The sequence below is a fragment of the Phocoena sinus genome, chromosome 2 (genome assembly GCF_008692025.1).
Source record: "Phocoena sinus isolate mPhoSin1 chromosome 2, mPhoSin1.pri, whole genome shotgun sequence".
In the NCBI taxonomy this organism is placed as follows: Eukaryota; Metazoa; Chordata; class Mammalia; order Artiodactyla; family Phocoenidae; genus Phocoena; species Phocoena sinus.
In genome coordinates, this window is record NC_045764.1 from 37,015,442 (window position 1) to 37,126,441 (window position 111,000).

At 40.3% G+C, this 111,000-nt stretch overlaps 1 protein-coding gene across 4 annotated transcripts; it reads left to right on the forward strand.

Annotated features, from left to right (window-relative positions):
- Nucleotides 1–250: 250 nt before the first annotated feature.
- IQGAP1 (IQ motif containing GTPase activating protein 1) lies at nt 251–102,777 on the forward strand. 4 transcript variants are annotated; one of them, XM_032622304.1, is made up of 39 exons: nt 256–414; nt 2,206–2,305; nt 36,169–36,325; nt 37,793–37,870; nt 42,713–42,789; nt 48,731–48,798; nt 49,885–49,998; nt 50,562–50,740; nt 51,642–51,726; nt 56,240–56,403; nt 57,225–57,309; nt 58,127–58,290; nt 58,506–58,666; nt 60,224–60,348; nt 62,324–62,487; nt 69,440–69,530; nt 69,702–69,869; nt 70,811–70,953; nt 75,934–76,104; nt 76,811–76,894; nt 76,998–77,069; nt 77,165–77,234; nt 77,594–77,802; nt 78,515–78,670; nt 78,907–79,070; nt 79,724–79,948; nt 83,447–83,587; nt 83,680–83,764; nt 84,886–85,118; nt 85,709–85,841; nt 86,859–86,961; nt 87,692–87,827; nt 88,224–88,311; nt 90,974–91,186; nt 92,289–92,455; nt 94,336–94,458; nt 98,158–98,266; nt 100,444–100,503; nt 102,660–102,777. In XM_032622304.1, the coding sequence occupies exons 1-39, from the start codon at nt 360–362 to the stop codon at nt 102,666–102,668; spliced, it is 4,929 nt and encodes a 1,642-aa protein (XP_032478195.1). In that variant the 5' UTR covers nt 256–359; the 3' UTR covers nt 102,669–102,777. The 4 variants fall into 4 exon arrangements, with proteins under 4 accessions (XP_032478194.1, XP_032478195.1, XP_032478197.1 ...); XM_032622303.1 differs by having other exon boundaries at nt 251–414; nt 100,444–102,775; XM_032622305.1 differs by lacking the exon at nt 94,336–94,458 and having other exon boundaries at nt 279–414; nt 92,289–92,353; nt 98,185–98,266; nt 100,444–102,775.
- Nucleotides 102,778–111,000: the final 8,223 nt, after the last annotated feature.

The following is a 111,000-nucleotide window of genomic DNA, read 5'->3' on the forward strand; positions in this document are numbered from 1 at the left end:
ACGGCCGCCGGCTAGGGCAAGGATCCAGGACCGGGGCGGGTCTTGCCGTCGGGCGGCGCTGACAGCGAGTACAACTGGCGGGCAGGCTCCGCCTTCCTTCTTCCGCCTCCTGAGGGCGTTGCGGGCGCAGGGCGGGGCTAGGGGCGGGGTCGGGAGGCCCAGGCCCCGCCTCCTTCCGTCCGCTGCGGTCGGCGCGGCAGGGCGGGGCCGCTGGGGTGGGGTCTGCGGGTGGGGCCTGCGGCGCGGGGCGGGGCCACCGGGACCGGGGCAGCTCGAGCAGTCTGCAGGGGCTGCAGCCGCCGCCGCCTGCGCTTCCAAGGTTTTGCGGCTTCCTGAGCTGAGACCCGGGCTCGGCCGCCATGTCCGCAGCGGACGAGGTTGACGGACTGGGTGTGGCTCGGCCACACTATGGCTGTGAGTGTGGGCTCCGCGGCACTGGGGTCTCGGGGCGGGCTCGCTGCCTCTGAGGCGCCGTTTACCCGGGGGCTCGCCGGGCGGGTGGGGCAGGGCTGCTGTGGGCCGCGCGGACCCGGAAGAGCCGGTGCAGCGAGGTGGCGGGCGGCGAGGCCCGCAGCCCGCGCCCTCTCGGTCTTCGAGGCGGCGGGGAGGACCCAGGCGGCCTCCCCGCCTTGTCCCGGGCGCGGCGGCTGGAGGGCCTCACCCAGCGCCTCCCGACTCCCAGCTCGACCGAGACTGGGGAGACGGCCTAGGGTGAGGTGGCAGGAGGACGGTGCAGGGCGTGTCCCGGGGACCGGAGACCCGAGACGCGGGCTCTGCTCGGGCTTCCTGGGAAGGTGCTGCCCGAGTGCTGCCTGCGAGGTAGACCCAGGGTCCAGACCTCCCCGGCCCCAGGCTAGCTGAGAGGTGCGGCCCTGGACAAGTTACTTCAGCTTTCTCGGGCTTAGTTCCCTCGTCAGGATCTCAAAAGTGAAAAAAAAAAAAACAAAAAAAAACCCAAACCTCTGACTTCCTCATTTTCCGAACCTCATTTTCTGTCCCTGTCCTGGGACATCACTGAACTGCAGGCGGGATAGTTATCACTGGCCAAAGGAGAGTCCTTTAGAGTCTTGAGGTTTTCCGTTTTATTTTATATTCTTGCGAATAATGTTATGTTTTAGGATAATTTCACTCAGCAGTTACATGCGAGGTATTGTGTCACGTTTGTGACATTGAAGATTAGTAAGAGCAGGTCCCGCTTTCAAAGAACGTTTTAATCAGAGAGGCGGGCAGGTGTATTATCTAATGATAATAAGGAGGGATAGAGATAAAGATGCCATGTGAACTAACTAGGCTTAAATAGTAATGTGGGTGAGAAGGAGGGTCTTGAGCCCACACTCACAGATAGGACCTTTGATCAGAGCCTTGCAGGATGCTGTGTAGTTTGACAGGGCAGGGTGGGGCAAGAGACAGGACGTGGAGAGAAGAGCAGGAACTAAGGTACTGAAGAGTAGAAGAGCACTGTGTGTGTTGGGAACTGAGTGGTGTGGAGTGCACAGTGGTGGGAGGGGGAGGAGGGAGAAGAGTTACCAAAAGTAGTTGGGGCTAAATTGGGAAAGGCATTGAATGCCAACCCCAGGAGTTAGGAATTTATTCCATATCCTGGATGCCCATTAAAGGAAGCAGATTGCTTTGAAGTTAATCTTATAGGCTCTTGAGACAGACTGCCTGGGTTTGAATCCAGGCCCCACCATTTATTTATTAGCTGTGGGGCAAAGGTGAACCAGCCTCAGTTTCCTCATTTGTAAAACAGGAGTGATAATCACAGGATTGTTGTGGGACTTCCATGAAAGAATGCATGTAAAATGCGTAGTACAGTTACTGCCACTTAGTTCTCAATGACTGCTGGCTTTAGTGATTCATAAAAGAGTGGGAAAAAAAAGACCATGACCAGCTCTGGATTTAGAGAGAGTCTGGCAGATAGACCAGCACAAATTTGGACCAGAATCTCAAGTCAGTATTTTTCAAGTCACACTGAAATTTAGTACATGTTCATAATATTGTACTTTTAAACAAAGATTAGGATGAATATAGTTGAAACCTCATGGTTCCTGTCTTAGGAAAGTCATTGTATTGATAGTACCGCCGGCTGTCCACATGTTACCCTGACTCTCTAGGTGACTAGCAGGAATTTGAAGCTATGGCATTCTTTTATCTCTCAGGAAGGGTACAGATTCTTACACTTACATTCTTTCTTTCATGTTTTAGCGGTCCTGGATAATGAGAGACTTACTGCAGAGGAGATGGATGAAAGGAGACGTCAGAATGTGGCTTATGAGTACCTTTGTCATTTGGAAGAAGCAAAGAGGTAAAGGTTGGCTGGAGAGAAGATTGGGAGAAGGGAGCTGATCTGGTGTGAACAAAGATAAAGATCTCTGAGTATGTTGTAGGTGTGACTGTGAGAGGCAGGTAGTTTGAAGGAATAAGTAAGTACAGGTAGGATATTTTTTTCATGGGAGCAAGTAGCCTTGATGGCAGTTTATCATGAAACAGTCTGATGGGCACCTACGTATACTGAAAAATTTCCAGATTTGTGTTGTTCAGTTTTATGCTTATGGTGCATGTTTTGGGCACAACCAGCTATAGGGAAGAAAAGCAATTTTAAGGTTTGAAGTTTTTGGCCTTAATGTTTCACCGGTTATTCACTGGTTTTGATTTATATATGAATTGGGTCCATTCTCCGCTTGGTAGTGCTCTGGGTATGGATCCATGCATTTGGCAATATTCAAAATCTGTTTACCAAAGGCAGCGTCCTCTGCATTCTTTGTGAAGTAAATGTACAACTGCTGTTTTCTTTTTTCAGATGCTCGAAGACCTTGTGGTCTTATTCTTAGAGTGTTGATTTGCTATCAGTAGTTCATTTCTTTTGTTCTGGTGCTTGTTTCTTTGCAAAGTCCCCGGGTAGATAGATGTAATTACAGATCATGTATCCTATAAGTGAGCTTTTTTTTTTTTTTGCGGTACGCGGGCCTCTCACTGTTGTGGCCTCTCCCGTTGCGGAGCACAGGCTCCGGACGCGCAGGCCCAGCGGCCATGGCCCACGGGCCCAGCCGCTCCGCAGCATGTGGGATCCTCCCGGACCAGGGCATGAACCCATGTCCCCTACATCGGCAGGTGGACTTTCAACCACTGCACCACCAGGGAAGCCCCCTATAAGTGAGCTTTGGTGGAAAAGGCCAGCAAGGGATAATGAGAGATTTTGTGGTTAAAGTCTAATGAAAATCAAGGATGTTTCAAATGGTGCTAGTAATTAAGAGTGTTTTTTGTCTTGTTTTGTCTTTTTAGTTTTGAAAATCTTAAACGCTACAGGAAAGTCCAGAGAACAATACAATAAACATCCATGTATTCCAAAACTAGCAAATGTTAGCCCTTCAGATTTTTTCCCTTTTCTCTCAAAAGACACAGTTGGAGTCCCCTTTGTGCACCTCCCTGGTCCCATTCTCCTTTCCATTCCTGGGGATACCACTAACATGCATTTGGTGCATCTTCTTGAATCCAGACTTCTTTTCTGAGCTTAAAGCCCTTCCATTAGATTGGGAGAGGGTTGTGAGGAGATTAGTGATGATTTAGGTGGAAAGAATGGTAATAACACTTGTTTTTCTAAATGGAAGGTTAGACCGAAGGAGGTGAATATGTTAGTAGAAAGGGGGATGTTTCTCATACAAAGTTTGTAAGGATCCCGTGAACAAAAATATTAAGTCCTCTGCTACTTAAATTATGGACTAGATCTAGTTTTGGAAGGTAAACAATTTGAAAGCCGTAGCTGGTATGAGAGACCATCTTGGGCTCTGTGGAGTCTTGGTGTCTTTGTTGGGGTGACCTAGGGGTGAGAGAAAAGGGCTTCCTCCCCCTGTCAAAAGCTTTTCTGCTTTTAATATTGGGTTTCCGCAGTAAAATTCCCTTTTTTAAAGAGGGTATCTTGGCTAATATCCCCTTGCTACCACTAATTCAGTTTCACTATTATGATTATGATTATTTTTAATTTGGCCACTCCACACGGCTTGTGGGATCTTAGTTCCATGACCAGAGATCAAGCCCATGCCCTCGGCAGTGAAAGCACAGAGTCCTAACCAGTGGACCACCAGGGAATTCCCCAGTTCCACTACTAATCTAGTTCAGCGATCTCATTTCAGTGAGGAAACTGAGGCCTGAGTGTCCACGGTCTACTTGTAGTTTTCTTGATTGAAGAATAGTTTTCATCATTTTATACGATGGTTTTTAACCAGGTGTGTACATTAGAATCATCTGGGGAACTTTAAAAAAAAAAAAAAAAGGCTATCTGAGCCTTACCACAGAGATTCTGGTTCAGTAGATCTAGGCTGGAAGGTCCAGATACCTGTATATTTTAAATGCTTCTAGCGGTTCTGATGGTCCCCCCGAGTAGAGAAACGAGATTGAAAACATTTTAGAACTCTACCTTATGCTAGGTTATGATAGCCTGAATAGGATGATGTCCTTTATCACATTTCCTTCTTCAAGCGCTGCACTACAAGAGCACTTCATTTCCGTCTACTCTAGAGCATATTCTTTTCTGTCAGGTGTTTTTTTTCCAGAATAGAAGAATATCCCATTTCCTTTAAAATCCATCCAGGGACCATGTCCCCTGGGACGTTTTTTAGTTGGGTGCTTCTGCATACTTAGGAAGCGACTAAAGCAGTGAGACATTTGTGATAGTCTTTATTTTCCATACTTTTGGTTATAAGGGAGAGCATAATAGCGGCATATTGTCCTAGTACAATCTGCGCTTTGGCCTTGCATCAAGGAAATGTGCCTGGTTTATTTTATGGAGGCAATCATATAAAATCTGGATGCAGTGATATTCTTTTTTGTTTTTGTTTAAAGCTTTGATTAGAAAATCAACTTTGGAAGCACCTATTTAGACTTTACAACTAGAGAGGGCTAGGAAAAGAAGCCCGGGAATGTCATACTGAAAAAAGAAGACCGGGGTCCCTCCTGGCCACCTGATGTGGCTGTTGCCACCCCTAAAAAGTGTTCAAGGTGCACCGCAGACAAATCACATGCTCTTCCTTATTGGCTGTGACTTCAGCTCCCAGTTGTGTCTTCTACCCTGGTGAACTGGGTTGTACCTTGTGTGCTTCTGAGGCCCCTCTTTACCCTCTGGCACAAGTCCATTTTACCTTTTTGGATTGGCCCCATCCTGTTTCCTTCATAACCTCCACCCCTCCCAAGTTGGAGGAGTCCCAAGGTCTGGAATTTACACCCACTACAAGGCCAGGAAGAAAGATCCAAGAGATCCAAGGGAGAAAAAGTTCCCCTCTTTAGTTCTATTTATAATACTGCTACTCCTCCCACTAAAAGCTCTACCTTATAGCACAGTGGCCCCATTGTGTATCCTAGGGCACTCCATTTTCTCCTGTACCTGTAACAGCTCTTTTGTGGGAAGAGAGGAGAGTGTGTAGAGAGGGAGAGCATATAAATGTGTGCAGACAGGGAGTATAAGTAAGAGTGTATGTAGAGAAATGAGAATGTGTTGTGAATTTGTGTTTCCCTAAGAGGTTAAGTGGGAAAATTTAGGAGTGATTCTATAAAAGTATGCACTTTGGGAATGCTTGTGAAATAGAAAATAAAGAGATTCTGCTTTTCTTTATTGTTTGGAGAGTAGTTTAAATATGGAAATTAAGTTACTGGTCTAATGAAGTATCATCTAAGGATTCAGGGTTTTATGCTAAGGGCTGCAGAGCAGACCAAGGACTTTATAAAGCAAGACATCTTAAATTATGTATTTATGCTTAAATGTGGGTTTAGTTTTATCCTTTTGCCTGTTCTGATTGGACTTTACATTTGTTTTGGCTAAAGAGCAGTTGTATAGTAAAGGTAAATAGCATTTTCACTCAGTTGAAAGAGGTGAGGTTTAAATATGTGAGATATGGTAGGTGCTCAGGTCTTGGACAGGAAGAAGTAATAGAAAGATCAGGGACTTCCCTGGTGATTAAGAATCCTCCTGCCAATGCAGGGGACACGGGTTTGAGCCCTGGTCTGGGAAGATCCCACATGCTGTGGAGCAGCTGAGCCCATGCGCCACAACTACTGAGCCTGCGCTCTAGAGCCCGCAAGCCACAACTACTGAAGCCCGCACACGTAGAGCCCGTGCTCCCCAACAAGAGAAGCCACTGCAATGAGAGGCCTGCGCACTGCAACGAAGAGTAGCCCCTGCTTGCTGCAACTAGAGAAAGCCCAGGAGCAGCAACAAAGAACCAACACAGCCAAAAATAAATAAATAAGTAAAGAAAGAAAGAAAGAAAGAAAAGAAAGATTAGAAGGTTCAGGTGAAAAGAACCAAGAAGAGAACATAACAGGCAGGGCAGAAGAGGGCACTCTGCAGAGGATGAGAATGTATGAGTAGTACTAGAAATGGGAGAAAATTGAGTTAGGTTAAAGGTCACAGGTGGAAGGTTAATTCTAGCACTCCCCGAGTTTAATTTAGGATTCCTTCTTTCAGAGGCTTGCTGGTATGTCCTTTTGAGCCTGTCATGGGCCACCTTCCTCCTGCTCAGTGTCCATACCCCAGCTCACAGGGCAGGGCACACCTCTCCCCCCACAAGGGGTGGAAAGTGAAGCCTGTGGCTGGCTGGAGACTGTCAAAAACCATGTGATGTTAACAAGAGCTTAACACTAAGTAGAGGCACTTTACCTTCTGTAATTTAGGGGAATTGAAAAAGTATCTTGGAAAGAAATCAGCTCTTGAGAACAAATTCTCTTTTGTGCGTATGTCTTTGTTGTTGGCATCGAACATTTTCCAGGATAGGCTCATCAGATCTCCTCTCCTCTAAGTGGAATCAGAATTCCAGTAACATCTGGATATATCTAGGTTGGCACACTGTGATCATGAAAAGAGAAATTAAAGACGTTTAACTAGAAGCTTGCCCACCAGCTTCTAGAATTCTCAAATGAAGGAATATCACTAAGAGATTGAGGAGAATCATTTTTAGATTGACCCAAGCTTTCCTTTTGCAGATGAGAAAACTAATCGCTTCATGAGACCCAGTATGATTAAGGGGCCACAAAAAACGTAGCTTTTTAATGGTACTTTGGGACTACAAGCTGGATGCATTCATGTATTTATGATTATCAAGGAGAAGTATGGGGTGGGATTTATTCTTAACTCTTAAAATGGTGACATAGATGAAAATCTCTCTTTTTTTTAAATTTTTAAATTTTATTTTTTTATACAGCAGGGTCTTATAGTCATCCATTTTATACACATCAGTGTATACATGTCAATCACAATCTCCCAATTAATCACACCACCACCCTGACCCCCTGCCGCTTTCCCCCCTTGGTGTCCATACGTTCTGTACATCTGTGTTTCAAATTTCTGCCCTGCAAACCGGTTCATCTGTACCATTTTTCTGGGTTCCACATATATGCATTAATATACGATATTTGTTTTTCTCTTTCTGACTTACTTCACTCTGTATGACAGTCTCTAGATCCATCCACGTCTCTACAAATGACCCAGTTTCGTTCCTTCTTATGGCTGAGGTATATTCCATTGTATATCTGTACCACATCTTCTTTATCCATTTATCTTTATCCATTCGTCTGTCGATGGGCATTTAGGTTGCTTCCTGGCTATTGTAAATAGTGCTGCAATGAACATTGGGGTGCATGTGTCTTTTTGAATTATGGGTTTCTCTGGGTATATGCCCAGTAGTGGGATTGCTGGGTCATATGGTAGTTATATTTTTAGTTTTTTAAGGAACCTCCATAGTGTTCTCCATAGTGGCTGTATCAATTTACATGCCCACCAACAGTGCAAGAGGGTTCCCTTTTCTCCACACCCTCTGCATTTGTTGTTTGTAGATTTTCTGATGATGCCCAATCTAACTGGTGTGAGGTGATACCTCGTTGTATACCTCATTGATTTGCATTTCTCTAATAATTAGTGATGTTGAGCAGCTTTTCATGTGCTTCTCGGCCATCTGTATGTCTTCTTTGGAGAAATGTCTATTTAGGTCTTCTGCCCATTTTTCGATTGGGTTGTTTGTTTTTTTAATATTGAGCTGCATGAGCCGTTTATATATTTTGGAGATTAATCCTTTGTCCGTTGATTCGTTTGCAAATATTTTCTCCCATTCTGAGGGTTGTCTTTTCGTCTTATGGTTTCCTTTGCTGTGCAAAAGCTTTTAAGTTTCATTAGGTCCCATTTGTTTATTTTTGTTTTTATTTCCATTACTCTAGGAGGTGGATCAAAAAAGATCTTGCTGTGATTTATGTCAAAGAGTGTTCTTCCTATGTTTTCCTCTAAGAGTTTTAGAGTGTCTGGTCTTACATTTAGGTCTCTAATCCATTTTGAGTTTATTTTTGTGTATGAGGTTAGGGAGTGTTCTAATTTCATTCTTTTACATGTAGCTGTCCAGTTTTCCCAGCACCACTTATTGAAGAGACTGTCTTTTCTCCATTGTATATCTTTGCCTCCTTTGTCATAGATTAGTTGACCATAGGTGTGTGGGTTTATATCTGGCTTTCTATCTTGTTCCATTGATCTATGTTTCTGTTTTTGTGCCAGTACCGTATTGTCTTGATTATTGTAGCTTTGTAGTATAGTCTGAAGTCAGGGAGTCTGATTCCTCCAGCTCCGTTTTTTTCCCTCAAGACTGCTTTGGCTATTCGGGATCTTTTGTGTCTCCATACAAATTTTAAGATTTTTTGTTCTAGTACTGTAAAAAATGCCACTGGTAATTTGATAGGGGTTGCATTGAATCTGTAGATTGCTTTGGGTAGTATAGTCATTTTCACAATATTGATTCTTCCAAGAACATGGCATATCTCTCCATCTGTTGGTATCATCTTTAATTTCTTTCATCAGTTTCTTATAGTTTTCTGCATACAGGTCTTTTGTCTCCCTAGGTAGGTTTATTCCTAGGTATTTTATTCTTTTTGTTGCAGTGGTAAATGGGAGTGTTTCCTTAATTTTTCTTTCAGATTTTTCATCATTAGTGTGTAGGAATGCAAGAGATTTCTGTGCATTAATTTTGTATCCTGCAACTTTACCAAATTCATTGATTAGTTCTAGTAGTTTTCTGGTGGCATCTTTAGGATTCTCTATTATAGTATCATTTTGTCTGCAAACAGTGACAGTTTTACTTCTTCTTTTCCAATTGTGCTCCTTTATTTCTTTTTCTTCTTTAATTGCTGTGGCTAGGTCTTCCAAAACTATGTTGAATAATAGAAAATCTCTTTTTTGTGAAACTTAGTGCAACTGCCTTGGACAGACTCTATGGTAAGAAGTGGGTTGTCTTTAAAAGTGTTAAAAGTGATTCAAACCAAGAGTGCTTTTTCATATTATTACAGTGTTACAAATGGGGGGATGTGTTCCTAGCAGACAGGAAAAGCGACTCTACAGTGTAGCTGAGACACTTAGGAAAATTTACAGTTGAGAAATGTGAGCAGTTTCTGGTATATATTAGGCAGTCAACTAGTTAGTAGCTGCTGTGATAACTAAGAAAAGTCATATTACTGTAATCTCATAACACTTACGATGAAGTCAAACAAATTTTAAAAGCCTGAATAAAACATCTTTGAAAATCTTGACTGTTGAGATACGCAAAGTGAAAAGAACGAGGACTTTCAGTTTTGGCAGCTGCAAGTTCTGATTCTGGTTTTGCAAGTTACTTAACCTTAGGGAGTAGAGCCTAAGCTTGTACTTTACAGAATGGAGATACTGTGCATTTTAGGGAGTTGCTGAGAGGGTTAAGTGACTGGCACAGTGTCTGAAATACAGTAGGCACTCGATAAATGTATTCTTTATCCTGGTCCTTGGGACAAAAGCAGATTTAATATGAAGATGAAGAGGCATTCATAAACTTTTCTGGGGAATTTTCTGGGCATTTTCAAGATTCTAAATGTTGGTAGCTCTTAGCTTTTTCACTTCATACTTAAGCTGTTGTCTGAAAGGAAACACCAGAAACAGAGGATACCTCTAGGGATTGGAGGGTATGAGAAGACTTTTCCTTTTTACTTAATGCTTTTCCGTATATTTTAAATGCTTTTTACAGTGATCATGAATTTTATAATAAAAAAGGAATGGATTAAGAAAAAGGAAAAACTGAGTATATAATTTTTAGATAATGATTATCATGAATTTAGATTTTTAAATTGCTGTATTGTCATCTTAATTACTATTTTCAATGGATACATAATGTCCATAATTTATTTAGGCTTATTCCAAAAGTTGTATTGCTTTGATTTCTGGAAAGAGTAAACATTTTCCCATATATTTGTTTACCACCTTTATTTTATGCAAGTTGTTGATGATGTTTGTCTGTCTTCTAGGGTCATGATGTTGACTTTTGTGAGCTCTCTTATAATATGGGTGTCAACCTGTGGTATTGCTACAAACATTTTCTCTTGATTTTCCATTTTATTCTTTCACTGTATGGAAGTTTTAAATTTTATGCAGTTTAAGTGTTAATCTTTCTCTTTGTAATTTCTTCTGTCTAGATAGTTTAATTTCTGTAAGGCCTTACTAAAATTTGAAGTTTTATATTCTGGTAACTTTCCTATGATATAGTTATTTAATTTTTTAAGCGTCTAAGTCTTTAAATTTCATGGTGTTTCTAAATTATTCTGATATTACTTAAAAATAATCTTTTACTACCTGTTGGCAACTGACATCTAGTATGTCAAATATTAAATTACATAAAGTTCTGTTTCTAGACTTTTTATTCTTTTATGGTGAACTGTATTTCTTTTTGGGTGGGGGGGTAGGGAGTGCTGTACCATGAAGCCTGTGGGATCTTAGTTCCCGGACCAGGGATTGAACCAGGGCCCACGGCAATGAAAGCACTTAAAGCACTCTTTTTTTTTTTTTTTTTTTTTTTTTTTTTTTGTGGTACGCGGGCCTCTCACTGCTGTGGCCTCTCCCATTGCGGAGCACAGGCTCCGAACGCACAGGCCCAGCGGCCATGGCCCATGGGCCCAGCCGCTCCACGGCATGTGGGATCCTCCTGGACCGGAGCACGAACCCGTGTCCCCTGCATTGGCAGGCGGACTCAACCACTGTGCCACCAGGGAAGCCATAAAGCACTCTTAAAGCTTAGAGTCCTAAGCACTGGCCCACTGGGGAATTCCCTTCATTTTTCTTGAAGAAATGTGTGACTTCATTTTCTTGTACTTATTAATGAGAAACAACATCTGAAACTAGCTTGATTTTTACTTCCATGAAAAGTAACATTTTTAAAATACTTTTTCACAATGTGAAACTTGTAAAAATTCTTATTTCTAAAAGTTTCCCCATGTTACATATTAGAGTTGATACTGGCTTAGTAATTTAGCCTGTACTGTGGAGACTCTTCTTGATTTATATCTTTTTTTTTAAGGGATTATTAATACTGCTTGACTTTTATTTATTTTTATTTTATTTTTTGACATATCATTTTTGTTTGTTTATTTTAGCTCTAGGAAATTGTTATATCTTTAATAATTGGTTCTAATTCAGTAGTTCTGTCTTAGGGGTGCCTGTTGGTAGGTTAGATCTGCACAGTGTTTTATGGCTGATCTTCATTTTGTTTAAGTCAGCTTTCTAGATATGTGTCCTACATATATATCTTCTGTTTGACTAACTTGATTTTCCTCTTTGGTTCTGTTAATGGTAGTTGCTTTGTCCTATTGCAATTTTCATTTTGGACTATTAACTCCTTTTCCCTCTCTATTCTTGTTAATAGATCAAACGGTCTCTGATTAGCTCGTGAAGAATAGTGTGACACATATAGGATCCTTTTCAGGTGGAAAAAAGGAGCTTGTAGCCAAGAGAGTTGTTTACTTTACCAATTCCCCTTATTTTCATTAAGTCTTGGAGTGAATGTCACCATAGGAAATCTGTGTTAACTGGAATGTCCACCAGTCAAGCCAAGGTTAGGAAAGTCTGGGTGGGCTAAGTGGACCATCAGTTTGACCTAATCTAGCATATATTTCTTCTAGTCTTAAATGTCAAAGCAACAATTGTTTATATATTTTGATGTTCCTAACTGAAAAAACAGTAAAAATATATTTGAGGGCCTAAGTTGGCATTGTTCTAGGAATGTGATTTTTCTGGCTTTGCGTGATGATCTGTCTCTGATTTCTGTATAATTCCTTCAGTTTCACAGTTTAGCAATGGGGATACCTTTTGGTAGCAGGACCTGTTTTGAACATTTTTAAGCCATGTGGTATTTGATGGACTCAGGGTTGTTTCCAATTGTGGCTGCTAAATAAACCCTTTCACAGGAAGTATTTATGTAAGAAAGTGCTAGTAGGCAAAGTGAGACCATCCGGAAGTGATTCATATGACTGGTGTTGTTTGTTTAATTTGGGACTTGGTTGCCTAGAGACCATATCTTTGAGCAAGCTGAGTGAAGTGCCACATGAATGCAGAGGTCCCATTGCCTACCTGCTCAAATCAGGACTGCTGTTTGATTTTTCTTCTGACAGAGCTTCTGGTAATCTCATTGATCCCTGTGCTTTGACAGTGTGTGAGTCAAAAAATCTTAAACATATAAATGAAAGATCTGGTTAATGGTTTATGTTGAAGAGAAAGTCTACTTGCTTAAGTTTGAATGTTTAAAAATTTTCTTACATATAATTGTACGTTGGGAAGAATTATTTTTCAATAAGGTATTTTATTATATAAACCTCAATACTTCAAATACCTTTACACCAACTAAGAGGAAGCAAAGCAAAACAAAACCCCCAAAACCGAAAACCAACCCTGCGATTTGCAAGGACATCATGATATACAATATTACCTTGTCTGACCCAAGGTCAGTGTCCTTCCCCTCTCTCCTCCTTCATCATCATCATCATCAGTACCATTTATTGAGCACTTATCATGTGCTGGGCACTGTGCTAAGCACTTCATATGCATTGTCTAATTAGCTATTCTTGAAGTCCCATGAGGTGCCTATTCTTATCTACATTTAACAGAAAAGAAAGCAAAGTTCAGAGAGGTTGACTCGCTCATCTCTTAAGTGATAGATCCAGATTTCAGGCTTGGCAAAGACTCCAAAGCCTTTGCTCTTCCCTGGATCAGTCTGTCACGGCAGTACTACTTGTGCTTCTAAAAATAATAACTACAGCAACAGTATCTCCCAGTAATTAAACAGAACGATGATGTACTTTACATACAACATTATGGTGAGATAGGCATTATTTTTATTTTAAAGAAGGAAAAAAATGAGTTAGTATCACGTGTTTCAAGGTCATGTAATTGTGGAATTCAAGCCCAGGTCTGTGTGACACCGTCACTACTGCTGTCAACCTCTACAGGCACTAAAGGGACAGCATTTAAGTCCAAAATTAAGTCACCTAGTTCCCAGACATTAAACAATTGCCTAGCTGTCAAGTGGGTGAGGGAATGTGAGCTGTTTCCTGCTTCTAATTGCAGTCTCTTTTACCTGCCACTCTGCCTATATGAGGGCAGTTCTCTGATTTGTCTCATGTATTTTTAAAAAGATATTTATTTATTTGGTTGCGCTGGGTCTTAGTTGCGGCACACGAGCTCCTTTAGTTGCGGCATGCAAACTCTTGGTTGTGGCATGCATGTGGGATCTAGTTCCCTGGCCAGGGATCAATCCTGGGCCCCCTGCATTGGGAGTGCGGAGTCCCAACCACTGTACCACCAGGGAAGTCCCATGTCTCATGTATTTCTGTGTCTAACAAATTGTTGGACTCTGTCTTACACTTCTTCTTATTCACTGCAGAGCTAAAGATAGTGATAGACATGAATAAGTAACAGTTAACTGATTGATGAAAAATTTGGGCATGAATGCTTACAAGAAATACAGTAAACATAAAATCTAAGTGATTTTTATAGGTGTCTAGAAACATAACTGGTCTGTGATAAATGTGTATATTTCACTTTTTTGACCTAACTCCTGCTCACTAAGAGGTCTCTTGGAGTTGGAAATGGATGCAGTAGAGGTTATATGGTTACATACAGTGACTCTGGGGAGACTAGAGAGTGCATGCCTGGTTGGTTTTCTTCTTTCTAGCATCTATTTTTGATTCAGCTTAGAAAGGCATTCCTTCTTCCCAATTGCTTGTTTTCTCAGTAGTGACCTCATGCAGACAGGAGTGGCATTGGAAATTGCCTTGGATTGTTTGGCAAGAATTGTATTTTTTGGTGTTGTGGGTGGAGGAAAGGCCTGCCTCAAGGCCTTTATTTCTTCCTTATTCTGAATACCTTCCTGTTGACTCATTGGAAATCATAACAAAAAGCAGAAGGAGCATTGGAGAGGCAGCTGCCAGCCCAGGACTTGGCTTCTGTTGGGGCAGATGTCTGCGGACTGAGAGAACTCTGGCTTTAAGAAAAATTGGGAGACTTTTGTAGTAGAAGGAAATACTATTGTTGTGATAGGTATTTATCCATAAGGTAGAAAGTATCAGCCGATTGCTAGGGGTCATTAATCAGCAACATAAAAAACTAAGAATATTTTCTTCAATAGGATTAATTAGTCTTCCTTTAAAATTGAAGCAGAGGAACTGAAGTGTAAAAAGAGGGAATGGGGCAAAATTAGAAAAGGAAAAATTGAAAAGGAAAAATACCTATGATCATTAAAAATAGAAAAATGATAAAAAATAAAATTTAAGGGAATTTCTTGGTGGTCCAGTTGTTAGGACCCCAAGCTTTCACTGCCGAGTGTTTGGGCTCAATCCCTGGTCGGGGAACTAAGATCCCGCAAGCTGAGCGGCGTGGCTGAAAAAAAAATTTTTTTTAATAGAAAAAGTCTTGCGGTATAGCAGATCATTTTATTACAAATAACATGCATCTCAGATGACCTTTAAAACAGCTAAAAGGAGACAAAAATTACTTACCACTTACATGACTATTACAACAAAATGTTCTTCTGCCCTGAAGACATATTACTATGTCATTACTTTGGACAGTGCTTTTTAATCATTGCTAGTTTGAAGAGGTAGTGCTAGACAGTGGCTTGACTTTGGGGGTTTTCCTTTAAAAACTGGAGAATTACCCACAAAAATGTGTTTTAGGTAGATTTGGTCTCAACTTTTAAAACTTTTTCTTAATCGTTTAAAAATAGGTAATATATGGATATATGACACTTAATTCAGAGGCTCTGCTAGGATATTCAGTAAAAAAAAAAGAAAAAAAGAAAGAAAAAAGTCTCCCTAGTCCTGTTTCCCAGGTACCCAGATCTTCCCAGATGGAACCACTGTTATGATTGTATATCCTTCCAGAGTCTGTGCATCTAAATACAAATCCCTTTTGTTTCCTCTTATAGAAATGATAGCACTGTATATTCTGCTTTGCATCTTGTAACATGTTCCACATGAATATGTTATAGCGCTTCATTTTTTTTCTTTCACAGTTGCATAGTTTTTCAGTGTATGGGTTTAACCCATCAGTGGACGTTTCCTCCCCACCCCAGCTTCTTCTCTTATCAGTAGTGTTGTAGTTAGTTGTATGTGTGCCATCTTGCACTTGTGAGTATTTTAGGTTAAATTTCTAAAAGTAGAATTTCTAAGTTAATGGGAATATCTACATTTAGTTTTGATAAATATTGTCAGTTTGCTCTCTTTGGAGGTTGTACCAGTTTATATGTACATCAATGATACATGAGAGGGCTGCTTTCCCTATGATTTCACTGACCTAGGGTATCATAAGTTTTTTTTCATATTTATGAATTTCATAGGTGAAAATGGTATTTTAATTGTAGTTTCATTTTCAGATTATCTTACTCTGAGTGAAGCCAAGCATCTTTACATATGTTTAAAAGCCATTTGTATTTCCTTTTCTGTCAACTGTTTTGGCAGAATCCTTTGCTCATTCCCTGTTGTGTTATTGGTCTTACTGATGTAAGAGCTCTTTTTATACTGAGGAGATTGATCCTTTGGATTTATGTGTAGTAAATAATTATTCTAGCTTGTCTTTTAACTTTTGATTTTAAGGTGTTTAAAATAATTTAGAATTTTAAAACATCTGATTTTACTAAATCTTTTATTTTTGTTTATTTATTTATTTTATTGGAGTATAATTGCTTTACAATGTTGTGTTAGTTTCTGCTGTACAGTGAAGTGAATCAGCTATATGTATACCTATATCCCCTCTCTTGGACCTCCCTCCCATCCCACCTATCTAGGTTGTCACAGAGCACCAAGCTGAACTCCCTGTGCTGTACAGCAGGTTCTCACTAGCTGTTTTACACATGGTAGTGTATTTATGTCAAACCTAATCTCCCAATTCATCCAACCCTCCCCTTCCCTACCTATGTCCGCATGTCCGTTCTCTACATCTATGTCTCTATTCCTTTTATTTTTAGCTTTTGGGCTTTGTATCGTTTTTAGAGAGTCCTATACTGAGATTATACAAAAACATTCCCCCAGCCTTTCTTCTAGTATTTTTAGGATGTAAAGAATTTTAACATTTGACCCTTTGATCCATTTGGAATTTATTTTGGTGTGAAGAGTGAGGTAGAGCTCCTGCTTTATTTTTGTTTTCTCTAGTTGGTGTTTGGATAGTATCTTAAATATTGAGCACCAGCAATGGCTCTCTTATGAAATGTGCTCTGGAATTTGCCAAACTCTGGTCTATGAACTGAGATTTAATTTTTAATTTTTTATTTTCAGAACAAGGCAGCTTCAACTTCTGAGATTTTTGAAACATATGGCTTAAATATCCTTTTAGAAAAATTAGCTAGAAGTTTCCAGAGTTCTTTCCTCCTCTCTTCCTCCCTTCCTCCCTTCCTTCCTTCCTTCCTTCCTTCCTTCCTTCCTTCCTCCCTCCCTCCCTCCCTCCTTCCTTCCCTCCCTCCCTCCTTCCTTTCCTCCCTTCCTTCCCTTCCTTCCCTTCCTTCTCTTCCTTCCCTTCCTTCCCTTCCTTTCCTTCCGTTCCTTCCTTCCCTTCCTTCCCTTCCTTTTTGGCTGCCCTGGGCCTTAGCTGTGGCACCACGCGGGATCTCTGTTGAGGCATGCAGGATCTCTCTTTTTTTTTTTTTTTAGTTGCGGCATGCAGGCTTCTTAGTTGCAGCATGCAGACTCAGTTGCGGCATGCATGCGGGATCTAGTTCCCTGACCAGGGATCCAACCCAGGCCCCCTGCATTGGGAGTATGGAGTCTTACCCACTGGACCACCAAGGAAGTCCCCAGAGTGCTTTCAAGCAAGTTGTATTATGTTTAAAAGATTAATAGTGTAGTGAGGTTGGCATTGAGAAAACAGGTTTTGGATGAACAACTTTGACATATATACTGTGAAGAGATGAATAGACTTGTCAAACTAACAATTTATTCTTTGTGTTAAAGGAGAGTACAGTTTTGAAGAACTTTTGAAAACTGTGTAGCTGACTTCTGTATCACTATTTTTTTAAAATAAATTTATTTATTTATTTATTTTTGGCTGCATTGGGTCTTCATTGCTGCACACGGGCTTTCTCTAGTTGCAGTGAACAGGGGCTACTCTTCCTTGCGTTGCGCAGGCTTCTCATTGCATGGCTTCTTTTGTTGCGGAGAATGGGTTCTAGGTGCACGGGCTTCAGTAGTTGTGGCTCGCAGGCTCTAGGGTACAGGCTTAGTAGTTATGGTGCATGGGCTTAGTTGTTAGTTGCTCCATGGCATGTGGGATCTTCCCAGACCAGGGCTCAAACCCATGTCCCCTGCATTGGCAGGTGGATTCTTAACCACTTTTGAGGCGTATTCTATTAATTTCCTCTCATTAAGGACGAAAGGTTTTGGTGGTCAAATATATTTCAGAAATACTGGATTAAACCAAGTTAAACAGATTATTTAGCTGGTGGACTGTTTAGACTATCATGGCTGTAAATTCTGAATCTCCAAGGGAGAGGATAGTGTAAACAATATTCCTCCAACCTAGTTTACTATCAGACTCTTTCCTCACAGGTCGTCTTTCTTAGGACTGGTGTTCCAGGGTATACTTGTTTGGGAGCTCTCTCAGAATATTGGATCTGTGGGACTGTTTCAGCTAAGAATTTGAGACCTGTTCATGGTCAGTTCTTAAATTAACTGTTTTATGTTTTATCTGTAGTTTCTTTCCTTTCTCCATTGAGTTCTCATGTTCTTGGTTGATAGAGCTTAAATTAAAGCCATTATTGTATTAATTGGGTAGGTGTAATTGCTGAACTTCATCAGTGATCTTTTAAGACATTGTGAAGAACAAGAGTGTGTTTTTTTTAAAAATGGGGGATTGAAAATGTACTAGTTATTAAAAAGGAGAAGATATCACAAATTCTAGTCTAGTGAACTAGTTTCTGGCAAAATTCCATAGCATGTATTTTGTCAAATAGATGGCTTATGGTGAGAAAAGAAGGGGTGCTTAAGAGTCAACCAGGACTCCCTGAGAAAGGCCCTGTCACAGTAACATCATTGCCTTTTGGACAGACTCACCAGATTGGTGAATCAGAGAAACAGAGTAATGTCTAGATTTCATTAAGGCATTTGAAAGTATGTCTTGTGATACTTTCGCAGACAGATTGGATATATGTGGACTAGACTGTAATGTAATTAAGATTTGTAGCCAGATGAGTAAATCATATTCAAAAAGAGCTGCTAAATGGTGAGTGACTGCTTAATGGGCAAAGGATTCCTTTTTGGGTGGTGACAGTTTTCTGGAATTAGATAGTCATGGTGGTTGCACAACATTGTGAATATACTAAAACCCACTGAATTGCTTACTTTACATATGTTAAAAATGGTGAATTTATGTTACATACATTTTAGCTCAGAAAAAGGAGCTGCTAGAACTTTTGTGTGTGTGTGGTACGCAGACCTCTCACTGCTGTGGCCTCTCCCGTTGCGGAGCACAAGCTCTGGATGCGCAGGCTCAGCAGCCACGGGCTGGGCTCACGGGCCCAGCCGCTCCGCGGCATGTGGGATCTTCTCGGACCAGGGCACGAACCCGTGTCCCCTGCATCGGCAGGCGGATTCTCAACCACTGCGCCACCAGGGAAGCCTGAGCTGCTAGATCCTTAATTCAAAGAAAGCTCAGTAGGTCATGTTACAAGTAAAACATTTGTGTTGGGACTTATGCATGCATCAGTGGTATGTTGATCAGATCTTCAGTTGTGTTGCTGGGATGGTTAATACAGTGCATGAAAGATTTTGCTTTCAAAATACCTTGAATCTAATGATGATATTTAATAGTGAGAAATGTGTCATCCTGCACTGAGGTTCAAAAAATGGAGTGTCTAAATACAGGATAGAGAGAGAAGTAGCATTAGTAGGGACAGGATTAGTGGGAAAAAAAACCAAAATGAAACAAACCTGAGATGTTTATTAACTCACTAATAGAAATGTGGTATATGCAGCAAAGGAAACGATGGTTCCATTGTCCTCTGTACTGATGAGAGGCTACCTGAAGTTGCTTTTCAGTTCTAGAGGCCATACTTTAAGAGGGACCTTGCTAGTCTAGAGCAGGGATGATAGATATGTGGTGGGCTTCCTTCACACCCATGGCAGGCACTGCTGATAGATCAGAATCCTTACCTGAGGAGCCACTCCAGGCAGTGGGTGTTGGTCCACTAGTTGAGACTTGGTTGTTGCTCCAGAACTAGAGCATGTTGGATGAGCATGTCCAGGATTAAAAAGGGTCTAGAGATTATGAGGTATGAGGAATTATTGAACAGATCATTTAATATGGAAACAAGATTTAGAATATATTGAGACTTACCTGGTGGCACAGTGGTTAAGAACTCACCTGCCAATGCAGGGGACATGGGTTTGATCCCTGGTCCGGGAAGATCTCACGTGGCGCGGAGCAACTAAGCCCGTGCACCACAAGTACTGAGTCTGCGCTCTAGAGCCCACAAGCCACAACTACTTAGCCTGCGAGCCACAACTACTGAAGCCCATGCTCCTAGAGCCCATGCTCCGCAACAAGAGAAGCTACCACAAAGAGAAGCCTCCACGCAGCAAAGAAGAGTAGCCCCCACTCACCGCAAGAGAGAAAGCCCGTGCACAGCAACGAAAACCCAACACAAAATAAAATAAATAAAAATAAATAAAAATTTAAAAAATTTAGAGAGAATATAGAATCATAGAATCTCAGAAGATCAACCTCTCATCCAGTATAGGAATTTATTCAACTGTTAATATTTTGCCGATATTATTTTTAAATTCCTGAAAAATGGTAAAGGGGTTCAATTTATCATATGTGGTACCAGAGGAACAGAACTAGGCAATGGAAATCTGCTTAATATGAGGAAGAACTTTATAGCAATAAGAGATTTCCAAAAAAATTCCCCAAAAACTTGCTTTGAGAAAACCCATGTTGCAGATTTTCAAGCATAGACTGTATAATGGTTAATGGAAGATTATGTTCTAATCTAAGTGCTTTCTCAAGTTACTTAAAATAGTTTTTATTTTCATTTCCTGTTATTAAAAGGTATTTTTATTTTGAATGACTTGATAATATTCCATTGCTCTTTTTTTTTTTTCTGACACGGCTAAAAAAGTCGGGAAAAACACCTCCAATACAATAAAACAGGTAAAAATTTTCTGAGCTCCTCCATTGTTCAGGACCCTCTGGTAGAACTGGAGAAGATGTGAAAGTATAACCCAATCCTGCCCTTAGGGGACTTATGGATTAATTGGACAGTCAGGGTATAACCATTTGAAAAGTTACTCACCATCGAAGGATGAAAGATCTAACTAATGTCACAAGGCAATATAGATTGCCAAGGAAATGATGCAAACAGTTAATGTGTTAAAATTTATCTAAGGGAGAGATTATTTTATGGCTGAGTTTTGCAGTATAGTCTGAAATTGTATGGCAGAGAAGGGACAGCATAACTGTATGTATGTTTGTCTTACTTTTTTGTGCTCCTTTAGACAGTCTCTTTAGTGAGACTGTCTTTTTCTACTTGTTGGTGTCCAAAAGCAGCTCCTTCCACAGTGCTTTTCACAAAGTAGATGCTCAGGAATATCGTTCCGCTGAATTCGTGAAAAGTTGTGTGGAATGTGGGGGCTGTAGTGGTTAAGAGAACTTCAGTATTGGTGGTGATGAGAGTTTAGGGTAATTTCTTTTTCTTTTATTATTTGGCTATAATTGAGACCAGGACTGTGGTCCTCAAGCAAGAGAGAAAGGATAGTTTGTGTCATTCAGCAGTTATTTATTGAGCACCATGCTTCAAATAGAAATCAGAAAAGGATTCCACCCTTATGTCCTTAAGTAACATTAAGAGGTAAAGAGATACAAAGTGCTGTAAGAAAGTCTAGAGGAGGGACTTCCGTGATGGCACAGTGGTTAAGAATTGGCCTGCCAGTTCAGGGGTCACGGGTTCGATTCCTGGTCCGGGAAGATCCCACATGCTGCGGAGCACCTAAGCGCATGCGCCACAACTACTGAGCCTGCGCTCTAGAGCCCACAACTACTGAGCTCGTGTGCTGCAATGAAGAGTAGCCCCGCCTTGCTGCAACTAGAGAAAGCCCATGTGCAGCAACAAAGACCCAACGCAGCTAAAAACAAAACCATTAAAAAGAAAGTCTAGGGGCTTCCCTGGTGGTGCAGTGGTTGAGAGTCCTCCTGCCGATGCAGGGGACACGGGTTTGTGCCCCGGTCCGGGAGGATCCCACATGCCGCGGAGCAACTAAGCCCGTGCGCCATGGCCGCTGAGCCTGCGCGTCTGGAGCCTGTGCTCCACAACGGGACAGGCCACAACAGTGAGAGGCTCATGTACCGCAAAAAAAATAAAAAATAAATAAATAAAAAAAGAAAGTCTAGAGGAAATTTGGAGGAAGAAGAGATTATTTCCAGTGGTAGATTATGGAAGAGTTCATGGAGGAGGTGCCTTTTGGAAGTAACATTTGAATTGTCAGAGATGGGTGGGGCTGATCAAAAGTTTTATCAACCTTTATTCTTAGTAGGCATCTCCATCCCTAGCTTCCCATATCACAACTTGATGACCTCAATTTTCTCTACAAACTCCCTCCATTTTTCTGGCCCTAACAAATTTATCTCGTTTACCATGCAATGTTGACCTCCTTCCCTGTAGCAACGGGAGAACAATTTTTCTTCCTAAGACTCAGTCTTCTCTCTGTGGTCTGGATCCTACCCCTCCTTGTTTTCTAGGGTTCTTGTCCAGTATTATTTTCTTAACTATAACTTGAGCTGTTTTCTGCCAGTTCTTTCTCTTTCGCACATAAACATCCTCACCCATTCCAGATATACTCCCTCAATCCTAGACCCTGTCTAGGGTTATTGTCCCTTCTTTTTTCCTTCAAGGAAAACTTGTCTTTATTCCTTATATACACTTTTTAAATCTTAACTCACATGGATGCGATTTGTGTGCCCTCCTTTCTCCCACTGAAATTTCTCTTGCTCAGATCACCAGTGACCTAATTGCTATGCCCATTGGAAAATTTTCAGTACTTATTTTACTTAATCTGTGCAGCATACGACACTCTTGTCTATTCACTTCATGAGATTTTCTTCTTTTTATACTTAAAAAATTTTGACCTGTATCAATATATTGCCGATCTAAGAAAAATTCAGGCAGCTCCTCCTCCAAGAAGCTTACTTGGACACCCACCCTTACCCCAGGTCTGAGTTAGATGCTCCTCTCTTGTGTTTCTATTATCCCCCCTCCCCCGCCCACGTATCTTTAGTATAGCTTTTCACAATAAATTGTAAGTGCTTTATTTTTTTCTCATCCCTAATTGACTGAGCCTTGGAGGGCAAGGGCTATATGTCCTTAGTGAGGTTCATACCCAACAGTTAACCCGCCTCCTGATACGTTCTCACTAACGACTAGATCTGAAAATTAACTTTTTGGCATGTTTTCACTCTACAGCCTCTCCTTGTTCCCCTGGGCTCTGACAGCTGCTGCAGTAGGCAGTGACTCAGAGAAGTGGTTTTTTGCAAAGAAATATGTGCCTGTCTTCCACCTAGTAGAGGACTCTCACCTGTTTTTTTTTTTTTTCCTCAAGAGCTGCCCACAACCAGCAGTGACTAGGCTGAGACTTGAGCTCACTTTGAAGTCTTTTTTTTTCCATTTAGTGTTAAAAGGTCTTTCATGCTTCATGATATATGGTAAAGTAGAGGTGGGTGGGTGTATAGGTTGAACACAGTAATGTTTCACTAGGCTTTGCTTCTGAATACTTGGTCTGGAAGTAAGTTAATCCTATTCACTCAGGGACTTCTTTTTTTTCTTTTGAAATTTCATTGAGGTACCGTTCACATACCATAAAATTCTCTGATTCTCAGTGTATAAGTCAACAATTTTTAGTAAATTTACCAAGTGGTGCAACCATCACCATAGTCTAGTTTCTACCACTCTAATAAGACGAGGGACCCTTTTGAAATATGATAACAATTAGACATTTAATATTGGCAAGTAAACTTGACATACCTTGTCCAGTTCAGCAGAGTGAAATGATTTGTTCAGGGACAGGTCTGTTTTAGGTATCAAGAAACACAGAGGTTAACTAAGTTAACTTAAGACGAAGAAAAAAAAATTCCTTCTGTTTCTCACAATTCCTATAGCTTGTTCAGATTGGTTTAATTCATATTCAGAAGTTTCTTTTAAAACAGATACTATCAAGATTTCTCATTTTGCTTGTATGGCTTAGAAGACTAGCCTTTGTCATTTCTTGCCTGGGTTACTGCTGTACTTTCTTTAGTAGCTCTGCACCCTTTAATAGTCCCCCCTCCTACTCCGTTGTGCCTGGAGTGGTCTTTTAAATCAGATCTAATCATTTCTTTCCTGTTTGACATCCTTCAAAAGGTCTGTACATTCTCTTCCTTTAGCTTGACATGTTCTCCCCCATGCGCGTGCGTGCGCACACACACACACACACACACACACACACACACACACACATCCTTCAAGGCATAAATGTCATTTTCTCTGGGAAACCAGTTCTCATTCCCCTCCCTCTTCATATGGTGAGGAATGCTTTACTGAATAATAAATTCTTTTTTCTCAAGACTTGTTTTTGCCGCACTGTATTGATATTACTAGGCTGTTTCCAGTGCCTAGATGGTACTCAAATGTGTTAGCGACTTAGTAAAATCCTATTTACAAGGAAAGATGGCCCAACTTGGGAGGTTTTTAGCAGTGAGTAATGCTGACATTCGGTGGGGGTGGGGGTGGGGGCGGCGTTTGCTCTGAAAACTGGGTGTGGTGCCAGCGGAGCTGCTCCTGGAGGAACTGAATCTCAGTGGTTTGGAGTAGTCAGTTCCGGCATTGGTATGTTCCCCTTCTGTATTGCACAGAGCCGGGAAACCACTGAAGTCGTGTGGTCTGCAGGACTTGTTCAGCTGGTTTCACAGACACCTAATTCAGATTCCCACCCTGGTTCTTTTCTCCATATGCTCTTGGTCTGGGCTTGTTTTAAGGCTTACCACACTAGAGTTCTCTGAATAGTCATTTTTTGTCTTGCTGAGTGGTGGAATGGGTAGGGCCAAGTATATGCTCTCTTTGACAAATGATATCAATAAGACAAAGTAGATAGGTATTACGCAAGTTACTGGGTGTCAGGCTCTAGAAGTACGTTTATTTCTGGGATCTAGCTGTCCCCCACGCATACACAAACACGTTGCTACCATTATTTAGAGCCTACTAGTGCTTGTATACGTTATATCAGTCTTCACAGCAATCTTATGAGAGTAGGTGCTGTTCCTAATCCTGTTTTACAGACAGGAAACTGAAGCTCAAGAGAGGCTAGTTAGGTACGTCATTCTTGCTCATTCTTATTTCCTTCCCTCTTTCTCAAGGAAGAAGTGGGTATGTTCCTTTTCATAGATAACTGCCCATTGTGTTCTTCAGAACCTTCTTTTTTATTCCTTTATTTCTTGTGTCTTTAGTCCCTCTTCCTTATTCTTTTCTTGCAGGGCGCAAATATGTGCCTATTCTTCAGTTATTTAAAAAAAGAAACAGAGACATACCACCACTTCAGACTAACCCTTTCTTTATCCCCCCAATTTCTCTTCTTCCCTTCTTAGATTTCTTGAAAAAGAACTCTACATTTTCTGTCTCTAGTTCCCTACTTCTAGTGACTTCTCTAGTTATAGTAATCTGATCCTCCTGCCTCATCACTCCACTGAGACTCCCCCCTATTGGGGTCCCAGATGACCCTCTTCCTTATTTGCCATATCCTTTTCTCTTTGCCACCCATCTCTGCAGCATTTGAAATTGGTGACCTCTCCCAGCTTCCTGAAATTTTTTTCTTCCTTGCTTACCATCACGTGATTCTCTCATAGTTCTCTATTTACCATAGTAACTGTTCTTTCTCTGTAATATTCACCTCTTAAGTGTTGGTGTTTTTCCAAGGCACAGTCCTTGAACTTTAAAATTTGTCTCTACAGTCTTTCTCTAGGGAGCTCGTCCACTCCTGTGGTGCTGCTTCTCTTTCTTCTCTCTTTTTTTTTTTTTTGGCTGCATTGGGTCTTCGTTGCTGTGCGTGGGCTTTCTCGAGTTGCGGCAAGTGGGAGGCTACTCTTCATTGTGGGGCGCAGGCTTCTCATTGCAATGGCTTCTCTTGTTGCGGAGCATGGGCTCTAGGCATGCGGGCTTCAGTAGTTGCAGCACACGGGCTCAACAGTTGTGGCACATGGGCTCTAGAGCATGCGGGCTTCAGTAGTTGTGGCTGGTGGGCTCAGTAGTTGTGGTGGCTGGCGGGCTCAGTAGTTGTGGTGCCTGGGCTTAGTTGCTCCATGGCATGTGGGATCTTCCTGCCCCAGGGATCGAACCCATGTCCCCTGCATTGGCAGGCGGATTCTTAACCACTGCGCCACCAGGGAAGTCCTGGTGCCACTTTTCAAATCTGGGTCCCTGGTCAAACTTGGCGTCTCTCCTGAGTTTTCCAGACTTGTATTTCCAACAACCGGTAGGATGTCTCTGCCTAAAGGTATCATTGACCTTTCAAGCTGAACATATTTCAGGCATGAACTTACCATTCTGGCCTGCTTCTTGTGTTCCCAGGCTTGTTTAATGGCATAATCTTTTATTTAGTCATCCATGCCACAAGTCACCAAATCATCTTTTAAAAACAAAACAACCTTTTTCCTTTTATTGAAGTTTTTGCAAGTTTCCTATAGATGGTACATGTTGCCAGATTTTCTTGTGGAACAGTGTGAGAACGTTGAGTTTCCCCACATACTGGACAATAAGTTACTATCATTCTTTTTTATCTTTGCCAGTCTGCTAGCTGAAAATGGTGTTGTTGTTACTTTAATTTGCATTCCTTTGATTAGTAGTGAGATTAAGATTTTTTTCCCATAATTGCTGGCTACTTATATTCTTTTGTGAATTGCCTGTTTGTGTTTCTAGTGCATTTTCCTAGGAAAATATTTGTCATTTATTTCAAGCATTAAAAAAAATATATATGCATCTAAAGATTATGGGAGTGCTTCCCTGGTGGCGCAGTGGTTAAGAATCAGCCTGCCAATGCAGGCGACATGGGTTCGAGCCCTGGTCCGGGAAGATCCCACATGCCACGGATCACCTAAGCCCGCGAGCCACAACTACTGAGCCCAGGTGCCACAAATACTGAAGCCTGCGCGCCTAGAGCCCGTGCTCCACAACAAGAGAAGCCATCACAATGAGAAGCCCACGCTCTGCAACAAAGAGTAGCCCCCGCTCGCCACAACTAGAGAAAGCCCACGCACAGCAACGAAGACCCAACACTGCCATAAATAAATAAATAAAGCTTTATTTTTTAAAAAAAAAATAAATAAAGATTATGGGAGAGGGCACTTCCCTGGCGGTTCAGTGGTTAGGACTCCACGCTTCCAGTGCAGGAGGGGTGGGGGACAAGTTCAATGCCTGGTGGGGGAACTGAGATCCGCATGCCGTGCAGACAAAAAATTTTAAAAATTAAAAAAAATGAAGATTATGAGAGATTATTAGCCCCTTGTTATAGGTTGCAAATTTTCCCTCCAGCTTATCTTTTGAATTTTTTTTAATTTCCTTGTAGAAATTCAACTGCTTTTGTGTAGACAGTTTATTTCCCCCTTTTCAAAATGATTTCTGCCTCACAGTCTTGTTTGGAAAGGCCTTTCTCATTTCAAGATTATACAACCATTCATTTATATTTTTTTCCTCCTTTCATTTTTTTATGTTTTAAAATCTCTAATCCACTTGATGTTTAAAGTCAGTAGCAAAGTGTGAGGTCAGGAGCTAACTTTGTTTTTCTTTTCTTTTCCAATTGTCTGTTAAACCTCATCTTCCTCAGTGCCCTTCTAACCCCCACTCCCAGCCATCTAACAGATTGTCAACTGGGGTCAATTCTTCCTTTGAAATTACTCATCATTTTTCTTTCTGTTTCTGCCATTGCCCTAGTTGGAGACCTTATTATCTCTCACCTGGATTCCTGAAGTAGTTGCCTAATATTGCTCTGTTGAATCTATCTTCCGTGCTGTTGTCCTAGTTACCATACTAAGTGTCAGATCTGACCAAGCTACTCTTCTATTCAAAAACTTTTGTGGTTCCCATTGCCTGCATATTAAAATTCTGTTGTTCCAGGTACATCTCCTACTCCTCTACCACAGTGATTTGTCATTCCCTAAATATGCCATTTGTTTTCATGCCTTTTTGCCCTCTTTTTTATGCTGTTCTCCTTTATCTTAAATGTCTTTATTTCCCATTTTCACCTTTCTAAATACAATTTATCTTAAAAGCCTAGTTCAAATATCATCTACTATTGTAGCTAGTAGTTTAAGCATCTCTGTTCCCAGAGGGTGATCTCCAGGTAGTTAGCGCATTTTATGCCACTGATAAGTGTTGCACAGTTAGCCGTTAGAAATGTTTCCTAAATGGATATTTAGCTGTCAGAGTAGATTTTTTTTGGAAAATTGATTTAAAATATGAATAAAACAAAGCTTTATCAAAATACACTAGATATGAAAGCTGTATCAGGACTATTTATAAGAATTATGCAATTATATTAAAGATAGACTTTTATATAAGCACTTTTCACACTAATTGTGTCAACTTCAATGTTTAATATTTTATAGGCCTCTCTCTTGGTCCTTGGTAGAGTAAGTGTTGTTAATGAGGTCATGCACTGTGGTTTAGGGTGCTTCAGGAGGCCCAGCTCCAGAACTTGAGCTTTTATTAGTGAGTATCGAGGAGGGTAGTAGCTTTTATTATTTTTGAATAAATTGCTGGAATGTAGCACCTCAGTTTGCACTTTAGAATCACACCATCTTGGGTTCAAGTGTGAGCTCAGCCACTTACTAGATGGGTAATCTTGGACAAGTTACTTTACTTTGAGGAGCCCATAGTTTTCTTATATCAGTAAAATAAGAATAGTAATACTACTTACCTTATGGGGTTTTTGCAAGGATCAAGTGAAATAATACATGTAAAGTATTTAACTTAATATCTGCCAGGTGGTGTTAGAGATTTTTTTTTGGCATTATTTATAGAAAATGAACCATTCAGATGTTACTATTTTCCTGTTTAATAGTTGTGTTTCAGATCAGATGTCACTTAAAAATTTTTTTTTTTTTTACTAATTTTCATTTGAGTTAGATTTGTTAAAGCAGTTCTAGGGTTAAACTTGAGGAGGAGAAAATGTTGAAAGTTTAATCCCTTTTTGTGGGAGGAAGGACTAACAACTCTATTCTCCGTTTCCTTCATATAAGAGTTTTGTTGCTGAGTTCTATCTGTGGTCGTGGCTGCAAGACCTGATCACAGATAGGGTGTGCTGGTCTCACCACTTGGTATAATATTCTCAGAACTTTTTTTTTTTAAGTGACTTCTTTGTTAAAACATTTGTACTTGTAGAAACATTTGTACTTGAAAAATTTTAAAACCCCACACTGTTGCCACAGTGATTTTCTGAAACAGATCTGATCAGATCACCTCCCACTTAAAATCCTTCAGTGTCTCTCATGACAGAAGGAAAGGTTTCTTAGCATGACAAACAGGCCTTGCACCATCCAGCCTGCTCTTTTTTTTCATCTTCACCTCCTACTTTCCCTTCTAGCAATGACAGTGCTGAACTACTGCATAACCCACCATTTTTTCTCAGCCCTCCTTGCCTTTGTACATGGTATTTCTTCTGCTTAGAGGCCTTCTCTGCCTTGGCCATTTGGTGAACTCCTCCTCGTCATTCTTTAAAACCCATTAATATTTGTGGATAATGTGAAGCTGGAAGAGAAGTTGGTATTTTGGGTAACAGAATTAGGATCCCAAAAGGTGTTGACATTTCGGGACAATGGGCTGAATCAAACATGAAGAAACATAGTAGAGATGAGTGCAAATAATAGTTCTAATATGGAGCTGTAGAGATCGGGTTTAGCAGCTGCATATTTGGGGAAAAAAATACTAAGAATCTCTGTTGAGTGGAAAAGTGTTGTAAAATAATTTAATTGAGGCTTTGTCTGTGGTTTTGGAGTGTTCAGAATGAAGGAGTAATATTCTGGTTCCATTTCAGGCCAGTCAGACCACACCTGGAGCTAAGTGTTCAGAGATGAATGAGAAAGATGTGAGGGGCAGGGAGTCATGTCTAACACTAGTAGTGATACCAGCTAATGCTCTGAGCGCTTACTCTATTCCAGGCACTGTTCTTAACTCTTTATGTGTGTTATCTCTTTTAATCCTCACAATCGTCCTGTGAGGTAGGTGCTGTTCTCTTTTCATGAAGAGTACTTGAAGGAACTGGAATCATTTTACTGACAAAAGTGTCAGCATGTGACTCATCATACAAGGGGAAAGGAGGAAAAGCATAAATTTTAAATACCCAGCCAAGCACTGTGCTAAGCACTGTATTTCACGTGTAATCTTATTTAATCCTCAACAACAGCCTTATTTGGAAACTATTGTTATTCCCTTTTAACGAATGAAGAAACTGGGTAAGTGACTTGCTGTCTTGATAAATAACAGGGACAGGATATAAATCCACGTCTTTAAAAGTCCCTGGCCAGTACTGGTCACATTATATTTTAATTCCATATGTTGTCTTGCTCCAGAAGGCAGCTTAGGGTGTCAATGGGGAGCTAACTGCTGGCTTAATAAAAACTTTTTGGCTACTAGAATCCTGAGATGAAATGGGTTAACTTGAATGTGTGATTTCCATGTCAGCATCAGTGTTCAGGGTCAGCTTACATCATGATTTGGCCAAGATGTTTTGGAAGCATTCAGGCATTAAAGTGGGGGAGGGAGTGGAAGGTGAGAGGGGAGTGGAGGAGTTGGGGTAGACTGGAAGAGCTTTAATGAGCCTTCCAACTGTGAAGTTCTATGACTATTAAGACAGTTTTAAACATGAGAATTGGTAATATGAGAATTGTGTTGACCAGTGACTTTTCTTTTGTGCATAGATTGATTTATTTGTTAAATTTCTGCTTTACTGAGGTATAAATAGCATGTAAAACTATAGGATATTTAAAATAAGTACTTTGTGGTGATTTGATATATGTATACATTGTGAAAGGATGTAGTTAACATATCCATCACCTGACATGTTTATCTTTTTTTTTTTGGTGAGGACATTTAAGTTCTACTCTCTTAACATATTTTAATTATACAATATAATGTTATCAACTATAGTCACTGGTTTATGTTAGATCCTCAGACCTTATTCATCTTAAAGCTGAAAGTTTGTATCCTTTTACCAACCTCTCCCTAATTTCTCCACACCCTACCTCATGGCAAGCACTAAAGTTCGACTTTTTTTTAAGATTCCACATTTAAGTGATACATACAGTACTTGGTTTTCTTTGTCTGGTTTATTTCAGTTAGTATAATGCCCTCAAGGTGCATCCATGTTGTCACAGGTGGCAGGATTTCCTTCTTTCTCATGGCTGAATAATATTTCTTTGTAGACATATACCACAACCTCTTTATCCATTCGTCCATTCCTGGGTACTTAGTGTTTCCATATCTTGGCTATTGTGAATAATGCTGCGGTGGACATGAGAGTGCAGATTTATATTCGATGTCCTGTTTTCATTTCTTTTGACTATACAGTTATCCCTCCATATCTGCAGGTTCAGCATCTGTGGAGTGAATCAACTGTGGATTGAAAATATTTAGGGAAAAAATAATTCCAGAAAGTTCCAAAAAGCAAAACTTGAATTTGCTGCTTGGCAGCAATTATTTACATAACATTTACATTATATTGACAACCATTTACATTGCGTTTACATTCTATTAGGTATTATAGCAACCTGCAGATGATTTAGAGTATACAGGAGAGTGTGCTTAGGTTGTATGCAAATACGATGACATTTTATGTACAGGATTTGAGCATCCTTGAATTTTGGTACCTATCTACGTGGGTCCTGGAAGCAATCCCCTGTTGATACCCAGGGATGTCTGTATACCCAGAAGTGGGATTGCTAGATGATATGGCAGTTCTATTTTTAATTTTTTGAAGAACCTTCCTATTGCCTCCATAGTGGCTACACCAATTTATATTCCCACTGTTGGCTGAAAAAAAAAGTACAACCTAAAAGTTGAGAATTATAGTTTTATTCGGCAGCCTTAATGAGGACTTAAAGCCCAGGAGACAGCCTCTCAGATAGCTCTGAAGGACTGTTCCAAAGAGGTGAGGGAGGAGCCAGGATAAATAAGAGTTTTTTGAAGAAAAAAAACAAAAAACAAAACCCAAACCAGGTAGTCAGGCCATCATAAGATTACTGCTATTAAAACAAAACCAAAAACCCAGACATCTCAAGTTAATGAATTAAGTGCTTTTCTACTTACAGGAAGATGCAAGAGTCTGGGCTTATTGAAATTATTCCTTTGATATTCACCTTATGTAGAGCCAGTATCCTTTTTTTCTCTCTCTTGAATCCTCTCAGAGTATACCGTTGGGCTGGATGTAGAGGTTCATGGCTTGGTGGCAGGTAACCTGTTTTTCTCCATCCTGAATTCCCCTTAGGGTGCACCGTCAGGGACCGCTGCAGTGGCTGATGGCTTGATGGCCTCAACGTTCTTTGTTTTACTGAAATGGCAGAGGACATTCTTTGTCTTCACCACCAATAGTGCACAAGGGTTCCCTTTTCTTCACATCCTCACCAACACTTTCTTTCTCTTGTCTTTTTGATAGTAGCCATTCTAACAGGTGTGAGGTGATAGCTCATTGTGGTTTTGATTTGCATTTCCCTGATGATTTAATGATGTTGACCATCTTTTCAGGTACCTGTTGGCCATTTGTATGTCTTCTTTGGAAAACTACTCAGTTCCTCTGCCCATTTAAAAATTGGATTGTTAGGGGTTTTTTTGCCATTGAGTTGCATGAGTTCTTCATATATTTTGGATTTAACCCCTTATCAGATATATGATTTGCAAATATTTTCTACCATTCCATAGGTTGCCTTTTTGTTTTGTTGGTGGTTTCCTTTGCTGTGCAGAGGCTTTTTTTAGTTTGATATAATCGTCCTTATTTATTTTTGATTTTGATGCCTTTGGTTTAGGTGTCAAATCCAAAAAAATCATCTCCAAGACTGATGTCAAGGAGCTTACCCCCTATGTTTTCTTAAAGGAGTTTATGGTTTCAAGTCTTGCATTTTTTTAGTTTGATATAATCGTCCTTGTTTATTTTTGCTTTTGATGCCTTTGCTTTAGGTGTCAAATCCAAAAAACGCATCTCCAAGACTGATGTCAAGGAGCTTACCCCCTGTGTTTTCTTAAAGGAGTTTATGGTTTCAAGTCTTGCATTCAAGTCTTTAATCCGTTTTGAGTGGATTTTTGTGCCTGGTGTAAGATAAGAATCAATGCATAGATTTATTCTTAAATGTATTTATAAAGTTAATTTAAATGCTTAAGTTTTATAAGGAAGCTTTGTGTCTGCGAGAATTACTGGTGGTCTTACAGTTAAACTGAAATATTTAAAACCCTATTAAGTGGACAGAACTTGGAGAGATACCAGCCTTTTTCCTGCATGGGATATCTGAAACTTTGTCCTGTTTAGACAGCCCTGTGGAGCTCAGCTCTGTTAGGCTTTTGGGGTGATGTGGTAAGAGCAATAGTGGTTTAGTGAGAAGGATTCTAAATTAGGAATCAGGGCCCTCTTATCGCACCTTTGTCACTAGCTAGCAGGTAACCTTTGATAGGCCTTACTCTTATTTGTAAAATGAGAGAGTTGTACAAATAGGTACAGCCTTTGGGTAAGCTTTTGAGCAATAACATTTTTTGTTTTGGAGTTTCCAAAGGAATTAATTCTAAATAAGGAAGAACATTGTGTGCAAAGACGTTCCTTGCAGAATTATTTAATGGTTGAAAACATTTAGAAATGATATAAATGTCCAACATAAGTGACTGATTAGCATTTGGTAGAATTTTAATGTAACTCGAAAGTCTTGAGAAACTGTATAGTAACATGAAAAATATTCATAAAATATTGAGAAATGTTTTGTAATTTTCTTTAATGGATAGATTTTATATTGGGGGGGAAACCCCAAAGGGATTTGCCCTAGAAGTGCATTCAATTCCTTGCTCTCACATTTTGTGATGCTGTGAGTTTGTGGCAGAGGGGGAATCTCAGATGGGCTGTAGAGAAGGACAGGAGAATTTGTTGCATCTTCTCAGAATTATAGTAGAATCCAAACTGAATCTAGTAATATAGCATCCTACTTAATGCTGTTAATTTTTCAAGCAGTTTGGTCCTAATTTAACTAACTTTATTCTTATAAACAAACCAGGTGATTCTCTGCTGTGGAGCAGAACTTAGAATGGAGGGTGAGCCACACAGGGAACTGGAGGGCAGTTTTGGGCTTGCAGCGGTTGTTTAGAGACACTTCTGTGCTTTGCCTGTTTCCTCTAGCTCTCCCTCTCTGCTTATTCCTTTTCACCAGATCACGGGTGGCTTTTCTTCAGGCCTGACACTTGTGTGATATTTAGGGTATTCTACTCCGCTATAGAAAGCTTGTGAGTCTTGTCATCAGTCAGGACTGTTTTATAGCAGTTAGACAAGAGAAGGCGAAGGTAAAGGATTGTGGGAGATGTGGCTGTGGTCCCTTCTTTTACTCTGATTTTAATCCAGTGATCTCAGAGGAGAGGAGAACCTAAACAGCCCTGGTAGCTGGCTCTGATTCAAGCCAAAAGCACTACTGTGTTGTTTATCCACAGTCTTCCCCATTTTGAGAGGAAAATAAGTAACTTTTTCTTCATACTGTTATGTGGTAAAGGGATGTTTTGGGCTTAAGATTTATTCTAGGTTTGTCCCTGTTAATGAGAACATAAGTTAGACTGTCCCCTGAGAGCAGGGATTGCCAGGAGCTGTTTGCTGTATCCTTTATAGCAGTAAAATATTGGATGGATGATTACATGAGATGTGTCCTTAGACTACAGCTATTTTCCATACCATTGACCTATGTTCTTTTCCACATTGCCCTATGGTCTTAGGCTCTTGGAGAAGCATAGTTTGGATTTTGTAGCCGCTTCAAATTGATATCTAATTTAGTTACTATGGTAACTCTTCTGGAAAATTCTTTCGTTTCTTCTTTTTCCCCTTATGACATTTCAGTTCAACTACCTAAAAGAAAAGCCAGAAGAGAAAACTTAATATCATTGGGTGTAGGAAATAACCAGAAAATTCTCTGGCCCATTCATCTATCCAGCTAGTATTTATTTAAGTATCTACTATGTGTTAGACAGTATGCTAGCTGCTTTAGAAGTAGAATAGATTTGAAAGTGAGGTTGAGTTAACTATTCTATAGAACTTGAGAAAAACAGGAACATTGTTGCTTTTCCTTTTTTTTTTTTTTTTTTTTTTGTGGGAATCTTAGCTCCTGACCACAGATTGAACTCTGGCCCCAGCAGTGAAAGGCACTGAGTCCTAACCACTGGACCTCCAGGGAATTCTCTCATTATTTTTTAAAGATTCTGAGTGGTAATCTCAGTTTCAAAAGATAGAATTAATACAAGAAATTTTATTCTGAATTATAAAACTAATAATTTTAAAAGTATGTAAATTCAAGCTCTATTGTATATCTTTTCAGGCAATTTTATTAATGTAAAGAATTATATAGAAACACACATAAATGGGATTATAAATACATTTATATATTATTTGGTCTATTTTTCTATTGGTATGTTAGAGTTTTCTTATAAATTTTCATGGGTGTGTGTGTGTAGTGTGTGTGTATAAAATATGGCTTATTTAAATGTGACTTCCAGTTTTATTTGTCTTTTAATTTAAATTTTAGGTATCAATTAACGGTATAAATGTTTCATTCCTGTATTGTCCCAGTTGGCAGTAAATCTAGCTTTTACTTCAGTCTCCTGTATCTCTGGATTTTTTCTTTCCCCATTTGGCTTTTCAAAGATTTATTACTAGGGAAACAGTCCAGGCATCACCTAGTGGTCCCCCTCAACCCCCGTAAAGAATGGTAAAGAATTTGGGGATACGGTAGCCTTGTAAAATTTGAGGAGCATACTTACAAATTAGGGGTTTTCAAACCGGGGTCAATGAAATCTCTGCAGTTATATATTAAATTTAAGTATATATATGTTTTTGGGGGGGAAGGATCTGTAGCTTTCCTTAGATAGTCAAAGGATTCTGTGATTCAAAAAAAAGTTTAAAACCATTGCCCTAAATGACTTTTTTAGTTAACTACATTTCTGTTGGTAGAAAATACATGCAAATAAACTTGGCTTTGTTTTATCTTGGGATTCCCTGAAATCTTGTGAGAGGTGTCCGAGGGGGACAATATAGATTTCCGTTACAACTTCCTTTCCCCTCTAAAAAAACACATAAGAATTCACTTTTACTGCTTCCATTGGAGTTTTCTTAAGTATTTTAGGTGAGATGATTGACTATTTTGGTAACCCCAAAACAACTTTAAAATCTGAACCTAGAAATTCACTATGGATGCTGAATTCTCAAACCAGAAAAGAACCTCAGCTGCAAATGTAAGTTTCTGAACAGTTGAGAGATGGTGGCTTCAGTTACAAAAGGTTTTTCTTAGGAATTCTTAAGGCGCAACTGAAGGAGTAAGGGAGACAGTCTGGGCTGAGGCTCGTGGGGCATTTAGGACCTGGGGAGCCAGCTGGCTCTCTTGCTGCAGGAGAGGAAAGTAGGGTGGAGAAGAGGGTGGCGTTTATACTTGGAAATTTTCCTAAGTTCCCTGCCTCTGAGATCTGACTGGGCCAGAGTAAGGATGTTTGTGAAATTGAGTCTTCAAACACTATTGCTTATGTTCAACTTAAACTTTTCCAAGGAGAATGGAAATTAAGCTTGAAATCTCTGAAGAGGGGAGGGGAACATAACTTCCCTCTCTTTTGTCATGTCCTCCCTCCTTCTGTGCAGGTGGATGGAAGCATGCCTGGGGGAAGACCTGCCTCCCACCACAGAACTGGAAGAGGGGCTTCGGAATGGGGTCTATCTTGCCAAACTAGGAAACTTCTTCTCCCCTAGAGTGGTATCACTGAAGAAGATCTATGATCGAGAGCAGACCAGATACAAGGTGAGTCCATCCTTGCTTGGTGCTTAAATTTCTGTAGACTTGAGAGGGAAGTTTAGCATACTTTATCCTGTGAAAGAGTTACTGAGAAATATGTGTAAGTGTGTTTGTTCCAACAAAATAAAATACCTGGCAGAGTGGAGAAAATTTAGTGCAAAGTCAAGATACAGTAGTAAAAGAACTTCAGCTGTCCGTATTTCTGGCACAATTCTAACGAGTAATTTGTATCTAGAAATTTTCATGGTCCTTGATGAATTTTTTATTTCTTAGAAGGTAGAAGAAGTAACTAGGGGAATCACTACTTTAAATCTAATTTTAACCAAGCTCTGAGATTTGTTGGCAAATTGAAAGCAATAGCAACTTTGGGGGAAGAAAATCACCCCATGATATTAAAGTTTAAGGTAAAATGGGACAGTGATCCGATTTCAGAAAATTGAGATACGTGATTGATTCTTGTGGCCCAGGGCCCTCAAAAAGAAGACTGCTTTAATTAAGTTGGGATGTTGACAAGGACCGAATTCCCATTGCTCACAGAGTTTCTGTGGGGAGCTTTCCTAAGAGCTCTTATCTGAAAAAAGGATGAGTATAGAAGATAGTGGAAGATTGCAAAACCAAGAGCAAATGTAAGAGGGGTCAACTGTAAGAATTGGGCAAGAGCTCAGAATGAGTTAAGGATGAAGACAGAATCAAAAGAGTTGGTTTTTTTGTTTGTTTGGCTTTTTAATATTTAAATTAAAAGGAAAACAAGGAAAGTATAGGTCTTAAGCCAAAATTAACATCCCAAATAGAAACGTTTCTTCATCAAAAAGCAAAGACTTATATGCTGAGTTTTAAATAAGTGGTTATTCTGAAGACACCTCCTGAGCTGTTCTGTTGACTCTAAAAAATGTGTGCAGAACAGGCAGACAGAACAGTCTCCAGCAAGAATAAAGACAATAGCCTACACGTCTAACCGTCTTGAGGGTAAACCTTCCTAAAAAACAACAGGTGTAGAGGTTAAGAGGGGGATGTTTATATGTGTAGTATGAAAATACCTCATTTGGGGAGTATCTTCTACTTGCCAGACACCACACTGAGTGCTTTATGTACATTTTCTCAGTTAATCTTTCCAACAAACATAAAGTAGGTGTTAAAGATGGGGAAACTCAGAATCAGTAGGGTGAAGTGACTTGCCCAGTGTCACCAATAGATAGCCAAGTCAGGAATTGAATCCAACATAATTGAATTCCAAAGACCATGTTCTGCTGAGCACACTGTACACAGGAAGATTCTCCAGATGGTTCTTAACTGAGGAGAGCTGAGATGTGGATTTGGCTTTTGGAGATTAGAATGTGTAATGATACAGACAGACCTTAAGTTTAAGGGGACCATGTAAAGTCTTACAGGGAAACTTTTATTGATACAGAGTATTTATTTAGTATTTGCTTCAATATTGCCAAACAGTGCCTAATGGTCTTTTATTTGTTCTAGGCAACTGGCCTCCACTTTAGACACACTGATAATGTGATTCAGTGGTTGAATGCCATGGGCGAGATTGGATTGCCTAAGGTAATTTATGTGATATTCATAGTTCTGGCTTAGTTCTGGCTGTTTGGCATAACAGTTCTCATTCTACCTGTAAAATTATTCTCAATTGATTCTTTGGTAATATATCTATCTATCTATCTATCTATCTATTTTAATACTAAAGGATCTCTTCAGTTTGTTTTAGGAAATAGCTTTGTTCTTTTTCTTTTATATTTCTCATCCCTGCTTCACCTCACCCTAGAGAAATTCCCTATGATGTCAGTTACTTTTACTACACCAAATTATAAACATTATAATTCAGGGCTTCCCTGGCGGCGCAGTGGTTGAGAGTCCGCCTGCTGATGCAGGGGATACGGGTTCGTGCCCCGGTCTGGGAAGATCCCACATGCTGCGGAGCAGCTGGGCCCGTGAGCCATGGCTGCTGAGCCTGTGCGTCTGGAGCCTGTGCTCTGCAACGGGAGAGGCCACAGCAGTGAGAGGCCTGCGTACTGCAAAAAAATAAAATAAAATAAAAAAATAAAAAAAATAAAAATAAAAAAATTCACATACCATGAGGGAATTCCCTGGTGGTCCAGTGGTTAGGGCTCGGCACTTTCACTGCCAGGGCCTGGGTTCAATCCCTGGTTGGGGAACTAAGATCCTGCAAGCTGAGCAACGTGACTCCCCCCCAAAAAACAAACAAATTCATATACCATGAAATTCACCATTTTAAAGAGTACAGTTCAGTGGATTTTATTTATTCACAAAGTTGCTACATTCAAGTTTGACTTTAGGAAACATAAGGAAATATTTTAGAAATGTCATCTTCCAGCTTCAGAATAACCAAATTTGTAGGTAATATGAAGGGTTTATTTTATATTTCAAATTGTAGAGGCAGTATAATGAGATTTACTTCTTTTATCTGGTTTTGGAGGTGGCTGTAGGTTTTTTGTTTTTGTTTTTTTGACAGCTTTATTGAGGTGTAATCAATTGATTACACCTGTACCATTCTGTAATCAATTGATTACAGAAAAACCATACATATTTAATGTATACAATTTAATGAGTTTGGAATGATAGCTGTAGTTTTGATACGGGAGTGTGCATCCTTGAGTGTTTTGCTCAAGAGTTTATTTAGTGCTTCTCTTAGTGAAATTGCCATCTCAAGTGTTGGGCTGCACCTTGCAGGCCTGCAAGCCTTGTAGTTGCCTTGAGAATGAGGGAAGAGCCCGGAGACAGCAACAGAGACATCACTGGTTTATTAGATAGGGGATCTCAGCTGTCCGAGTCAAGGCTCTGGAGTGACACCCTACCGTGGACGGCAGACAGCAGGCAGAACACTGCAGCAGTCTTTGCTACTGGGGGTGGGGATGAGGGGGAGGAGGAGTTTACCACTTATGGGGGAATTGACGTCAGTTTGGCTCATCAGTTAGTTACCAGGGAAAGCAGCAGAGGGGCATGTCCCTCATAGCCCCTTGGGCAGAGTTTTTCCCTTTGATAAGCTATCATAGTGGAGCCATTCTGATCTAAAGATCACTAACATTTACTGATTAGGCTGTATAATTAAGAGGGAATGTCAGCCATATGAGTAGGGTATAGGTGAAGCAGGGACTGGTTGAGCAGGAGATGTACAGAGAGCAAGAGAATAGCCATCTTGGGTGGCCTGATCATACATCTAGCTACCTAGTCCTACCTTGAATCCGTAGAGGCCCTGATACAGTGTCACTGTTAGAGGCATGGACAGCTTTTTTTCCCCCCTATCCTCTGACCTAAGAATTCTACTTCTAGGAATTTATCCCCACTCCCACCCCACCGGCTCAAAAAAAGAAAGAAAAAATTAGACAAGCACAAAAAATGTATATGTAAGGATTTTTCAGCATTGCATATGATAGAAAAAATTGATAGCAAACCACATATTCCTTCACTCAGGGTATTAATTGTGTTACAGCCAGTCAAATACTAGTGCTGCCGTTGAAAAGGATGATGTCAATCTATATATATATAACCGTGATGTGTTAAGTGAAAAAAAAAACAGGCTACGATTATGAGAGCTTGTATTCTGGCTAAAATGAGATCACTATTTTTGTCTAAAAATAAAGTGAGTATTCTTGGGAAAAATCTGCAAGGAGAAATAGTTTTCATTTCTGTGTGATGGGGTTAAAGGGTGGTTTTTATTTTCTTTATACGTTTCTGTGGAGTCTACATTTCTGTAACCAACGAAAGATTAAAAAGAAATGAGATGTGGAGTATCAGAAAGTGGCTGAAACCACTTGGAAATGAACACTTGGCATTTAGCAGAGTGCTCAGCTCACTGTTGCATACATACCTGTTGAACTGAGTAAATTCAGAGCTAAGTCTTTGCAGACTAGCTTGTGTCCTCTTTTTTTCAGAGCAAAGTGCTGAAGTTCTCTTCCTTGCACTGGTATGTTTGAGAATTAAGCCCCACAAATGTCAGGAAATGCAATACGTCAAGTTCTTACAGCTACTTGGCCTTTCTATGCACCTGTAGCTTCCTGTTCCTGTTTTTTATATAGTATGCCCAATGGGCAATAACAATTTAACCTCTTTTGAATGGTACTAAGAGCTTTGCTAATATTTGCTATTGCTAATAGTACTGTTACTACAAAATGCCTTTTTAATAATTTAATCTTATTACTTTTTTTGTTTACTAACAGTGGTGCATTGTCCTGGACCACAATCTCAACAAACTGTTGAGGCTATCAGGAACAATAGGATTATTATGGCTATTACCCTTGAAATGTCTGCTCTATATGATTTAAGTCCAGAAGACTTCTGAGTAATATAGACTAAAGATACTTGGCCTAAAAATGTGTTTTTGCTCATAATATAACATGTGATCGATAATTGACAATAATAGTATTTATTGGGATATCTTCCCTAATCTCTTTATATGGTACATACAAATTATAGAGACTTAATAGGATAATTTTTTGGTTTTTATCCATTTGACTCTTTATTATAATTGGTGCTCTTGGCCAACTCCTACATGAAACATTTTGTTGTTTTGATTTTTAAAATTGTTTTTAATCTGCCTAATAGTCCTCTGTTTTCTTCAATTATTCTGCCTTCTACATCCTAGTGGCGGGCATTCCTTAAGATGCAATTCTTATTTTAGCTACATTCTCTCATTCTCATGGTTTCAGTTGTTCTGAAGACTCTTTGCTATAAGGTAAACACAGTTTCTTCAATTGGCTGCTGGACATTTCCCCTTGGATAGCTTTCTATCTCCTACAGTTTCTCATATGTAAAACTAAACCTACCTTTTCCCCCAAGTGAACCTCCTCTCCTCTGCATAAATGGTACCATGTCATCATGTTCCCAGTCATCCAGTCTCAAAACCTTGGATTTACCTTGGACTCCTAAATGCAGTCATTCCCCAAGCCTTCCTCAGTTATTTGCAATGTCTGTTTTATCTGTTGAAACAGCCTCCCAGCCTGCTTTCTCAGCTTCAATCTCGTCACTATTCAGTGTATCCTGTGTCTTGTCTCCAGTCAGATCTTCCTGAGGTTGTTTTTAGCCTTGGCTCCAAAGCTAGGACTTCTCCAAAGCCTGAATATCAAGTTCAAACTTGTCTGACTTTCAAGGTCCTCATAATCTGCCTCTATCCTCCCTCCCAACCTTATTTTTTTTTCTATTGCTTTCTAAAATGTATTCTGTACTGTTTTGGGGAGGGTGACTGACTTTGACCATGATTTTCACCATTCAGGAGAAGACATTTCAATCTTAGGAAATGAGCATGGAAAGTTTGAAAAATTATCAAAAAAGACCCCCATTTCTGTTGGGGGTGCACAGTTCTTCCTCATCAGGAGCAATAGGTATTGTGGGGGAAAACAAGCATAAAAACAAGTAATTAAACACAATGTGTTAAGTTCTATAATAGAGTTAAATACAAAGTGCTGTAGTACTCTTCTCACTGCCTTTTATTGCTCATCCAGATTCCTCTAATCGCTTCATAATCCAGTCTCACTTCTCTAATCCACTGTTACCCCTTTATTCCTCTAAATTACAGATTGAGTTGTATAGTACCACATTACCATGAGAAAAGGTCTTGAAATTCAAGGCAATTCTCCATCTAAACTTACTCTGTTCCTATCCTACCTCATTTGTTAATTCATCAAATAGAGAGAGCTCCCTCCATGACCTTGACTCTGGGCTTAGCGTTGAAGATACAGCAGTGAACAATATAGACCTAGTCCTTGCCTTCATGTGGCTTATAGTCTATTGGAGGAGTCAGACAGATAATTTCAGTGCACATAGTTGATTAATTGTGGTACATGCTACCAAGGAAAACTCCCCATCTCTCTCATTCCCATATACATCCTCTATGCTACCTACTTTATCTGTGTATCTTTCTACTTCCCCCAAGCATTATAACACATTTTAATATTTCGTAGTTTTTTTCAATGTCTAAATGTAGTGATTTTACACATACTGAAGCACTTAGTAAATGTTCATTGTTGAGCTATTATTACTCAATCTAGGCCTGCTAGATAGCAACTAGGAAGATTGCAATCCTTCAGAGCCTCATATACTTGCCACTGATTTAAGCTGGACTGGAACTTGAGTTTTGTTTTCCCATGTCTGTGTCTGCAGTAAGTAACTCACTCTCACATACTTAGTAAAATTCAGTGGGTTAACCCAAATAAGTCTTTTCCAAGTAGTGCTTTTCACTGTGTATTGTATCATTTTGTTCCTTACATTACTTATAATGAAATGTCTGTTCACCCTAATGAGGTTATTTGCCAAATGCTGACAATGTTTTCTAATTGTCCAAAGTTTTACTTGTATTATTCATGATTGGTGAATGATTAAATGAACTCTAGTGGATGGATGCCTTACTCTACTTCTTTTATTTCTCTTTAGATTTTTTATCCGGAAACTACAGACATCTATGATCGAAAGAACATGCCAAGATGTATCTACTGTATCCATGCACTTAGGTAATCAGATTTTCTTGGTAGAATAAGCAGTATATAGATACAGAGAATAGATTGGTAGTTGCCAGAGGCGGGGATTTGGGAGTAGGCGAAATGGGTGAAGGTGGTCAAAAGGTACAAACTTTCAGTTATGAAATAAATAAGTCCTGAGGATGTAATGTACAGCATGGTGACTACAGTTATTGATACTGTATTATGTATTTGAAAGTGGCTAAGAGAGTAGATCTTAAAAGTTCTCATCACAAGAAAAATAATTTGTAACTGTGTGGTGATGGAAGTTAACTGGACTTACTATGGTGATCATATCATTATGCTGTACACCTGAAACTAATATAATATGTCAGTCATATCTCAATTTTTTAAAAAAAGCAGTTTAGGAGTTACATCTGAATTGAGTGTGTAGCTTGTTGTCCAGGGTATGATGAAAAAGTTTTTGCATTTGCTTCAGAATTTTCAAATAGAATAGAGCACTATTATCTTAACAAAATGGTGAGAAACAGCTGTGTTCTTCTAGGGAGAAAGGATTTATTTATTCCTATAATAACAAAAAATCTTCCTCTAAAAACATAATATGATTGTTCATTATTGATCTAGTGTTTCAGAGAACTATGCATTTCTCTTGAGATGTAGTCCCTTTCTTTTAAATTAAAGTCTCTTAAAAATTATAAAAACTACATACATTTGAAAACTTTTATTGTTTCTCATTTTGTTTCAAGCTGATAAACTGATTTACTAAATACACTGTGTCTTGATACTCTTTGGTAGTACAGTTAAATTTTGGCAACATCTTCAAATAATACCAACAAATATCAAATGGTTGATTGATAATTTATTAAGTTATCTAGGACCTTGACAAGTCATTTGTTCATTAAGTAATTTTTATGTCAATGCAAAAATAATAAATAGGAACTGAAACAAGGTATAATTTTATCACAGCTTCGTAGTAAATTTGGAAGATGACTTAATTTCAGGTCCTCAACTCTTAGAATGAACGAGGTACTAAATTGGAGGGAAGAGGTGATATGTCTGGATGGAGGATGGGATGGGAGAGGTGTAGGTGCTAGTAGTATAGTACTTCAGAGTGGTGCAAATTTACTTGATGGCCGTAGGCCTAAAGCAGAAGATGATAGAAGTAAGTATGAGAAGGGACATGAGGATGAGATGTTTTTCTTGGGGTGCTCTTCTTATATAGCATCCTGTATGTGTACTTAATAAATGTTAATTATATGTATGAATGTATAATATATACATTGACCCACAAGAAACCTGTTGTCTCCAGTTTCTGGATCAAATGTTTGCCAGATCCTTGGTATCACTGGAATCAGTGTGAAACCCATAAAAGATAGAATATAACTGAGGACTAATAGATCTCTTGTGTGGACTAATGAATGCATTAACCTCCTTAGAGGGTTCCCTCACTAGGCTCTCTCCCTTCTGATCCATCTGCCATGCTGCTGTCAGAGTTCTTTCCAAAACAGCCCTAATAGTATCAGACGCTTCATAAAATATTTTGATGCTTCCTTTCTAGCCTCACCTCCAGCCATTCTCTCCTGTGTACCTATGTTCTAGTATTTTCAGCAAACAGGCTATGTACTCTTGCCTTTGGTTTTGCTGCTTCCTGTGCCTGAAATGCCTTTCTTTAAAATTTATTTATTTATTTATTTTTGGCTGCATTGGGTTTTCGTTGCTGTGCAGGCTTTCTCTAGTTGCGGCGAGCAAGGGCTACTCTTCATTGTGGTGCGCAGGCTTCTCATTGCGGAGCACGGGCTCTAGATGCGTGGGCTTCAGTAGTTGTGGCATGTGGGCTCTAGAGCGCAGGCTCAGTAGTTGTGGCGCATGGGCTCAGCTGCTCTGCGGCATGTGGGATCTTCGTGGACCAGGACTCGAACCCGTGTCCCCTGCATTGGCAGGCGGATTCTTAACCACTGTGCCACCAGGGAAGCCCTGAAATGCCTTTTCTCCTTGCTTTAGTGTATGCTTTTCTCCAGGTGCCACCTCAGAATGCTACCATTAATATGTTCTCTTACTTTTTCCCTCTCTGGCAGAATTAGCTACTTACCATCTTTGTGCTCCTTTAGCATTTTATAACATACCTCTTACTTCAAGCATAGTGCTTGTTACATTGTACTCTGGTTAACTGTTTGTTCTTGTAACTTGCTTTCTTGTGGATTCCTTAGGGACAAGAAGTATTTCCTTTGTTCTTTATCCATGTGTCTTTAGTATCAACACTTAGATGCCTAGCCTATAATCACAATAAATGTGTGTCAAAATTATACATAACAAATCTCCCTCTCCCTCCCCCAGCTCAGGGGGGTACTTTCTGTCCTATAAATGAAAACGGAAATGGTACTTTGTCAAAGGGCTCTTCATGTTTGTCTCTGCTTATCCAATCAAGTTTTAGCTCAGTTCCCACATTCTTGGTGAAGTTTCTCAAATGACCTCCGCTCATTCCTTTTTCTAAACCTCTGGGGGGTTTTTTTGTTCTGTTTTGTTTTGTTTTTGGTTTAGTTTTGTGTGTGTGTGTTTTGTTTTGTTGTTTGTTATATATTGCTTCTTTCATATCTTTTCTCCCTATTACATTTATTAGCATCTTAGGGACAGAAGTTATGCCTTACTTTTTTTCCCCCTCCAAGGTACATAGCATAACATTGGACAAACAATGGTAAAATGAGAATTTTAAAAAAATTGTTTAGGAATAGGTGATATATTGGAGAATTTTCAGAATGTAGCAATTTCAGATGCATATGTCTGAGCCAAAATCAGCTAAATTCTGAGTATTGTGATTGGCTTAGTGTTCTGTGAAGTCTGTCTATGTTGATAACCTTGTGAAGGCTGTACCTACAATGGATATCTGAACTTGGCAGGCACAGCAACTAAGCTGGCAGAATTCCTCTCTGCTAGTTCTGTAGCCACTACTCTCTGCAATGTAACCTGATTCCCAGGCCCTCAAATTCTCTGAAGAGAGATTGAAGAATTAACTGCCTTTCTAATGATGGAGTCAAAATGAGAAAGGGAGGAAGCCTGCTGCTGTTTTCCATTTCTGTTCAATATGCAGTTCGTGCTTAGAAAGTATATACACAGCAGTGTGTTCTGGTTGGTGATTTATGATTTCTTTCCTCCCTTACAGTGTTTTTCCTGAAGGGTATGTAGGAAGTGTTTGTAACTGCTTGAGCCTCTTCTTTACCTTTACACAACAGTGTTCAAGGCAGGTTCCTCACTTCACTTACCTGTATTGGGTGAGGCACTGTTTCCCTTTTGGATCATCAGTGATAGAGAAGCTTTATCTTCTTGTTCTCTCCCTTCCTGCCATCTTTTTTTTTTTCTCCCTCAGTCTTGACTGGCATTATTCCAGAGATAGTTACTGTACTTTAGTCAGACTAAATTACTCTTGTAGATTACATTCCACTCTCAGATAAGACCCTAATTCTCCATTATTTCAAATATATTTGTATACTTCCTTTCCATTTCCTCTGATGCTTTATCTTTCTAAGAACTGATTTTGGGATTAAATTGGCCCATAATCCTTTATCCTAAATTCAAGAAAACATGCTGAAAGATCTGAAAAATGAGTTTTGGTTTAGTTCAAAGTTCTTTGTTGGCAAGATCTGATCAGTATTAATTGAGATTACTTAGAATGTTTATCTACTTAATATGATTATTCATATGTCTCTTGGCAGAAAAGTAATGTATTTGATTAGGGGTGCTTCCCCAAGGCTTGTTGGGGGTGTTTTATAATGCTGTTTACACTGTAAAACTTTCTTTCATAGGTTACTCTACAATCAGTAACAGTAATTGGAATCCAGATAGGCTAACACAACCTCCTTTTCCTCATTGCTATAAAATATATCTTAGATAGGAAAAGAAAAAGAAATCTGAGCTCAATTACAGGCTGACTATTATAGGTACCTAACAGCTTATTTGTAAGCAGACATAGGAGACTAGGAACAAAGATTGAAAGTGGTGTTTATTGTTAGGAGTTTTAAGTTTTAGCTGTGAGGTTAAATACTTTGGATGCTGGATAAGAGGATCCAAGTGGCCATTATGATTCCATTTAAAACTCCAGCATATCCTTAAAATATTCCTAATAATTAAAATGAGATAAAAGAAAGATGATGCCCATCTGTTTTCTGCTTACCACTCCTCTACTTTTTATAACAGCTAGTGATATCATTGTAACACCTTTAATTTACTGTTGAAAGACATTAAAAGCTAACTCACTGTTCTTGGGGCTGTGAAAGTGACATGCCCAAGCTTTTGTTAAAGTGTGGCAGCCACTTTCTTGTTTTAAAGTAGGAATAAAAGAGGAAGGAATTTCTGGAGAAAAATATTTCTACTAATTTAGAATGCAGATGGAACATTGTGTGGGGAAAGTATATAAGGTAAAATGTGTATAGAAAGTTGTTAGCTGTTTGGCTTTGGAAACTTTATTGAATAGATGTAAAATCTTTGCAGAGAGGAACTTCATGTATTTCCATCTTGAGCATTTTATTCTAAAGAAAAGCCCTTACTCATATACATATGATTTATATTTGCACTTATCTGAGAAAGTGATTAGTTATTGTGGATGTATATATTCTAATGTATTTTTAGAACACTTGATTTTTTTTTTTTAGATTATGCATTGGGGTTTATTATATGCAGTTTGGGTTCTGATCAGTTCTATGAATGCAATATGCATGATACATATTTGTATTTGGATAATATTGAGGTTTATAGGTTATCTGCAAAAACTGTAGACTGCTGTATTGAGTTTCTGTGATTTATTTCTTAGATATTTTTTATTTCCTCCCTTATTGATAGGCTGTCAGTGTCTTGCTCACGTTAATCCCTGTGGAGTGCCCTTCTGATTTCTTCTTGTTTTTCTTTTTTTAAAAAATAAATAAATAATTTATTTATTTATGGCTGCGTTGGGTCTTCGTTGCTGCACTCGGGCTTTCTCTAATTGCATCGAGCCAGGGCTACTCTTCATTGCAGTGCACAGGTTTCTCATTGTGGTGGCTTCTCTTGTCGCGGAGCACGGGCTCTAGGCGTGTGGGTTTCAGTAGTTGTGGCACGTGGGCTCAGTAGTTGTGCCTCGCGGGCTCTAGAGCGCAGGCTCAGTAGTTGTGGCGCAAAGGCTTAGTTGCTTCATGGCATGTGGGATCTTCCCGGACCAGGGATCAAACCCATGTCTCCTGCATTGGCAGGCAGATTCTTAACCACCGCGCCACCAGGGAAGTCCCCCTTCTGATCTCTTCTAATTTATTGATTCTGACCTGCTAGAGCCTTAGAATCCAGTTAATCTAACTCATGTTACAGACTTCCATCCATCTGTGAAATATTGATTAATATTTATTAATATATGCCAGGCTCTGGGTAGGCATTGGTAAATAAGACTTTCATTGTCCCTGCCTTCATGGAGCTTAGAGTGTAGGATATTTTTATTTAAAGAGTAAAGATTTATAATATATACTTTATTTAAAACTCTTAAAGTACCTGAATTAAACTTTTCCATCAGTAATATGAATTCAGCTTAAGTAAGATTTGCTGTCTGAATCATTTTTATGAGACTTTTCTAAAATGTCTTGTTACTTAAAACTTACTGATCACAGGAAGGTAAACAGTGAAGAGACTTCACTTATATTCATTATGTTAACATTTATATTAACATCTAATCACACATTGGATTTGTGCTGGAGCTGGGACTTAAACTTGCATCTGCTGATTCCCAGTCCAGTGCTTTTTGCATTACATTATGTGACTTTTTAAGGACCTCCTTGTTATGTAAAACTAAAAAAAGGCTCTGAGGTAAAGTATTGTAACTGCAAAGTGGAATATGGTAGAGTACTGGGAGTCTCTGTGTTCAGAGTGTTTCTGTTCTTTATGCTGATTTTCCCCTTTGAACTTAGAGCAGCAGGGAGGTTCAGCTGCGAGGCCTGACTCTTTTGCATATTATATCTTCTAGTTTGTACCTGTTCAAACTAGGCCTGGCTCCTCAGATTCAAGACCTATATGGAAAGGTTGACTTCACAGGTAAGAAGTTACAAACTTGGCAGGAAGTGCTTGATTTATGTGGAAATAACCTGGAGAGTCAACAGTGCAAATCTTAAAGACGTACGGCTTTAAAAACACTGTCCCAACAGAGATTAAAAAAAAGCATGAGTAACCTGCTTCTCCTCTTCTTCCACTAAACTTGGAATTTCAAGCTCTGTTCTCTCAGTTATGACATGGGTATGGTTGATAATTCTCAGTTTTCTTATATGTAAAATAGAAAGAATATTAACATACAGTATGTAAAAAATAATATAATACTAACATGTAACATTAAAGGTTCATGTACAGTGAAAAATCTTTATAACAGTCTTGCCCCTTCCCTTCCAGTGAGCACCAGTTGTAGGCAAGGGAAGGGGAGCGAGATGATACAAAGATGACAATTTACTAATTTTAAAACTTTAGCTTTTTTGGGTGGGTGTTTGCTATAGTCAGATGCTTGAAGAGATGGGGGCTTGGGGAGAAAAAGAACAATGGTAATATTGGTTAGGGGTAAGATAGATTCAAATCTTTTGTAGGCCAGGGAGTTTTAAAAATTGTAAATAAAACTTTTATCTGTGATATTTTTCCTTCCAGAGAAGTTGTTCCCCAGACTTGGGGCAAGGGCCAACCTTACATGTTGTTTTCTTTATCATTTCGCTTTCTGCCTTAGAAACGAAATTGTGTAATAGTAGCTAGTGATTTGGATTGTAAAGACAGATAACTGGCTTGTGATTCACTTCTTATTCGAGCTGCCTTTAAAGCTGCTCCATTAGTAAGTTCATTATAGGGAATGCCATAAGTAGCATTTTGGGAGAACTATTTTCAATAGAGCCAGTCTCATGTTATAGTTATTTCTGATGCTCTTGATAATACTGATAATACTGTGTCTATTGAGTGCATGTTATGTACCAGGTATCATGTTAAGTGCTTTCCATATATTTATTATCTTATTTAAATCCTTCTAACAACCCTAAGAGGTAGATGTCATTTTATCCAATACATTTTGTAGTTGAGGAATCTCTTTCCTTCTCTGTTTTATGGAAAGGTGCTTAACTTGCTTGTTTGGGTCTTAATTTTTCCCTGTAGAAGAAGAAATCAACAACATGAAGATTGAACTGGAGAAGTATGGGATCCAGATGCCTGCCTTTAGCAAGATCGGGGGCATTCTGGCTAATGAACTGTCAGTGGATGAAGCCGCATGTAAGAAGAGAGAAATTTTGTGGGTTCAAATGGGATTGTTGCTACTACTTTTAATGATTAATACTATAATGATGGTCTTAGACATTAGGAATTTTGCTAGCAAGTTTAGGTCAGTAGATATAGATTTAAACACTGCTATACAGTTATCTATGCTATTGTTATTTGGAAACAAGTGAGTGATTTAGATTAAAATAAAAGCACTAGAAAGTGAATTCTACATTTCAGTGCCTTTTGGAATTTCTTATTTTCTGATGGTGTTTACGTGATGATTAAGGTGAACATTTCCATAACAAATGCTCAGAGGCTCCTTTCAGAGTCTCTTATGAATATTTCCCTGTTAAGATTTCAGATTCAGCATTCCAGACATGGATCACAGGCCGAGCTGTGGGTTTGTGCATCAGAGGAAAAAGACTGGGCTTAAAGATCTGGGGGTCCTCTAACCCCTTCATCTATGAAAAGGAGCCTCTTTCTGTGATAGGGGGTTGCAGTGTTTGAATGTGTAATATATATCCTTTACTTTGTATAACCTTAGTGTTCTATGTTTTGAATTTTTTTTTTTTTAGTACATGCTGCCGTTATTGCCATTAATGAAGCTATTGACCATAGAATTCCAGCTGACACGTTTGCAGCTTTGAAAAATCCCAATGCCATGCTTGTGAACCTTGAAGAGCCCTTGGCTTCCACTTACCAGGATGTACTTTACCAGGCCAAGCAGGACAAAATGACAAATGCTAAAAACAGGGTAAAAATAGAACATTTGATCTTTCTAACTGATTTAAATTCTTTCACTGTTTGATATGACTCCATTTTAAAAATCAGTTTTATCGAGGTATTAATTTACATATAATAAAATTCAACCATTTAAAGTGTACAGTTTGATGGGTTTTGACAAATGTATATGGATGTGTAACCACCCCAAAAGTTCCCACGTCTCCCCTTCGCAGTCAGTCTGTACCTCCTCGTACTCCCCACCCCTGACCCCAGCAACTACCAGTCTGTTTTCGATCACTTTAGTTTATTTTTTTAGAATTCTATATAAGTGAAATGGAGTTACCCAGTATGTAGTCTTTTGGTATTAGATTCTATTTTGACTTCTACTTCCTTCTCGAGTTTTGTGCAAACCAGTGACAGGCTCTGCGATCCAGTCCCTGGATGTACCTGTTCTGCTCAGGTCTGAGGCAAGGATGCAGACTCAAGTGAGCAGGGCAGGGTTCACCAGTGCTTCTCTTGCCTGACTCTGGAAGAACCCCTGGGCTTGTTATTTACAAGTGGATCTGCTTTTTTTTTTTTTGTGGCCTCTCCCGTTGTGGAGCACAGGCTCTGGACGCGCAGGCTCAGCGGCCATGGCTCACGGGCCCAGCTGCTCCGCGGCATGTGGGATCTTCCCGGACCGGGGCACGAACCTGCGTCCCCTGCATCGGCAGGCGGACTCTCAACCACTGAGCCACCAGGGAAGCCCGGATCTGCTTTTTATGTGTTTAGTTACAGTTGTGTAGCATTCTGCTCTGTTCTTTGTTAAGGATTTTAAGCCACACCCTTACTTGCTGTTGATTCTGTAATGGTGGGGGAGGAGCACAAATATATTTCTGTGGTCTTCTTAGAGACCTGAGCTAATTTAGTTACACTTTCTTACTCATCTTCAGACAGAAAGCTCTGAGAGAGAAAGGGACGTTTATGAGGAGCTGCTCACTCAAGCTGAAATTCAAGGCAATATAAATAAAGTCAACAGTAAGTATGTCCCCACATCAGGCACTTCTAAAAGAATGTTACAGAATAATGTGGCAGCTGTTGATCTCTTCTTGGACCTATAGCATGGTTTAAGTTTGTTTATTTCAGACATTCATGGGTTTCCTTAGGAACTGTTACTCATTTACTTAAGTCTTTTGTGTTCATACGTCTTCTCTTTGGGCTACCATTGTCCTCAAACAGGCCCCCACTCCTCCATCTATTCATCTACTGTAACTTACAAACTGGATTTTTTGGCTACAGTTTCACTCTTTCACCCTGTGTTAGACACTTAAATCTGAACAGGGATTTCATTTTCCTGTTTTTATTTATTTATTTATTTTTAAATTTAAAAGAACAATTTATTTTTGGCTGCGTTGGGTCTTCGTTGCTGCACATGAGCTTTCTATAGTTGCAGTGAGCAGGGCTACTCTTTGTTGCGGTGCACGGGCTTCTCATTGTGGTGGCTTCTCTTATTGCAGAGCACGGGCTCTAGGCGCATGGGCTTCAGTAGTCGCAGCACACGGGCTTAGTAGTTGCGGCATGCGGGCCCTAGAGTACACGGGCTTCAGTAGTTGTGGCGTGCGGGCTCACTAGTTGTGGCTCCCAGGCTCAGTAGTTGTGGTGCACGGGCTTAGTTGCTCTGCGGCATGTGGGATCTTCCCAGACCAGGGATCGAACCCGTGTCCCCTGCATTGGCAGGTGGATTCTTTATCACTGCACCACCAAGGAAGTCCCTATTTTCCTATATAGTTTTGTTTTTCTTTTAAAGAGTAATACAAGTTATCCAGAAATAAACAACAAACAAAAAATTAGACCCCATCACCTAGGATAACCACTCTTGATATTTTTAACATATCCTTCAAAACATATATTTAAACAAAAATGAGATTGTACTGTTCATATTGATTTTTGTGTATGTTGCACACTTTTGAAAAACTAATTTCTTGAAAGTGTCATTTTCATTTTGTTACTCTTCTTCAAAAGAACCTGCATTAGTTCCTTATTACTTGCCAGACAAAAGGCAGATCCCTAGCCTGGTGGAGTTCTTTATGTAGTATTTTATGCATATAACTCTATAGAAACTCATGTGCCTAATTGTCTCCCATATTCATTGTGTTTATTTCATGACTCATGAAAAATGGCTATGGAGTTGTTCAGAACTGGGATTTGATCTCTTGCCCTCGTATTAATAGCTGTGGGAATTGGGTACGTGTGGCATAGAATCATTATACGAATGATGAGATAATGTATGTCAATTGCCTGGTATTTAGTAAGCACTCAGTAAACAATATTATTATCACTTTTGTTAATCATGTAATCTCGCCATTGTAATGCCCTCATGCCTCATCTCTTACTTAATCCAAATTATACCCATCATTCAAGATTCAGCTCAGTTCTCACCTCAGTGCCCATCCTAGCTCACAATATACTTGCCTTTCACATGTCCTACAGCATTTATATGCTAAACCACACAATTTTGTTCTTAATTTTGTATTGTCTTAATTGCTTGCTTTTTGTTTCTGACATATTTATAAACTTACAGTAGAGTTTACTTCTGAGTTCTGCTTTTCAAATCCTCATAATTCCTAGCATAGGGTTAGACTCACCAAAAGAACTAAAAAACCTTGCTTGATTCAACCAGACTTGATCTTATCTTGATCAAGATAATAATAATAGTAAAAGTAATCAGTGTCCTCTTTGTTCCTTTGGAGATCCCAATTTCTCACTTGAACTAATACTCTGAATAACTGGAGTGAATTTATAAGATTTTACCAACTCCATGTGATAGGGAATTCTAAATCTTGACCAGGAGTCTGTATTCTGTTCCATTCTGGCTCATTTAGGATAATACCTTTCTGAACAGAGTGATAGTTCCATTCACGTATGGGTGATTTGTTGTGCTGTATCTGTATGAATACTACTTAAGTCAGCAAGTATAAACCAGAATGCCCTTGTAGTTAGTTCTCTGTGTGAGAAGAAAGTCCAGCACATTTCCTGCTGCATACACCGCGTAAAATACTCTTTTATTTACTAAGGGATTTTTTCTCTACCATGTTGTCTGGGATTTTTTAGCCTTATAGCCCTACCTGGCTAATTATATTAGAGTCCATTATAAACTTATAAGGAGAGAAACATATGTATATATTTTTAAAGTGTTCCATGCATATTGTTCTCATGTGGTCAGAGGAGCAAAATAGTAAAAATTCCCTCAAATAGCTTTCAGTATAGTGAGGAAGGTAAATAGTCAAATGAATAATTTCAGGGCAACTTGGTTAGAACAATAAATACAGTGAGTAATTTCAAGGCAACCAAAGGTGTGTGAAGTACAGTCATAGAATAAAGAAAAGAATGATGACTTTTCCTCGAGGTTTGTATCTGAACCTTCACTGGGGTTCTTAGGGTAGTTAAGAAGGTGAGGATAAGGCAGAATTCCCCATAGGGGGACAAGCTTTTCCTAATAGTAGAGAAAGTCTGAGACAAGGGAAAATTGTGTGGTAGGAAGATAGAGGGACTTTAGGTCCTGGGAATCATCTTTTTTTTTTTTTTTTTTTTAACCATCTTTATTGCGGTATAATTGCTTTACAATGGTGTGTTAGTTTCTGCTTTATAACAAAGTGAATCAGCTATACATATACATATGTTCCCATATGTCTTCCTTCTTGCGTCTCCCTCCCTCCCACTCTCCCCATCCCACCCCTCCAGGCTGTCCTGGGAATCATCTTAATGTAATAATAGATAAGATTCTTTCCCTAGGGCTTGAGAAGCCATTCACGCTGCCCCAGAAGAAAGCAGCAGGCCAGATAGTTAAAAATGAGAAAAAGTTTTTATTTTTTGTTAAGTAAGATAAGGAAAATTAGAGTTAGGTAATTAAAGCATAGTGGGAGAAAGTGTTTAAATAATGTTATAAACTTTATAGTATTAGTAAATGTTCATTTAAATATTTACATATTTAAGTAGTAAGTTTACATTTCTAGTAAAAGCATAATTGACCAGATGCCTTTGCAGATGGATAGTCTGAGATTCTGCATTGCATACATAGAGGAAACCTGCTTGTTACCTATATTGCTTTTGTTTTCTGTCCCCCACTACTACAAAAACTCCCTGAAGATGGAGATAACCTGTCTGCTTTGTTCATGGTTGTGTTTGCAGCAGGTGCCTGGTCTGTGTTGTTGAAAAATGCTTGTTTAGTTGGCTAATGGCCACATAGACCTGCAGCCATGATTCAAAGAGCTGCGCACCTCCTTTGTGTGGTGATCAGTGAGCTGAATTGCAGGGGAATGTTGGGAAGGAGACAGTCTCTTAGGAATCTAACCTTTTCATCCTTTCACCTCTTGGTGTTATTTTTTAATTCTAGTTTGAGACTTTGTTTTCTCTTGCACTGTTTTGTTTCTTTATAACAGCTTACATTAATTTTCTTTTTGTTTCTTTACTAATGAAAACAGTTAAAATTGTTAAGTACTGCTATGCCCCAAATATTTTGATTTTTAGTATTTTATTATTGACTTTTTTTTTGCTACTTTGGTGGTAAAATCATATGGTCATTCCTGGGTGGGACATGGGAGGGAGAACTCTATATTCTCTTCTAAAATAGGAAAGCTGAAAATAATACAATAATTATGATTTTCCAGCGGCTGTCATTTCTGAAATCAGAAAGTACAATATTTTGACTTTCAATTTAATGATACCTTATTTATTTTACAGTATAAAAGTACTTTCATGTATATGATTTTATTTAATCTTATGAGGAGGGTATCTTTGTTATCATTTTCAGATGAAGGAAAATCTGCATTTTTACTGTTGGATAATAAAGCCCTTGTGTGACGTCAGGTTCTGTGACTAGAAGTAGAGAATATTGAGGTGGTGTAGAGAGCCCCTTCCACTCCACGCAGTCAGACCAGCCTTGATTTCTAAGCACTGCTTTGGGCAGAGTACATTCACCAGAGTACACCAGGATAATGAAGGGATTCAGAATGATGCTGTATAAGAAATGGTTGAAGGAACTAAGGTTCTTTAGTCAGGAGTAGACAGTCACAGGGAAGGGGGTTGGATGAATTCAAGTATCAACGCTAGGGTGGGAGCTTTAACAATTTTTATAAACAGAATTGTCCAGAGATGTAGTAAATTGCTGTGTGGGATACCTTCTCCTGTATAGTAGTTTAGTCTGGATAATGACTTGGCATTTTAGAGGGAATTTAGGCATGTGTTATTGGTGCCTCTTATATTGCTGCCCATATTGGTGCCAAGCTCTCTGCATCTAGAAGCTTTTAAGTAGGCCTGGGGTGTGGTCCAGGAATCTGTTAAATTTGAACAACCTGGGAACCCCTGGACGTGATGACTTTAAGGTTCTCTTCCAACCCCAAAGTCTAATGCTTCTCTGATACTCCAGAATAAAAGCTATCTAATTCTATTTCCCTGATCTGGAACTGGGATTGGTTTTCAGGAAGGAAAAAATATCCTAGGCTATAATGTTAACATAGTTTTTTCTTAAGCGTTTGCCTTTTTTCCTCCTCAGTGTTTGCTGCGTTAGCGAATATAGACCTGGCTTTGAAGCAGGGATCTGCACTGGCCTTGTTCAAGATTCTGCAGTCACCAGCGCTGGGCCTTCGAGGACTGCAGCAGCAGAATAGTGACTGGTACCTCAAGCAGCTCCTCAGTGATAGACAGCACAAGAGAGAGGTAAAAGTACCCTGAGTTGCACCTGCAAGAGTTTATATACGTCCTTTTGAATCCCATGCTGTTGTGTCAAGGTATATATGGGGCCTTTTTTTCCCCCTAATATAACTTTTTCTCCTGCAGATGAATTAGGCTGTTTAATATACTCAGGTAAAGTACACATCGTCTTCAGCTCTCTTTTGCTTTTAGAGTTGTAAATCGTCTTTTAAAATAAACATTGCCCATCCCGGCAAGTGAATCTGACCACCCCTTCACTTGAAGTCCCTTAAATCCCCAGCTAAAAGCCATTGGGGAGAACCTGAAATTTTTTATTCTTACTTCAGGAATTTCTACTTTTAAAAAACCATACCTGATGAGTTTCCTCTGGCCAACACTGGGAAAGTACTTAATGTGCAGTAAAAGTGGACTGTGTGGGATTGTACTTTATGGTTTTCTTTTTTTAGAACAAATATGAGGGGATTTCTTTTTTTTTTTTCTTTTTCTAAATAAGGACAAGTATACATTTTACAAATCCTCAGCATTGGCCGGAGAAAGCAGCATTAATGTGCTAATGATTCTACAAACATTTTATCTCAGAACATTTTGATGCTCTTTACAAAATATTTTTTTTTAATGTGCTTATATCAGGCGAGTCACTCTACCCGAGATTTGACAAGGGCATTCGGCTCTCGCTCAGGCTGCCGCATTGGCTGTGTGTAGCCTGAAGCTGTCTCTTATGCCTGTGGCTCTCTGTCCCTAGTGACTGCTGTTGAGATATGAGAACTACAAGGCCCGGAGGCCTAGGCAGGAGTCATCTTTACCTAAGTGTTCTTTGCTTTTCTCAGGGTGGTCAGGCTGAGGCCCTGCAGAAGGAGGAGCTACAGTCTGGAGTGGATGCCGCGAACACTGCTGCCCAGCAGTATCAGAGAAGTAAGAGTCCTCTCAGCTGCATGTCCACTGAGATCCTGAGTAGGGGAGGAAAGTGGCTTTGTGTCGTTGAGGGAACTAAGGTTAGATTCTTTCACTCCTCACCCCACCCCAAGGCTACTAGCTGCAGTCAACTGCCAGGTACCTTTGGTGGCAGAAGGGATCCTCCAGTTTTAAAAGTAGAACTGGAGTCAGTGTAGGCTCACTTTGGCTAGGAAGCTCATGCTTACGTGGTTGGTTAGGGAAGCATCTGGAGGAGACAGGACTAGGGATTGATTGGCAAGATTTGTATGTTGAGAGACAGGAGAGAAGGGTGTTCCTAATATGGGGCAACAGGGGAAGAGGAAGTGTGAGCAGAGGGACAGAAGATGAAAGATGTATTATGGAACAGTGGGTAGAATAAAATTTTTGTAGATGTTTTAGGCTGAGTTGTGTAAGATAAAGGCTTAGAAAGATTGTGGAAAGCTTTGAATGGCAGCTTAATAAGCTAGTTCTTTGCCAGGCTCCCCCCTGTAGGGGAAGGACGTCTTAGGTAGAGCGTAGTGGTGGCAGGCAGGATGATTTGGAGTGGAAAGAAAAAAGGGGTGAGGAGAAGAGGAGGCTGCTTTTTAGAGACAGATTTATTGAGATGTAGTTCACATACCATGCAGTTCACCCTCATACAAAGGAGGCTGTTTTCTAAAGATGAAAGTTCTACTTCAAAAGTCATGGCAAATAGCTTATCCACAGAATATAACTTTCTTCTGTGAAAATTGGCATCTGCTTCCCCTCGGGCCTCTCAAAGTCAGCTGCCTTTGTGACCTCCTTGTTTTCTACCCAGGACTGACAGCAGTGGCAGCGATCAATGCTGCAATCCAGAAGGGTGTTGCTGAGAAGACTGTTATGGAGCTAATGAATCCCGAAGCCCAGCTGCCCCAGGTGTTTCCATTTGCTGCCGATCTTTATCAGAAGGAACTGGCTACCCTGCAGCAACAGAGTCCTGAGGTGAGTTAACTGAACCTGTGCTGTTTGTGAGCAAAACAGTGGACGTGATTTTAAAATTTAATACCCACTTCTTGGTGTAGTTACGTAGAGGGTTTTTTTTTGTTTGTTTTGTTTTACTGGAAACTTAGACTCGTTATGGTTTTATTAAACTCCTGACCTCCCTTGGTATTCCAGAATGTCTTTCCTTACTCTTTCCTCCCTCGCTTTCTGTACAGCATAGCCTCACCCATCCTGAGCTCTCTGTTGCAGTGGAGATGTTGTCATCAGTGGCCCTAATCAACAGGGCGCTGGAATCCGGAGACATGAATACAGTGTGGAAACAGTTGAGCAGTTCAGTTACAGGCCTTACCAATATTGAAGAAGAAAACTGCCAGAGGTGGGTGCCCAGAGTGCTGGGTTGAATCCATTAGGTAGCTGTCACCTCTGTCTTTCGTGTGCCAACACTCTTATTTTCTTTGCAGGCATTGTGACTTCAGTGTGATTGTCTTTTATTTTTTCTATTTTGATACATTTTATTCTTTACTATGCTGAAGGTTTTGTAGTAAATTACAGATATAACATTCCACTCCTAAATTTATAAGTATGCTTATTTAAAACAATGAGGATATTATATAGCCAAAATAACACTCTTATACCCTGACAAATCAACAGTACTTCTTTAATACTTTCTAAACCTAGTCCATTTTCGTACTTCTTGTTCCAAAACTATTTGTTTTTTCAGCTGGTTTGTTCAAACCAGGATCCAATCCAGGACCACATGTTAACATCTGATTATTGTGTCCCTTTGGTATCTTTTAATCTAGCATTGTCCCTTTCTTTATGACACTGACTTATTAAAGAGATGGGGCCAGTTGTCCTATAAAATGTCCCATCTTCAGTTCTGGTTGCTTCCTAATATTTGGTTTATTCCTGTAAATTGTAAATTAGGTCTAAAGACTTGTCAAGATTCAATTAAATATTTTTGGTGACGTGTGTTTCATATTTTCTCATATCAAGAGGCATATAAAATCTGCTTGTCCCCACCATTAGAGATACTAAGGGACATTAATCCCTCCATTGCATATTTATTTTTCTCCCTTATCACCAGAACATAATTTTTTTTTTTAATGTAACTTTTTTTTTTTTTTGGCTGCCTCGGGTCTTCATTGCTGCTCGTGGGCTTCTCTCTAGTTGTGGCGAGCGGGGCCTACTCTTCGTTGCGGTGCACAGGCTTCTCTTTGAGGTGGCTTCTCTTGTTGCAGAGCATGGGCTCTAGGCCTGCGGGCTTCAGTAGCTGTGGCTCACAGGCTCTGGAGCCCAGGCTCAGTAGTTGTGGCACACAGGCTTAGTTGCTCCGCGGCATGTGGGATCTTCCCGGACCAGGGCTCGAACCCATGACTCCTGCATTGACAGGCATATTCTCAACCACTGCACCACCAGGGAATCCCCAGAATATAATCTTTTTTTGTACCTTTTGCAGCATCAAAATGTCCAGTTCCCCATTAACCATTCATCTAATATTTTTAACCCCAATTGATAATCCTTGCCTAAATCCATATACTTTCAGTAAGAGTTGCTGAATGGTGATTTGTTGATCTGTCATTCCTTCTGTGTTTGTTAGCTGGTGTATGGCCTTGTTTCCTTGTCTTTAGAGGGATTGCTTGAGCTGCTGCCACTGACTCCAGAGTTGGTCTTACTTGGAATTTAGAACATGTAATATAAATAGGCCATTAAGAATAAGTGATATCCTTGCATTTTTACACTTTGCTCAAGGTAACTCCTCGGTCCCAAAGCTGACCTCTAGAATACATCAAGCTGTTGGGGTTCCTTAGCTATCTCTGTTCCTTGGATCCTTTGCCCCCATGTCTTCTCATTCCTGTCAACCAAAATAATCCTGAAGGTCCCTTTTCTTATGTTGCACTTCATTGTCTCTTTTGTTGGGGGAATGGGGCAGGTATCTCGATGAGCTGATGAAACTGAAAGCTCAAGCAGATGCAGAGAATAATGAATTTATTACGTGGAATGACATCCAAGCTTGTGTGGACCATGTGAATCTTGTGGTGCAGGAGGAACATGAGAGTGAGTAATCTACTTCCCGTCCCCCCAGATAATGTCACAGTTACAGATAATGTGATTCCATGAGCTGGTTCTAAACACTTCTCCCGGGAGGATTTTTGGAAATTGGAAAAAAAAAAAAAAATCTATCTAAAAAAGCTACAGTTGTATATTGTTTTCGAAACACCAGGCAACTGCTATGATTAGATAAGTATGTAATAAGAACTAAAATTTTCAGGAGGCGAATTGAACATGATCTGTTATTTTTAAATGCTATTATAAGAAGTGGTTCTGACACTGACTACCTGGAGTTAGGTCATATTGCACAGATTGAGGGCACAGTCCTCCCCAAGACTCCTCTCACTTTAGACACCAGCCTTAATCTCTGGAGTTCCCGGGTCACCACACTTCTGAAAAACTGGCTATATATTCAGGGGTTCCCTCTATCCCCCTCAGGTTCAATAATTGGCTAGAATGACTCACAGAGCTCAGGAAAGCACTATACTTACGGTTATAGTTTTATTGTAAAGAATACAAATCAGGATGAGTCAAAAGAAGAGAACAGGAGGGCAATGTCTGGTAGGGTCCCAAATTCAAAGCTTCTGTATCCTCAGGGTGTGTTGCCCTCTCAGCCCATTGATGAGTATCACAACCAGGGAAGCTCACCTGAGCTTTGGATATCCAGAGTTTTTAGTGGGGCTTCGTTCCATACAAATAATGGATTGAATTATGGCCAGCTATTGGCCAAGTAATTGAATTCAATTTCCAGTCTGCTTCTCCTCCCTGGAATAGCTGGGCTGATATTCTGAGATCACATGGCTCAAAGCCCCAATCTTCTAATCACATGGTTGGTCTTTCCAGCACGACCAGCCCCTATCCCAAAAGTTTCTAGGGGCCCACCAGCAGTCACCTGGTTGGCATAAACTCAGGTGTGGTCCTAGGGGCCCACTATGGATAATGAAGATACTCCTATCACTTGGGAAATTCCAAGGGTTTAGAGCCTCCTTTCCAGAAACCAGGGACAAAGACCAGCCAAATTTTTTATTATACAACAGAGTCTTTACAAAAGTAGTCCAATTGGATGAGATAGCTGAGGAGTGACTATTTCTAGTTTTAATTAGTGTTTCCTGTGAGAAATATTCAGTGATTTAGTTGGAAGAGCCTTCCCTTGGAATAGGAGACCCTGAGCTTTGATTCTCTTTCTCTTACTTGTTTGCTGTGTGGTGTAGGAGAGGAGATTCCTAAGACTCATCTTTTTTTTTTCTATAAAAATGTTGAACTAGGTGACTTTTTTTTTTTTTTTTAATTTATTTCTTTTTTTGGCTGCGTTGGGTCTTCGTTGCTGTGTGCGGGCTTTCTCTAGTTGCAGCGAGCGGGGCCTACTCTTCGTTGTGTTGCATGGGCTTCTCACTGCGGTGGCTTCTCTTATTGCAGAGCATGGGGTCTAGGGGCATGGGCTTCAGTATTTGTGGCACGCGGGCTCAGTAGTTGTGGCACAGGGGCTTAATTGCTCTGCGGCATGTGGGATCTTCCTGGACCAGGGTTTGAACCCGTGTCCCCTGCATTGGCAGGCAGATTCTTAACCACTGTGCCACCAGGGAAGTCCCACTAGGTGACTTTTAAGATCCCTTGAACTCTTGACTTTTTGTGAATCAAGAATGGTTTTGATCACACATTGGAGTATACTTGAAAACTATCCTTTATAAAGCCAGTTTCATCAAAATCCTCATCACTCTTAAGATAGGGCAAGTAAAAATAAAACAAAAGGACTTGAGATTTTAATAGGAATATGGATATAGGGGAGTTTACTTAGATAAAAAAACCACTAAATTTAAAGGAAAAAGATTTAAATGCTGCTTAATATTATGGATGACAAATTGTAATTTGAATCATGGTAACTCTTGGATAGAGGATTTATGGTCACTTACCATGTTTAAAGACTGTTTTATTTATACAATTTCTTAATCTAAAAAATAACCTTTTGTCCATTCATATTTAGGGATTTTAGCCATTGGTTTAATTAATGAAGCCCTGGATGAAGGTGATGCCCAAAAGACTCTGCAGGCCCTGCAGATTCCTGCAGCTAAACTCGAGGGGGTCCTTACAGAAGTGGCCCAGCATTACCAAGACACGCTGATCAGAGCAAAGAGAGAGAAAGCCCAGGTGAGTGGCACTAAATTGTTCCTTTTTGTTCCGAAAACTTCATCCCTCCTAGAACGGAGATAGAGGTAAGGGTCTTCTCTCAATGACTATTTCCTGGGCACCCTTAGATTCAGAGCACTGGAGGGATGCATAAGAGTCATAGACTCTGCCCTCCAGAAGCTTATGCTATTTTACATATTTGGTTTTTTTGTTGTCCTTTGTTGTTATGGTTATAGACACATCTCTTGTGTCTCTTTAAAGAAATTCTCTATTGAAATATAAGATCCAGAAAAATGTGTCAGTTATTTAAGTGTACGGTTGTATAAATGTTCAGAAGTAAGCATACCTGTGTAATTGGTGCTCGGATTATAAAAAGCATTAAAAGAAACCCCCTTATATCCTTATTCACCTCCCCACTCCCCAGGAATAAACCACTATCCTGATTTATTCTAGCACATGTCTTTTGGTAAATATATGTATGCATTTCTATTAGGTATACATTTGGAAGTGGAATTTGTGGGTCATAGGGAATACATATGTTAAGCTTTAGTAGGTAATGCCGTAAAGTTTCTTTTTTTTTAGTTTAAATAATGGCTTTATTGAGATATAATTCACATACCATACAGCTCACTGTTTTGTAGTGTACAATTCAGTGGTTTTTTCGTCTGTTCACAGAATTGTGCAACCATCACCACAATCAATTTTAGAACATTTTCATCACCCCCAAAAGAAACCTGTGTAGGTAGTCACTCCTCATTTCTCTCAATCTCTCCAGTCCTAGGTAACCATCAGTCTACTTTCTGTCTGTGGATTTGTCTATTCTGGACATTTCGTATAAATGGAATCATACAATGTGTGGTCCTTTGTGACTGGCTTCTTTCTCTTAGCTTGGTTTATCCAAGCTGTAGCATGTATTAGTATTTTCTTTTTACTGTTGAATAATATTCCACTGTATGGCTGTACCACATTTTATTTATCTATTCATGAGTCAGTGATCATGTTTCCACTTTGTGGCTATTAGGGATAATGCTGCTATGAATCTGTTCTCCAAAGTAATTGTAATACAAACCCATCTTTTAAAAAGTTTGTCTTGCCTCTCAGCTACTTTGTTGAGGAAATGGATGAGATTTACTCCTTTTTTAGTCCTCTTGCTGAATAGGAAGTTGCCATGTTGCTTTAGGAAGCCCTAAAAGACATTCTTAATTCAGGGGGTCAGATTCCTTCTGGGAAGCCAAAAGTGGTAAAACAGATCAGGGCTTTTGTGTTAAGGGAGCTAGTGTACACCGACAGCCTTGTGGGCTCTAGAAGTTTGGGTTGTGGGGGAGGAGCTGTGGATAATATAATGTTGATAGATCTCCTTTGATTCCATTGTCATAAGAGTAGTTGACATTACTGTGTCCTAAACATATAAGTGTAGCAAGTACCAGGTTCCTTTTAAGAGGGTCATTGCTGGGCTTCCCTGGTGGCGCAGTGGTTGAGAGTCTGCCTGCTGATGCAGGGGACACGGGTTCGTGCCCCGGTCCGGGAAGATCCCACATGCCGCGGAGCGGCTGGGCCCGTGAGCCATGGCCGCTGAGCCTGCGCGTCCAGAGTCTGTGCTCCGCAATGGGAGAGGCCACAACAGTGAGAGGCCCACGTACAGCAAAAAAAAAAGAGGGTCATTGCTATGCATGTCAGTTGATCCTGTGGTGAAGGTTGAATCACAACCCCCATTTTGTAGCGAGGAAATCTAGACAAAGGCATTAACTGATTTTACTTACTCAAGTGAGAAGCGGTTGGCTGTAGGGAAGCTGTAAATAGAGGCCTGTCTTTGATATCAGTTTACTGGATCAGAGCTTCCCAAACTTGACTGATGACTAGAATGCTGTAAAAGTCATTTTAAAAATACAGATTCCTAAGCATTAATTCTATTTCTGCTAATTCAGAATCTCTAACCTGGGGCCTGGCTGCAATGATTCTCTGTAGGCCAGTGGTGGTAGTGTTATTTTTTGCTGCCTTATTAGTCCAAAAAGAGTCTTATATCCGATCCAACTGACAGAGGAATGGGCTTTGAAAGAATAAGCTAGGTCTGAGTCCATGTCTAAAAAAGGAAAGTAGATTGAGGATATAATTTGTACCAGCTCTCACGCATGTGATGGGCCTTACTGCTCCTTTTGTTTGGATCATAGGAGTTAAACTTTTATTAGAGGATGTGACTAGAGTTTGAAGCATTTCCTTTTGCTGTGGAATAACTTTTCAGAGTTCATCAAAGGCAGAGGAAGGGGAGAGTTAGAGGAAAATGTGCTTAACAGTGCTGTGCTCAGATGGGTAGACTATACTTTAGGTGTAATTGTCTTTTTTTAAGCCTCAGCTCAGCTTTTAAGTACCTCTTGGGAGTAGTTTTAAAAATAATCATCTGAGTTCCAAATTTAGCAAGCAAAAGATCTTAATTTGAATTTGATCTGTTTTTCTTGTAATATCTTTCTGTCTGGTTTTGGTATCATAGAATGAATGAATTGGGAAGTGTTCCTTCCTCTTTTATGTTTTAGAAGAATTTGTAGAGGATTGATATTAGTTCTTTAAACATTTGGTAGAATTCACCGTTGAAGCCATATGGTCCTGAATTTTTGGTTTTGTTTTTGTGGGATATGTTTTGATTACTGATTCTATCTCTATATTTGTTATAGGTCTGTTCAGATTTTCTTCAAGTAAACTGCCTCTTTCTCTTTGCCTTTAGGGAATTCCATTATGCATATATCTTCTCTTTACTCAAATCTGCTGAATCCCTCTAGTGAGTTTTTCATTTCAGTTCTTGCTTTTTTCAACTCCATAATTTAATCTGGTTCTTTATTTAAAAATGTATATTCTCTATTTGGTGAGACATTGTTCTCATACTTCCCTTTAGTTCTTTAGATATGGTTTCCTTTAGTTCTCTGAACATACTTAAGAGAGCTGATTTAAGTCTTTGCCTACTAAGTTCAATTTGGACAGTTTCTGTTGTCTGGTTTTTTTCCTGTTTGGACCATGCTTTCTTGTTTCTTTGCATGTCTTGTAATTTTTGGTTGAAAGCTGGACATTTTAATAATAATGGGTCAACTTTGGAAATCAGATTCTACCCCCTCCTCAGGGTTTATAGTTGTCCCTGTTTGTATCTGCTGTTGTTTGTTTAGTGATTTTCAAGTCTGTATTCTTTGTCATGTGTGTCCACTGAAGTCTCTGCTTGGTTAGCTAGTGGTCAGCTAATGATTAGTCAGAAATTTCCTTAAATGCCTAGAACCAATAAAGCTCCTAGCCTTTGCTGAGGGGCTTTGTGTGTGTTGGGGCATGCCCTCGACTCTCAGCCAGGCAGTTTACAATTTTGCTTTACCCTTCACTTCATGCTTGCCCAGAGCCTCAAGGTCAGCCAGAGGTCAGAGCTTACAGCCTTATCAGATCTCTTCTGAGCATGTGCATAGCCCGTAATGCACTATGACCTTCTAGATTCCCATCCCAGGAATTTGTCAGAGCTTTTCAAAGCTCTCTGTGGACATCTCAATCTCTAGCTTTTCCTTTTAAGCTTTTTGGTTAACCTATTATTTGCCTAAGTTTTTACCCACTGCCCCAGGCATCTGTGATGTGAAGCAGTTACCTCTGTTTTGGACAAATACCCCTGGAGAAAAGGCTGTTTGCACTGGGCAAGCTCTAAGGTCAAATAAAGACAGCCTAGCTGTGGTCTTCCAGGGAACTACCTAACATGGCAACTAATGACAGTTCTGTGGGAATAGATAGGGCTTTGAAGGAGGTAGGTGTTTATGGGGTGGGGGCGGAGGGGGGTGGGCAGAGCACAAATGGGAATAGGGCAGTTTAAGTGCCATAGGCCTCACTGTTCTTACTGAGAGTCAACTGTTCTTGAATAAACTCTCTGATTGCTGCAAGCCTTTGGTTCATTTCTATAGTTTTGAAAAAGTTGATTCTGATGACTTTTGTCAGTGTTTTTGTTGCTTTTATGTAGGAGGGGATATTCAGAGGTCCTTCCTCTACTGTTTTCACCATTGTCAGTTCTCTCTTCACTTAAATTTAGTGCCTTTGGAATACTTGTTAAAAGTAGATTACTGGTCACTGGGTAGTATTGTTTGAATGCCAAGACAGAGATATCAGGAAGTCTCAAGGAACTCATTTTATAATTACAAATATGAATGATTTTTAAGTCTGGCCTCTCCTCCCCCACTCCACAGTCTGAGTGTACACAGACAGGCATACATGCCTGTAGCTAAAAATCAGCTGGTGTGCACTGACATGGCTGTACCAGTTGTTAGAATATTGAATACTTTTGTTTGGTACATTGCTCCTGTCCCAGACCTCCCAAATGTGTTCCACCCCCCGTTCTAGCTCTTTCCCTGAACTTCCGCTATGAGCAACTGGAGGATTAACACCTAAACCAGCAAGGGGCCATAAGATCTCTGCTCCACTCTGGTTGATCAGTGCTTGTGTTGATAAATATGTTGTATAGATTCATGTGTGTGTGTTTACATGTGTATATGGTAGGTATGGAGTGGTTTATATGTATATATAGCATAGTTTACATATGTGGTGAGCGATAAAACATATTTATGTTACACATATATGTATCTATAATATGTTACATATATATTATCAATACATATGTGTAATATTTTATCAATCATGACACAGGCATCCATGCCACATATAATAGGAGAGACTTTTAAGGAGGTTTTAAGGGGTGAGAAGTGCCCTTTGCAAGTGTGTGTGTTTGTGCTTTCCGAATGTATACACACATATATGTATGGTAGCCATTCTTTCATCTCTTTTCCCTTTCTTTTCGCCATATCTTGTGGCTTCTCCACCTCTTTTACCTCTAGTCATTGCCCACTCGTTTGGTTCTTATCTCTGGTCCCTATCTCTTTACCTCTTCTAAAATGCAGTCAGTGTGCTTCTAAGTGTCAGTCAGAGTTGTTAGGGGATGTTATTTCAGTATATAGCATTTTCACATTAAATCTATTTTATCTCAGTAGTCTCCACAATATGTCGTTCAGGGTTTTAACTCTCTACTGAGTGATTTGAGTTAATCTTTAGAGCAAACTTTAACAGGAGGATGTTGGGTTTTGTCATCTTATTCGATCTAATTGGAGCAGAGAGAGCCTGTTCTTTCCTCACACTGGGATGAGCAGGTGTATGTCACCGATCTTGCCTCCTTCAGTCTGGTGAGGGGTATTTCTATATATCATTTTCCCCTGATGTACTGCTCCATTGTTGTTGTTTTTTTTTCCTCATCTCACACCACAGCTCTGTACCTTGTTTCTTAGGGGGGAGTATGTATGGAAGTGTTTGCTTTAATCCTTCTGCTTTAGTCTGTCCAGGGCAGAGAAGACAGAACTCTGAATGGTCAGAAATCATGATAAGCTGCACCTTTCTCTGGATGCAAGGAAGGTTGTGCCAAGCCCCCAAGCTTTGCTTACAGTAGACTCTGCTCAGAGCCGTCTGACGCGTGCATTAGCCTAAAACTGAGCCAGAAGTGGCCTGGTTCTGTGGAAATACTTGCTTTGGGGGTGCAAGGGTTTTTATGCCATTTCTCTTGGAGACTGCACCTTCAGCCGTCTAGCTTATGACTTCTCAGTTTAAGTTGTTGCTGACTCATTGTATCGTCTCGTATTGAAACTATTGCTTAGCATTGCCAGTATTTATTCGTATGACTCTAGGAAATTGTGTGTGGCCATTTTCTATTTTCAGTAACAGAAGCTGACCAGTGGTAGAAAAGTGCTAAGTTCTGCAGCTATTAGGTGACTTGTTCTTGCATTCTATTTATCGGATTACTCTTTTCCTTTCCCAAGACTATAAGCTTCTTAAATTGGGATGGTGCCTCTTATGATTGTAAGTTAAATGATCTTTCTAAAACTCTGAAATACAGAGACATCTTTCGATTTCAGATGCCTTCCTTTGGCCTTACCCTGTCTCCAAGGCACTTTATAAATTGCGGGGGTTTGTGACTGCTTGGCTCTGCTGAGTGAAATATTGTGTATCTCTCCCCAGTAACGCAGGAGGAAAACCAAGCCTCCTCTAAGGTTTTGCACTTCAACTGCTGGGCCTGCAGAAGGCAGTGAAACTTTCCATATTGCCCCACAGCCCAGACCCTGCCTCACCTGGCAACACAGTTATAGTTACTGATCCCAGCCGCCTCATTGGTGCCTTGGCAAATTATATTTACATCAAGTAGTCTCGATGGATTTTTGAGCTACTATTTATCCCAATTGCTATTAGCTCAAGCCTCAGGAACAGTTACTTTTGTTGGGTCTGTCAGGATTGCCTCAGACATGACTCTCAACCTGGACACTTTAAAACCTGAGGTGCCTTGTCTAGAAGGAGAAAAAGACTCCACTTCTATTTCACCTCTGTCCCTAGTATTCAGCTCAAACTACACTATGGACTAGAGAGGCTTTTGTTGGCCATGCTGAGAAAACTAATCACCATTTATTATGTTTCTGTGTGAAAATGTGTTTTTAAGTTTCCAACAACTGATATAACTTTCAAGTTTTAGAATATAAGCTGGTGATAAGATTAAATTGCCTATAGTGACTCCTGGCTTCACATGTGATAACGTCTTGATAGTCCTAAAAACAGTAGTCATAGAGAATATTAACTCCTTCTGAATATTGTTGGCAAAGGAGGCTTTCTAAAAAGTACTTCATGTCATGGTGCTTGTCACAGTATTTAAGTCCCTACGCCCCTTCCCAGTTGGGACGTTTTGCCCCTTCTAGCAGCTCTTGTCCTCCTGAACAACTTGAATCCATCTTCTTATATCCATCACCTACATCTGTGATATTTCTCTTGTAACCCTTTACCAGTTTTTTGGTGCCCGGCTTCTTCCAGTTTACTATTCCATGTGTCTTGTATGTTGGAAACTTCTTCCTCTATCTCTAATTGAGTCTCAGAAGCCGCCATCATGACATGTACCCTGATTTGATGACTGTAGTATTGTTTTGCTTTTAATGGTTTGTAGGAAACCCAGGATGAGTCAGCTGTGTTATGGTTGGATGAAATTCAAGGTGGAATCTGGCAGTCCAACAAAGACACCCAAGAAGCACAGAAGTGTATGTATCAGTTGTTTTATTTCTACTCTGGTGGAAAGTGCGGGTGGCGAGGTGCTCCGTATCTTAGAACTCAGCTTGACCAAGATAGAAAGATGTAGGGGGAACAGTTTGCTAGTAGGTGAATCTAGACACCTTCTAAACTATTCCAGTAACAATTCTCTTCTGGGATAGTTGCCTTAGGAATCTTTGCCATTAATGAAGCAGTGGAGAAAGGCAATGTAGGAAAAACACTGAGTGCCCTTCGTTCCCCTGATGTCGGCTTGTATGGCGTCATCCCCGAATGTGGTGAAACTTACCAGAGTGACCTTGCTGAAGCCAAAAAGAAAAAACTGGCAGCAGGTGAGTTTGGGTAAATAAATATGTGCCCTGAAAGTAAGAACATGAAAATATCACAGGGCAGATGTAGAGCAAAGGGACAAGCTATAGGGAAAGGTACTTCAGAAGTACAGTATTAGGCTTATTTTAAAGACCCAAGGAGATAATATTCCTATTTTTGAAAATATTCTTTTTCTTCCCCTTGAGGGTGGCTATGTTAATAAAAAGGTCAGTTTTCTGAAAACGTTTATCTTTCATAGGGTGTTAGTAGTTCTGATTACCTAAGCCTGTGGATATTTAAAAGTTTTATCTGCAAAAAGAGGGGAATAAAGATACGATTTTTCATCCCGTTTCATGGCCCTGTTTTTAAAATTAACTAGAGAGGCTGAATGGCTGTAAGTCTTTTATCACAATAGTTTTCTGACGCACAAGGTCTTACTTAGGTATAGGCTTTGGAAGGAACAGAGGCAGTCAAGGTTGATTTCCCCATTTGGACTTCATAGGTGTTTTCTTTTTATACTGTGGATATGAATGAGCTAAATGAGACATTACAAAGTCATAGTTTATTTATTTATTAATTATTTTTTTTTTTGTGGTACGCGGGCCTCTCACTGCTGTGGCCTCTCCTGTTGCAGAGCACAGGCTCTGGACGCGCAGGCTCAGCAGCCATGGCTCACGGGCCCAGCCGCTCCGCGGCATGTGGGATCCTCCCAGACCGGGGCACGAACCCGTGTCCCCTGCATCGGCAGGCGGACTCTCAACCACTGCACCACCAGGGAAGCCCCAAAGTCATAATTTAAGAGGGACTTAGGATTGCTCTTTACTCTCATAGACCCAGGGACAGGTTTTGGAATGGTCTGCATTCAGCTTGTTAACCCTTACCACAACAATCCTGTGGTATCAGACATGTGAATGTGGGGAGTGTGGCTCTGGGTTTCTTTCATCTTTCCTTTATTTTCTGCCAGGAGATTATAACAGCAAGTGGGTGAAGCACTGGGTAAAAGGTGGCTATTATTATTACCACAATCTGAAGACGCTGGAAGGAGGATGGGATGAACCCCCAGACTTTGTGCAAAATTCTATGCAGCTTTCTCGGGAGGAGATCCAGGTAGGTCTCATTTCTTTACAAAAGAAGAAGCTGAGGGAAAGTACCTGTATTTTAGAGGTAATATTACTTAGGAGGAACAGGGCATGTGGTCAGAAGCCCTAGACTAAAATTAAGGCTAATAACAAACTACTTTGGAGTAATTTTTCCAGTGGGAGTGCTTAAGGCCTAAATTAGTAAAACATCTGGATTATAGACTTAAGTCAGATGAATTGTGTGCTTTTTAAAGAAAACTGGATGATCCAGCAGAGAACAAAAAAAGTTGCTCTGACTTCTCATTAAATGCAACTACTCTTACTCTTTCCCAGTGTACATTTTTAATCTCTTTTCTGACTATTCCACAGATTCCAACTGTACTATGTTAGAATATAACCTGCACTTTCACATAAAGTTAGCATTTTTTCTTATAGCAGCTTTTAAAGTGCTTCTTTCTCATCCCGTGTCTTTGCTTATGCTGTTCACTCTTACTAGAATTTCCTCATTCAGCAGTTCCTGAATACCTCCTATATGTACCAGACCCTCTTCTAAACACTGGAGATATAGTCATGAACGAAACAAAGTTCCTGCTGTCGTGAGATGTCCCTCCCCTGCCATCTACATCTGTCAAAATTTTATCTTTCCAGGCACACCCATCTCAAAGTGTCACCTCCTCTACAACTCTTATTAAAATTCCTTTTCCTTCCCCTCTCCATCTTCATTTCAAGTCCCCCCCCCATAGCCTTTGTATTCATTTAGAATTTAACCAACTTGGATTTGTTTCAGTCGTGTGTGTACTTACCTTATGCCCACTGTTAGTTTTTAAGGTGAGGTACTAAGTTTGCAGTCCTTGTATGTAATGGCCTCTTACTTTGTCCTTGACAGGCTGTTGAGCACTTCCAACGTTACCTGGTGCTAAGCTCGTGGTTATCAAACTGGAGTTGTCTAATGTACATGAAAGGAGAGGGAAATATATTGAGGGAAGTTGTTCAGTAGGCTCCTGTGGGTCATGATTAGACACATGATTAATACACACAAAGATTCCTAGAGAGAAGGGACAGTAAAGGACTTTTAAAAACGTTATCTACTTCCATTGGGCAGTTATTCCCAAATCCTGTATAGAAAAAAATGGAATGTTCACATATGTAAAAACTGAAATAGTCCCTTTCTTCAGAACTCACCTATCAGAGGAATGAGTTTCTATCTTGTGTTTATTAAAGTTCTCCTCTGAGGGAAATTATAGTCTCGTACCTTCCCAGTGTTTCATCTTCACTGCTAATGGTTTCACAGGTGATTAAATTTAACTAAGCTCATTGAACTCTCTCTCTGTTGGGCGTTGAGGGGCTATAAAGATGTATCAGAGTCTCTACTTTCCAGTTATTAACAATATCGTGGTAAAAATAGCAGGCACAGAACTGAGTACTGCAATGTAAGACAGAGAGAAATAGATGCTCTAATAACAGTAAAATAGAGGAAATGTTAAGGAAGCAGTTAATTCTATCCTGGAGAAAGACAGCATAGATAACATTTTAGCAGATGAGAAACAGAGGGAAGTCTATTCTGGACAGAAAGGACAGTGTGGGGAAGGACATCAAGGACTGGAGGAACATGGGCCATTTCAGGGAGGACGAGTGGTCCTTTGACTGGCATGCGAAGTGGAGGAGGCAGAGAAGAGAGGCAAGGACCCGACAGGCCACTTGAAGGAGGCCAGGGTGATCTTCCAGCAGAGTGATTTTTAACTCTTTTTGGGTCGTGTACACCTTTGAGAATCTAACTAACCTCCACAGAGACAGTCCTGCTTAGTGTTTTGTGTATGGACCTAAGATTTTTTTTAAAAATAAATTTATTTTATTTATTTATTTTTGGCTGCATTGGGTCCTCATTGCTGTGCGCAGGCTTTTTCCAGTTGCAGTGAGCGGGGGCTACTCTTCGTTGCAGTGCGGTGGCTTCTCTTGTGGAGCGTGGCCTCTAGGCACGTGGGCTCAGTAGTTGTGGCTCACAGGCTCTAGAGCACAGCCTCAGTAGTTGTGACGTACAGGCTTAGTTGCTCCAACAGCATGTGGGATCTTCCCAGACTAGGGCTCAAACCCGTGTCCCCTGCATTGGCAGGCAGATTCTTAACCACTGCCTGCGCCACCAGGAAAGCCCTGGGTCTAAGAATTTTTTTTTTTTTTTACATCTTTATTGGAGTATAATTGCTTTACAATGGTGTGTTAGTTTCTGCTTTATAACAAAGTGAATCAGTTATACATATACATATGTTCCAATATCTCTTCCCTCTTGCGTCTCCCTCCCTCCCACCCTCCCTATCCCACCCCTCTAGGTGGTCACAAACCACCTAGCTGATCTCCCTGTGCTATGTGGCTACTTCCCACTAGCTATCTATTTTACGTTTGGTAGGGTATATATGTCCATGCCACTCTCTCACTTTGTCACAGCTTACCCTTCCCCCTCCCCATATCCTCAAGTCCATTCTCTAGTAGGTCTGTGTCTTTATTCCCGTCTTACCCCTAGGTTCTTCATGATCTTTTTTTTTGTCTTAGATTCCATATATATGTGTTAGCATATGGTATTTGTTTTCCTCTTTCTGACTTACTTCACTCTGTATGACAGACTCTAGGTCCATCCACCTCACTACAAATAACTCAATTTCGTTTCTTTTTATGGCTGAGTAATATTCCATTGTATATATGTGCCACATCTTTTTTTTTTTTTTTCTTGCGGTACGCGGGCCTGTCACTGTTGTGGCCTCTCCTGTTGCAGAGCACAGGCTCCGGACGTGCAGGCTCAGCAGCCATGGCTCACGGGCCTAGCCGCTCCACGGCATGTGGGATCTTCCCAGACCCAGGGCACGAACCTGTGTCCCCTGCATTGGCAGGTGGACTCTCAACCACTGCGCCACCAGGGAAGCCCGTGCCACATCTTTATCCATCCATCTGTTGATGGACACTTAGGTTACTTCCATGTCCTGGCCATTGTAAATAGAGCTGCAGTGAACATTTTGGTACATGACTCTTTTTGAATTATGGTTTTCTCAGGGTGTATGCCCCGTAGTGGGATTGCTGGGTCGTATGGTAGTTCTGTTTTTAGTTTTTTAAGGAACCTCCTGGTGGCTTTATCAATTTACATTCCCACCAGCAGTGCAAGAGTGTTCCCTTTTCTCCACACCCTCTCCAGCATTTATTGTTTCTAGATTTTTTGATGATGACCATTCTGACTGGTGTGAGATGATATCTCATTGTAGTTTTGATTTGCATTTCTCTAATGATGTTGAACATTCTTTCATGTGTTTGTTGGCAATCTGTATATCTTCTTTGGAGAAATGTCTATTTAGGTCTTCTGCCCATTTTTGGATTGGATTGTTTTTTTTCTGTTATTGAGCTGCATGAGCTGCTTGTAAATTTTGGAGATTAATCCTTTGTCAGTTGCTTCATTTGCAAATATTTTCTCCCATTCTGAGGGTTTTCTTTTGGTCTTGTTTATGGTTTCCTTTGCTGTGCAAAACCTTTTAAGTTTCATTAGGTCCCATTTGTTTAGTTTTGTTTTTATTTCCATTTCTCTAGGAGGTGGGTCAAAAAGGATCTTGCTGTGATTTATGTCATAGAGTGTTCTGCCTATGTTTTCCTCTAAGAGTTTGATAGTGTCTGGCCTTACATTTAGGTCTTTAATCCATTTTGAGTTTATTTTTGTGTATTGGCGTTAGGGAGTGTTCTAATTTCATACTTTTACATGTAGCTTTCCAGTTTTCCCAGCACCACTTATTGAAGAGGCTGTCTTTTCTCCACTGTATATTCTTGCCTCCTTTATCAAAGATAAGGTGACCATAGGTGTGTGGGTTTATCTCTGGGCTTTCTATCCTCTATCCCATTGTTCTATATTTCTGTTTTTGTGCCAGTACCATACTGTCTTGATTACTGTTGCTTTGTAGTATAGTCTGGAGTCAGGCTCCTGGACCTAAGAATTTTAAACAGAGGAGTGATGTTACCTCACTTCAGCATGTTACCTAACCTCCTACCTCCCTGAAAACAAAACAAAACAAAAAACAGTGACCATCAAATTGGTTCTCCCACTCTCCACTTTCCTCCCTTTCAGTGAATCTGGATTTTCACTGAATCCTTCATCATTTTCTTTTCCCAAAAGAAAAGTCTTTTTTCCCAAACTTATCATTTATCTTGTCTCTTGATTTTATTCTCTCCCAGTTCCTTGCAGACCGTGTACTCCACCTCCTCTCATTTTTTGGATTATTCTAATATGTAACCTAGATCAGTGCTTTCCAGAATTTAGTGCAGTCTTTAACTGCACACGTTGTTGCCCAGGAAAAACAAAATTCAAGGCTCTGATACCAAGGACGGGGAGATCCATGGTATATCCATATACCATGGATATTAGGTGGGTAACCAGGTGTTCTCACTAACCATTCTCACCACTCCTGCCCTCATTCAAGCCAGGTCCTCTCCCACTTGGATTATACGAAAACAGCATCCTAATTCACCCACTCAGGCTAATCTGTCAGCTACTCTGCTAACAGTGCTGCTTTTCTAAAAATAAATCTGATGGCTTTATTCCTGTTTGCAAGTTTTCTGGTTCTCCAGTGCTTGTAGTAACAGTTCAAACACTCTAGGCTACTTCTCAAGACGATTTGTAGTCTGTCCACTCCCTTGCAGGGCCCTCCTCTGTGTCATTCCAGGGGATCTGGGCCTTGGTGTTGTCACCTGTTACTCTGTCTTCTTGTCAGCAATGACCCCAGATCAGCAAGCACACTTCCTGGCACAGCCAGTGTTAGGTAGGTGAAGTAAAAGAAGGTGAAGTTTTTGTTTATGACTTTTTGGGGGGATGTGAGGACAACTTGGCCTTGAAAAATAGATCTGAAGTCTGCATTCCCATTTCTTGGCTAAAGATCTAGTATAGCCTTGGAAAGCCTTAAGCATTAGTTTGTGTGATACTGTGTAAAAATTTGTGTCCATTCTCACCTGTGTTTGTCTTCTCACGTGACCATTGCTTTTTCAGAGTTCCATCTCTGGGGTGACTGCTGCGTATAACCGAGAACAGCTTTGGCTGGCCAACGAAGGCTTGATCACCAAGCTGCAGGCTTGCTTCAGGGGATACTTAGTTCGGCAGGAATTCCGATCCAGGATGAATTTCCTAAAGAAACAAATCCCTGCCATCACCTGCATTCAGGTATTTCAGAGCCTATTATGCAGACAGCAAGTGGGCTTCTAGAGCAGGGGTAATAAAAAGTCAGCTCCTACGATCGAATGTCTGAGTATGTCCTCTGTCTTCTGACCTCTTAGTCTTGTCCTTCTGACAAGCACTTCCGCTCCTACCATTGGAATCAATGTGTGCTCATTGCTGTTTAGTGTGGTGAGTTGTCCAGCTCAGTGGCAGTTCTTCTTGGGCACCTCATTGTCTTCTAAGACTGTTCCTTTGTGTCAGATTTGAATATTGAGAGAAGCAACTGCGATTTTGCTTCAATGACAGGGAAGCACAATGTCACAGAAACAATTCTGGGTTAGGAATTATGGCTCCAGCACTGCCAGGTAGTGGTAAACCTCTTCTCTAAGTTTGTGTCCTCATCTATAAATGGGGATACTAATATTTATCTTACCTTCCTCACCTGATTTGTTGTAAGGAGCCTATGAGAGCATCTGTGCAGATGCACTTTAAGGTGTGAAGTGCTGTGCTCACATCAGGGAGGTGGAAGTTAGCCAGTGTGCTCTCCTGGTGGAGGTACAGCCCAGGCCCCCCTTCCCCTGTCACTGGTGGACGTGATCCTTTTTAAAGCTGCATCATGAATTGCACTTGGATGGTATCTCAAGACAGAATCTTTTAACTTCCTCTGACCCTTGGGAAATAATGTGTCGCATGTAATGTTTGATGGTTTCAGTCGCAGTGGCGAGGATACAAGCAGAAGAAGGCGTATCAGGACCGCTTAGCTTACCTGCGCTCCCATAAAGATGAAGTTATAAAGGTGTGTAGCCCAGGCAGGGTTTCTCAACGTGGGACGTGAGCATGATATGTGTGGAGATGAAGGGCTCTTCTAATTTCCAGGACCGCCTTTTCCTTTTCCACAGATTCAGTCCTTGGCAAGGATGCATCAAGCTAGAAAGCGCTACAGAGATCGCCTACAGTATTTCCGAGACCATGTGAGTACCCTTGGGTAACAAGGACCAGTAGAGTTAGTTTTGCTGTGTTTGTGGTGGACAGAACAACAAAGGAATTTCTTTTTTTTGTTTCTTAGATGAATGACATTATCAAAATCCAGGCTTTTATTCGGGCAAACAAAGCTCGTGATGACTACAAGACTCTCAGTGAGTAACTGTGGCTCAGCAGAGGACAGTTGAGGCAGTGGTTGAGAGCCGTCAGGTTCTGAGTATTCTCCACGGATCTCTTTTCTTGTCCTGCAGGCGAGGCTTGGGGGGGCAGGGTGCTGTTTGTGACTTAAGCCCCATTGCTCACCTGTGACTTGCTGTATTCGCCTTCCACATAACAACATAGCAATAGCATGACTGGGAAGACTGCACTTGGTGGTTGTCTTTGCACATCTCAAAAATAAACAAATACCTTATGTGTGAATAGAGCTTTTTTTTTTTTTTTTAAGACAGTGCTGATGTTTTCCATTTTATTGACGCTTCCATTCCTCGTCTGACACATGCTTTCTTTCTGTCAGTCAATGCTGAGGATCCCCCTATGGTTGTGGTCCGAAAATTTGTCCACCTGCTTGACCAAAGTGACCAGGATTTTCAGGAGGAGCTTGATCTTATGAAGATGAGGGAAGAGGTCATTACCCTCATCCGTTCTAACCAGCAGCTGGAGAATGACCTCAATCTCATGGATATCAAAATTGGACTGCTAGTGAAAAACAAAATTACACTACAGGTATGGTCCAGTGCCAGTAAGGGCCTTGGGGTACATTGTCCTGCTTGGTACCCCTGTCTCTCCCTAGGAGACTTGCAGGGAGGGATTAGGAGGCTGGCTTTCTTCTCAGCGAACGCCATACATTTTTTTTTTTTAAGCTAAATAAGAAATCAAGTGATTTAATCACAAAATTTTAAATAGAGAAAAGTAGATAAAAACCATCCCATAATTCCACTACCCTAACAATCATTTTATATCCTACATTTTAATTTAATATAGAGGATAAGATACTTTCCATATGTTAAGTCATCATAAATATTATTTTTAGTGGCAGTGTAATAATTTATCAGGAAATAATCTGAGTTACCTCTTTTTTTCTAGACTATTTGACATTTTCAACTTTTATTATTACGGAATAACACTGCAGTTAATGTTTCAATGTATATGTAGCTTTTATTGTGTTTAAGACTTTGTAAGATAGATTCCTAGAAGTTGGTTTCCTGAATCAATGGACATTTTTATAGATGAGGTTCTTTATAGGAAGATGGAAGTAGGAATGGATTTGATTGATGTACTGAAAATAAGGTACAGTGTAGTGATTCTAAAATATTTAGGGGATCTGCCAGTACAGTAGACCTTTATGAAAGTTTTTAGGTGCTAAAAGACCTTTCCATAATGCCCAGAGTTTCATCTTTGAAAGCTTTTTGATTTATGTATATGTGTTTGTTTATAGGACGTGGTTTCCCACAGTAAAAAACTTACCAAAAAAAATAAGGAACAGTTGTCTGATATGATGATGTTAAATAAACAGAAGGGAGGTCTCAAGGCTTTGAGCAAGGAGAAGAGAGAGAAGTTGGAAGCATATCAACACCTGTTTTATTTACTGCAGGTGAGTGGCTCCTGGAATTAGTATTGTAAAATTTAGTTAATTTACTTTTCTCAAGAAAAGCTTATGCATAGATCTCTGTGAAAGTCCTTCTGATTTCCACTGAGAGATGAGCAAAGGGCTATCTTATTTTTCTTTATTACTCAGGTACTTTCTAATCCTTCAAGCTGAAAAATCTTGAATATTTGTGCCAGCCTTCATGTCATCTAGAAATTACTTATCCCTTGCTTTCGTTTCAGACCAACCCCACCTATCTGGCGAAGCTGATTTTTCAGATGCCCCAGAACAAGTCTACCAAATTCATGGACTCTGTAATCTTCACACTCTACAACTATGCATCCAACCAGCGAGAGGAGTACCTGCTCCTGCGGCTGTTTAAGACAGCACTGCAGGAGGAAATCAAGTACGGACAGATTTCTGCAGGGCATACATGGGACCCCTCCCCACCGTCATAGGTGCTCATAGTTTGAGATTCAGGCCTGCCTGTGCCTTTTCTCAATACTGTGACATGTGTGAGATACTTACTCTAAAGAAGCATTTACCTTTTATAATGTAATAATATAGATTATGCACTCACACAAACTAATTATACTGAAAATACAAATTAATTATATATTAATTATATATATACTGTATACCAATATGAACTAATAATATATACACAATATAAACTAATATGCTAATTATAAGCTAATATAGTAAACACTAATATAAAGTGTCGCTGTTTCTGGGGAGGTGATAGAGATTTGCTAAATTAGTTTTAGGAATATTCTGTATTAAGATAGAATTTTTTAAAAGCTGGTCCAAACGTGAAGATTTCACATCTTTAGCTAATGAAGGACCTGATCATGTTCCTATGATTGAGTTTGCAACAACAACAGGAAGGTGCGGTATTCAGATGAGTGTTGGGGAGTGTTTCTAGAGAAAGAGCTTATAACCCTTTCCTTCCAACTATCATATTTCTGTTTTTAGGAGATGGGATCTTTAAGTAGGAAGGATCTTTAGGTTGGTAGATTTGTGATTAGTTTGAATTGAATTTGTATTTATGTTTTATAGGTCAAAAGTAGATCAGATTCAAGAAATCGTGACAGGAAATCCTACAGTTATTAAGATGGTTGTAAGTTTCAACCGTGGGGCCAGGGGCCAGAATGCGCTGAGACAGATCTTGGCCCCGGTGGTTAAGGAGATTATGGATGACAAATCTCTCAATATCAAAACTGACCCTGTGGATATTTACAAATCTTGGGTTAATCAGATGGAGTCTCAGACAGGAGAGGCAAGGTATGGTAACCACAACACCTTTTCTTTCATGTTTTTATTATTTTCTCTCTCTCTTTTTTAAGCAGTTAACATTTCTTTGATTTATAAATTAGTAATTGCTTAAATAGGTTTTCCTTAGAAACCCCTTCTTTAAGTAGTTGACTTGGTAATTTATTCACTTATTTAGCAAGTATTTACTGAGTACTTACTAAGTGCCAGACACTGTGTTAGATACACCTACAATAATACGATAACGAATGAGACATACAATAATGAATGAAGAAGACATGCTCCCTGCCCTCTGTTCATAGTTTATTGCGTGGGAGAGATGACACACAGGTACATAGAAATAAAGTTGCAAACTGAGGGGAGTTTCGTGATGTTTTGTAGGGAACTGTAATGGAGAATTCAAAAGGGAGCTAACTTAGAGGGGTTAGGGAGAGCCTCCCTGAGAAGGTGAACCATCACATGGTGGAGGCCTGAAGGGTACAGTGGGGCCAGCTTTGCTAAGAGCTAGGTGCAGAGTCTTCATGTCTGGATGCTGTCAGGTGGAAGGAGCTTGGGAGAATCTAGGACCTGGAAGGACACTGGGCACCAGCAGAGATGCAGTTGGATGGGAAGACTCGCACAGATCTGAGTGAGATCACTGTGTTTCATTAAAGGGAAGAGGAGCTGGTGTGGGCGAATGATGAGCTGCCCTGGAATACTGAGAGTTGGACTAACTAAATTAACATAATCCAGGAGAGTTCTGTGCCAGGGCGGTAGTTTTCACCATCAGCGTTAACACATCCAAAGGAAAAATGTGTCAGTAGAATATGGGAAATGCTGGGAAAATACAGTTCAGAGGGCCAAAAGGTTTAAAATATTTTTATCCAGCTTGGGTGAGGACAGGGGAGGAGTAGCTCTCCATATGATTGCTACTCAGAGTTTGATCTGTGGGCCAGTAACTGTAGATCATCAGTGTCGCTAAACACACTGTTTAGTTCAGCTGACATTTTTTTCCATAGCAAGACTTTCTCAATGAAGGAAGTATCCATTCTGAAGTTGATTACATTCTGGCTCAAGCTCCTTATCCTGTCTTGGACTGATTGGTAGAATGGTCTACATGTTGAGTAATGCTGCTTTCCACGTACCTGGACACCAGGCAAAGGGGGACGTTACCCTGGATAGAGAACAGAACATTCTGCTCACTCCTACAAAGGGCTTATCCCCTATTGGGAATCGTGTGGAAACCAACCCTGATTGGTTCTCTGCTTTGTGTCAGCCTGTCACCCAAGAGTCAGATCGTTGCTGGGTGTGATGGAAAATCCATTTTTGTTTTGACCTGCACCAGGCCCAAATCCTGGAATATGGTCAGCCAACTGCAGTAGTTGACTGGGAAGGTTTGACTGAAGCTCAGGGCATCCCTAGATGGGAGCCCCACGGACACAGGCTCAAGGGTACTAAGATACTTCCTCTGCCGGTCCATGAGTTGGTCATTTTTAGATCAAAATTCCAGTAGGTATTTCAAGATTTTTTCTTGTAGGTGCCTATCAGAAACGTGTCTTATTTTGCTTTTCATAAAATGGAAATTGATTTTAACACATTTTTTAAAATATGGATAACTGGGAGGTGTAGTGGTATGTGGTGGGAGCCCATGCAGCATGTAAGCATCACGGATCCTTGAGCTTCAGCCACGAAACTCATAGCAAACTGGGACGTTGTCCCTCTTGGCAGTGTTCACCTCTAAAATCTTTGAAATTTAATATTCTGTTTTCTGACTACACCCATTTAGTTTAACACTTTCATTCTCTTTGCTCATTGCTACCTTTTTAAAAATGTCGTATACGTATACAGTTATATTTTACTGATATAAAAGATGTAAAGTACATAACTTACAAAATATAAATGCCGTTATAAATTCAATACAGCCAATTGTTTCAGACAGAATGCTTTTGTTAATTTTTGCTGAATCTTTGTGTTCATAGTCTACCAGTGTTTGTAATTCAGCTACCATATGACGAATGGAGTTGTGTCCTTATTTGCTGGTATTAGTTTCCTATTGCTCCTGGGATGAATTACCACAAACTTGATGGCTTAAAACAACAGAAATTTATTTTCTCACAGTTTTGGAGGCCAGAAATCTGAAATTGGTATTAAAGGGGTGAAATCAGGTGTCAGCAAGGCTGTGTTCCCTCCAGAGGCTCTAGTGGAAAATCCATTCCCTGCCTCTTCAGCTTCTGGTGGCTGTTGGCATTCCTGGCCTTGTGGTTGTATCACTCCAGTCTCTGCCTGCCCTCCCCCGTCACCACATTGCCTCCTCTTCTGTGTGCACCAAATCTCCCTCTGCCTCTCTCTTATTAGGACGTTTGTGATTGGATTTAGGCCACCAAGATAATCATTACTGCTTTTTGACCTCATTGAAAGTACCACACTGGGACCCCTGCAATTCATTTTTGTCTTTCAGCTCCCTCCTGTCCTTGTTTCCTTCCTGATTAAGCCTAGGCCCAGTGTTCTAGCACATCTGCTATTCTCTGACTCAGGGCCTTCTCCTGAATGATCTCGTCAGCTCCTCTGGCTTCAGTTCCTATATGTAACTGTCAGCTCCCTCACCAGTACCTAAAGGGTCACCATGTCCCATTGATTGTGTCTCCTTAATATCTCTCAGATCTGTCTCCTTGGTCCCCACTGCTTGCATCCTTGTTCATGCCCTCATCATATTTTTGGGGGCTGGGCCATGCCACGTGGCATGCAAGATCCTAGTTCCCCAACCAGGGATCGAACCCACGCCCCCTGCAGTGTAAGCACAGAGTCCTAACCACCTGACCACCAGGGAAGTCCCATGCTCTCATCATTTCTTGATCAGGCTGTAGCACTAGTCTTCTAGCTCTTTCATCTGTGACTGTCCATCTTTAGTTCATTTCTCATGGTGGATCAGAGCAATCCTCCTCAAAATTCAGATCTGTCTCTTAATAGCTCTCTGTGGCTTCTAGGAAAGTCCAGACTTCTTAGCATCATATACAGGGCCCCCCATAATCTGGCCCCTGTTTACTCTTCCACCCTCATTTCTCCTTCCTCTTCCCTTTCTTTGCATTTGATCTTCCTTCCCAGAAGACCCTTCTTCTCCCTTTTTCCTGAGTTCATATGTCCCTTCCTTATGGAAGTCTTCCTTGATTCCTCCAGTCTGAATCGAAGCCTCTTCTCTGCGGCACTGTAGCACTTCTGGTCAGCTTCTTCTTTGTAGTGCAGTGTGTTTACAGATACTTATTTGTGTGTCTCTTCCACCAGACTGTGAGAGACTCGAGAAGCTTTCATGTCTCCAATACCTTTTATCCCAAGTGCCTGGCACATAGTTCAAGGCACCCAATTCACAGTTGAAAACCTGAGCCCCAATTCTGGCCCCACCATTTACCAGCTCTACGAGCACAACAAAATTATCTACTCTCTCTGGGTCTTTCTGTTTATGAAAGACACAGTCTTGCCTCAGGCTGTTCCTGGCTGTTGGTCTAACATACATGGGGATAATTTCTGCTTTCCCAGCAAACTACCCTATGATGTGACCCCAGCGCAGGCTCTGGCTCATGAAGAAGTCAGGACACGGTTAGACAACTCCATCAGGAACATGCGGGCCGTGACGGACAAGTTCCTGTCAGCCATCATCAGCTCTGTGGACAAAATCCCGTGAGTGCTGTCAGCTGTGACCCCCTGTTGAGCCCAGAATTAGTGGCCTTCTGCTCCCCGGCCCTTCTCACTACGTTTTGTCCACCCCACAGTTACGGGATGCGCTTCATTGCCAAAGTGCTGAAGGACTCATTACATGAGAAGTTCCCTGATGCTGGTGAAGATGAGCTGCTGAAGGTGAGACTGAAAGCTGGCACATTCTTGCCCTACCAATAATAGCCCTTTGAGGAAAAAGTTCTAAGACTAGGCCTGACCTTAGACTTTCATTAAGGACCGTAACCTAGATTTTGTCAGTAGCTTGCCGTTGATTGTGAGATTTTGAAAGTGTTTGTAAATAGTAAATCATACCTCTTTTAGTTCCTATATAGTTCCTGTGTTGTTTGAATGGCACACAGACCTCAAACAAGTAGAGAAGATGGATTTTCCTGTCTTGAGATACATTTCTTTGAGTCCTATCTTTTCGCTGAAGAATTGCTCCCTCTGCTGGTGGCCAGGTGAATGGTAGCAAGCACAGTTGTTTCCACTAAGGCTGTTGCTGATAATTCTTTCTTGCTCAGCTATGCTCCCTCCTTTTTTTTTTTCCTTCTTCTTCTTCTTTTTTTTAATCTGAATGCTTTTTTCTTCTCTCCTAGTTCTGTGCTTTCCTACAGTGAGGCCTCGATTCTAGACTTTCTGTTCAGGTGAATTAATTTTATTTTTTTCTGAATGAAACTCCAGGGGAAATGCTGTGACTGTCCTTGAATTCTTCTGTGGAAGAGATGTGTGTTGAGTGACTTTAATTTCAGAGGCATGAACTTGTGCACCTTTGAAGTCTTCAGCATGAGGATGATGGGGGTTGGACAGGTTATGCTCTGCTAATTAGGTCGTGTTCAAGGATTTATTTTAGCTATGTTCATTAGCTTCTTAAAATGAAAGCCCATCTGCCTGAAAATGAAAAGTGCATGTGGTTGACAGCAGCCTTATTTGCTGCCATGGTATGTGAACAAAGGATGCCCTAAAATGCTCAGTAACAGACTTTAAGTCTATCATTTTTACCTTCTGAATCTGCTCTTTCATTGTCGTGATTTTCAGTTCTGTTCTCATTTTCTTTTTTTCTGCATCCAGCCAAGGGCTGTTTGGTCATTTTAGTTTCAGGCCTTGAGGGAAAGTGTGTGTGTGTGTGTGTGTGTGTGTGTGTGTGTAGTGTTTAATTTTTTCTCACAGGACCACATTTTCTGGTTTTCTTGGCTAGCAAAGTCATTTATGGCTTACTTGGTGGAATGGTTTTTAACACCCATTTCTTTTTCCTCTGTTCCCAGATTATTGGTAACTTGCTTTACTATCGATACATGAATCCAGCCATTGTTGCTCCTGATGCCTTTGACATCATCGACCTGTCAGCAGGAGGCCAGCTTACCACAGACCAACGCCGAAATCTTGGCTCCATTGCAAAGATGCTTCAGCATGCAGCTTCCAATAAGATGTTTCTGGGAGATAATGCTCACTTAAGCATCATTAACGAATATCTTTCCCAGTCCTACCAGAAATTCAGGTAAGGGGAAAGGGACAAGGTACTTGAAAGATTCTGTGGGCGTGTTTCTAACTCTGAAGGTAAAGACAAGATTAAATACCACACCCAGCATTCCCTGGACTGCAGTGTTGTATACATCTCATGTGCTCAGAGCCCCAGGGGATGATGAAGAGGATGTTTGAGCTATTAAAATGTATTCCCATGAAATAGACTGTACTTCACTTAGAAACAATGGTCTACGTTAGGCACATGTTACTTTGTAACCAGAGAAGAATTGGAGAGTGCTTTTAATATTTGTAAATTAAACATTCAGTTGAGAGTTCGAGTTCGGGACATTGTCTTAGAAAGTTGGTTCTGCTAACAACGCAGGTGTTTGAGAACTGTTTTAAATTATGGTTGAACAGTTCTTGTGGGTAGAACTAAAACGAAGTGGAAAGAGAACCAACGTCCCAAGGCCGTCAAGCACAACGAACGTGCAGCAGTTTCTCTAGAATTAACTGTCTTGACTGGCTTCTTTTGAACTCACTGCCCCAGAGGTTTGTGGGATGTCCTTCATCAACTTCTCACACATGTGTCACTTGTTGGGGCCTGGCTCCTGTGTTTATTTTCAGACGGTTTTTCCAAACTGCTTGTGATGTCCCAGAGCTTCAGGATAAATTTAATGTGGATGAGTACTCTGATTTAGTGACCCTCACCAAACCTGTGATCTACATTTCCATTGGTGAAATCATCAACACCCACACTGTAAGTATTTTTCTTTAATGATTTAATTTCATTGCTCTGTCTTAATTGCCTTCTCTGGCTGCTGCCTGCTATCTCTGGAAGCCAGAGATCTCAGTTTGATCTTACATCACATCTGCCTTGTTGTTTATCTTCCTTTGCTTATTGTCCTTAACTTTCTTGAAGTGATCCCCAGGCCACCTGCATCAGAATCATCTGGGCTGGTGATTAAAAATGAAGTTTCCTGAACCCCACCACAGGCCAGCTGAATCAAAATCCCCGTGGCTGGGCTTCAGAATCTCCATTGTGACCCCTGACATAGTGACTTGATAAAATACTGTTTTTATTGGTCCTTTTTTTTTACCCTGGCCCTCTGTCTTACTTTTCTAACATGATCCAGAATACCAGCTTTTTCCCCTGTGTCACCTTTGAGTGATTTTCCCTTGGGTACTTCTTCCCCCCTCCCCAATTTTTTATAATTCATCCCCCCTTGGGGGCATATAGAACAGGAAATAAGGAAATAAAATGAAATTTCAGGGATTGTCATTTCTGACTACGTCACCTGGGGTAATAGCTTATTAAGGCTTTGCCGAATACCCCTAAAATAATGATAATGTTGATCTGATGCACTTTTTTTCTGAATTAAAAGATATTATATACTGGAAACTTTAAGTAAAAGTATGAATGTGAGTCATTTGAACTGGTTGTAGGGAATATTGATGACTTGGATATTGAAGTCTGTGAGTTTCCTTGTTCTTTCTTATATAGGGTACGTTTAAATCCTTTATATCTGTAAGGTTGAGAGAATACCAGTATTTCCTCTTCATATGTCGTAACATATGTCATTCATCACGGGCCAATGTGTTGCTTTATATATCATATTGTTTATTTGGGTTAGTTTGTTGAGGATTGGTTTTTCAGTTCTTTGAATATGGGAGTTTTGTTATCTAACCTCTTTTGTGCTGTTAGGCATTGTGGATGGGGATGGGGGCTAGTGGGTTGAGTGTGTAAATGGAATTGATCCCTGGATGTTGGATGCAGCTCCTGTTAGATCACCAGGATGCCATTGCCCCGGAGCACAATGATCCAATCCATGAGCTGCTGGATGACCTTGGCGATGTGCCCACCATCGAGTCCCTAATAGGTAAAGTTCTGACTTAACTGCCCAGAAGCTGAGAGAGGAGATTGGCAGGAGTGCTGTAATTGTCACCTTCTCTGTTTCTACACTGTTCAAGCTCTGAATACACATCAGGGAAGAAAACAGATGTGATCCCTATCTGTTAGGAACTGAAGTCCAGTGGAAGAGATCATTTTAAATGCATAGATACATATAATCATGTAACTAGAAATTTATAAGTCCTATAAAGGAAATGAGCAGAGTGTTTTTTTTAATATTTATTTATTTGGTTGCACTGGGTCTTAGTTGTGGCAGGCAGGCTCCTCAGTTGCGGCAGGCGGGCTCAGTTGTGGCAGGTGGGCTCCTCAGTTGTGGCATGCGAACTCTCAGTTGCAGCATGTATGTGGGATCTAGTTCCCTGACCAGGGATCAAACCTGGGCCCCCTGCATTGGGAGTGTGGAATGTCAACACTGTGCCACCAGGGAAGTTCCTGAACAGAGTATTTTGAGAGAGAAATGTTACAGCGTTGAAATGATTTCTCAAACATTTGTTAAGTCATTTTATTATGGATCCTTTGCCTTTATCATTTGGCATAATATTTTATTTCTCAGTAAAAGGTGTCCTCACCACAGTGTACATACAGGCTTATTCAACTACCTTCTTAAACTTGCATTATCTTTTACTTGAATTATTATCTGCTCTCCAATGTCTCCTCTGTTTACGGTATTGATTCTTTCTACCCTCCCAAAACTTTAGGAGAAGGCTCTGGCAATTTAAATGACCCAAATAAGGAGGCACTCGCTAAGACAGAAGTGTCCCTCACACTGACCAACAAGTTTGATGTGCCTGGAGATGAGAATGCAGAAATGGACGCTCGGACCATCTTACTGAAGTGAGTATTGGAAGGAGGAGGAATGGAGTAAGTGTAGCCCAGTGATCCCTTCTGTCCCTTGGTCTTGGTGAATGAGTCCTCTTGTTCATCCCTAAAATGATCATCTCAGCCATTTAAGCCTCATACATTTCCAGTCACCTCATGTATTATACTTGACACAGGGCTTACTTGCCTTATTTGCTAATAAGATGCTGAAATGAATTTGTAGCTTGGAAATCCTAACCTTGGTACTCACTCTGTCATAACTGTGTAAGTAAGCCTGGGACTTTGCGTACCTTGCATTAGGGCTGCCCAGTGGGACTCTGTGAGGTAGTGTTTGCTCTGCTCCTGTTGAGGTCCATTCGAAGGAAGTAGGACACCTGCTAATGTTTAAATGCTTTGCACACCTCCTTTTAGCACAAAACGTTTGATTGTGGATGTCATCCGGTTCCAGCCGGGAGAGACCTTGACTGAAATCCTAGAAACACCAGCCACCAGTGAACAGGTAAAGTTTGGGGGTTTACCAGGTACCACAGTAAGATGCATAGGTGCTCCTGTGATAGGCACGTGACAAGGCTGAGGAGGTGGGACATAGGTGGCGAGAGGTGGTCACTGGAAGGTGGGCCTGGATGTGGTGGCATTTAGGGCTTATTGAGAAAGTTGTTGGTTCCTAAATCCAGAGGTGGTTGTTTCTAGGGCACAAAGCTCACTGGCACTTACATGCAGTCTGTGTGTGTGCTTTAATTTAACCTGAGGCAGAATCAGTGAGTCTGCCCAGTAATTTATTGAATACTATATAGTTAGAATTTTGTTAAGTGCCTTGGTAGATAGGAGAAAAGAATAGAATGTGGCTCTTAAGTTCCGTGAACTTAGTTGGAGACGTGTGACATATGCCCCTGAAACAGTTAGAAAACCACTGAAAATTCACTATGGTTTTGGCCCTAAAAATGCTAGAAATTAAAGCAAGAGTCCAGTGAGGAGCAAAGCATCAGGGAGGTATGGGACTTGAACCAAGCTTACAAAGAACATGCATGTACGACAAGAGGGACGTTCTAGACCGGGGAGTCCCCGTGAACAGAGGCACAAGGGAGGGCAGAGCATGATGTGACCAGACCTGCATATCTGGAATGAAGGTGTGGGTGAGGGTGAGTAGTGAGAAATTAAACGTGAGGACAAATTATGTAGAACCCAAAACTTAGGAATTTTGCACCAGAGAGATAGGAGTATAGGGCCTTTGTAACCTTTGGGACCATTTGATATTGATTAATTTTGCAGTGCTGTCAGAGCAGATGGTAGTTGAGTCACCTGTGTGTGTGACAGGGTTCCAGGTCCAATTGGGTGAGGGGTGGCACGGCAGTGGGGAGGGACGGATGGGTCATGTTTAAGCCTTCTGTTTCATGTTTATAAAATGAGAGAAGTAAGTCATTCGTTTTCAATTTTTTGAGCATGGGAATCCTTTTCATTAAGTAACAATGTATTTGGAAGCCCAACATATAAAAGAGGTAAAATTGGAGCTACTCTGGCAGCCCCAGGGATGGGCCCTTGGAAGCCCACCCTCCAGGACTCGTGGCATCCCTGGGAAACCCTTAAGGCTGCAGGGAGGACTATTTGAAAACCAGTTTTAAATGAATTGTCAGCTTTTAGATGCTATGACTAATTACTCATTAGTTGTGTGTGATGGGCAGGAAAAGAGACATAACCAGTAACTGCAACTGGTTTAACTTGGAAGGAAGTTTGAAGTAGGGAAGAAGGAACTGGTCTTTACTGAGAATCTGCTATTAGTTTGGTGCTTTCACCTGTGTTCTTTCCTGTAGTCCTTGCACTATCCCTATGAGGTGAGTCTTTTCATCCTCCTTTCACAGATGACAAAACTAAGACCCCTAGAGGTTAAGTAACTCACCCAAGATCATTCACTTGTAGTGGCAGAACCAAACTTGAATCAGGTTCTGTCTGACTCCAGTTTATGCTCTTTGCGTTATCTGATGAAGAGTAGTTTTGACATTAGAAGAAAAGGGAATGTTGGGAAAGGAATTGCACCAGTTCGGGAAAAATTACAAGTCTGAACTACAAACCTTTCCAAATGTAAACATCCCTAGTAAAAAACAGTTCAAAATATGGTACCAGAGCCTTAGCCATATGCTGGGATCTATCAGCATAGAGGTGATCATTGAAGTTTTGAGAGAGAACATTTACAAAGAAATGACCATGGGACACTTGGAGGTACCAGCTGCATGCTTAGGGCAAGGAAAAAGTGCAGAGAAGATGATCAAGGCAACAACTAAGAAAAGGCACTGGATTGGGGATGGGCGGAATGGTAACGAGAATTGGTGAGAGAAGCCAGACTGCGAGGAAAGTGCTGAAAGACTGCAACAGCAAGTGTGGATCGTTTGTTGTGTGGGAACATAACAGACAAACGTTGGTTGGTGACTAGGAGACAGAGCAGATATGAGAAGGGTCTCTTTACTGGCGTTTGCAGCATGTTTGAAAGAGGGAAGGCTTGAGCGTGATTCAGCTGGGACGAGGTAGCAAAAAGGATGAGCAAGAATTTACTGACCACTGGTGTTGCATTGGTGTGGTTATAACGTTCATCAAGCCGGGTTTCAAATAAAATTAAATGATTTCCATGTCCCCAGTGTGATAGGGAAAAAACGAGGGGTTTTGTACCCAGTGGAGTCCAATCTCCTGTCCAGGAAAGAAGCCCTAAGAAGCCAACATCTGACTTCATAGATGTTTCTCTTCTAGATGAAAAGAGAGCTGCCTCTGCTTCATGCAGTTTCTTTGTCAGTTGTCGGGGGTGGGGGTAAGTTTGTTCCCCTCTATTCCGGAATAGAGTTGTTTGTTTGTTTTAAATATTTATTTATTTATTTGCTTGCTTGTGTCGGGTCTTAGTTGTGGCAGGCGGGCTCCTTAGTTGTGGCATGCAGGCTCCTTTGCTGCATGCATAAACTGGAGTCAGACAGTTATGGCATGTGAACTCCTAGTTGCGGCATGCACATGGGGTCTAGTTCCCTGACCAGGGATCGAACCCAGGCCCCCTGCATTGGGAGCACGGCGTCTTATCCACTGCGCCACCAGGGAAGTCCCCCAGAATAGAGTTTGAGAGCTTTATAAATTCAAGTGTGGTTCAATGTGGAGACCTTGCCACGAACTTCTTTTTCTTACTGTAGGAAGCAGAACACCAGAGGGCCATGCAGAGACGTGCTATCCGTGACGCCAAAACTCCTGACAAGATGAAAAAGTCAAAATCTGCAAAGGAAGACAGCAACCTCACTCTTCAGGAGAAGAAGGAGAAGATCCAGTCAGGCTTGAAGAAGCTAACAGAGCTTGGCACCGTGGACCCAAAGAACAGATACCAGGAACTGATCAACGACATTGCCAGGGTACGGCATTTGGGGGACAGTGATGGCCTGGCCACGTTTAAAGCTGTCTCAGAGGCTTGTGAGGAGACAGTAGCTGTTCCGGTGACAACGTACCTTCAGTTCAATGTACCTTCAGGAGAGATTAGAGTCCTCTCCTCTGGGGAATCGTTTCTGACTCTTCCAATATGAGGTCCTAGCCTGCCCTTCGATGGCTTACTCCATGGCCTAAATTAAATTAGTAGGGAGAAAACCTTAATTAGAGCTTCCTATGTCTCAGTTTGTCTTTGGCCTTAAAGAATTCCTCCAGATCTTTTTAATGATTACTGTGAAATATAAATTAACATCAAGTTGATCATCAAATCCTTGATTTGTGTGAATCTTCTCAAGTAAGGGGCTCTGGCGCAGGCTGAGAAGTTTAGGCATTCTCTGCTGTCGCCCTAAAATCACACCATGCACAACTGCAAGCTTGGTAATTGATATTAAAGTTATCTTTTTCTCCCTCTCCTGACAACATATTTAAGAGGTTTAAACCAGCTTTGCAAATCAATTATGAGAATGTGGAGGTCTGTAAAAGTAACACATTTCCCTGCCTCATTAAATAGAAAGGGGGAAAAAAATTGATGAGATCTGAATTTCTTTGTTAATTTTTGAATATAAAATTGCTAACATTTTTAGATTCCACATATAAGCGATATCATATGATGTTTGCTTTTCTATGTCTGACTTACTTCACTTAGTATGATGGTCTCTAAGTCCATCCATGTTGCTGCAGGTGGCATTATTTCGTTCTTTTTTATGGGTGAGTGGTGTTCCATTGTATATATGTGCCACATCTTTTTATCCATTCCTCTGTTGATGGACATCTGGGTTGCTTCCATGTCCTGTCTATTGTAGATGGTGCTGCAGTGAACATTGGGGTGCACGTGTCTTTTTGAATTATGGTTTTCTCCAGATATATGGGCAAAAATCTTTAAAAAATTTCGAGATGAGTAAGAAAAAAAGAATTGCTGTCTATTAAAAATGTGTGGTCAAGCAAGGCAAAGTTAAGCGCTGCTGGGTTCTAGTGTTAATGATTCAAGAAGCACACGATATTATTTTTGTAATTTTAATAATTATGTCTCAGGATATTCGGAATCAGCGGAGATACCGACAGAGGAGAAAGGCTGAACTGGTGAAACTGCAGCAGACGTACGCTGCTCTGAACTCTAAGGCCACCTTTTATGGAGAGCAGGTGGACTACTATAAAAGCTACATCAAAACCTGCTTGGATAACTTAGCCAGCAAGGGCAAGTGAGTATTTTATTTTGAAGAGTCAATGTCAGGGGAAAAAGAAGTAGAGGCAACTGAAGTGACATAGGAAAATTTTATTTACAACACACTGGATCTATTTATTGCAATAGTCCTTTATTTTTCTTCTAATTGTTTGTGTAATTTCCTAGTCCCATTTGTTATGGTATGATGTAAATAAATAATGTGTGGAGGATTTCAAGGATGCCGATTTCTAAGCATCCTGTGTTCCAAAATATCTTCTTGGCTCTAGAAATTAAAGAATCTGGGAAAGGGATCATTTAGTGGCCCCCAAACCAGGTTGGGCCTCAAAAATCACTTAAGGAACATCATAAACAATTCGATTCCCTGGCCTCTACACCTCCTGGACACAGGCTCCCAGACCTTGATTTTTTTTCAGCTGCCAAGGAAGATCTGATGCAGCCTCCTCGTTGCTGGCCACAAACCATTCAGCCTGCCCATTTTATAGGGAGGGAAATTGAAAATCCAGAGAGGTGAAGTGATTAAGCACAGGTTCTGCTTATTAGAAGGGTTAGTTTATTATTTACCCCACACTTTTCATTTTGAGAATTTTGAAACCCCAGAAAGTTTCAGTGAATAGAACAATGAACACCCATATACCTTTCACCTAGATTCACTTGTACTTAACATTTTGCCACATCAGCTTCCCCTCTCTATAGCTTGCTTACTCTTGTGTCTGTGCTTTTCCTCTCCCTCCCCGAAGGCTTCATGGAGTGAGACAGGGCTGTTGTGAAGTGGTAAAAATCAGGTCCACCTAACCCATCTTGCAGAGTTGGTGCCTATGTCCTTTTGAAATGTCCTCATCATTCTTTGGGCACTTCTTGACTTTGTGGCACAAGATGTTTCTGGTTCAATTTGTGCTTTTCCCTCCCTGGGCTTGGAATTAGCTATTTCTCCAAGCATCCCTGGTTCCTTTTTTTTTTTTTTTTTTTTTTTTTGCGGTACGCGGGCCTCTCACTGTTGTGGCCTCTCCCGTTGCAGAGCACAGGCTCCGGACGCGCAGGCCCAGCGGCCATGGCCCACGGACCCAGCCGCTCTGCGGCATGTGGGATCCTCCCAGACCGGGGCACGAACCCGTGTCCCCTGCATCGGCAGGCGGACTCTCAACCACTGCACCACCAGGGAAGCCCCTGTAGGCATGTTTTTGAAGACAGATTTCTAGAAATGTAATTGCTGGGTTAAGATTTTTGTGCAGTTGTGATTTTGATAGATATTTCAGTTGCCAGCCATAAGGATTTATTACCTTTTACACAACTACCAGCTTTTCTGCCCCAGTTCTTGAGACCCTTCCCTTGAGAGTCCCAGATACCATTCTCATTCATCTGTATTCTTCCTTTGCTTACTCTTCTTACCATTTCTCGCCTTGATTATCCCAACAACCTTCTGACATCTGTTTCTTTTTCCTTGCGCCCTTTCCTCTGTAATTGCTATGCTGGCTTAAATGCTTTTAAAAATTTCGTATTCTAAAATATTTTTATTTTTTTCTCTGCACAGCCAAGGGGCTTAGAGTGACTCCCTTGGGGTTCAGTACAGTTCCCTCAGGCTGGCATTAGAAGCCCTCACACTTACTTTAGGTGCTTAGGTTCTGAGAGGGACGTAGAAGGATTCAGACACTGTCAAATTCATTGTGTGTTCTCAAATGTATAATTTAAATCAAAGGCAAAAGCAATTTAGTAATGTTTCCCTGTTTTGCAGAGATATTGCTTAGGCGAATCCTAGCATTTATTTGCCATTTTAGAATTGGTTTGTTACTTATGCTTGTGTATGGGAAGTTTGTTTTCTGACCTCATATCCTTGAGTTACCAACAAAGATTCATAGTAGATAGTTACCTATAGAAAATGACATAATGTGATTTTTACAGGGTCTCCAAAAAGCCTAGGGAAATGAAAGGAAAGAAAAGCAAAAAGATTTCTCTAAAATACACGGCAGCAAGACTACATGAAAAAGGAGTTCTTCTGGAAATTGAGGACCTGCAAGTGAATCAGTGAGTATTTGCTTTTTAACTTTGTTTTATATGTTGATTTTTTTATTTGTCATATCTTTATCTTATTGACTTTATTTCTCTTATCTGGATAATCATTTTTATATTTTATATGTGTTTATAGTTGATTAATTAAAATAAGCAATTAATTATGTACAGAATTTGGCCTAATACTCAGAGTTAATTTGCCTGTCATAGAAGAGAGGTATTTCTTTTCCTTGTTTGTGGAACATTTGTCTCAGGACATCCTACTTTTCCTCTTTAAAGCAGGAAGCCATTCCTTCCATTTTTCTTTTTTTCTGTGCCCAAACCAAGGATAAATAAAGAATAACAAGAAGAGGAGTGTACTTTATTCCACTTGAGGCATGAACCAGGGGCTTACCCTCATCTTCTTTTCTGGGAAGCACCAGCTTGCTTTACATGTGGTTCATGGACCTGACCTGACCTGACCATCCTCCCTCAGGTCCTGGCCCAGCTGCCATTAACAAGCATTTTATTGAGTACCTGCTCAGTCAACCCTGTGATCTCAGGCAGCTGAGCTTTCTGTTACTGTGTCTGTTTAAATTTTTTTTTTAATTTTGCTTCAAAAATCTTTTATATTTTTCTGATTCTAAAATAATATGTATTCACTGTTGAACTTTGAAAATGTGGTAAAGCATAAAGAAAAAGAAAAAGCACCTATAATCCAACAAGCCAAAGATAGCCACTGATATCATTTTAGTATATTTTCTTCTGTGCCTCTATTCACATAAAGGTTATCTATGATTACTTACTTACCTTCCTATTTTTTTTAACATAAATTGGGATGATACTGTTTATAGTCATGTATCCAGCTTTTTCCTCATAACATTGTGAGCATTTTTCACATAGTTTGAAGGTATCCTTTTTAATGACCACATAATATTCCATATTGTAGTTTTAATTTAGCCATTTACCTGTTGTAGAACATTTTAAGTTGATTTTACTTTTTACATTATTACACATGTGATAACACCTTTATATGTACATCTTTGATTCTACCTCAGATTATTATTATTTTTTTTGTATCATAGATGCCTAAAAATGTAATTTTTGGTCAGAGTATAAAAATATTTTTTATTGTAAAAAACACAAAACATAAAATTTACCATCTTAACTATTTTTTAATTGTACAGTTCAGTAGTGTTAAGCATATTCACATTGTTGTGCAATCCAGAACCTTTTCATCTTATAAAACTGAAACTATACCCATTAAATAACAACTCCCCATTTCCCCTTCCCCCCCAGCCCCGGGCAACCAGCATTCTCCTCTCTGTTTCTATGAATTTGACTCCCTAGGTGCTTCATATAAGTGGGATCATACAATACTTGTCTTTTTGTGTCTGGCTTCCTTCACTTAGCATGATGTCCTCAGGGTTCATGCATGTTGTACCCTGTGACAGATTTCCTTCCTTTTCAAGGCTGAATAGTTTTCCACTGTGTACGTGTACTACATTTTGCTTATTCATTCATCCATTGATGGACATTTGGGCTCCTTCCACTTTCTGCTATTATGAATAATGTTACAATGAACATGGAAGTGTAAATACCTCTTTGAGACCCTGCTTTCAGTTCTTTCTGATGTATACCCAGAAGTGGGATTGCTGGATCATATGATAATTCTATTTTTAATTTTTTAAGGAACTGCCATACTGTTTTCCATAGCAGTTGAAAAAATTTTTTAATTCATATATATTGCAAAGTATTTTCTAGCAGTGTCTAAAATGTGTATGAAAGTGCTTACTTACCTCACTACTTCTTTGCCATCATTGAGTAATAAAACAGTTTTTGATATTTTTGACTTAATAGATAAAAAGGTAGCATTTTGCACTTTTTAGAATTCTGGTTGAGTTTTTTAGTGTGTGTTTATTTGTTTTTTAATATTTATTTTATTTATTTTTGGCTGTGTTGGGTCTTAGTTGTGGCACCCGGGATCTTGCGTTGCTGCGTGTGGGCTCTTCGTTGTGGCGCGAGGGCTTGTCTCTAGTTGCAGCGTGGGGGCTTCTCCCTAGCAGTGGCATGCGGGTTTTCTTTCCCTAGTTGTGGCGCAGGGGCTCTAGAGTGCATGGGCTCTGTAGTTTGCGGCACGCGGGCTTGGTTGCCCTGCAGCATGTGGGATCTTAGTTCCCCGACCAAGGATCGAATCCGCTGCATTGGAAGGTAGATTCTTTACCACTGAACCACCAGGGAAGTCCCTGTGTGTGTGTGTTTAAACAGGGCTTATTATGTATGGTTTCTCTGATCATTTTTTCAATTGGGGACCTTGGTCTTCTGAGGTTTTGTTTTAGTTGACCACTTTATGCCATTTTTCAAATCTGTTTTATAATTTATTATCTCCTCCCTTCTTTTTTGTCATTATTTGCCACTACTGTTCAAGTGCCTACTGTTATTTGACTCTTCTTTTTAATTTGCTACCATGGGCTTAGGAAACAGATGACAAACCAAACCAGTTAAAATAAAATTATTTATCACGTAAAATAAACATCTTTATAAAGGGTCTCCTATTGAGTAAAAGGCATGTGTTTTAGTACATGGATTTTGTAACCTCTCGTTTAGCTTCTTAGCTTCTTAGTGGCCCTCTTGCATCCTTCATGGTTCTCGGCGCTGTTCACAATAGATCAGTTTGCTCTGTAGTTGAGTTCTGGAAATCTGGGGTGACACACTTTGATCACCTGGGGAACAGCATACTCCCACCTTCTGGTGCATTAAAACTTCTGGGCATGTAAGGTGTCCAGAGTGAGTGATACCCTAAATATTTTCAGTAATAGTAGTTTATATTTGATGGTACTCGGTATGTTTATATCTGTAGCACCTACTCCTTTCAGAAAACCTCCTCTCTTGGTTCTTTTCATTCTGACCATCCCCACTCCATCCCCCGCTGCCCCGCCTTTTGCTTACTTGCCTCTTCCAGTCCTCAGACATGCATGGATTCAAACATGCATCTTTTCCTCCTCTTTCTAGCCCGATATCCTCTTTATTTCTTTAAACATTTTACTTGCAGAACATAATTAGTTCTCTCATTTATTTACTTTTTTTTTTTTTTTTTTTTGGCTGCATCGGGTCTTTGTTGCTGTGCGCGTGGGCTTTCTCTAGTTGTGGCAAGCAGGGCTACTCTTCATTGCGGTGCACGGGCTTCTCATTGCAGTGGTTTCTCTTGTTGTGGAGCACGGGCTCTAGGTGAGCGGGCTTCAGTAGTTGTGGCACACAGGCTCAGTAGTTGTGGTGCACGGGCTTAGTTGCTCCACGACATGTGGGATCTTCCCAGACCAGGGCTCGAACCCGTGTCCCCTGCAAGTGGATTCTTAACCACTGCACCACCAGGGAAGCCCCCAATTTCCTCTTGATTCTCCTTTTATCATTAGGTTTCAGCAGTGGCCACATGGAAGGCCAACAGGATTCCTGACATCATCCCTTCAGAGGCCATTTGTGGCCTTCCTCAGTGGTTCCTCTTCCAGTGGAAAGCAAATGCTGCCAGGAGAGGCTGCCACCCTTCTCTCCAGATCCCAAAGTAGATGGTACTTAGAGTAGCAATCCCACACTGCTTCACCTGCAGAAGTACTTTGCACCTTTATTTTGTATGCCTTTTCACTCTTGAAGACTTTATTCATCTCCTTTCTGCATTTCACAGAATATTTTTACATGAGAACACGGAACTCATACCCTTACGATGTTGTGTTTCAACAGGTTTAAAAATGTTATCTTTGAAATCAGTCCAACAGAAGAAGTTGGAGACTTCGAAGTGAAAGCCAAATTCATGGGAGTTCAGATGGAGACGTTTATGTTACATTATCAGGTGGGTTTGCACCAGGTAAAACCGAAAACTTTGGGTGTGAGGTAGTTGTGTTCTTGTCAAGGTAGGAGAATGGCTGAAAAGGAGACCCATGTGGGGAAAGCTGCCCACAGTCAGCAGTGAGTGAGCTGAGGAGTTTTGTGTGTCTGATTTGAGTGGTACAGGCTGGAGAGCTTTTGCAGATGTGTAAATCTTCAGAAAGCATATCTGAAGCTTACTCTTAAGGTTGCCACTAAATTGAGCTTATACCTCGGGCTTGAACAAAATGCTTAGGTACATATCTTGACAGTACAAAATTATAAACCTTCTCAGTAGCTTGAAATCTTTTATAATTTTTTTCCCCTCTCATTTTGGTTTGATATAGGGGCTTAAAGGTGTACTTCTGACAAGGTGTGTGTAAATTGCATCTTTGTAAAACTGAATCCCATTTTATATATTTATATATTTTTTGAGGATTTTTTTTTTTTAAGAGAAAACAACTTTTTACTGGAATCTGACTAAATAGGGATCACAGACCAAATAACAAACAACAGCGTGAGCTACATCAGAATGAAAAAAGAAATGATGGACCTGGATTTCCAATCTGAAACTATTATGCAATATGATATTTTTTTTCTTGCCATGCCGCATGGCTTGTGGGATCTTAGTTCCCCAACCAGGGATCAAACCCAGGCCCTTGGCAGTTAAAGCACGGAGTCTTAAACACTGGACCACCAGGGAATTCGTCCGAATTCCATTTTAAATTCAAAAAGAATTCTGCAGTGAATCATTTTGTAACATCACTATCCCTAATTTTTATTTTGAAATCTCTGTCTTTTTATTGCATTGAACAGTGTCAGGGCATCAGAAGGATTCCTAGGTAATGTCCAGCCTCTGTTAGTTTTGTGAACACAGTGCTTCATCGTTGGTACCCACACAGGGCTGCACTCCGTGAAGCTGGGCAGGGCCTTTCTCTGAACGTGCATTTCGGCTCTTGCACACATTGATCTCCCTTAAATGGGGGCTCTCCCTCCCAACCCCTTATTCTTCCATCATTTATTGAGGACTTTCACGTTGTTACAACCCCTAAAGCTTGCCCCGCCAGCAAAGCCACAGTTTTTTTCTCCTTCACTTCCATAACCTGTAGAGACAACCCCTGTTCACCACAGGCATTGACTTATTTTCCTCTTAACTTCCAAACTGCAGACTCCTTAAGGACAGGTAGTATGTCTTTGTTTCCTTCTTAGTGACCAGTAGACCCTCAAAACACGTTAACTGTACCGATGTGAGATGATTTTGTGATGCACATAGCTAACTCAAGCCCTTACACAGAAAAGATCCTATTATTCCTTCAGTTTCTCCAAGTTCATGTAGGCTGCCCAGTCTGCCTCAGGTAGTGTATTCCTCCATGCACAAATTCGTTAAGTGCAGAATGACTGCCAGGTGCAAGGTATTATGTTAGGTGCGGGTGATGCACCAGGGTCCTCGTCCTCATAGAGCTGCTAAGATTTTTCCAAAAGATGAATTGGTTGAACTTTCGGGATCCCTTCAAGCCCTTTGACTTTTGCTTTGTCATCACCACTCTTCCAAAGTTTAGGGGTGCAACCACTCAGATTTCCTCAATTTGTTCTGGACAGTGGAGGGTAGTGGGGAAAGCAGGGGCTTTGCAGTCAGATCCAGATTCACCACCTCCAGCTCTGTACTGTCGGGCAGGTCATTTAACATCTCTGAGCCTCAGAAGCCTCATCTTTAAATTTGAGATAATCATACCTGATAGGATTTTTGACAGGACTTAAAAAGACACTATCTAACGTGCTTCTACGTTGTGGAACACATAGTAAACACATAAAAAACATTTAGTCCTCTCTTTCCCCTTGTGTTCAGGGTATAAAAACTTTGTCATTTGAAATAGAAATTAAGACTCTAGTAGATAGTGTTGAGACATTACTGGCCTTATCTTGTTTTCAGTTGTTAGTATATTTCGTCACGGATTGAAATGCCATCACCTTCTCCAGGTGACACATCACTTAGACGAACTAGGCTGCGGGCAGGCAGTTCCATAGTTGGGGACTTCTTTCTCACCCCAGTTCATACCTGGCACACAAGGCATGCCTCATTCCTTCTGGATCCCTCCCTACATTGTGTCCTTCCTTTTCTTGTTCCACAGACCTGATTAACTGTCAGAATGTTTTTTTGAACAGGACCTGCTACAGCTACAGTATGAAGGCGTGGCAGTCATGAAATTATTTGATAGAGCGAAGGTAAATGTCAACCTCCTGATCTTCCTTCTCAACAAAAAGTTCTACGGGAAGTAATTGATCATTTGCTGCCAGCCCAGAAGGATGAAGAAAGAAGTGCCTCTCGGCTGCCTTTCTAGGGGTGTTCCTCTACTCATAGGAAGCAAACACCCAGCCCACACCATTGCCTCAATCTGATACACCCCCAGTGCCACGTGTTTAACCCCTCCTGCTCAATGGGACATTTGTTGCCCCTTGTTCGTAGGGAAATTGTATTTCAAGCTTAGTCTGACCCTTCTTATTCCTGCATTTTCTTCTGTCCTTTAAGAAAGAGTGAGAACTCCCCTGAAATCTCTCATGTTGTTACAGTCTTAGAGGTTGCATTACTATATTGTAAGCTTTCGTGTTTGTTTCAATTAGCAATAGGGATGGTGGGATTTGAATTCTTGTTATTTAGAAGTGGAAGCCATTAGCACCGGTAACATACATACATATAAGACACATAATTAAAATGTCAGGTTATCCATAGTTATTAGGTTGTCATTTAAAAATAAAGTTCCTTATATTTCTGTCTCATCCGTAGAATGGAAGGATACGGGGAGTCATTGGTTCTCTTCCATTCTGTTTTCCTTTATGGGCGGGAGCTAATAGAAGTCACTGTTCTGTGTTCAAAGGAAGCATTTCTAGAAAGAGGGGGATATTGTTTTTAAGTTTCACCATTAAATTTGGGCAGTTCTGTTAGTAACTCTCTCCTCAGTGGATGGGAGAGTCCCACTGATAAAATTAAGCTATTTAGGTAAATTCGGAATGGTCTGAGCGCCTGCTCATTTGTGTTAGTGCAGAGATTGACTAGATTCAGACAGACAGTCCACTCTGTCCCTGTGGCAAAGGAATGGGTAAGCCCTAGCGTAGAATGTAATTGTTTTCAAAACTGTTTTATATCTTAAGAGTGTCTTATTAAAGTGTAGATTTATTTCTTAAAATGTGGGTGATAGGAATTTTCAAGATTTATATAATGCTTCAAAAGCCTTTAGAATACTGTAAGAAAAGGTTTTTTTTTAATTGGCTTATCTGTATATCTGAACTCTTAAAACTTTCTTATAGCTAAAAACACTAGGATTTATCTGCAGGGTTGCAGAGAGATAATCTTGCCTTAAATAGACTGAAACAAAAACAAACAAAACCAGCCAACTGATGTTATACTTGATATTAAAATCTATTTTTCCCTATTTCTTTTTCTTTTCTCTTGCTGCCCACACTGTGCCTTTATTTTATGAACTCCGGTTTTTTAATTTAATCACAAACAATCCAATTCTAAACATTGAGCTTAAGAAGCTTTCCTTCTTAGATTAAGTCATATGCTTTTAAAAAACATCTTTTTATTCAGGAAAATATATTGAAATCATGCTACTGAGCCTCTGTTTTCTCTGATGTTTTGGTTCAGTATTCTTCTATCGTAAAACATAAACTAACATTTAAAAATTTACTGATGTATATTTAAAGCCAATAAACTGTTTCATTAATAACAAATCATGTGATGTGTCCCAATTACAAATGTAAGTGTTGGAAATGTGGATTTCATGACGGACTGTTTACTCAGTCAGGTCCACGGGTGCAAATGTAATAGTTGTAGGAGTCTACACACTCCAGGCAGCCCACAGGCAGGTGAAGAGGTGAGGTGTGGAGTGCCACGGAAGGAGTCTCCACTACCTTGACCTTGTTTTTTGTTGTATTTTGGAAGACAATTTTTTAGTAAATATTTTCCTCAGATTGAAAGAAGATGTTATATAAGTAGCATTGCCTCAAAAACTGGGACCAACCAAATTGTCAACCCTTTTACCTTAAAAGATGATACTCATCCCAAATGCATGTCATGCCCCAAAGGCCACATCCATGACAGACAATGAGCAAAGTTCACAACTCCTTTAACAAAATATGATGTTTCAATTATTTGTAAGGATATAGTTCCCTTGACACAACTTCTAATGCAAAATAGCACAAAATACACTTCAAGAAGTTTGATGGCAACTATGTAGAATTAACCGTGTTAACAGCGTTGAGGATGCCCAGACGAGCTCAAGTCATGGCATTGAAACCTTGTAGCTCTTATTAATTTTAATTTATTAGCTATAGCAATCTCTGTCTCAACTCTCTCCTTCTTTGACGTTCTCTTCAACCAGCCATCGTGACATTTACCATGAATTTCCTCCCTCAAGAATTTGGACTGCCCATCAGATTGTTGCTGCACACAATTGCCTTTGTATCTTTGTATGAAATAAAAGGCCATTTGTTCGTTTTTGTGTTTCTTTTTCTCAGTGTCATTGTTAGCAGTTCCTGCAAAACAGTGTTAACTAGAGTGAGATTTAATAATTGAAAACCACAACAAAAACAACCCCTTCATAGTCTTTTTGAACGAACAAACGCAAGTCAGCTATCTCAAAGCAATTTTTAACTCGTGAGTTTAGCCTTCTTAAATGTAAAATGCTTGAAGTAGCCTCCACATAAAAAGAACTGGGGTGGGGTGGGGGAGGTGGAGAACTAACAATGTCACTTAGTTTTTTTTTTAATAATCCAAAATTGTTTTTAATCATTATTGGTGGACACTTCAATGTCAGCTAATGGCTGGAAGTTTCAAATTACAGCAGCATTAAATGTTTTATGACAGTGGCACCCTAGGTCATAGTGTGTCCCTCAGGGGACTTCTGTGTTACATACAAGTCACCAGAAAAGACTAGGGGAAGTTGGATATGGAAAAAGTAAACAGCAGCAAAAGGGAGGAAAAATGGTTTCCTTTTAAGTACGGCCCCGGGGGGCACCCTTACTTAGCATACAAATTCATATGGAAGCATCCTGTTGTGTTTTTGTTTTGTTTTTATTTTTTTTTGGCTGAGTTGGGTCTTCGTTGCTACGCGTGGGCTTTCTCTAGTTGCAGCGAGCAGGGGCTTCTCTTGTTGCGGAGCATGGGCTCCAGGTGCACGGGCTTCCGTAGCTGTGGCTCGCGGGCTGTAGAGCGCAGGCTCAGTAGTTGTGGTGCGTGGGCCTAGTTGCTCCGCGGCATGTGGGATCTTCCCAGACCAGGGATCAAACCCATGTCTCCTGCATTGGGAGGTGGATTCTTAATCACTGCACCACCAGGGAAGTCCCATCCTGTTGTGTTTTTAAATTGTGGCCAGACTATATTGGAAAATCAGTGACAATATGAAACAAGGGGGGGAAACGGAATAATTCTAAAGTAAACATAAGTGCAAAATTGGAGGTGATGGTTTGTGTGCATGGCTGGAGATCCCACAGGCCTCTGAGGAAGAGTGACGTGGTAAGAACCTGGGCTTTCCTGGCAGTGGGCCCTTCTGGAAGTTACCCCTTCGGAGCCTATTTCCTCATTCCGAAATGGGGAGATGCTATCGAGTACATGTGTTACTGAAACCTGAAATACACGTTAACAACATGCTCTACATTGTCCTGCAAAGAAATAGAGGGAGTTAGGAAGGTGCTTATCAAGTATAATGTTAAGTAAGGAGACCAGGACGAGAGGAAAATAAGAGGAGGAAGGTGGATAGCACCTGGGGTGATGCTCGAAGAGAGTGGCCACCGTGAGGCCTCGCAGAAAGGAGCTGGGGTGCCTCAGCGGTGCTGCAGACACCTTGTAAACCTGTGTAAACCAAAGAGAATCTGAGAAGAGTACACCTCTCCACACATTTTAAATTTGGCATCCAAATTTTTTGTTTAAATTGTGTAGTGTGTAATTGCCAACATTGTGAATTTCCAGGTAAAAATTACCTCGCTCTTAAAGGTATCCAATGGAACCCCCTATTTTATATTTTAATACTTGTGTGTTATTATTAATTGAAGATAGCACCCCACTGTGTATGAGAAGGAAACTCCTCAGTAGAACACTTCAATGGAACCCCCTATTTTAAAAGGCACATGAACAAAGCCCTTCGTCAGTTGGAAACTTGACATCTTTTTTTCTCTTTAAAACTCATGTGTCTAGGGTTTCCCTCGTGGTGCAGTGGTTGAGAGTCCGTCTGCCGATGCAGGGGACACGGGTTCGTGCCCCGGTCCGGGAGGATCCCACGTGCCGCGGAGCGGCTAGGCCCGTGAGCCATGGCCGCTGAGCCTGCGCGTCCGGAGCCTGTGCTCCACAGCGGGAGAGGCCACAGCAGTGAGAGGCCCGCATACCACAAAAAACAAAAACAAAAAAAACGTGTCTATTCCACTTCCCTCAGAATTTTATTCTAATGTAATATTTTTAAGCTTAAGTCTTTTTTTTTTGGCGGTATTAAGTCTTACTTTTGACCATCCTGTCATTATGTGTAATAAAAAAATGTGGGGCTTCCCTGGTGGCGCAGTGGTTGAGAGTCCGCCTGCCGATGCAGGGGACGCGGGTTCCTGCCCCGGTCCGGGATGATCCCACATGCCGCGGAGCGGCTGGGCCTGTGAGCCATGGCCGCTGGGCCTGCGCGTCCGGAGCCTGTGCTCCGCAGCGGGAGAGGCCACAACAGTGAGAGGCCTGCGTGCGTACCGCAGAAAAAAAAATTAAATTAAAATTTTTTTTTCCTGTGACCATAAGGCTGTTAACTCAATCCAGAAACATACTTTGCATCATAATTACTGTTAATGCATTTTTGATCAAAGTAATCTTATATATTATCTTGACAAAGAATTCTAAGACATTTGAAATGCATTTCTTAATAAAGTTCTTAAAGTGAAGGTTTAAAAAACTTATGGATAAGTATTATTACTTGCTATAATGAGATAGGGCTCATGACCAATTCTCTTCCTATTTTTCACTTTTATAAATGTAAGCTTTGAGAACCTTTGCTGTCATAATAAGTACACGGAATGGAAGGTGTTTTGTGATGATGTCACCCATTTCTTAGGACTCCTTAGTTATAGCTCCCAAATCTCAATGAATTATAATAAAAAATTATCACATGATTAGCATAATTAGGTCCTCTAGTTTTGTTGAAAGCAAAAAAAAAAAAAAAAGTTACCTAGTTTGGAAAAGAGTTTATTATCCAGTCTTTAGATCATCCACTTCTTCAGGACTTGGGACTTAGGAAGTAGGCCAGGGGCTTTACTAAGACATTAAATGACTATGAACTATACTCATAAACCTTCTGACTAAGAGACAACTTATTTAACTTAATATGCTAATGATGCTTTGGGAAAATAGAAATATTTTAATACTCCTTTGGCACTACAATTTTTTAACTTTTATTACAGAAAACGTCTAATGTACAAACAGAAGGAATGGTATAATGAACTCCCACGTGTCCACTATCTAGCCTCTACAATTACCAATACAGGGTCAAACTCATATCTCTACAGTCACCCACATTCCCTTGGGTTATTTTGACAAATCAGATACAGTATCATTTCAACCACTTTGGTATGTATACATACCAAATACTTTGGTATGTATCTCTAACACAGCGTTTCTCAATAGGGAGCAATTGTCCCCCCCCATGAGACATTTGGCAATATTTGGAGATATTTTTTGCTGTCCTTACTAAGGGGGTGCTACTGGCATCTAGTGGGTAGAGGCGAGGGTTCCTGCTAATGCATGTCTTACAATGCAGAGAACAGCCCCATCAACAGAAAACTACCTAGTCCAAAATGTCAGTAGTACCAAGGGTGAGAAATCACACTCTTACACTTAAAAAAAAAAAAATCCCCATACCATTATCACACCTAAAAAATAAATTTGAAATATCGAATATGCAGTCAGTGTTTACATTTCCCCAGACGTCTTAACAATTGCTTAAACATTTCATATATGGGAGTCAGGTGCCAAACAAGATCCCCACATTACATCTATTAGTTGATAGGTCTCTTAAATCCCTTAATCTATGAATTCTCTCTTTTTTTTAAGTCTTGTAATGTATTTGATATTGATCCTATAGAATTTCTATATTCTGGTGTTTCTTATTACATTGTTGTGGATCGGACTCAGTTTCAACCTTTTGACAAAAATATTTCAGAATTCCTGTTACAGCACATCAGGGATTTATCTTTTTGAGATGTAAAGTCTGATCATTAGGTTCAAATGTCAGCTTGACCCATTTGTTATAAAGTTTCCCATGAGCTTTTCATCATATATCACATGGATTCGGCAGCCACTGATAATGACTGACTAGATTTTTTATTTCATTAGGGGTTGCAAAATGGTAATATTCTATAATTCCTTCTTCATTTATCAGAATTTTTCTAAAAAGAATGTCCTATCGTTAATTATTTGGTTACCTTGAAGACTATACAGCAAAGATGATGAATGCTGTTTCTCTCCCTTTATTTACCAGTTTTCAGAATAAGACTGTTCCCTAACATCTACTAAAGTTGACCAATGAGGTTTTGTTTTTTTCAATCACATGACTCCTAGATTTTTTAAAATAAAAATTTATTTATTTATTTTTGGCTGCGAGCGGGGCTACTCTTTGTTGCAGTGTGTGGGCTTCTCACTTGTGGTGGCTTCTCTTGTTGCGGTGCACGGGCTCTAGGCATGCAGGCTTCAGTAGTTGTGGCTCGCGGGCTCCAGAGCACAGGCTCAGTAGTTGTGGCACATGGGCTTAGTTGCTCCATGGCATGTGGGGTCTTCCCGGACCAGGGCTCAAACCTGTGTTCGAGCATTGGCAGGCAGACTCTCAGCCACTGCGCCAGCAGGGAAGCCCTAGATTTTTTTATATGTTTGATGTCTTTCAATCCACTCATGGCGGATATACATATATTTTTTAAATTTTTAATTTTTTACATGCTCAAATTGTCCCCTCTTGGTCCAGTAGAAGTACCTTCAGTAGTGACTCTTGAGTTCTTTTGTCATGACCCCAGTGTTCCAGCCACATCTTGTTACTTTTCTCACCACAGAATTCTTTTTTTTTAAATTAACTTTTACTGGGGTACAGTTGCTTTACAATGTTGTGTTAGTTTCTGCTATATAGCAAAATGAATTAGCTATACATATACATACACCCCCTCTTTTTTGGATTTCCTTCCCATTTAGGTCACCACAGTGCACTAAGTAGACTTCCCTGCGCTGTACAGTATGTTTTCATTAGTTGTCTGTTTTATACATAGTATCAATAGTATATGTGTGTCAGTCCCAACTTCCCAATTCCTCCCACCCCCATCACCCCAGAATCAGCTATTTCTCCAAGGAGCCCTTGTTACTTTTAGTGGGAAAGGGTATTTAGAGAATATAATCTGGGTGCTAGGAGCCCTCATCACTATTAGGTTGGTCATTGTTTCTGAGTGTTTTCAATGGAGATAGTTTTTTAAGAACATTTCCTGAATTCATTATTTTCTTTTAATAAAATGCTTTTATTCTAAAATATGCAGCTCTATGAAAGAAAACAATAATGGTTAGTAGCATTTGCCAGTTCCATGGTGTAAATACCTCCCCATAGCTGATTTCAAGCTTGACGCCATTGGTCACTGAATGTAGAGTTGGGAAAAGATGCTAACCAGCGGCTCTCATGAGCTGGTGCTAAACTACTGATTTTATTCCAACAATAATAATAGGGAGCAATTGATTGATGGATTTTAAGAAGAGCAAGAAATGATCAGGTTTGGGCCTTAGAAATGTGGAGCTGGATGGCGATAAGGAGTCAAAATTCAAGACAGGTTGTGCTAGCTATCTCCTGTTTGTCCCTCCAGATCCACCGTCTACCTTCTACTCTGTGTGCCCTGGGAAGCTGGCCTCATGGACTGCATCAGTGTCTCCCTCCAGCTTCTGGTTGGGTTTGGCCAATGACAGGCACCACAAGTAAAATAAAGGTCTAAAATAAGGTGAGGTTAAGATTTATTCCTCCAGGTCACTGTGAATCGGCTGCCTCTCCCTACCAAAGGCCAGAGCTCCTATCAGGCTGCTCTCTCTAAATAAGTACCTTCTCCCTATTGCAGTAAGCAATCCCTCCCCAATTCCCTTCAGGCCCAGAGTGCTAATGATTCCTGCTGTAACTAGACCCGGGAGGTACTGCATTATCCATAAACCCCGCCCTGTTTCTTTATTAACTTTTCTTCAAATTACCAGTTTCAGCGTGCCATTTGTTTCCTGCTGGGACCCTGACTGATACACAAGTTGACCAATTAAGGTCTCAGTTAGAGATTTGGTGGCCTGAATTGGATGGTGGTTGTTAGGATGAAAAGAGGTAGGTAAATTCTAGAGATATTTAGGAAGCAGAGTTGATTTACTGGATGTTGGAAGAGTGGAACCTTGTGGAACACTGGGACAGCCAGTGCTCTATAGGAAATATTCTATGATCAAGAAAGTTTGGGAAATGCTGTATCCCACCATTTTACTTAGAAGTCAAAACACACATGAATGTATTAAAAAGCTTTGAGGGGACTTCCCTGGTGGTCCCGTGGTTAAGAATCCACCTTCCAATGCAGGGAATGTGGGTTTTATCCCTGGTCAGGAAACTAAGATCCCACATGTCACGGGGCAACTAAGCCCACACACCACAACTACTGAGCTCGTGCGCTCTGGAGCCCGCCTGCCACAACTGGAGAAGCCCACGCATTGCAATAAAGATCCCTCACGCCACAATGAAGATCCAGAGCAGCCAAAATTTTAAAAATAAAAATAAGTAAAAATAAAAAAGCTTTCAGAAATCCCACAGTCAAGAGACCAGCTTAACTTTGTGTAGCCTAGCTTTCCCCAAATGTATTTGACTATGCAGTCCCACCCCTCCTACTTTTCAGGAAGCTCCTCTTAGCCATCTCTGACACTCATGTTCCATGGAACACACTCTGTGAAATGCTGAAAAAAGAGGAGACTAGAATAGAACCTGACTTTAAGCTCTCAATAACTGTTAAATATTACTTAGGAAACAAAAAATCAAAAATATGTATTGGTATATCACCTTTGCTAAAGAGTTTTGGATCCCATTCAACAATATGAGTTTGGTGAAATTATTTGTGAAACACTTTTGGCCTTAAATTGCAGTTATTTATTCTAAAATTTGCCCCATTTTCTAGAAAATGAATTTGATATGATTATGTAAAAATGTATGCTTGCTAAACTCACTATATTGCTCACAGTCACTGGCTTTTGTCCCTGGAGAAACACATTCCCAGTTCCTATAGGTACAGAGGCACTGAGATCTGGATGGTGAGGGGAAATCTGGAGGTAGGGGTTGAAAAGGCATACAACTGAAAGGATGATGTAACAGAAATTAAAGGATAATTCCTCTCACAAAAAGCCAACTCAGAAAGACTAGCTTCCAAAAATAAAAAGAACCAGTGCCCAAACACGCTTTTCCACTAAAAGAAACCAAGACTGCTTGGAGAAGTGGCTGGATCTGGGGCTGGGAAGAAAAAGTACAAGATGGCCAGAATATCTTGTTGTGCCCAAAAAGAAAAAAATACTAAAAAATGGATGGGGGCATATTAAAAGGATACAGAAGCCAGCTTAAAGGTTAAAGCTGGGATAATTTAAATATAAAAATAGTAATAGTAATGGATTATAACCTAATTGGATAAAATAAGAATTCATGAGCCCATTCTAATATAAACAAATAAATGGGGAAAAGGCAAGAATCATTAATGAGTGCTAAAACTAGTTGGGTGCAAGTTTATTGAGTAACAAAATATTTATGCGGTCTCAGACTGTCTCCCTTCAAGAGTTGTATTGACTACTAATGGAAAAAAATAGAAACTTTACAGTGGAGAAACCTGGCAGAGAGCATCTTAACTAAGTGATCCAAACTTAACATCAGTAATAGGACAAGTTGACATCGTGTGCATCCTGATAGATAAACTATGAATGCAACATTGCTCCTGTGCTATTCCTACAAAAATGCATAATGTGAAACTAATCATGAGGACATACAAGACAAACGCTAACTAAGGGACATTCCACAAAATAACTGGCCTGTAACTTCAAAACTTTTCAGAGTCATGAAAGACATACAAAAACTGAACAACTGTTCCAGATTAAAGGATACTAAAGAGACATGACAACTGAATATTGGGAGTTATCCTAGATTTTCCTTTGCCATAATATTATATTGGGACAGTTTGCAAAACATTTAAATAATATCTGCAGATTAGATAACAGTGCTATATCAAAGATTATTTCCTGATTTGGTAATTATACTGTGGCTATGTAAGAGAATACCCTTGTTTTTATGCAATAAACACTGAAATATTTAGGGATAAAGGGGCATCATATCAACTTACTCTCAAATGGTTTAGAAAAAAATGAACATATATATAGAAAAAGAAATAATAAAGCAAGTGCAGTAAAATGTTAATATTTGGGAATCTGGGTAAAGAGTATATGGGAATTCTTTACATATCTGCAACTTTTCTGTGAATCTGGAATTATGAAAACATTAAAAGTTAAAAAAAAAGGAAAAAAAGAAATGAGGATCTTTACCGAAGTGCATCAGGAATTGGCTGCAATAAATGGAAAACAGACTTCCAGTGATTTAAACAAATAGGGTTATCTTTGTTTCACATAAGTCTAGAAGAAAACAGTTGCAAGTGTTTGTTTAGCTACTCACAATACTAATGCTGATC

Coding starts and splice junctions, on each gene's coding strand:
- IQGAP1 (XM_032622303.1), top strand. CDS start 360: ATGTCCGCAGCGGACGAGGTTGACGGACTGGGTGTGGCTCGGCCACAC. Junction 83,765..84,885: donor GTGAAGATGAGCTGCTGAAG/GTGAGACTGAAA, acceptor CTCTGTTCCCAG/ATTATTGGTAACTTGCTTTA. Junction 94,459..98,157: donor GAGGACCTGCAAGTGAATCA/GTGAGTATTTGC, acceptor GTGTTTCAACAG/GTTTAAAAATGTTATCTTTG.